The 108925-nt window shown below is 37.9% G+C and overlaps 2 protein-coding genes across 5 annotated transcripts; both read right to left on the bottom strand.

The window, feature by feature from the left end:
* Nucleotides 1-1908: 1908 nt before the first annotated feature.
* On the bottom strand, nt 1909-15741 carry zgc:113142 (uncharacterized protein LOC503524 homolog). 4 transcript variants are annotated; one of them, XM_048190321.1, is made up of 5 exons: nt 15645-15741; nt 6979-7415; nt 6317-6469; nt 5012-5145; nt 1909-2807 (listed from the first exon to the last, which is right to left on the bottom strand). In XM_048190321.1, the coding sequence occupies exons 1-5, from the start codon at nt 15656-15658 to the stop codon at nt 2445-2447; spliced, it is 1101 nt and encodes a 366-aa protein (XP_048046278.1). In that variant the 5' UTR covers nt 15659-15741; the 3' UTR covers nt 1909-2444. The 4 variants fall into 4 exon arrangements, with proteins under 4 accessions (XP_048046278.1, XP_048046277.1, XP_048046280.1 ...); XM_048190320.1 differs by having other exon boundaries at nt 15584-15727; XM_048190323.1 differs by lacking the exon at nt 15645-15741 and adding an exon at nt 8334-8438.
* An 11413-nt stretch (nt 15742-27154) lies between these two features.
* Nucleotides 27155-104578, bottom strand: LOC125268262 (peroxidasin). The gene is given in 24 exon segments (XM_048190324.1): nt 27155-30383; nt 37578-37673; nt 37675-37692; nt 40858-40987; nt 41903-42020; nt 45144-45352; nt 46857-46991; nt 47064-48567; nt 50755-50912; nt 52620-52728; nt 55213-55369; nt 55499-55611; nt 58269-58427; nt 62067-62183; nt 62323-62595; nt 64558-64727; nt 69076-69193; nt 75101-75270; nt 76433-76504; nt 80891-80962; nt 82558-82629; nt 85641-85712; nt 85909-85980; nt 104211-104578. Coding segments are annotated over 24 exon segments (4434 nt in total). The 5' UTR covers nt 104396-104578; the 3' UTR covers nt 27155-30248.
* Between the last annotated feature and the right edge of the window lie 4347 nt (nt 104579-108925).

Raw genomic sequence — 108925 nt, forward strand, 5'->3', positions numbered from 1 at the left:
CTGAGCTACAGAGAAGCAGCACTGGACTGTTGCTCAGTTTTGCATGTCATTCGGAAATCAAGGTGCCAGAGTCTGGAGGAAGACTGGGGAGAAGGAAATGCCAAAATGCCTGAAGTCCAGTGTCAAGTACCCACAGTCAGTGATGGTCTGGGGTGCCATGTCAGCTGCTGGTGTTGGTCCACTGTGTTTTATCAAGGGCAGGGTCAATGCAGCTAGCTATCAGGAGATTTTGGAGCACTTCATGCTTCCATCTGCTGAAAAGCTTTATGGAGATGAAGATTTCGTTTTTTCAGCACGACCTGGCACCTGCTCACAGTGCCAAAACCACTGGTAAATGGTTTACTGACCATGGTATTACTGTGTTCAATTGGCCTGCCAACTCTCCTGACCTGAACCCCATAGAGAATCTGTGGGATATTGTGAAGAGAAAGTTGAGAGACGCAAGACCCAACACTCTGGATGAGCTTAAGGCCGCTATCGAAGCATCCTGGGCCTCCATAACACCTCAGCAGTGCCACAGGCTGATTGCCTCCATGCCACGCCGCATTGAAGCAGTCATTTCTGCAAAAGGATTCCCGACCAAGTATTGAGTGCATAACTGAACATAATTATTTGAAGGTTGACTTTTTTTTGTATTAAAAACACTTTTCTTTTATTGGTCGGATGAAATATGCTAATTTTTTGAGATTTTCATGAGCTGTATGCCAAAATCATCAGTATTAAAACAATAAAAGACCTGAAATATTTCAGTTGGTGTGCAATGAATCTAAAATATATGAAAGTTTAATTTTTATCATTACATTATGGAAAATAATGAACTTTTATCACAATATGCTAATTTTTTGAGAAGGACCTGTGTATATATATATATATATTTCAGACTGTTATTGCTGGAGTTGTTGAGTGGACAATAAAGTTCCACTGTTTAATCATGAAACCGTGACAGGGCTCAGTGAGATCTGTGGACCGCTCTGTCAAACTGATCAAATAATGTTGTGTTTTGCAGCACTGTAGTCTCTGGAGTGTCAGACGGGGACTTTTGGCCCTGTGGTCAGAAAGGAGGCCCTCTATCTAAACATATCTTCACAAAGTTTGGATGGGGGCCAATGACACACTTCTTCTTCCTCTGAATATAAATGTACCTCGGCTTACTGAAAGTAGTGGGATGATTATCTAAATCTAACTAAATGGGCCAGAGAGCAAAACACGTACAAAACTTTATACAGAAAAGCATATAAATGAAACGGCACGACATCATATCCATGAAAGCAGGAAATATTATAGGATGAAAACCCTCCGGGTGAGAGAGGCTCTTCATCCATCACTACAAACACAAGTTCTGTTTTCAGTAGATTTATCTATTTAAATGAAGCTTGGCTCATTTCCTCATACTACACAAGTAAACACACTGAATTTGCATACATGCAGCATCGTAAATCCCCGAATTTACATTACAAGTTCGCCAACACGTTTAAAGAACATCAAGTTTCTAGGTGAAAGTCTCTTTTGCTCACTGAAACTACATTTATTTGATAACAAATACAGTCAAAACAGTAATATTGTAAAATATTATTAGATATATGTGAATATATAGTAAAGTGGAATTTATTCCTGAATTTTCAGCATCATTACTCCAGTCTTCAGTGTCACATGATCCTTCAGAAATCATTCTGATATGATGATTTGCTGATCAAGAAACATTTATGATTATTATCAGTGTTGGAAACAGTTGTGCTGCTTCAGATTTTTGTGAAAACCGTGATACAATATTTTTAGGATTCTTTGATGAATAAAAAGTCGTTTGAAATGTTTTTTTTCTTACAGTGTAGATGTCTTTACTCTCACTTTTGATCAATATAATGCATCCTTGCTGAAAAGTTTTTTTTTTTTGAAAGAAAGAAATGAAAAGACTATTAGACTATTTTAATGTGCCCTTGTTGTGTAATTATACAAATAAGTACTGAGTAATATTTATTAATAGTTAGTTGCTTGCATTTAAGCATAATTTACTGTGACTGCTATAGTAAGTAAATGTGTAACAGGGACACTAAAATAATGTTACCAAATTCTTATAGTGGCCCCAAACTGTAAATGTGTATTTTAAGGTTAACTGATCACCTTTTTCACCCTTGACCTTCACTAGTTTCAATGATCCTGTGGTGTTGCTGTAAAAGTATGAATAATAGTTTCTCTCTAATTAAAGGAGGATGAATTAAAAAATAAGAAGACTTTTTTGACCTTAAAGTCCTTAGCTATGATAAATTCTTCAGCAAGATAAAGACTTCTTATTTTACTCAGACAAAGAAAAGGGAAAGAAGTACAGAACACAAACGTTGCTCGAGTGCATTGCTTGTGAACGGCGGTCCAGGAAACTTTGTAACATGTTGGAGTTCATCAGTCTTAAAGAAAGTCTGAGTCATGTAAAGAAAGCTCTCCTATTCTGATTACGAGTAAAGCATGACTTTACGCTTGTGGTACATGGAGCTCAGGAGAAACACAGAATCAGTGATGCATGTGGGGAGAACAGGGCATATGTAGAAAAACAACATATCCGTCCAGGAAACGAGCAGGTATCGGGTTTGAGGTTTGGGAGCAGTGAGAGCGTGCAGCATGGCATTGATAACTAAAGTGCAATCCTTAAATCCTGAAGAGCACACTGAGTGAAAATATTCACACGCCATCTCAATGTACTTCTGGTTGAACGTTAGTTTACGTGCGTCGTCAAATTCATCCCATATGTCTTGCGGTGCTTTCTTGCACAGAATATTTGTGGCTGCACCAAAATTTCCAGGTTGAATGATGCTGACCTACAAACAAACAAACAAACAAACAAACAAACAATAAATGAAAACAATGTACCATGTTCAATGTCCTATTTATAATGGATACTTCAAGAAATAGATTATAGCATGTTTTAATTATATTATAATTATTACTTTTTTTCCTGGTTCACAGTCATTTTATATTTTGTGTATAAACAAAAACACAAAACAAAACATACAATCAGGTACAAATAATTAACTTTTAATATCTATACTTCTCACACATTACAAAGAATAAATGAATTTATGATTTATAAAGATGTTTTAACCACTGCCCCTCCCCATCTCCTGGGGAAATTTGTGATTACACATTTATAACTATAATATCTTAGTCTAAACCTAAAGTAATCTATATCATTTGAAAACTTTCAGACTCTAGTTTTTACATTTGGTGACTGATTTTCAATTCGCACAGTCTTTGTTGGATGTTGTAAATAAACTGCGCTTGGGTCCTCTACAACTTGCCTCCAGTGGACTAGTGTTAAATTTCGTATGTTTTTATGTGTTTTAGGGATCGAATTCAAATCAAATATTAACATTACTGCTGAAACTACTTCTGAATAGGATGTCTACTTCATAAATATTTTGAAAATTATGGAAATATATGGTTCATATCACTCAAACCATATATGGAAATTGAAGAGTCCTTATATGGTCACCGGTGGAATCTGAATGTCATCTAGTGAGAAAGTTTTGTACTGGGCACAATATTTTTTATTTTTTTATTTTTTTTTGGAGAACCTAAAATTTGGCACAGAACTTTAGATACTTAGCATTGATTTTCTTGAGGTTTTAGAGTTGAACATGTTTTGTTAAATATTTTATACAAAAAATGTAAGTTTCATAAACTTTACTTTTACAACTTTTGCTTGTACAATAATCTGTGATGTGTTCCCTTTAAAAAGATACCAAATATATCTCTGTTCTCTGAAGTATTTAAAATTAACAATTTAAGTTGGAAAAGTCATTTTCAGACAGTTAACAGGTAAAAGGTTTTTTATTTTCACAAATTTTAAAAATGTGTTAAAGTCGCCAAGACACTGGCACTTCAGCACTATGGTTGAGGAGTTCTGACATACAGCACAGAAGGGTTTTGTATTTTGGGTCTGTACAGTTGCTTTTGAATAGCTGATGGGTCAAATTGGCTGACAAAATATTTTTCTATATTGAAAGAAGTGAGAAAAAGCTCTTTTTTTAGCTTCATAGGGTAGTAAAAATACTAAACTAAAAAAAAAAATAACCAAGAAATACAGTTGTACAGTTGCCTTGGAACACTGAAGTATGCAGGTCAAATTGATCCACGAACATAACAGTAATTTTGTGTGTATACATGTGTGCAAAACACACTTTGCATGCATATTCATGACCCTAAATGAGTCTCAATTTCAAGAAAAAAAAAGTTTGTCAAAAATAAAAAAAAAAAAAATCGATACAGGTCAAATTGACCCACAACGGTACATGAGGGTTACAATAGTGATTTATCTTGATTTATGTGATTTTATAGTAGTGGCCAAAAGGGGATATTTGTTTTTAATTAACCCTACAAGTTTGATTAAACCATCAAAATATGAGGAAAATATTGTATTTTTTTTTTTTTAATATGACAGAACAACAAAACATTAAACTTAATTAAGGTATTTATCAGATAAGATTATTTGGCAAAAAACCGACTATGACATAATCAGTTATTATTAAAGGAATAGTTCACCCCAAAAATGAAAATTGTGTCATTTAATCACCCTCATGTTCTTCCAAACCTGTATGATTGTTCCAATAGTATTTTCAATGGCTGCCGTCAACTGTCTGGTTACCAACATTCTTCAAAATATCTTTTTAGTTCAACAGAAGAAAGAAACTCATACAGGTTTGCAACAACATAAAGATGAGTAAATGACAGAATTTTCATTTTTTGGCTCAACTAACCCTTTAACATTTGTGTTGGTTCTCTCGTTTATGCACGTGTTCATAATTTCTTTGTATGACAGACACAACTTGGAATGTGTCATTGTGTTATCACAAATAATACAATAGATATTTTTGTGTGTGTGTCTGCGTTATACCTTCTCAACAGTTAATTGAGCACCTGATTTTCAATTTTAGTCTATTTGTAATTAATAAAATAACAATAATAAATTAAATGATAAAAACAGCCCACTCAGGTCAGTAAATGTGAACGCATCAGTCCTTACCTTGACTCCAAAGCTGGCCATCTCTACTCTCAAGCAGTCTGCGAACGCTTCCAGTCCCCGCTTGGATACACTGTACGCTCCCATGTTCAGACAAGTGAAGAAAGAAAAGATACTTGACACGTATAACATACGACCTAAGAATGAAAGATGAAATTAAAGAGAGAAGTAAGTTATCTATAAATGTAACACTGTCAGAGGGGCGGGACACTTTCAGACTTATTTGACTTTGAATTATTGACTCATTTACCTACTAAAGGGTGCATATTAGTATCTTAAAGGATTAGTTCATAAATTAAAGTTTTTGAGGAAAACATTCCAGGATTATTCTCCGTATAGTGGCCTATATGGAGAAGCGTATATAGTAGAGCTCTTTGAAGCTGCACTGAAACTGGCATTTGGACCTTCAACCCGTTGAACCCCAGTGAAGTCCACTATATGGAGAAAAATCCTGGAATGATTTCCTCAAAAACCTTCATTTCTGTTCCAACTGAAGAAAGAAAGACATGAACATCTTGGATGACATGGAGGAGAGTAAATTATCAGTGAACTAATCCTATAAAAGGTACATATTACCTAAAGTATTATAATTAGAGTACCTAATGTTAAATATTAGTGATTGGCCGATGCCAATAATTTAAAAATGCCAAATATAAGCTTTTTTAAGTCTCGGAAACGGCTTTTAAGTTGACCTGCTAAGAACGGCAGCACCTGAGCAGATACCAGAGAAATCTTTAAAGTCTGCCTGAACCGGAAGCTGCATTAGTTTTCCCTATTATGCCGTATATCCTGAGTGAAACGCTTCTGGAACAAGAACAAATGTAGGGCGGGGCTTGATTTTGTCTGTGGGGAATTGATTGGATGGTCAAATCAATTGAATTGATTTTTTTCTTCCTTTTTATTCATGTTTTTAACAGTTTATTTATTTGTGAAAACACTACACTACTGTATAACTGAATTACAGAATCAATAATTTACAGAAATTTTCAATAAAGTGCCAGTTATTTTTTTCATATTGATTCGTTTTACAATTAATTATTTCTAGTTTGGTAAATATATAAATCTAAATGTCATTGCAGTCATTTTTCATGCATGTTATTTTAATAAAATAGAGTAATATCATATTGGGTTTAAATCAGCCACCCTGCTCTCTAAAATAACAGTCATCAAAAAATACATATTGGCCAACCACTAGTAAACATCACCTACTGAAAGGATGCCACCCCAATGACAGCTTCTGAAGGAATCAATCAATCAATAATGACTTTAGTACATTATCTGCCAGTCAGAATAGAAGTCATCAATGACCTTTGGACGCTCTAACAAGTGACAAGAATGGGATGGTGACTCTGATGGCACCAAACAGGTTAATGTCAGCCATCTTCTGGAAGTCCTCAGCTGTACTCCACTCGGTCTCTCCCCAGTCACTGATGCCAGCATTATTTACAACGGCATAGAGGCCTGAAATGTACAATATAGAGATGTTTCAACCTTGAAATATTAAAGAGGCCATATTATACCATTTCACAAAGTCTTGATGTTGTTTTTGGGCTCTACTAGATTGAATGTTGATTATTTTCCTCATATTCTCCATTGTTCAGCTCCTCTCTTCCCAGTCTGTCAGTAACGCTCTGTTTACTTCCTGTCTCTATGAAGCCCCTCCTTCTGAAAAGCACAATGTGCTCTGATTGGTCGGCTGGAGCAGTGTGTTGTGATTGGTGTTTGGGAAATGTCCCGCCCCTTACCATAACCGCCAGTTTCAACACACTACTGACTAACTCAACCAGGCCCCGCCCCTTTATTCTGCACATGAATTATTTAAATGAGGAACATTGTGAAGAAAACTCAAGATGGAGGGACTTTGTCATGGTCAAACATCAACATTACACACTAAAGACAGATGAACATGGAGAAATAAAATGTCTTCTTTAAATATCATTATGCCTTGTAAATAATAGTGTTTAAGTTACCTTTCTCTGGCAAGTTTGCTTCCACAAAATCTTTGGCCAAGCTCACATCTTCATCTTTGGTCACATCCAGCCGGAGAACCTTCATACGATCGGAGCCTTCTTCAGCCAGACTCTGAGCTCCGGGACCTTCAGGCCATAAACATCCAGCAAACACCGTGAAGCCCATGCTGTCCAGTTTCTTTGCAAGGTGATGTCCAAACCCACTATCACAACCTGTGACCAGCACCGCCCGGCCAACTCCATCCGACAAGCCATTTCCCGCCTGGCGTACGGTGTTAGCCAAGAGCACGAGGCAGATGATGAGACCAAAACACACGCATATATGATCACCCAGACAGCTGTAGGAGATGAGCAGGACAGTCGTGCTGAGTAATACTGGCTTCATTGTGAATTGGGAGCTCACAAACTCAACCATCCATGAGTTCTGAGTGAGAAACCTAGGAATTGACAAAACAAAAAAATGACCGAAATTAGCACTGAAATCCAGGTGGATTAAGGAACGTCACAATTATTAGCAGTTGCATAAGGCGGCAAACGTAATAAACATGCAGAAATGTTACAACAGTTCATTTTAATTTTACCTTCTGTTGACATGTAAACACACACACACACACACACACACACACACACACACACACACACACACACACACACAAAGATTGCATAAGTAGGTCACGCACAAAAAAAGATTGATCCACTGATTAAGAGCTGCCATGGTTTCATTTACTGTAAATTGCAGGAGTGATTGAAGATAAGCAGCAGATATACTGACACACATGTTCCAGTGTGAGGTCTGATAAACATATTCCATGGTTTATTCACAAGAATAATTTAATTTATAATAATTTACAATCATTTGTGTCGATTCTTGGATTTTTTTAAGTAAGCTTGACACAAACTTTCACAAAACACTTGCTATTGACTACTCTTTGAGTCTGATAATATTTTTTAGAAAACAAAATAATACAAGGCCAAACTGGGAGGCTAATTCTCCATGGGTTCCTTCAGGACAATCATGACCTGTAGTATTTTAGAAAGGCAGTTTTTGATTTATGAGTAAAATACAGACTGTGGTTAACATTACTACAAAACATCCCTTGAAACTGTAAATACGGACTACAATATCCTTATTCCAACTTACAGTTTAAAAAATGTAAAAAAATGTTTTACCTTTATTAGCTTTTTATTCCTTTAAGCACAGAGAGTTTTGTCTTAAATATCTTAAAGGTGATTACACTGATGGTTTTACTGTATGATCTTATGCCACAAAGAAATCAATACTGAAAACAGGCTTGTTCTGACACAAAATTAAACTATGAACACATTTTTATATTGTCCATCAGGTCAACACTCACCCCCCCTCCTTACTAGCTTTGCTGTTTTTAAGTCATTTACAGGCTTAAACTAAATATATGATGATCAGATTGCTTTACTGTAGCCTCTGAAAGCAGCCTTCAACAAACAATTAATTTCAGCTGAACATCGTTTGCTCTTCTCTCCTCCCGAGTGCTAATTAAACTCAAACACTAGGAGGCGCTAGAGAGTCAGTGTTCAGAACATTGACAGAAACAACTTCATAAAGAACCGACTCTTTCATTCATGTCGTCAGTAAGGTGTTCCCGTTTGATTTTAACTTTATTTCAATAAGCATGGATTTAAAGGCCCACTGAAGAGTGTTGGATCGCGCAGCATTTTTCACTGTGTTGACATAATTTTAACTGAAACAGGAAAACAGGGTGATATATCGAACAGTATAATCAGACCTGATGGTGCTTTCCAAACGGGATATATCGCCCTCTGAAGGGCACTTCGGTAATCATGGCCGCCATATTGAAGGGTCGTTCCAAACCGAAGTGCTCAAAACTGGCCACTTCAAAGGGCCCTTCGGAATGAAGGATTTCAAAGGGTACAACTGATGGACACTTCAGGCCCCCATGATCCTTTGCACAGGGAAGTTGTTTGACGTCACAGAATGGGTACAGGAGGTTAGGAGTTCGATTTTACCTATAAATGTATGTATAGTATTTTTCTATACTACTGTAATATTTATATGAGTTAGATTTGGTACATTATTATGGTGAAAATGACATTGTACTTCAACAAAAATACTTTACAGCTCCCTTTATCAGTCCATTCAAATGTTTAAAATACATAGACACAATATACAATATGGTGTGATAAACCAAAAATAAATAAATATATAAACTAACATTAAACAAAAGGCGCAGCTTGCACAATCTACTCCTCCTTGATTGTCACATTAAGATGATGCAGAAGTGCGTTCCAAAAAAAGAGTTTTTGTGACCCCTACACCCTTCAGCCCTTCGAAGCTCTCACTCCGGAGGGTAAACTCTTTGAAGGGATTAGGGCGTAGGGATGAGCCCTTCCGAATGGAACGCAGTGTAAGAGGATGCACATGTTGTGAGCATTCTAATCCAAGGACATCTTCTGTTTGGAGTTGTGGATGGGGCATTTTTTGTGAGTTTTCTGGTTTTGTCATTGTTATCATTGAATTTAATGTATTTTACATAGTGAAAATTGATGTTTGATATCGATTAGAACAGCATGTTTTCAAGTTTTCATGTGACATTGCTTAACATTCTTGATAACATTTTTGCTTGTCAATTGTGTTCAACATGTAATTTGATGCCAATTTATTGGTGTATGTATTTGTATTTTCAGTTTCACACCATTCATACAGTAAAACATTCATCAACATCACACGTCGAGTACACGCGTTTTGCTGTCAAAACACACGCTTTTGACTCATCAGTGTGCAATCAGACGTCCGACCAGGCGTATGTGAATACTCCGGCTTGCCATACAACTGAACTCCACAGCATGTCACTCATCAGCGAGCGTGAGAGTTGTTCATGCAACTGAACTTCATGTCTGTTCACATTTTAACACGTATAAGTTGAACTATACTGAGAGTTATATTGAACATTTTTTCAATCATTATCGATTAAGACGTACTGTCGAGACTGTCCTCAAAAACCCCCCCCAAAAAAACAACGCTATAGACCTCTTTGGAGCAGACGTCACAATTACGTCACTTGCAGCTGCGCGCGCATAGTGGTTGCAGAAAAATAGCGGTAGCAATTGGAGGAAAATGTGCAAAATCCACAGAATAAGAGAAAAACGTTTTGTTGTGCCTCTGGATGTTGGAATCGGAATGCAAAAAAATATAGTCTTAATTTTTAAAGAAAACCATCGTTGAAAACGTCCTTTGAAGCTAAACAGAGACGTTTCACAGACTGGACTGACGACACCTGCAAGGATTAGTCTACTATTAAAGCAGGAATTTGAAGTAAACAGTAAGTCTACATAATATTCACATATGCAGTTCAGATGACATACATACATAGCAGTTACAGCATGAAATTATATTTAAACCTATAACATTTTACATAGATAACTTTTAAACATAGTCTATAAAATTTTTATTTCACAATTCTGACTTTTTTTCTTGCATTTGCGTGTTTATGACTCCCAGTTCGGCCATTATAACTCGCAATTGTGAGTTTATTTTACAATTCTGAGGGGAAAAAAGTCAGAATTGCGGGATAAATTGCAATTCAAAAAAGACAGGATATGAGTAGGCTATATATCACAATTCTGTTTTTCTTTGTAAGAAATGTGAGATATAAACTCAGGTTTGCGAGAAATAAAAGTCGGAATTGTGAGACATAAACTCGAAATTAACTTTTTTTTATTCTTTTATTTCGTGGCTTCCATAGACCGCTACTGCTCAACTGTCATTTTCTGCAACCAGGTAGGCTCCGCCCATAAAAAACGTCATCGCTGTTTGCAAACACCAAATTGGTCTATAGGTTTTTCAAGCACCTTATTACGACCTGTATTTACGTTTTAAAGTCATGCGCCCTCTAGCTGGCTTAAAAATAATGACAGTGTCATGTTACGTTTGTCGTCATGAAATGATATATGAGCGTCGTTACCAATCAAAATGCATGTTCATTTAAATGCAATGTGTGGACTTTACACCATTTGTCCTATTTCCATTTAGAAAAACTAATTTTTTTATTATCAACTCACCCCACCCACCCCACCCCACCCCACCCCTAAACCTACCCTTAGTGATTTATAGTGCATATACACTTTGAGCACATGTGTTCTCTGGGATCAAACCCACAATCTCATGATCACATGATTGCATATTGTTATATATTGCAATGCTTTGCCAATTGAGCTACGCGAAACTAAAATATGATGCAGATAAAACGGAACAATGCATTAAAATGAAAGTGTCCTGTTGTCAATAGAGGCACAACTTTAGTAAACGCTCCTATGGGTCATATTTCAGGGAAGTGAAAAACGACCTATATAGGCATATTGGTTGGAGAACATGTTGTTGGTCTGTGAAGTTTCAGCTCAAAATACCCTATGGATTTTTTATTGTACCATGTTTTAACTGGCTGTTTTTGGGTGGGAGAAAAAATGTGTGTACCTTTAAATGCAAATGAGCTCGTGCTCCCCACCTCCAAGCTCTCGATTCCAGTACACTGAGGCATAAATAATACAGGAGAAGCTCACACAGCAAATATATCTCTCAAAAGGGATCATTACAGACTGTTTGTGATGCAGCAAATCAGATCTCGTAGGTATGGCATGTGTTTTGTGAATGTTTGCTAAAGCCCGGAACAAACCAAGCCGATACCGACGAACTAGTGGCGACAAAAAAAGACTGTGGGGTTGGCTCATGTCGGCAGCATCTGTGTCCAAAGTTGGCCTGGCACACCAAACCAACACTTGACAGCCGACGGCCCAGTAGCACATCCATTCTGTGCTTGTGTAAGAAGAAATTCCTTTCCGAACCAGCAGGTGGCAGTAGCTGAACAGCCAATCAGAATGATCAGATGGCACGACAGACCGACAAGCTCCGACGGTGATTCAACATGTCAAATCGGCAGAAAAACGCCGACAAGGACCAACTTCAGCCGACAGTGCGGAACACACTGAGAACTTAGTCTGCCGACAAACAAAAACTGCCCGAGGGCCGACCGTCAGCTCGGTGTGTTTCGGGCTTAACACAGCAACCCATCAAAATAAAAGTTCGGCTTAACCTAAAGAAATTGTGACAGAAATATATTACTGTAATACAGTAGAATTTAGCTACATCTCAATGGAATAATAATTCTAACACTAATATTAATAATAATAATAATAATAAATTATTATTAAACTTTAAATTTGTAAGGAATAATCATGATTTTTTTCCATGTTTTACTTTTAACAGTAAAGCTTTGTTGTGCAGAACTTCATTTGACAAAAAGTTTGTTTAATATCATATGATTAAAAGAAAAATGAAATTAATATTTTATGCCTTAATTTGATTGCAAGAAAAAAACCCTGAGTGTTAAAGTCCTGGGACTAATTTGCATAAGATGCAAACCTCTGCCCTTGTTCCAAGACCTTAACCAAGAGGTCTTGAGTTCTTGGAAGCAGCCTATTTTGGTGCGTATTTCTAATCCCACTGCCGCTGATTTCACTACCATTTCCAAAATGGTGGAGCATTGTTAAGCAGCGATGCCATCATGGAGGAGTCTCTCGCGACCCATCTTGCACCAACTTCAGCTCCGTCCTGCAAGTTGTAGCCTGTTACAACCCTTTGTTTCTTTCTCTCTTTTGTTTTGGAAGTGTTTGTGTCCAGGGACGGTGCTGATTAGCTTCTCCAGGCTAATTACTGGCCCATCTGGAATGGTGCAGTAGTGCACTGTTTGGTATTTTGACCCTATCGTCTGTTTAACGACACTGAATTGGATTGCCCTTTTAAGTCTGTTTGTTTGGGCTAGTAAATAGTTTGTACATCATTGTAAATTTTAAGGGGTTTGGTAAAGTAAGAAGTTGGACGGCATTATTGTTTGTTGTAAAACTTTTTGATCTCTGTTTTTGGCTAGGGAGTTAGGTTAGGTTTATTTTCTTTTGGTTAGGGTTTAGGTAAGAGGTTTTATTTAAAGTTTTATTTGTTGTTTGGCCAGTTCAGCTTCCGAAGTAAATTCTTCCAGTTTGATTGCTGTATTTTTGGTTCAAGTCATTAAACCATCAAAAGATCCTCTGCTTCCACTCTCTCATTTCATGTTGTGTCCTTTACCCCTGGACAGGGTGTAACACAGCCCCTGCTGCCTTCCAATCCATGTAGTGTCACTTCCGCTTTAGTCGGAAAATCCTACATGGCCGCTGGTCATGAGTGGTCATCTTTGACTGACTCTTACTGATATTAAAGAGGGGGATAAAACCTTCCTTTTAGATGCTCCTCTGTCACAAGAAGGCCTGTTTGGGGAAGCTGTCACTACTGTGGTGGTTAAGTTTCGCACTCTGCGGCCTCATTCCACACAGGGCCAGAGTGACCAAGCAGCTGACACAAAGTGCTATTTCACGCTCGAGTTCTCTACAGTGCCATGTTGCACCTCGGACAGTTTTAGTTGGAGATGCTGGCAATGTTCCTAGCTCTCAAACGGTTCTTATCTCTTCTGAGAGGATTCCATGTGCTGGTCAGGATGGACAGCATGTCTGTGGTTTCTTACCTGAATCACCAAGGAGGATTGTGCTCTCGTCCCCTGTGTAGGCTGGCAAGACAGATCCTTCTTTGGGCGCAGATTGAATTTCTGTCAGTCAGAGCAGTTCACATTCTGGTTCCCCTGAACCTGGGGGCGGACCTACTCTCAAGGCAAAGGCTGGAGACCGGGGAGTAGAGGTTACATCCCCAGGTGGTGAGCCTGATATGGCAGAAGTTTGGCAGAGTGGAGGTGGATCTGTTCATCGAGCAAGACCATTTCTTGCTCGGGGGGGGGGGGGGGGGGGGTTCTTTGGGCGACACCCTCTGGTTTCCTGGTTCCTGCAGGAAGCGAGAGGGCTTAGGCCTTTCCGTCCTGTGCGAATCCCTTTGTGGGACTTGTCAATTGTCCTGGAAGGTTTGACAGGCCATTTGAGCCATTGGAGTCGGCATCGGACAGGCTTCTGACTCTTAAGATGGTCTTATTAGTGGCCTTATCTTCCCTTAAGAGGATCAGAGATCTGCAGGCTCTTTCTGTTAGTCCTTCTTGCATGGACTTTGCCCCTAGTTTGGTTAAGGTCTATGTCCACAAGATTGCTTCAACCTCATTTCAGTCTGAGGGTTCTGTGAAGGTTTATGTTGACCGTACACCCCAGTGGTGTAAGTCTGATCAGCTGTTTGTGTGTTTTGGTGGTCGAAACAGAGGAGTGGCTGTCACCAAGCAGTCTCATTGGGTGACTGATGCTATTTCTGCAGCCTGTAAGGCGCGTGGCTTAAGTTCACCTATGTGCTCATTCTGCTGGAGGAATGGCTTCATCTGGGGCTCGGTTTAATGGCACTTCCTTGGAATATATTTGTGTTGCGTCAGGGTGGTCAGACACTTTTATCTGGTTTTATGGTCTGGAGGTGGGGAGGGCACCTGGCACCCATGTCTTGACTGTTTAAGCACAATGCTGTCCTCGGTCTTCCAGATAATCCCACCATGTAGTGGAAGGGGTTATGGTATACTGTCCCCGAGTGACGAAGCGTTGAGTGAACCTATAAAAGGTAATGTCTCGATTACGTATGTAACCTTGATTCCCTGAATAGGGAATGAGATCCTGTATTGCTGGCCGTTCACCTACTTTGCGAGTGCTTCTTCATAATGGAAAATCTGAAGAGAGATGGTGCAAGCACGCTCTTATGAGGCATACATGACGTATTCATTAGAGGCCAGTGAATTGACTTGATGGTATGGGGACTTCAGTCACATTGGGGGTGTTCCCATAGCGTCAGCTACGCAGCGTCTCGCTCCCTATTTCGGGAACCGTGGTTACATACGTAACCAAAACTTTTCCGAAACTTTTTACTTTTCTCTGTGACATTTTCTTTTACTGTGTTGACAGTACCATGATAAGACAAGACAAAAATAAATACAATTCTTGTACAGCCAACATTTTATATTTGTTATCCCCAGTCACTCTCTTTCTTTAGGGAAAATTTAAATGTGAGATTCTGAAAATTAGATCAAAATTTAGTGGGATTGGTCGGATCTGGAAGAAAAGCATTCTAAGCGGATAGCGGTCGAACACAGAGTGATTTTTAAAGGAGAGCGGGTGGGTGCGGGAGCAAGATGCCAAAAACAGTCCCACGCAGAGCTCTACTTCATATAACAAAGATTTTCACGATTGGTAAGCATAAAATAAGTTAAAGCTTTACTTATTTGTGTGGATTCAGTATACGGGAGTCTGTGTTCTAGAAACAACATCAAAATAGCTTGAAATGTTGTTCAGTGTGACAGCATGTCCTGCGGGCAGCATTACATGCTACTGTAACTCCATCTAAAACTACTTTGAAAAGCACTTTTACAGTTGTATTCTAATTATTATACAAATAGTTTTTATCACCACATATTAATTGAGACAAAACAGATTATTTGTTCTTTTAAAAATCAACTTTCTTATAATACAATCATTGTATTGACTTAAACAACTATTGTATTAGAATTTGTATCCAGCAGAGACAACATATATAATATACACTTTCCCCAGAATTTTTTACCTAAAATGTTAGTGGTATTTTTTCCACAATGCATCCCTCCCCAAAACTTACTTTTGGCTCTTGTGGTGAATATCCCTGAATATGAAGAAAAAGTTCATTCAAAAATACCAACCCTTTATCTTTCATGGGCTGAAGAGGTTAGCGTCAGTCTCATAAGAGCTGTATGATGGTGGGGAAACCTTCATCTAACCCAACCTTACTTAATCTAACCAAATATCATGATATCATGACATCATGACACTCGTGATTGCATTGGGAAATGCCATGCAATGAATTTGGTTTTCAGTTTATGAAACTGAAAACCTAATTTCATGTCTTTGAGTCTTTGTGAACAATGAAATGCAAAGTAGCCACTCAATAATAACATAACAATGTTTTTACAGTTAAATTATACAATTATATATAATAATTAATCTATAAATTCAAATCCAATGACTGATCTGAATCAAGCATTATTAGTGGAATCTCGTTTTTTAGTCCTTTCTACTCAATGTTTAATAACAAATACATAAATAATATGTAGAAATAATAATAGCACAACAAAGTAAGAAAGCAAAAGAATGATAGATGGGTGCAGATGAATGCTGTTTCACTGACAGCATGTGTTATGAGCTGACTGTCATGGGAGAGCTGTTTACTAGTCACATGATATATGTTACTTATAAAAAGAAATGTTCTAAGAACTACCAGTAGAAGGAGACAGATCACTCAAACATTTAGGTAAAACCATGGAAGTTTATAATATCTGGAGAAAGCTATCCATAAGCCATCACAATCATTGTAACTTGTTTGGCTGTCATATGACCCCGCTTAAAGGATTAGTTCACTTTCAAATAAAATTTTCCTGATAATTTACTCGCCCCCATGTCATCCAAGATGTTCATGTCTTTCTTTCGTCAGTCGAAAAGAAATGAAGGTTTTTGATGAAAACATTCCTGGATTATTCTCCTTATAGTGGACTTCACTGGTCTCCAGACAGTTGAAGGTCAAAATTACAGTTTCAGTGCAGCTTCGAAGAGCTTTAAATGATACCATACGAGGAATAAGGGTCTTATCTAGAGAAACCATCGCTCATTTTCGAAAAAAAATACAACTCTATATGCTTAATAAACACAAATGATCGCCTTGCATGTACTTCCGTTTTCGCATTCTTCAAAACACTTACGCTGTATGTCCTACGCCTTCCCTATTCTACTTATGGACAAAAAACGAAACGTGCAACGTTCATTGGCTTGTGTGTGTGCATCAACAAAGAATGGTGTAACAATGCTGTGGTAGTGTCAAAACACTGTTCATCACTGGTGGAGTTTATGTTTGTGAAATGTCGATCGTTCTATCTGCCGCAGGAGTTCACGGCCATTGTTATTGTCGCAGTTTACATTCCCCATGTGCAAACGCTAAGGACGCGCTTCGCTAGCTGTACAGCGATGGCGGCTTTTTCATCATAGCTGGTGACTTCAAGCACGCAAACTTAAAGACAGTTGAACATGTGAACTTTGCAACAAGGGTAAAACAACATACTGGACTTTGTTTACACTATTTGTTTACACTACAGAGAAAAATGCGTACAAGGCTGAACCACCTCGGGTACCTCTGATCACATCTCGGTTATGCTAATCCCAGCATACAATCCACAATCCACAAACTGGTTCAAAAAGAGAGAGACTGGTTCAAACATAATTTTGTCTTAAAATTATGTGTAGATTATCAAGTAAACCTAAGTTGCTTCAGTCTAGTAAATGTTCAACTTCAGAATCAGAATGAGCTTTATTACCAAGTATGTTTACACACTGTCACACCGGAGAAAGGGACAAACACGGAAAAGGCTGCTGCTATCGTAAGGAATTGACCATATTCAGTAACGGATGATTTATCTTGTCGAATGTTGTAAAGTTGTTCATTGATTAGGCTTTGTTTACTGTTTGATGAAAGAATCTATAGATTGAGTGACTGGACCTGCTTGATCCCATATGGTTCCTGCCCACTGCAGGGCACCGCCGGGGATCCATTTGGAACCGCTGCGACTGCATCTCAAATATCAGCAAACGCTGCAGTGGGAATCTGCTGCAATCCTCCGTTGAGTCAAAGTAGGGCGCTGGATTGACCATGGGACTAGCGGGACAATTGGATCTGGTGATGAAGAGAATTACCTTGCATCCCAATGTGCATACTATCCACCCTATCTACTCTAAATTACTATTGAAAATTACTAATGTCACATAATATTTAGGATGGACAGTATGCACATGAGACGCAGGTTTAGTATTCCAGTGTGAATAATTAGTAACAGGTGTGGATAATTAGTATCCAGGGATTGTGAACAGAGGGGAGGAGCCGAGGAATGTGGCATGTTCGTGACACACACACAAAAAATTTGTCTTGTTGACAGGAGCTTCCAGTGCAGTAAAGTAAACATAAGCCCCAGCAGCCCAGCAGAGGCTGTACTTCCTCCGCCAGATGACGTTCAACCAGCCACAGGAGCTGCGGACACAAGTTTACTGTCTGGTTTGGTTCAGCCAGCAAATCAGACAGAAGGAAATTATACTAAAAGGCCTTTTACTTGCTAAAAAAGTTTAAACTATCAATAGAAGGCATGTAAGTAGATTGTGTGCAACTGGTTTTTCAGCAAAGTTGTGATCATGTTGATAATTTAGAGGCCTTTCCAATTTCAAATATAGCTATGTTTCCATTACCCTGTTTTTATGTTCATTTTGAAGTATTGCATCAGAAATGAGTGATGGAAATGTCAAATTTCGGGGATTTACGCTCGCTTGAGATGGTTTTTGACTTGTGCAAAAAAATAGTTAATTGCAAATAATAGTGGAAATGCATTTTATGATACAGAAGTCTTTATAGGATTAGAGGAAAGCATGAGAATGTATCTTCTGCAAGTGGGTCAACAGCTGCAAGAACCCAAAGTACAGGCGAGCCAACCAGTGACTCACGGTATGTGTTTCTCTTGTTCTTGTTTGTGGAATCTGTTCTATTCTTTTTCTCACAGTATCTTGAACAATGGAGCTAACAAAAAAGGTAAAGTGTGTGTGAACATGTTTCCCTGTGATATGTATTAATGGAAGCAGTTTCTTGTTGCAGGGATCAGAAAACATGCTTTGTTCAACATGATTGCTAAAGATTGACAGCCATTTACTATTGCTGAATGATGTTGGTGGGATTAGTATCTGGGGTTGCGGCAGTGAAATCCACAGAGAAAAAAGCGTTTTTAATAAACTCATAACATATAAGCACTACACACTTACAAAGCGTTATCACAACACAAAGAACAGAGGCAAACTAAGGCTTAAATACAGAAGGGAGCTCATTAACAGAACAGGGAACAGTTGTAACTCAATTAACAAACATGACTAACTAGCAAAGGAAACACAGTCAAATGGGAACCAAACTAAAACGCAACACTAAAATAGGCGGAACCTGATGAAGCAGAAGGGATGGAGGGATGAAGCGCAGCTGAAGGCCCAGAAGTCTGTGGTGCAGGCAGAGCAACATCTGACCAAGCCAGAGATGGAGGGATGAGGAAGTCCGGTGGAGCCGTAAAGATGATGGCCCCAGGTGGAGCCGAGGGAGGAGCCAAGGTTGAGCCAACTGGTCGACAAGCTGAGGTGGAGTGACGGGCTCAGCGGCTAGAGACAGAGCCAGGGAATCCACTTGCCAAGGCGAAGCTAAAGACCCAAGGTGGATCAGAGTTCGCAGTGCGGAGCCAATGGACTGGAGGGAGCCAGCAGAAGCGGGTCTGAAGGACTGGCTGTCTTTGGTAGAGGAGGTGGGATAGGGAGGCTGGGTGGTACCATTGGAGACGTAGTAGACTTGGAGCTGGGTGAGACCAGCGGCAACGGGAGACTTTGGACTCTTCCAAATCCTCATAATGTATCATTACGGAGAGCATATGTAGCTCATCCTCAGCGGCGGGAGTGTGGGCGGGGCTCCACAAGCACACCCACTGTGATGGATGGTGTAGCCGGCTCGCGCACCTGCTCAGACTTCTCGTCGGGTTCGAGCTCCGGGGTTCTGGCCCAGACTGGGGGAGGCGGCTGGCCAGGCTAGGGGTTTGGAGTGGGGCTGGCGATGTCCTCATCCACGAGGCCGATGGTCAAATGGGAGTTGTTGTTAGCCAGTTTAAATTCAGAAGGGTGTAACTCTAGAGTTGTCAAAAGTTTTGAAATTTTAAAAATGTGACGCTTTGAGTGCTGTTGACCGGATTCGTAAACGCCCCTGATTGGCCATCGTGTTCACGGCTCAAAGCGTCACATTTTTAAAATATCAGTACCGATTGGTACCGAAGTCGGTACTTTTGACAACTCTATGTAACTCAATTAACAACCATGTAACTAGCAGAGGAAACACAGGCAAACAGGAACAAAATAGAACCAAACTAAAACACAATGACACTAAACATAACCTTAAATTTAGAGTATATGAGGGTATATTACATCTAAACTTCATTCTTTCATCAAGGCAATCAGTAAAAAATACAAGACCAGCTAACAAAAATATGTTCTATTAGCTTAATTTACTATTATTTCTGAATGTTATTTTCTCTTCATTCTGATAAAACAACCAAGTAGCAATGTTTAAGAAACGTTAAATTAACGTGAAACTCAAATGTTCTGGAAAAATGTTCCATGAATGATGTTCTTTTGAGAAGAACGTTCTACTGAGAGAACTTTGCCAGAATGTTAGTGAGTTCTTAGAATGTTCCATGTTACCTTAATGCTGTAAGCCTCACTTCTGATATGTGGGCATCAATGCAAATGGATACAAAATATTATAATGACCAGCTGTCCACAGTATTACTTAGGCTGTAGCTATCATTTACTGTATTTTACATGAAGTGAGTTAGTTTGCATTGTGTGTGTGTGTGTGTTTGAACTTTGTTATAGTTTACATGGATAATGCTTGATTTGAAAGGCATGTTAGCTCTGTTACACTTTTTGGTTTGATTATTCTTTTAAATCCAAAATGGCACCTCAGCAATCCAAATACCCTGCCATTCTAGACAGTGCAGTGCTTTGTATTCTCTCTCTCTTCTTTAATATTTTTTATCTTTTATCATTTGTTATGCAATTCTGCCTTCTCAAGCCCTTGTGAGAGAATATTCTCACACACAGAAATAATAGTAGATTAAATGTCCACCAGCATAGTCATGTTCACAGACATTTTCACTATATTTTTTGATCACACATAAACCTACATGAACTAGGCATAGGAATAGGTCTAAACAGTGTGTAAATGTGTTCCTTTAGCTCAAACATGGCACCAACAAAGCCCATGTTATAGGTTTAATCCAAAGGGAATGCATAACTCAATTAAATGTACATGTACCTTGAATGCAATGGTCCCTTTGGATATATGCCTACCAAATGAAAAAATGCCTATTAATAAGGCTTTGTGTTGTTAATTGAAGGTTGATTATAATAGCCTAAAAAGCTAATGCTATTCTTTCATACAGTTGCCCACACAGCATCATATCGGTTAGATACATTTATTGTACAGTGTTTTTAAAGTATAAACTGACTGTTGTATTAGCTCTAACCCCAGAAACTCTGGGTCTGGTGGCATTAATGAGATGCTTTGACCGGCCTTTAACCACCAGATGGCGATAATGTGCAACATTTTGACAAGATTTGAAAGTGCTGTTTTTGCCATTATTGAGCATCAGCCTAACAACTTCCTGCAAGGGCACAAACTCCCCCCCTCCTCTTTTAGATGTCTTTTTATAACCGAGGCTCCTCTCCTCAAATTCAAATAGATCAATGAAATAAACAGTTCATCAGAATCAAAATCAAATCTCCAAAGGGCCTTTCCAATCCAATCAGAATCCTTGCCCATCCTATTCATGCTTCCTAATCGCATGCTTTCCCAGCATAATACAATGAAGAGTGATGATTTAGTTATTCATTGCAAAATAGCTGTGGATGTAAGAGATTATGAAAGATGCTGTTCTTATATGGAAATTTAAAATGGCAAATTGGGAAACAAATAAGATCCTTAGTGAGATTACTGGAATTGGAGTTGGTGAAGGGAATAGAGGAGTCCTTTATAAAACAGCAGAAAATGTTATAGGTTAAAATCTAAGTAAATATGGGTTTTTTCTGGAAATTATTTTTGACTGCGCAGCGAGTTGTGTTGACAGAGTTTAGCAATTTGAAGAAGTGAAAACTTGAAAAATGAAGTTGTGTGAACAACAGCATCCGTGTCGATCCAAGCACATGCACACTTTGGACAGAGCGGTAAAAATGTGATTAAGGTTTACATGCCTGTTTATTGCGATTAAAATTGGCATACGCCACATAGTTTAATGTGAATACGGTTACTACGATTATGAGCTTAATTGCATTAGTTTGATCGAAGTATTGCATTGACACAAGGTAAAGTTTAACAGCAAAATATTGCAAAAATCCCATTATAATCCCATTATGAAGGTGCATGTAAATGCACTCTATATCTATCCTGGTGTTTGCAGTCATTCTTTGTCAGATCGTTGTTGGTGCGTGTCTGTCGTGTTCTTTGCCGTCTAGTGTCTAGTTCCAGTTTGTTTGTCTCTTGTTCATGTTGGATCACTCCTGGAATCTCTCTGGATTTACCGCTGTCTGTGCCACCAGCCCACTGCCATCCACTCAGTCAGTACAACAGTCAGGTTTCAGAAGTAAAAACTCGGTTTTTCTCCATAGGGAAAATTTTTAACTGTAACATTTAAAGACAGACCTGTTGTGAGCTTTGAGGTAGTTAATAAGTGGTATATACTTGTGTTTAAGCCAATTGCTCACATTATTTTAACTTGTTTTTTAATAAATCCTGTTTAACTGTGGAATTTGTGGTGAAAAACTGTACCAATAATACTGTACAGAAAATTCTTGCAATCACAGAGTTGTGGCGAGCACCATCCATGAATGCAATTGAGTCACTCTTAAAATACTTAAAGGTGTGGATGATCAGCTTTTCTGAAGACTTGATTGTGTTCATGCATCGTTTTTTTAAAAAACACATTATTTTTCACATATTTTAACTTTATTCAACATTGCTGTTTCCGTTCTCCTAAAAGGCTCTGTTGAGTTCCTGCTTCTATGAAGCCCCTCCCTCACAAATACACAATGGGCTCAGATTGGTTAGCTGGCCCAGTGTGTTGTGATTCGTTAACCGCCTAGTGCACGTTGTCCAGAAATGTCACGCCCCTTACCATTGCGGGTTGTATGTTATATGTGCACCGTGTATTGTAATCAATGCCGTTAATATTGCCTTATCAATTTGAGTCTGAGAGACCCAGAGAATATGCACGGCTCTTACAGGATGTTTGTTTGTTTGTAGTTGTCTCATACTTTTTAGATACGCTGTTATTTGTAAACACTACTGCTGTTTGTTTATGATTTAATATACATTTTAATATTTATCCTTAATAAAGCTTTAGTACAGCATAATGCATGATTGCGTTGTAGCATTTTTGTAGAGTAATTGTTTAATTTTTAACAGTAAAAAGTGTTTGTCTATTAACAAAAAAAGAGAGAAAATGGTCTTTTATTTGTAAATTTTGACAATTTTTATGTAAAAATCCTACTAAAATTATAACAATGCAAATCATTACCCCTTTAATGTTGCTTTTTTGTGTTTTTCTTTCAGTGTTGTGTGGTGTTTGCATCCCTTGAATCCATTAACTCAAACATTTATTGTCCTGTGGTGAACTTTTCATTCAGACCTCACTGCTCCACTTTCAGAAAGCCCAAAGTATACTTCGGCACGCACTGTCCGTGTGACGTAATTTTCATCATCAGGAGGTTCCGTGGACTTCCGTGTGCACTGTTCGTGTGCAGCCCATGTGTCCGTGTACATCAGCACATGTGCGAGTGACTTCAGTCCACTAGATAGTGCACACGTGCCGAAAGTATCTTTTCGTGCTCATGGCTAAAGGAGTATACTTTGAAAGGCTTGCATACTCAACTATTTACGAGACAGAGCGGAGCACCGAAAATGAAGTATATCCGGGCCTTAATTCCTTATGCACTCGATTCTGGGAGTGAAATCTCTGAGCATGTGCAGTTCTGGACAGTTGTTTTCATCAAACATTTTCTCCTGTATCCACTTCGAGGCATTTCTGTGAGTTGGGAGTCCCCACGGAGAGATAAGCCTCTCTACAGTCAGGGGCCACGTTATGGGGACCTACACACACATACGCAAGCCCAGCAGATGGGGAGCCTTTTGTGGCCTAATTGTGCAACTTGGCTCTACTCCCAGACTGAACCCTGAAAAGAAAACATCTCATGTGAAGAGAATGTGTTCTCCTCCGAGCCAACAAAACATTTGCACAGATTGCTCTGTTTTCTGAGGGGGAAAAGATAATGCTAGTCTTTTTTATAACACCCTCTTTATATCTTTAAACACACTTAACCTAAAACCATGGCGTTAAATTACAGTATGGTGCGGCTTTCTGTCTGTGGAAGCCTTGCTGCATTACAGGAGTCATTTTTCAAGCGTCCTCTATTCTCTGTGATATCAGTGAGAAATCAGAGAGCAGTTGTGAGATTCAGAGAGGAGAGATGGGGAATCACAGTGAAGCTGGCTGTTAAGGATAGCACCAACCTGCACTTAAATCTCTTGTAAATATAATATCTATCCCTCATCACTTTAATAATGCGTTTTAGGGCGTTTTCACACCTGTAGATCATTTGCTTTGTTCCGAAACAGATATTAAAATTGTTACAATGTTGCAATTTCTTCTTGGTTCAGTTCCATTTCACAAGGCAACATTGCTGTTTTCACACCTGGCTCGTTTGTTTCAGAACTTACCAAATATTCTTCCTTAGTTTGATTCGTTTATGCATACGGTCATGAAAAAGAAAGTACAACCTTTTAAATTCTATAGTTTTATGTATAAGGACATAAAAAAAAAGTTGCAAAGTTGCATCTTCTGAACAAACCACAAGACTTCTGGAACAATGTCCTTTGGACAGACGAGACCAAAGTGCAGATGTTTGGCCTTAATGCACAGCGCCATGTTTGGGGAAAAGCAAGGTGAAAGATGAAGATGGGACGCATCATGAGTGATGTTCCTGGGTTCATCGGGTATTTCGGGTCTTTCAGCATCATCACCCAGATGACCCAGCTGGGGGTGATCAAGCCCCTACCCGTGTCCCAGCAGAGCTTGGCCACGGATCACCCCTTTTCATTCACAGCTATCTTGAAGCTTTCTGCAGCCTCTGTTGCAAGTCTGGTGGTTGCTTTCCTCTGAGGCCCACTCAACCCTCAGCGCAGTGAATGCTCTGTAGAGAGAGCGGCCAGCAGAGCCCCTGCATCCACCCTCCACAGGGTGACCGCAAGCTCTCCAATCCCTCTCTCGGCACTGATCAATCACACCTTTGTACCTGGTGCTTTTCCTTTTGAATGCCTCTTCCCTTCGCTCTTCCCATGGCGCAAGCTGTTTTGAGACCTCAGATAGAATGATGTCATGTTGCAAAGATGTTACTGCGATGTGTGGTGGGAATTTCAGCTGCTTCTGTAAGTCAACCAAAAGCTGCCCGTCCCGTGCTGTATGAAGAAGGCCTGCTGGAGCTTTGTGCTGCAGTGTTGGCTGCTCTCCTTCCTTCACAAACCGTATTTCCTTCCTAGCTCGGTGCTCTCAATGGCCCAGGAGACACTCTCCGCTAGTGCCTTTAGAACATGGTCATGCCGCCAGTGGTAGTGGCCATCCCCAAGAGCCTTTGGGAAGGAGCTCAGGATGTGTTCTTGTGACCCATTTCCATTGCAGAGGGAGCAGGAGGGAGTATCAGCTTTGCCCCAGAGCTGGAGGTTCGCTGGGCTTGGTAAGACATCATAGACAGCATGGATTAAAGGGTACATAACACACAGTTTCAGCCAATCTCATGTTAATCTTGAGTACATATAGAGTAGTAGTGCATCCTTCATATCTCCAAAAAGTCTTTAGTTTGATCAGATTTATAAAAGAAAGTTATGCTGTACCGAGACTTTCTGAAAACAGCCGAGCTCCTGGAGGCGTGCCGTGTGAGCGGAGCTAAAGAGTGACGAACGCGCAGCTTTTGTGTAGCGAAGCTATCAATGGTCAGCTATACAAATGTATTTAAACACACACAATACACCATTGCATTATCCCTGGATAACTTTTGATTCATTATACGTTTGTGTTGTTTACATGATATGCACTTACGTGCCGACTGCCAACAAAACAGACATTTGAAGCAGTTTTACTCTCCACCTGCGGTTCTGACTCATGACCGGGATCATTACTTTCAGTTTCAAATGATCTGTAAATCCAGCGCTGAACTGGACCTTGTTTATAAAACCATAAGCAAAGCATCGATACTGAGGGCTTGAGCACGGAAAACATGAGATTCTCCATTCATTTTAACCAATAAAAAAGTGATTGCAACTTTAAGACACGACTTCCTACATCACTGACTACCCTTATTTTGATAGTTAATTTAAGGTGGTTTCTATCGTTATTTTAATGACAAATGCTCTTCCACAAACCAGTCCGCACCACGGCCTTGTGCCTTAGCCTGGACTCTGCTGCCTCCAGCTCCCGTGCGGCTCTCCACTTTCTGCCAGTACCTCAAGCAGCTTTCTGAGACTCTTCACTGGCTTCTCACTAACAGATGGAATTGGGTTGCCCTCCAGAATGAAGCGGGAAAAAATATCAGCACAAACACCTCATATACCAACTGTGTCAGGCACAGTGGTGGAGGTTTGATGATTTGGGATTATTTTGCAGCTAAAGGACCTGGACATCTTGAGTCAACCATGAACTCCTCTGCATACCAAAGTATACTGGGGTCAAATGTGAGGCCATCTGTCCGACAGCTAAAGCTTTGGCTGAAATTGGATCATGCAACAGGACTATGATCCCAAGCACTCCAGCAAATCTACAACACAATGGATGAAAAAGAAAAAAAATCAAGATGTTGCACTAGCCCAGTCAAGGTCCGGACATCAACCTGATTAAAATGCTGTGGTGGGACCTTAAGAGTGCTATGCATGAACAAATAACACTAAAAAACTAAAAAAAGAAAAAAAAAGCAACGCTGTAAAGAACAGTGGGCCAAAATCCCTCCACAACGACATGAAGGACTGATCAAGTCATAGAGAAAATTATTCAAGTTATTGCTGCTAAGCAATTAAATCATAGGTTGTACTTAGTTTGTCACCCATGGCTTCTCCATTTTGGCTTTATTTTGGTTAAATAAATATTGACATGGTGTAATATGTCATGTCGTTCATCAGAGGTTGTATTTACCTAATTTTAAGACCTGCTAATGACCAGATGATTTTTATTATGTCCTGATAGGTAAAACCATAGAAATTTAAAAAGGTATACTTTTTCATGACTGTATATGAACCAAAACTGCTCAAAGCTCAAAATGTAACATAATGAACCTCACTGGTTCTTGCTGAAGCTCAAATGTGCGTAACGCAAGAATGAACCTTTCTCAGGAGTACATAAAAAGCAGACTGAAAGTATACTTTACTTTTACACTAAAAATAAGATACTAATAGCACATTTGAATAAACTTATTTTTCGTAAGTGAAGTGCTATAGACAGTAAATGAATAAATAAATATGTATAAACGTGACAACATATTTTGGAAAAAAAAAGCTCCAATGTTTCATATGTGGCCATTTTATTGTTGAAAGGCATATGTTGCAGTGCAAACAGTCTTTGGCAAAAAACAAAACAAAAAACAAACAATCATTTTGACCACTAGTTAGAGCGTGTTCAGTCTCGCAGGGCAGTGCATTTCCATGGCAGGTGGGCACAGTTTGGTTTGGGGGAGGATCTTCAAGAGGTTGTTAGATCATTAAGGAAGGAAGGAAGGCTGTTTGGGAGTAATAAAACACTGACACAGAGTCACATAACAGAGATAAAAATGTTGAACGCAGGTCAAACATGGTAAAACAAATAACACTCAGCTGCTCTCACCACTATCACAGTCACTTTCCCAATCACTAACCACCAGAACTGTACAAGCAAACAGTGATTCTGATGTCCTGTTACGCTGATGATGTTCAATCAGGATACAGTGGAATGTTTTGAGGAGAGACGCATGGTTCAGACGCCAAAAAAACTTCTTACTAGTCCTCTAAACAAAACTTTGTCACTATAATACAGTATGGGGGAACTTTACATTCAGCAAAAGAAGTGTTGTAGGATTCCTGGAGTCTAGTTTATACATATATATAAAAACTACTACCACTAATAATAATAATATATACAGTATAGACACTACTGGTCAAAAGTTTAGAATAAAGATTTTTTTTTTAGTTTTTATATTTTTGACAGAAGGCTCATATGCTTACCAAGGCTGCATTTAAAAATACAGTAAAACAGCACTATTGTGAAATATTATGACTATTTAATAGAACCGTTTCCTATTTCAGTATAATTTATTCCAGTGATCAAAGCTGAATTTTCAGCATCAGTCTTCAGTGTCACGTGATCCTTCAGAAATCATTCTATAATGTACAACTGATTTCTATTTAAAATAAATGCTGTCTTAACTTTCTATTCATCAAAGAATCCTGAAAAAAAGACAAAAATACTGATAACAAGAATTTGAGCACCAATTATAACGGAGCAGTAAATCAGCATATTAGAATGATTTCTGAAGAATCATGGGGAATAAATTACATTGTTTTTGCTTTAATATATTTGTAATTTTTAAATTGTAATGATATTTCACAATATTACTGTTTTTACTGTATTTTGATTAAATAAATTCAGCCTTGGTGAGCAGAAGAGACTCACTTTTGAATGGTAGTTAACAACTAAACTAGTTTTTCTACAGCATCAAAGCAAACGTCGAGTCTTTAAGCTAAACTGAACGTGACAAATACTGTGCGTGTGAAAATAATACAATAAGAAAACACACAGAAAGCACTGAAGTCCTCGCTGCTTCAAACCAAAGACTCTTATGAACCAGTTTAAATGCTACAGTATTATTTAGTGATTACTCAAGGCACTAAAACGAATCATTAATGGAATCAGAATCATAAATGCAATTCCCATCTCCAAATATTTCTCTTTTGCTGGATCAAAGCGTCAGCTGAACGAGAGAAGTGTGTATGGTACGAGTGATGTATTGTGATGAGGCACAACGGTTTACATCTCTGAACACTGTTTGAAAAGAAAGGAAACGTCTGGACCTTCATTCATGACAAGGTTATAAATACTGTGCTGGTAGAACAGAGTTTTGTAGAAAAGTACAGTAACACTTCAGAAGAGAGGCTGACTTCAGCTCAGTGCTGCGCTTCCCAAACGCTTCACCTCGGTCGCTCCCAAACCAAAAACATCAATAACAGCTTTCTGTCAAGATAAAGCAAAGAACGCCCAAAGTTCAGGTCTCAGAAAACCCGCAGTTGCCAAGGGAAACAAACATTTGGTGATCAGTAGAGTTTTTTTCCCCATTGCAAAGATTGTTTTCAAGGTATTCACATTTTTCTTCACATGAGAGGAAGATACAAAGCGGGAACTAATGTTCTACATGTGTCCAGAATATCATACTATGCACAATAAACAAAGTAAAAGCACAAGTAACGTTTAAAATTTCTTAAGCGTAACTACAAAACGACAAGTTTTCGCTCAAATGTGGATTTAAAAAGCACATAATGAGTGTATATACTGTATGATGCATTGCATATTGCAAAATTAAATGCATAAAACAACACTCGTAAGACTCGGGTAAATCGCTGACATGATAGCACCAGTTATGCAGCATCTCCAGCCTGAGAATGCTTCTTCCATTAAACAACCAGAAATGGGAAACTCGGGTCCTGGAAAGACGTTGCGCTGCAGAGTTCAGCTCCACACACTCAAAAAATATTTAGGCCTAAATTTAGGATTTATGTATTTGAATTGCACATAAAATTTCCATTCATTTGGATTACACAGTTTTAACATAAACTCATGAACTTAATGTGATGCATATTTGTCAGTCATACATTCCGCATCCAAAAAATCACGGCAAAGTTTATTAAGTACTTGCATTTATTTGATTTTATTTAAATAATCATATTTTTGAAATACATTCATTCAGATTGATTAGAAGCACCATAAATCTGCTTAAAATATGGCTAGCTGTGGAACAATCAATATTCAGTTAGTTTAAATGTATGAGATTTATTGATGATAAACCTGGTTATTGGGTATTTAAACACATTCACTTTATTAGTACTATTGCAGAAATCTTACCCGTTTCATGCATGACTGACAAATATGCATTGCATTACGTTTAATACTTTATGTTAAAACTCTGTTATCCAAATGGATGGAATTTTTATATGCAATTCAATGACATAAATCTTAAATCTAGGCCTAAATATTTTTCGAGTGCCCCTGCCTGTAATTTTCAAGTAATCCTGAAGACTTTGGCTTTTTCAGGCATGTTTGATTAGGGATGAAGCTTGAACTGAAATGCAGGACACCGTTCCTCCAGGACCGAAGTCGCCCATCTCTGGTCTTGTAAATGAACACCTTGGGTAGTTGTCTCCCAGTTAACAGGCCTGAGGAGGAAAACAGGGTCCCACATTCATCTGTTCAAATACTTTTTAAGGCAGTGTATTTTTGGTTCTTTGTAGTGGGTGTCTGAGGATATGCGAACAAACAAACCAATACATGACAAACAACAGAAAAACCCTGAAACACAACTATAGACCAAATGGAGGCATGAGCTCAAGGTCACATGGGTTAAGTGTCCTGAGGTTATACGCGATGCTCTGTATCCTGCGGTTGTGACGGCTGGATGAGGCACACGGGGCAGCACGAGCCTGTGGGCGTCACAGGATTCAGACATGCTGCCGGCGGACACTTTTCCACGAAACACGTCACCTGGGCCCCCTGACAAAGACAGACACAGGAACAACTGAGAACTGAAAACACCGTTTGGCTGGTAACTTGAATAGAAAATGCAACATGCATGGATTAAATCGTTTTTTCATTTTTTTCTGCAGGAAATGTGAATACATTTTTGGTCACCCTTTGCAGGAATGTAATGTAAAGTGGTACAGTGGTATCTATGGGTACAATATGCCATAGTTTATAGTTTTTTATCAAGTAAAAGGCCTTTAGTAAAACTGTACAAATGCCCCTCTTCAGCTCGTGGTTCACGCATTTGCTGAGAAATCTTTACTGATTTTTATATAGTAAACGTAAGAATAACTTTTATATTGTTAATAATATTTCAAGATTGATTACCCATACATCATTCTTCAGAAAATATCATGTTCAAATGTGAGTCTCAAATATGATCATCATCTTTTGAGGAAGGTTTATTTGTTCATCTCTCAATCATCATTGTATTGCATTGCATTATATGTTTTAAAACTACAGAGATTTGATCATAAAACTAGGGCTGGGCGATACAGCTAAAAAATGTATCATATAATGTTTCATATTGCTAGGTATCGATAATTATTGAAAAAAGTTTAATAAAAATTTTTTCAAAAAAAGGACAGTAGAAAAAAAGTTTGAATTTAACCAATGCATTTTTAATTAAGGCAAACAACAAATAATTTTAATTAAAAAATAAAATGTAAACAAATCTTTCCTATATTTTATATGAAGATTAAATAAATAAGCGTTAAAGAAACTTAGAGCTGCACAATTCTGGATAAACTAAGAAACTTTTTTGTTTTGTCGAACTAAGATCACGATTCTGAATGACAACTAAACTAAATAACGTAATTTATTACCAGAGGTTCTGACAAAATATGAATTGCTGCAGTCTATTTTAAAATGTATTTTATTTGAATTAATTATTTAAAAAAAAATCTGTTTGGATGTACAACTCAATAACTCACTCATAAATACTCGTTTCATTTAACATATAAAGTAAGCATTCTGGTACACTCCCAAAAGAAAATAAATGGAAATAAACAACATTTGATTCAAGTAAACAAACAAACAAAAAACATTTATTGACACTAGGACTGGCCATTGACACAAATTTTACAATTGGATTCGATTTTGATTCAGAAATTTGCGATTTGATTTCGATTTGATTACCTTCAATTCAATAATGATTAATTTGGGGTCTACATGGCAAATTTCCTCAAAGAAAAAAATCTCTCTCAAATAATGCTGTAAACTACACAGGGAACCACAGCTGGTACATCATTATAATATTAAAGGTTAAAATTAATTGATTTGTAAGCTACTTGCATATAAATTACATATAAATATGTTTTTATAATAACGTTATAATCAATTTTTAATGACATAATTATGTTTCTACTCGTTTTTAATATCGGCCTAAACATTTAAATGGTGGCATAAAACGGTTTTATACATTCATTATTGAAGCACATGTTAAGTACATGAAAATGCAATGTCCTGTAGTCACAGTGGATATATATCAAAATGGGGAGAAATTTGCAATGATGTATCCAGCGACCCTAAGGACTGAGACTAGCGACGGGACATAAACACTTCGCTTGCCCAAAAGAAGCCTTGAAGTATGTCACTGAAATGGGACAGTAATGGGACAGATCCTTAAAGTGAGATCTGATGTTTTATAGTAGTCCTGATTTCATTAATATGTCTTGAGTCATTGTAAACGGTATTTTGTTTTGAGGTCATGCATTTTGACCAGAGATTGAACATTTTGTGGCGATGGTGTTTCACCTGCAAGCAAGTCATGGATCGTCAAGTTGTTGTTGATGAAAGGACATTTCTTAATAATGACGTGACAATTCTGCGCTCTGTTCTCGTTCAAGCGCAGTTCATTTTGTTAAAATTGGAAAATGGGAAAATTTGTGCATGTACGATTATAATCGCAATTTTTTATTTTTATATATATATATATATATATATATATATATATATATATATATATATTAGGGGTGTGACTAATATGTGACGAGATTTCTCGTCGAGGCGAAAAGTAGTCTCGTGATGTTGTTGCCATGACAGAGTGTTAGGATGATTGGGAAAGAATATGCCACCGCTACGTTTACATTACGCCTCCACTGTCGTTTTGCTTTGTATTTAAATAAAAAACATTTAATTCAGTTGGATAACGGTTGCCGCCGCTCCATATTTACAGAGTTACGCGCAATCGCTAAAAGTGAAAGTAAACGCGAGCGCACATTCAAACGCGATTTCAATACCCGCATTTTGAAAGCGGCTCCTTGATGAATGCAAATATCTCTCAATATGAAAGCTATTTTGGGCTGGGCAGTGTAGTTGTAACCATCTCTTAGCTCTGTATCAAAGAAAAAATTGGTCTTATTTGCACTTTTGAATATTGAGAGAGTGCGATTATGGTTGCACTTACTGTAAAGTGTTACCATAAAAACAAATAACAGTTTCTCTTAATCTTATTAAGCACAAACAATAAGGTTTCATTTGTTAACATTAGTTAATGCACTGTGAACTATCATGAACTAACAATGAATGACTATTTTTATTAACTAACATAAACAAAGATTAATAAATACTGTAGCAAATATATTGCTCATTGTTAGTTGATGTTGGTTAATACATTAATGTTAATAAATGAGACCTTATTGTAAAGTGTTAACATTTTTATTTATACTGTTTTTATTTCTGTGATCAGTTTGTGGAGAGGAGTTCAGTTAGGAGGTCAAAAGTTGTAGAAGCTCATAAATCATGTACAGTAAGGTCTGAAGAGACTGAAATCATACAGAAGAGAAGTCAGTCAGTTGAGTTTGTGGCAAAACCTTTTACAGTACTTGAGTATTGTTGTCTTTTACTGCATATGATAATTCATAGTAAGAAAGTAGAACTGAAATGACATTCATTACGAGATGATTAGTTAAAACATTTCAAATACACCTGCAGAATATTTTTTCTAGTCATGTATTTCGCCATTGAGGATTTCTTAAAAATAGTGTGTAAAAATCTTGTCTCGTCTCGTCTCGTGAACTCAATCTCGAGTCTCGTCTCGTCTCGTGAGATACCCGTCTCGTCACACCCCTAATATATATATATATTTTATGAAAGCTGGTACTGAACCTATCTAGAGTATTGCGTCTCCACCACATGGAATGTAAAAGGGTTAGGACATCCAATTAAAAGAAGGAAGGTTATGTCTAAACTAAGGGTGGAGAAATATGATGTTGTGTTTCTTCAAGAAATTCATCTCTTACAGAGGGAAGCAGAGAAGTTACTGGGGGGTTGGATGGGGAAGTTATTTTATAATGTGGGTACAAGTAATAATAGTAAGCAGCTACAATTTAAAAGTATAAAGCAAATTAAAGACAAATAAGGAAGAATTCTTATTATACTGGCAGAAGTGCAAGAGCAGAAAATAATATTAGCCAATGTTTATGCACCAAATACAGATGATTCTACTTTTTCATTAATTTAAGCTGGGCAGTGTGATATTATTTTAGGCGGGGATCTGAATCTGGTGCTTGACTCAGTGCTTGACCGGAACAATTTAATGAAGAGTAAAATGCCCAAAGCTTATGTGAAATTACAAAATATGTGTAAATCTTTTGGGCTAGGAGATATCTGGCTATATTCTAGAATTGATTACTTTTTGGTATCAAAGTCTCTCATTTATGGTTCTACTTGTTCTATTGGCACCATTATAATGTCAGATCATGCTTGGGTTAGTATGGAAATTAGCCCACGTCAGGCTATTCAGCATTGTTACAGATGAAGATTTAATTCTTCACTTTTACAAAGATCAGAGTTTAAGGAGGCATTAAAAACTCAAATCAAAATTTACGAAGAGACAAATCTGGCAGCTGTGCCCTCGGCAGGAATCGCTTGGGAATCTTTGAAGGCAGTGTTAAGGGGTTATATTATACAGTATGCTTCGTATTCTAAAAGATGTAACAGAGAACCTGGCTAATTTGGAAAGAGAGTGAATTGGAGATGATGAAAAAGACTACTTATGAAGGCCTGAGATATTTAACTCAGTTAAAATATAAGTACAATTGATATATTATCCAAGAAGGTGGAGTTTGGGTTATTCAGGGCAATACAGAAATATTTTGAATCTGGTGACAAAGCAGGCAAGTTTCTTGCAAACTATATTAAACAAAATGAAATGTCATCTCTAATTCCCTCTATTAAGTCTGCTGAAGGAATAATTGTTACCAAGTTAGAGGATATTAATGAAGTTTTTAGGAAATACTTGTGAGGCAGGGGATAGAGATATAAGGGATTTTTTGGACTCACTGAATTTACCCAAGCTGACAGAGGAACAGAAAAACGAACTTGACTCTCCTATTACAATTGAAGAAATTATAGAAGTAATCAGGTCCTCACCCTCCTCTAAGTTTCTGGGGCCAGATGGATTTACTGCAGAGTTTTTAAGTGTTATGAACTTGAGGTATCTCCACTGCTGCTGAATTTGTATAATGAGGCAAAGGAGAAAGAAGAGCTACCATCTACATTGATGCAGGCATTAATTACTCTTATCCTTAAAAGGGACAAGGACCCGGCTGATTGTAAGACATATTGTCCAATTTCTTTAATTCCTGTGGATGTTAAAATACTTTCTAAAATTTTGGCAAACAGGTTGGACAGGGATATTACCTCTTTAGTGCATGGGGATCAGGAGGGTTTTATACATGGCAGAAAAGGGGCAGATAATATTAGGAGACTTATTAGTTGTACCAGTCACTGAAGACGATGAGAGGTTCTTCCAAGGTTTTTTTCTCCATTTTAACACCTATTTAACACTTATTAGTATTATGTGGTCAATGGCTGACACCGATGGTCCAGTGGCAGCAATCTCATTGGATGCGGAAAAAGCATTTGACTGTGTTGAGTGGGAGTACTTATTTGAGACATTAAAATTTTTGGGGTTTGGAAACGTTTTTCTAAAATGGATACGGTTACTGTATACGCGACCCCAAGGTGAAGTACAGACTAATGGACAAATTTCTTCTTATTTTGCGCTGGCAAGAGGGAACCGTCAAGGATCTCCATTATCTCCGTTGCTGTTTTCCCTGGCTTTAGAACCTCTGGCAGCAGCTATAAGAGAAGGTACAAGCTTTCCTGGGGTTTCTGTGGAGAGATCAGTCCATAAACTGATGCTATATGCAGATGACATATTGTTGTTTGTCTCAGAGCCTCAAAAGTCAGTGTCATGTTTGTTGGAGATTATTAATTCATTTTCTAAGCTTTCTGGTTACAAAGTTTACTGGTCAAAGTCTGAAGATCTTCCTTGGACATTCCTATGTCATTTTTCCAGCCCGCTCCCTTTCAGTGGCCCAAACAAGTCATGAGATACCCTGATATTCTCTTCCCTCATAAACTAAAGGATTTAGTAAGAGTGAATTTAGAACCATTACTACAAAACATTTCAAATGATGTAGGGAGATGGTCATCACTAGATTTGTCTCTTTGGGGTGAGGTGAATGTTCTATAAAATGAACTGCCAAAAGTCAATTAATTTTCAATTAATTATTTACTTCAGTCAATCCCAGTAGAGATTCCTCTGCAATATTTTAAACAGTTTGATAAGCTAACCAATCATTTCTTTGGAATAATAAGCGCCCATGGTTGCATATGAGTAAGCTGCAACAGCCGGTTGACAAAGAAGGACTGGGGCTTCCTAAACTTTTGTTTTATTATTACGCCTTCAGCCTGAGACATTTGGCTCATTGGTCCGTCCCCCCAGAGAGGGCCCTACCTTGGTTTAATGTTGAACGAGATATCCTACCTCCCCTTCCACCACTGCAACGCTTGTCCATTAAGACACCTCAGAAAGTGCAGTCTCACCCAATAATATCTCATCTCCAATCAAGTTTGGAAGAGAATAAGGAAAAATGTTTAAGTTTAACCCCTTCTTGAACACAGCTTCAAGTATCTGGTTGAATCCTAAATTGTGTATCGGAAAGTCAACTTTTTTTCTGGAAGGAATGGATGGAGAACGGATATCTTGAAGTTAGGGGATGTGTTTGAGAATGACACTTTGAAATCATTTAGCCAATTAACACAAACTTTTGGCCTTAATAAAATACAATTTTGGAGATATTTACAGATTAGACATCTATTATGTGGGACTTTTAGGTACTGGTAGTAAAGCTCCAGGAGAGGATAATATTTTGTCTATAATTCTAACAGCTTATGGTGGAGGAACATGAGGTTTCAGTATATTACAGATGGTTAATGGACAAGGTAGGTTATAGTTTCCATTCTGCACTTAAAATGGTCTGGAGCAAGGACTTAAATTGTACATTTAGTGATGAACATTGGATTCAAATCTGTCAAAATTGTAAAGTAATGTCAAGAAATCTTGGAGTATGACTTGGAGTAAAACTCAAAATATTAAATCGTTTTTATTGGACCCTGAGCAGGCTTTTCAGGCTTGGTCTGAAGGACTCTGCTGAATGCTGGAGATGTGAGAGCGAAGACGGAGACCTGATGCATGCTCTGTGGTCCTGTGCTAAAATACAGGAATTTTGATTAAGGTTCATAACTATATTCAAGATGTGTCAGGATGCTGCTTTTCATTTTGCCCAAGTATTTACATCTTTTATTAAGTGCTGATGTTGAGATGACAGAGTGGATTCAAATAAGTATTATGATAGGGAGATAAATTATTATGAGGGGATGGCGGTCAAGCAGGTTCACCATCTTTTCAAGAATGGGTTGCAGAACTGGGAAAGGCGGCAGAATATGAAAAAATGTCACACAGATTGCTCGAAAAAACAGAGGTTTACGAGAGAAGGTGGGGTAGATATTTGGCATTTCTTGAGGATCTCTAAAGTCCTTGTGGTGAGAGACATTGTAAGAATGTAAATGATTTATTTTGTTATTTTGTGTGCTTTCTTTCTCTTTTTTTTAATTTCAAGTTGATTGTATTTATTTGTGTCTGTTAGATCTACAATAGCAATCTACAAATAATTGTACCTGACACGCTGTTTGGGTGGGCTAGGGGGAGGGGTTTACAAAACATTTAATTATCTGTAAATTGAATATATTGTTTGCCCATTGAAGGAAATAAAAAGTATGAATCATAAAAAAAAAAAAAAAAAGATTAAAGTCTCCCAGACTTCTACACAGTATTTGTGGTGCGCTGGTGTTTCCGTGCACTGATGAACTTACTTTACACTGACATGTGGTGCAGGGGTTCTTCTTCCAGCTCTCTCCATCTACCCGCTCTCTCCCATCCTCATCTGCGCAGTCTGTCCTGCTCAGACGGACCTTCAAGTCTTTTTATCTGTCAGTTTCAACAGAGAGAAAAATTTATCCAAGGTCGAAAACAATACTGTATCAACACCAGCGCAGAAAACAGCGTCTTCTCGACATGTCGACAACACAAACCGAACTCTTCCAGGCCTCAGCTACAACTAGAGTGTTTGAGGGCGAGCCAAAGTAGACGTTGTTTGCAGGCAGCCAGTGAAAACCATAGGCTGGTATTACGCAAATTTGTTACAAACTTACTTGGTTGAGCAGAAGGTAAAACTCGAATTACCGACGGCTCGTTTCAGGCTGTTCAGAACTGCTTCTTTCTTTTAGGAGACCATAACTTCATTTATCTGCACTTTGATCTTTTAGACTCTGCAGACTGTTTACATTCACAAACATCTATATTACACACCACATAAAAGATAATATCTGAGAAAAGCATAATAGGGGTACTTTAAAGGAATAGTTCAGCAGAAAAATGAAAATTATGTCATAATTTCTGTGGAACACAAATGCAGTAAATTTTAAGATTGTGATCTTCATTTTATAAAGGGGCACGGGAGCTTTCACTTTCACTTTGCTTTTCACTATCTCAACTGTTTTACAATAACTTTGATACGTTTGATATACTGATATTCTTCCTCTGTATTGAAAATAATGATTTGTTTACTTTTGTTATGTTTCAAACATTAACTCACACTATATATATATAAAACAAATCCACCTAATTTAAAGGGTTAGTTCACCCAAAAATGAAAATGATGTCATTAATGACTCACCCTCATGTCGTTCCACACCCGTAAGACCTTCGTTCATCTTCAGAACACAGTTTAAGATATTTTAGATTTAGTCCGAGAGCTTTCTGTCCCTCCATTGAAAATGTAGGTACGGTATACTGTCCATGTCCAGAAAGGTAATAAAAACATCATCAAAGTAGTCCATGTGACATTAGTGGGTTAGTTAGAAGTTTTTGAAGCATCAAAAATACATTTTGGTCCAAAAATAACAAAAAATACGACTTTATTCAGCATTGTCTTCTCTTCCGGGTCTGTGTATATCCACAGTGACGCTGCTTCTTCTTCTTCTAAGGCAGTTGGCATCCAGCTTATTGATGCATTACCGCCCCCTTCTGCTCCGGACTGTGACGCTGATGACGTGTTATCCGGTGCGCCTGAGCTTCGTTTACAGTCTGAGGGAGAGGCACGCTGTATTCAAAGCTATTCTACATTGTTTGTATTTTGCGTGCCTCTGCTCATATTTTTTAAAATGGCGCGTAAGTGTGCATGTCGCGGATATCCTAATCGCGTCACAGTCCGGAGCAGAAGGGGGCAGTGCACCAATAAGCTGGATGCCAACCGCCGTAGAAGAAGAAGAAGCAGCATCACTGTGGATATACACAGACCCGGAAGAGAATACAATGCTGAATAAAGTCGTAGTTTTTGTTATTTTTGGACCAAAATGTATTTTCGATGCTTCAACAAACTCTAACTGACCCTCTGATGTCACAAGGACTACTTTGATGATGTTTTTATTACCTTTCTGGACAGTCTACCGTACATACATTTTCAATGGAGGGACAGAAAGCTCTCGGACTAAATCTAAAATATCTTAAGCTGTGTTCTGAAGATGAACGAAGGTCTTACGGGTTTGGAACGACATGAGTCATTAATGACATCATTTTCATTTTTGGGTGAACTAACCCTTTAACTTTAAAACATAAGTTCAGTTACTGCGTTAAACTTTTATGTAAAATTCAGATGGGCTATTAGTCATTTTAACTCATTTTTTAAAACTCTTGTCTAGCTGAAACTTTAAAAAAATGTTTTTTTGATAAATTATTTTGACGGAAAGCATGTTGCAATGACTTATTGATCACATAATTTTATACGGTGCACCCTTAATAAATAACACAAGTAAATATTTTGACTGTCCTTCACACAAACATCATATGGCTTTAGAAGACTTTATGTATGAGGTGTATGTACAATTTTGATGACGTTTTTAAGCTTAAGTGTAATCTTTAAAAGCTGGTCTACTCCATTCATTGTAGTTGTATGGAAAATTACAGTCAGTTACTTCATGTGTTCCACAGAAGAACGCAAAAACCTTCCTATCAAGATTTTACATTTACATTTTTGCAGTTATTTTGCAGTTAAGTTTGAAACTACATGAAGGTGAGTATATAATGTGTATGTTCACTTTTGGGACAAACTATTGCTTTATAAAGCGTGACAGAGGAGAGACACTGAATAAAATAGTGTGAACTATAAGAATTCAAACATAAAATAACACTGCCGAGTCTATACTTGATATCGATATATAGAAATCAAACTATACTTCAGCAGGATGATTCTGTGTGTTAGTCTGATATCTGCTCTTCTGATGTGCGTTCCCTCACAGCTCTGTTAAAGTGGGCTCAAAAATATGTGCTTCATCTGATCTTTGAATGTGGCATTGAGTGCAGGGCCAAATGGTCCCTTCAGAGAGCTTTAATGTGACTTATTTTCTGTGCCAGAATAAACTTAGATAAATGGATAAAGGTTTAGATAAATGTATAAAGTATGTAGTGCAGCTTGGCATTAGGGGCTTTTCCACCGGAGGAACTTTTTCACAGTTCCTAGAACTATTGGCTGAAATACCTGGATTTTGCCGTGTTCGTACCGCAGGAACTAGGAATGATTTTAGTTCTAGGAACTCCTTTTGGGGGAACTAAATTAGCGAGTCTAAACCAGCAACTATTGGAACATTCAGTGTACGTTGATCGGTCAAACGCATGTCAAACACCGGCACTTGGACATTTTTAAAAAGCTGTGTAAACATATTTACTAAAACAGCAATAACAGCATTTACCTGTTGTCTGCAGGGTTGTGTTCTTCTCTCCGCCTCAATGATAATTAATACTGAAAGATGTCATAGGAGATCTCGTCTCTTAGCCCCACTTTTGCTCTTTCAGTCACGTAAAATAAACACATCTCTGATCACGGCATCGGTTTTTAGCATTTGTAAACGCCGCGCTTAAAGACGCCGCTGTCGGGCGCTTCAGAGTTCCTATTCCCGGTGCGAACGCAAGCAGGAACACGGCCCGGGGGAGAAATTCGTTCTCGGGGAACTATCCTAGTGGCTAGTTCCTCTAACTGAGATCCTACAGCTATTCAGTGTGAAAGCCTCTATTGCAATGTGAATCATGTGTCCTAACCTGTTTTCGTAAACTTGTGATAGTTTTCTGCATGTCAGCAACAAAGTCTTGGAAATCCTTAACGGAGGGTTCAGTGCTTGACTTTGGTGATACAGTTAAGTTTACTGCAGTTTGAGCATCTTCCAAAGTGCTGAAAAACAAAACTCTTTAAAAGTAAAATAAATAAATAATCCAAAATGTTGTAACCTAAAACATCCACATTCTTTGACTAATTACAATTATGGATTAATTATTATGGTAACACTTTACAACAGGGTCACATTTCTTACGCCGTGTGTCCACCAAAGTGTTTTATCCGGCGCTCTTGCTGCGTGAGCTTCAGTTTCACAGCGGATTTGCTTGTTTTTTTCAGTAGAGATGCTATATGTGCTATAAGTATTCCTAGTATCTGATTTCCCAGATAGTTTGTTTCTAAATGTCTATACAATGTAAAGTATTTGCTCTAAATGATTTTGTTCAGTTATAATGCTCGTTCGTCGTCTGTTGCTGTTGTACAAGCAGGCGGTGGCGTTTGATCGCGGCGGTATTTGTCCCGCCTCTCCTCCACTGTGATTGGATGGCTGGGTGAAAAGTGACAGTGATGAGCGCTGTGTTTTACCCAAAATTGAACATTCATCAACTCTCGGTGACTGGAAATAAAACACTGAGCGCTCAGAGTGAAACAGACACTCCCTGTCACGCTGCGCTCCCATTGAAAACAACTGGATGAATACACTAGCCTCAGGAAAAAACTCTCTGGTGGACACACACGGCCTTGATATTAGTTAATGCATACGTGTAATACAGTATTTATTCGTCATTGTGAGTTAATAAAAATACAACTGTTTATTGTTAGTTCATGTTAACTCGTTTAAATAATATAAATAACGTCTGATTTGAATAATGTAGTTGAAATTAACATTACCTAAGATTAATAAATGCTTTAGCAGTATTTTATATTATTAGTTACCATATTAGTTATATGTAACCTTACTGTAAAGTGTTTCCACTTCTATTATCATTACCTTCATTAGAATTTACAAAAGACAGGCTGACTGAGTTTTACCTGCTGCTGTCAGTGAGGTTGCCGGCAGGTTTCTTCTCCTCAGCATAGCTGTGCTCCGCTGACCTGCGACCTCTGAAGTGGTACGACAAGGCGTTGAACTGACCTTTAGTGCGGCAGTCTGCAGGGGCAAGATATCCAGTCTTATTTGATGCAGGAAAAACACTACAGAGATTAAAATATCACACTGTACAAGCCTAAAGAACTAGAGGTCCTTTAGTGATACATGTCAAGTGCTGCAAACACAGGTCACATGGTAAAGGCAGAAGAGGACACTACACACTTGACAACAGACCTGTGAAAACAGACACCAACAGACAGTTCTACGTTCATGCTGCTTTATGAATGCTTTATGTCAGTTTGTCGCATTGTGGCATTCAGTGCTAAGCAAGAAATAATTTGACTGGATGGATAATAATAGCGGTTCATTTTTGTTAATTATTTTATCTGCTGGACATTAGACAGAATTCATTTATTTGAATGAATTTGCGAGAGATTGGGCATGTGTGAATGGACTCGTGCACGATCGTGAAAATAAAAAATAAATAAAAAAATGAAATCTTGAGGAAGTGTAACACAACAGGACAAAGCGATATTGATACAATCCTCTTTCACATTGTTTATAATATACTAACAATCTTATGTTTAGTAGAGTTTTATAATATACTACATTATAATACAATATAATTAGTTGTAATCGACATTTATTAGAAAAATGGCAGGAAGAGTTTGTTATGACTAATCTTTGCTATAGGAGGATACTATACCGGAAGACTTTGAGCTCAAATTTAGCTGACAACACTGAATTCATCATTTTACCTTTTGTTTAAATCTTAGATACTTCTGTATTAAAATGAATAACATACAAAGTAAACGAATTTGGCTTGTCAGAATTATATTACAATTACATAGAAGCAATGTAAGACAGACAGCCACAGTGATGCAGTTATCAGCGTGTCAGGGCAGAGGATGAGAGATAGGAATCAGGGGCTTCTCTGAAGTTCCAGTAAACCTTTAATTCACCGCTGAACTCAGTCTGCCATCTGATATTGCATACTAAAGTAAAGAAAAGATGCTTATCAGGACACATATGTCCTACTCGGTGAAATCTCAGTCACCACATTCCAGAGCATTACAGCATTACGAGCCTTTAATGTTTGTACAGTACTCAATCTTCAAGCTCTATTACAGAGAACTCAACATAGTAATACAAAGCAATTGAGTGTCCAAATTCATACAAATGTTCCTGTCATAGTCAAGAAAGTAAGTAAATAAATACACACTAAAGTTTGGAACAACCAAGTCTGCAGTTATTTGATGCAAAATACAGTAAAAGCAATAATATTGTGAAATATTATTACAATTTAAAGCTGCAGTCCGTAACTTTTTTTTGGTTAAAAATGATCCAAAATCAATTTTTGAGCAAGTACATAACCAGCCAGTGTTCAAAACTATCTCATTACCTTAGCCCAATTCACAATGGTAAGTTTGTAATAATGTTTTAAAATAAGAGCGACATGGTGGATTTCTGCGGGAAATTCGAGCATGCAGCAGTTCCTCTGTGCGTCATTACGTCACGTCCGTAAACAGAAAGGAGTCCAGGCTAGTCGGTTTTATCACGTGAGGACGCTGCTGGTAGCGGATCATTTATAGCCTGTTCTCACAGCAGCTGAAATAATTAAACTCATCATTTTGATGGCGGATTGTAATCCAGAAAGATCCAAATGACAATCATCAGTGACAACTGGAGATTCGCTCGTAGTCAAAAGCAAAGACTTTGTACTGTGGAGTGGATACAGAAATTGAAATCTACAGGTAACACTAATACACACTAAATACACAGTCATGCAATGCTGATGTTGTTAAAATTAACAATTTGAGAACAAAATTATAACAGTAATAATAACTTGCATGGTTTAGCATGATCCGAGCGAAGCGATCGTTAGATTTAATCATCATTGGCAGCGCGATTTATTGTAGGCCTGATACTTTTTCCCTCAGTTGGTCAGAACAAAAGTAGCAGAAATGTTACTTACTTGTTCAGATCACATTTTCTGTTAAAAATTCTTATTTTGGTTATACTTTCAAGATGTAGAATCTGTGTTTCCGATGTACAGTATCCACACCGGTGCGTGACTGACAGAACATTAGTCGTGCCGATGCACAACGCCCGTGACGATAATAATTCCACATATAACTGCAATTGCAGGTTCCAAACAGAGATGGCGACAAAGAGGCAAAACTTCCGGACTGCGGCTTTAAAAATAACTCTTTTCTATTTAAATATATTTTAAAATGTAATTTATCCCTGTGATGCAAAGCTGAATTTTCAGCATCGTTACTCCAGTCTCAGTCACATGATCCTTCAGAAATCATTTAATAATATTGCTCTTTTGAACTTTCTATCCAATCAAAGAATCTTGAAAAATATTTGTTTTCACAAAAATTATAAGCAAAAAAAAAAGAGAGTAAATAATGTTAAAAAAAAGAACCATATAATAATTGATAATAATAGTGCATCAAATCAGCATATTGACACTGAAGACTGGAGTAATGGCTGCTTAAAATTTTATAGAAAATTGATTGATTTATTTACTTGCTTTCTTACACACACTGATTGTCACCATTATAGCAGTGGTAAGCAAATGCATACACATAAAGGAGAATACTAGGATGAATAGAAACGCTAACCACACTCCAACATTGATCTGAACAGAAGCAGGAGTATAAAAACACACGAGTTAACAAAGGAACTAAACAGGTGACAATAATCAGAAACTAAGGAAACTAACTAGGAAACGATGAAGGCTAAGCTGAAAGGATAGATGTGTCTCATTTCAAAGGCTGCGTCCTCCAGAGGTCTCATTTGAAGGCTGCATATGTCATTGAGGCGGTCTCATTTAAGAAAAGTAAGCGGTAGATTGCAAAGTAAGAAAGAAATTGCAGTATTTTACACCTCACGAGGAACAGCAGTCAATTTTATTACGGTTACTTTTCTGAATTAAGACATCCTTGATGACATATGCAACCTTCGAATGCGACCTGCGGAGGACACAGCCTTCGAAATGAGACACAGCGCATATACATGAAACAGACACACGAACAAAAACACAATGGGACTAATCCTAACCCTGACACTGGTGTGAGACCAATACATCAACTAGATGTTAAATCTCAAATCATGTCATGTCAAACTGATTAGGGGGGAAAAAGCAGTTAAAAAAGTACAATCCAAGTCTCGTACCTTCACAGCAGTCCTGCCACATACGTAGGTCAATCTTAGGTAAATCGTCACAGCTTCCATAACCGTGAGGGAAGTCGGCCACAGTAAAGACATCGGACTGGATGCGGGTGATGTTGTCGCTATTATCACACAACACCCGGGCGAGAGACGTCTGCTTCAACTGGGTCAGCTGAGCCGGACTGAAGGAGCCAGGGTTCTCATACCAAAACCTACAATGATATGAATGAATCGTTTGAGAATGTGTCTTGTATTTGACTTTCTTTCTTCTGTGGATCACAAATGGAGGTTTTTAGAAGTGAGTCCATATGATGCAACTCATAGGTTAGTGAGCTCACAAAACTCGTGACACAGATTGCTGGAAATTATGATTTAGTATTTTCCTCACACGCATCCTATCATTTCACTTCTGAAGACATTGATTCATCATCTGGGGTCATGTCGATTACTGTCATATTAGTTTTGGATGTTTTTTGAAGTGTCAGATTTGAGGGACCCAACCACTTGTATTATAAGGACTCATAGAGATGTTCTCTGTTTGTGTTCATCTGAAGAAAGAAAGTCATATCAAACATGACAACACTAGTTGGCAGTAGCAAGTATGGATTTTCTACTGCCAATAGATACACAGACACACTGGGGTGAGCATGTAAGATATGCTGATGCTGCATGAATATGCATACATAAATCCCATTGCAGATTTTGACAGGTGGAGCTGGGGAGGTGGAGGGGTTCAGAGGAACTCTGATAATGTGCTGTAGGACCAGCTTACAGCGAACCACCGAACCTTTTTAAATGTTGTGCAAGTAATCTCATTGACCGCGATATATCATGCAGCCCTAATATATATATATATATATATATATATATATATATATATATATATATATATATATTTTTTTTTTTATTAGGGCTGCATGATATATCGCACGATACGAAAAATAACATTGAACTTGAACACAATTATCGCTTAAACGTGATTCTTAGTGCAATTATGAAATTGCAAAGGCTGGGACTGTTTTTTCTGCGCAGCTTGTCAATGAACTATGGCTCCAAATGCTAATCCATCTGAAAGCACTGCGAGTTTGAGTCGCTTATAATTGACATTTGAAAAAGCAACACGTGTCAAACTTCTTTTCAGACACTAGAAGCATTTATTAACATCTTGTTTAACAAAAGACAACATTTAATAACATGTTTTTACTCCAAACTCACTTCATAACGACAGTTGAGCGTCCTTCTGTGAGATGATGTGTCTTCTTACACAGAATAAGACAGTCGTGTGTTTATCAGTCATGTTTAATTAATCAAAGCATTTTTAATCTTCTGTTTATTCAGCTACAGCAATATGATGCATGTTATCTTCTTCTGCTGCAGGGCAGATTTTGAGTTTCTGCGCAAAAGCGCCCTCTGGCTTTCAGATGGAGAAGCATTTACTATTGATCACAGAGCCGTACAGCTCTGACAAGCTGCGCATTAAATAATCACAGCCTTTGCCATATTGCGTGCGATTTTATTGCAATAAATCGTGCAGCCCTAATATATACAGATACAGATATATTATATATATATTATATATCTGGGATGTCACAAGGGGTAAATTAAGTAAATGATAACAGCATTTTAATTTTTGGGTGGAGTATCTCTTTAAGGATTGTTACATTATTTACTTCTGATGAACGAGAAAAAGTGTGGACTGAATTAAAAAAGTCTTACCGGTCACCATCTCTCAGACGCTTGAACTGGGTTGCCAGTAAACACATGAGGGTTGGTCCCAGTCTGCTGCCGGGCACCAGCTCTTCAGCCATCAGTGCAGGAAACAGGTCGATATTTAGAGGTGTACCGTAGAGCCTGGGAGCAGAACAGACCGTTACACCCAGAAAATGCTAAATGTGGCTTTTAATAACAATAGATGTGGCTAACCTTTGAAGCTTCTCTCGCACAGTGGGGTTCTGAATCTCATTCTTCAGATCGTCAAAATTCTGCGCGGATGTGAGGTTGCAGAACACCCGGTAGTCATTATACGGGGGTATACCGTGGTCACGGCCCCTTTGGATATTCATGGCTGCGAGGTCCAGTGCCACTGCATGTGCCATAGAGAAAAGGCGTTCGGTAAGTTCTGTGTTAAGCAGTTGAGTGGACACTCGCATTTTCCCTGCCACTCCAAACAAACCACGGAGCAGAGGATCAATGCCACCTTCGTTCACAATACGGAAGGGTGAGAAAAAAGCTTTATGAAGTAAGATGTGTCCTTGCTGGATGGGCTGGAAGGTTTCATCGAGCCGGTATAGAATGGGGTTAATGAGCGTATGACCGAAGCGGAAGGCAGCGGTGGCAAAAGCGTTGAGGATGCCGGCATTGATATTGGGATTATAGCCATTATAGTCACCCATTAGCCTCATGCCAGCCTCACCCAGTATTTTAGGCAGCCAGTGGCTGTAGGTTATATGCTGCATCTGGGCTCCGACTATCTTCCGTGCCTCATGGTAAATGGTGTCACCATCCCAATGGGGGTTGAGACGAAGCAACTCACTGGCTATTCGGTTATGTTCACGGAACCAAACCGTGTGCATAGCCGTCAACCCAAGCTGCTCATTGGCACGATGGTCACCAGCTAGAAAGCAAGGAATGGGACTCTCGTTTTCATCCCGCATGCACTCTGTTGGCGGCCCAGTTGCAAAGGGGAGCAGCGGCTTACCGGTGCGTTGCACGATACCCTGGCGCAACATGCCCCTATGGCTGGCCAAGTCACGAATCTCCTCGGCCTCGTGATGCGAGCTGCCGTAAACATTGGATGCATCGATGTAGGATGTGAGCTGGTTCATTTGCTCACGAGGATACACAGAGTTCATAAGCAGAGAGGTCATTCCGCTGCCGCAAACGGGACTGGAGCGCACAAAGAACATGCACCGCGCTCCATTGCGCCGCTGCCGTGGGTCGTTGGGTGGAAACATGATGGGAAAGCAAGGTGGGTCGTTGGTGCACACTGAGGTGCACAACTGTCCATCGGAGAAACGCGACTGACTGAGGGATACGACGGTTGAATCCAGGTCGTGGTCCAGGAACTGGCCCCATTGCATAAGCATGTGCGTGTAGCGATCGTCTGGGGTGATGGTCTCCGAGCCGATCATGGTGGTGGAGACAAGACGCGGAAGTGGCAGAGGGAAGCCGTTGTGCCATCTCTCAGTGGTGCCACGTGGGAGATTGAAGCCATTGTCATAGACGGACTTGAGCAAGCGCTCGAAGGCAGTGAGCGAGGCGCCCCACATGGGGTGCTGCAGGTTGTTACAAGTGCCATCGTGAGTGCGATACTTCTGGTGGAAGCAGATGTCCGAGCAATTGTTGATGCGTCGATGGGCAGTGCAGCCAGACAGGTTAGCTATCATATCCAGGAAACGCGGGGACACCAAGTCATTGTAGCGGTAGGCTGTAAAATAGATAGGAAAGAGTGGGTGTTTTTGTAAAGTGTAGACCACATTTAAAAAATTATCTAACCAAAAAACAAGACATCATTAATTAGTGTTGCATTGTGCAATTGAGAAATCACAAAGTCTGCCATTCAGTTAAATAAGTATATGTGCTGCGGGTTTCAGGGTGAAGTGCGATGCTTTATTTACTTTCGTGCAGGTTACGTGTTCACAGTAAATGCTGCTCCACTCTGCATGTGCCGATTGTTTGGGTTTCCAATATCGTGCATTTGGGAATGCATATAAAGTCTAACGCGCTTTGTGTTTCATAGCTAAGTGTTGCACTGCTATCATTTATCATGTGTGGAGCGTCAGTTGTCAAACTCCATCGCTGCATATGCTGTGAGTTTGGGTCGATTATAAATATGCAAATTGTTGTTCATCGCTATTTCAAAACAACAATCACCAGGCCATTGGCGCCCTCTGCAGGAATATGTTATAATACGTAATGTACATAAGTTGATATGTAAGTATGTTTATATTATGTATATTACTTTACCCATTTTAAAGGCTACTAGTAATTTAGGTCTATTTTTATTGCCACCCATAATAATAATAATAATAGTGTGGTTAGTTGCATCCTCAAGCCAGAGCTGGTCGAAACTGGTTCCAGTCTGACTGTTGCAAGGTTTGCCAAAGTATTTACGGTTATTGGAATCAAATCTTTGAAAGATAATGTCTTTTTTTTTTTTTTGATGGCACTTAATAATTGAGAGATCCTTGAGCATAACTGTATATTATGTTTTGTTATGTCTGTGAAATAACTTGCACTTGGGTCGTTGACATGGCATGTAATCCAGTATAAAGAAAATACATTTTAAATATTTTAAAAATGTAGTTTAAAACAGGGGGTTTTCAATCTTTTAGAGGCCCAGGACCCCCAAATATGATCATCCTATTTAAAAGGCATCTGTCTTTTATAAATACCTCATTTATACACTGAAAATTTAATTTTATAAATTAGTTTACATTATTATATATATTTTTTCTATTCACTATTGTAATGAACTGTTAAATGTATTATTTATTTATTTATTTGATTTCAATAAAAAATGTATATTAATCAAAATTTTATTTAATCTTTATTATTTTTATTATTATTACATTTTTACATTACAGTTTTTCTCCCCCCTGTCACTCCCTCACTGCCAGTTTGAAAACCCATGGTCTAAAACACATATATAAATATATATATGCCATACATGGTGTAAACATTAAGTGATAACACATCTTCCTTAAATAATGAACACATATTAGTGTACTCATCTTAATCCTTATGTTTTAAGATGTTTAAAACATGACAAATGTCTGAACACATTTCTGCAAATTTACTTTGTGTTTTATATATATATATATATATATATATATATATATATATATATATTTGTGAAAAAAGTGCACTTAATCGTATTGAATGTGCACTTGTAGTGTACTTCAAATCATAATTAAAGTAATAATTAAAGTATTTTTTCTTTTTAAAAACTGTACTTGCAGATAATTTAATATTAATGAAATAAGACAAGTGTAAAGAGAGTACACTTTCATGACTTTCTTAAAACACGTGACTTTGTTGTAGTCAAATTAAAAGTTTTACTTTGAAGTACATTTTAAAACATTATATTTTAACTTCAACTAATTGCATTTAACGTAAATTTAAACCATAAAACATTTTTATTAAATTGTAAATGCAATTAAGTGTCTGAAAACATTACATTCAGTTCACAATTAAGTATATTCTTTTAAAGTATATTATTACCATCATAAGTACTCTTTTTAGAAGAATGCTATAGTGCACTTCTTTTACACAAGGGTAGTCAGTAATAGGCGCAGGTAATTGTGCCTGGATAGAGTCGTGTTGACCCCTTCTTGGTATTTGCGTCAGTGAATATGTCCAGAGGGGAAATGCTCAGATTGGGGCAGGGCTTGTCCAAACATGTGGGGCCATTTTGCCATAGTGTGGCAATGAAAGCTGTGCTGTTGTCATAACCAGAAAAAACAGTGAGTCGTGTCTTCTGCAGCACAAAGCGCCACTGTGTCTGCTGACCATTTAGTCAGCAGGCATTTCTTTTTCCATATATTAGTTGTACATTTTAATCACAGCACCCAAAAATATATCATTTGAAGAGCGTCATGGCGGTGTGAGATACCTGTTCCATTGGTGTCCACCATCAGGCCCTGGTTGACATGCCTCTGGATGAGAAGAAGGGTCTGCTCAAAAATCTCCCCAGCTCTGGCCTGCTCCACTGTGTAGGGGTCCCGAGGGTAACGGAACAGAGCCAGGAGCTCGGCAGGGGTACGAGGAGATCTGATGATGGTGGAGAACACGTTAACATAATGTTACATTGATACATTATCTAATTAATCATGTACTAATTTTCTAACATTTCCAGAACAGAAATCTGAATTTCTGAACCAAATTCTTCCCTTTTGTTGCCATAGTAGAGCAGTATGTTTTAATAGAGGGGATTTTGGAGATCTCTTTTTACCACTTCATAAATCACAAATTGTCAAGATGTCAAAAATTACCTTGTTTTTAGGAATAAAATGTTCAATAAAATCAGGCAAATGATATATGAACAAACCCCTTCAGAATATATACTCATTTTGAAAAAAGAGCCTTTAAAGATATTTATTTTAATTGAAATCTACAGAGGCAAATACATATAACGCAATGAAATGCACACTTAAAAGATGTTTTATTTCCACTAGTCTGAAAAGCCCAAACTTTCAAATTTGACCATGAAAGAACACTGTTTTTGCATAGAGTGTCTCACTTTAAATCACCAAATTATAAATAAAGATAAGAAAAACAAAAGCAAAAACATAGTTAGAGCTCGAATGTTGTGCAGGATGTTGTTAAAATGGGGACAGATTATTAAAATAAAATTGTAAGCCAAGTCCTGGTGAAAAGCACATCTGAACGCCATTGACCAGCATAATCAATCTGTCGAAGCACATGACACGGCCACATACGCTCATGACCTTCTGTCAAACGTTTAATAGAAAGTGCTCCCATACTTGGGACAACTTGGATCATCCACTTTTTCCCACTGAAGTTCACTCTAAAAAGTGCTTTCAAATGCACTGACTCTGGACCTGAAGTTCTGCCTAGTTTAAGTAGTTTTTCCAGCCCTAATTGTCAAACATGTTTATGCTCCCACTAAACTTTCATAACACATTAAACTATCCAGAGTTATCCACAGCAATCAGTGGCAGCTTAAAATATTACACATCTGACTACAAATAACAGCCTAACTACCTTGTTAATATACGTCAGAATAACTAATAAACTGTCAACTCTAATTCAGTGTTTACTGGGATGATTTGAGAGAACCAGATCAAACAGAATAAGCGCTTTTCCAAAGTCATCAGTAAGCATTTGCTCCAAAGCTGTTGGTTTGGATTCAAACAAAAGCCAAAGAACATCAAAGTCTGCAGCGTTTAATATCATTTTTATCATTCAGAGAGCTGGCTTCACTTCACATATCATCTCTAGTGAACTAAGAAGGCGCCAGGTTACAACAATATATCTCAGGTCATTTGTGCCAAAAACGTGGACAGATTTTTTTCAAGATTTTTTCAATAACCTTTAATGTCTTGGCAAGCTGTGTCAAAGTGTCAACTAATATTATTATTTAAAATTTAAAAGAGTAATTCGATGTTTGTGAGGAAAAATTCCCTATCTAATCTTTGGCAATCTCTCTTTACTATGATAACATTATCTCTCAGACTTCATACAAAAAGCATTAGTCTTTAAAGCAGTCCTCTCCAGCTATAAAGCATAAACACTCTCAATGAGCTAATGTGAGCTGGCAATGTTCTCGACAGACAAAACAACAAGCTCGGAGCGCAGGGTCCCTTCCAGTGAGAAATTAGGAATCATACCGCAGTGACCAGCCTTTGTCCAAGGCATAAACGGTCCCAGTAAATTCCTGACGGGTTACGGCATTGTGACTCACAGCGGTAGGAACTGTTTTCTTGGCATGTTTTGCCTGCGGCACCGAGCGCTCACCCGTCAAAGAGTTGCCTCCTGGTGGAGTCTATTGCGCTGTTTATGCTCCGAATGGCCTCTTCAAGGGACGTTGAGACAAATGGATCACCCTCCCTGCTCACCTGTGGGACTAGAGCGAATTACAGACATCAGTATAAATAAAAGCTTGGGCTTCAGTAGGAAATTATAATCTGGGATAAGAAAACTGGCATGTGGCATAGAGCTTCTAAAGATATTTTATGAAGCTTTATTGGCTGTCAATAGAATGAAAACTTCAATTAATCAATTAACCCTCTGGGGTCTGAGGATTTTCAGGGCCCTGGATAAGTTTTGACATGCCCTGACATTTGTGCTTTTTTCAGTTGTTCATAAACATATTAATGGGAAAAGTGTCATTACACTGTATTCAGCACAAACTAGGCTACCATAATATGCGAGAAACATGTATGTACATGTTTGTGTTTTTGAAGGAATAATGTTTATGCGTGGTTATTGAAAAAACAAAAAAAAACTTAAGTCACTGAAATAAAGCCAAAAAATAATATTAAATCTGTGTTCACAAGACTTCTGGGTATTGAAGTTTGTAGATTAGAATTTTTGCTTCAAAATGATGTAAAAATGATCATGCCTACTAGTTCATATAAAACACTTTTTGTCAAGAAACACAGTATGCATGGAGGCATGAATCATCATGAATAATGCTGTGATTCACACCTGATAAGACAAAAGAATCACATAATGAGCTGTAATGATCTGCATAAATAATGAGGCCTTTCAGACAGGTATGCTGTGTGAAAAAAATGTCTCAAGCTCATCATGGTATATATCAAACATACAGAAAAACAGCAATACTGTGAAATATTATTACAATTTAAAATAATGGTATTCTATTATATACTCAATGAACTCAAATGAATCACATATCAAATATTTGCAGAGAAGACAAAACTTTAAAGCTGTTGAACAAAACTTTAAACATAATTAGGCCAAAATAAAGTTTGTTCGGAGTTCGAAACAGCTTTCTGGAAAATGTTGCTGGCTTTTAAACCTTCAAACTACCAGTTTGGTAGATTCAAACAACCAAACGGACCATGTTTGTTCGTCTGGCCAGAGGAGGACTGGCCTGGTTTCTTCCGAGGTGTTTTTTTTTCCCTCCATTCTGTCACCTGATGGAGTTTCTTGCCACCGTCGCCTTTTGGATTGCTTAGTTGGGGACATTTAATATTCTGCGATATTACTGACTTGACTGCAGTGACACTGTTGGATGAGAACCGAACTGAGCTGAGCTGGATGACGACGTCACCATTTCCTCCAGACACAGCTGCTTCACGAATGGTCAGATGTGTGTTTTCGTGTTTATACTGACACCTTCTGCTCTGCTAATTGCTTCATGAAAATATCTGAAACATCTGTATATCTGACAAATATTGCATCTAATCCACTTCATCTGTGATAACATACACAAATTACTCCTTTTGAAGAGTTGAACATGTAAAGGATCTATCAGCTTGCGGCAGTCTACAACAAACTTTTTTGTTTTCGTGCAGCCATTAGGCCGTGTGTCCACCAAAGCCAGCTGAAAACACTGTGAGCTCTTGAGAGCGCTTCGGCAGTGCAGGTTTTTTTTAGTTGATACGCTTTGCTTGCTATGATAATGAATGTCCGCAGGAGTGTATCTCATTTCACAGATAGTTTGATATTGTACTGTTTCTATATAAAAATGTTTATACAATGTAAAGTATTTGCTCTGGCTCTTGTTTTAAATCATTTTGTTCTGTTATTATGCTTCTTGTTGTCATCTGTTGACGTTGTTCAAGCACAATGTGGCACTGTGGTATATGTCCCGCCCCTCCTCAACTTTTCTCCTCCACTGTGATTGGACGGCTGGGTAAAACGCGAGCGATCAGCGCTTCAGCGTGAAATAGACGCTCAGTGGCTTTTCAGACAGGATGAGGAATACGCTGCGCTGGGTTTGGCATAACCCTTCAGATACAAAGCGGTTTGCCCTACGCTGGCCAGAGCAAAGTAGTCAGAGTTTTCAAAACTTTTAGTGGGATATCGCATGAACAAACTGTCCTCGTGTGGCGCAAACCATTGAAATAATGGGTTTGTGCATTTGTGTTACATACTGTAATGCAATAACATGGCCTCGTCCCCTTTGTTGCGTGTTCTCGGGGACGGGGTTTATGTAAATTTTAGGGTTTTGTTGCAGTTGTTAAACAGAGAATTCTTTAAAATAAAATATCTCCGTTTGCACTGAACTTTGAGTGCTGTAATTTGCAGATGCTGTTTATGCTCAAGCAGCAACATTACACACTAACTAAAGTTAACAAAGTGAAATCACAATGAACCACCCCTTTAAATAAAGGTTCAAGAGAATTAACAAATCACAGATTTATTGTTTTACAAAATGTCCCAACTTTTCTTGATTTGGGGTTGTAGATTATCATGAACTGGTCATTACAAATACAAAAAAAGATCCCTGAACTCATTTTGTTATGTTCCTTCCAGCAATGTTGAATGCAAAAAACATTTTACCTATAGGCAGAAATGTGTTCTTCAGTGGTCAATCACTAATCACCCTTAACATGTGGTTATGGCCTTCAATTCTTACCTTGCACTGTTAGCACCATGTTAGATGAGGAATATCCAATGGAGTTGCGGGCTACACACTCGTATCGGCCCCCATCGGCGAGCCCCACGTCATGCACTTCCAGATAGCCATCTGGATTTATATGAAACTTCCCACTCTCTGTAATCTGGACTCCATCCTGTAGATCAGGACCAGAGATTGTTTAAATGAGTCTGGTCACAAAATCAGGATAGTCCCATTGGGACCAAAGTGGCAGAAATGGATGGATGGCCAGTTGTTGGGGAATGTGGCAGCCAGCGGATCTAACCTTGCTCCATGTGATGATAGGTGTGGGCTCACCCTGAGCGCTGCACGGAATCTGGACATCTGATCCAGACTCCACAGTCATATCCCTCGGAGCGCTTGTGAAAACAGGCGTTACTGATGACGTAAAAACATATGTTAATGATTACAGCCTGCAGCCAGAAACACAGCTGCATCTTTGAGACGTGCACATGATGTACAACATGAAAAGATCATGCACGGGTCATACGTGGTCCTGAGTTCTTGGCGACTGTCAAGGTTCTGTAATTATAAAGTCAATGAAAGGGCAAGCGGTTTCAGTCTGACAGAGGCATGTGTGAGTCTTCAAGGTCAGTGTGGATTGGTTTGTGTAAAGAGCTTTATCAAAACATTTTAACCTCCAAAGCTATGAGATCCTCCGAGGAGACCTTTAACAAGGTCACGACGTGCTAAACTAATACATAATCACCCCCTGTACAGCTGTTTTACAGTAATCTAAAAGTATTTCCCACTAACTGCTAAGAACTGTTAAGTCAGTGCTGTCATTGTGTCATCATTTACACAGCCACACAACTAAAAGTGGACAGTGATTTTTAGTACTAAGATCAAAAAAGGACAAAAACATCCATATAGTCCAAAAAAAGACAAAAATATCCATATATGATCAACTCTGATCAGCTTCAACAGCTGTGTGGACACTAGTGCTGGGCTGACAATACTGATTTCTTGCTTTTAATCAATCTACATTTTGATGCACTGAGATCTTTTGTCTATGCTGTTTTCAGTTGAATAAAACTTCACTAACAATTATTTTTAGTGCACATGCCATCCAATAATCTCAATAAGCTTTGTGTTTTGTTACGTTTGATATGAAACAAAGTCTCAGCATTCAAATTCTGTCAATTTTATCATGACATTCACACAATAAATACCGTTTCACTGCTCTTAAATGTGGCGTGACAGTGCCTCAGTTAGGTTAAAAGAAACGTACTCATGCAATCGCTCAATTGGTGTTTCAACCGTGGAAAGATGTCAATAAAACAAGCTTGTATGAAGCTTGTAATATATTACATAACTTACCTCAGGAAAGCCATTCAATGTCCATAGCTCAACAGTTAGCAAGAAAACACTTGGGAGGAGCATTTTGCTAAATATATTACATATACATTATATTATATAAATATTACATTGTATTACTTAACCTGTCTTCAGTATTTAATGTATGTTTGAATAAATCTGTCATGAAACGCATTTTTACTATAGCCACCATTTAAATGTTTAATGATATTTATATATCATTAAAAAGTTGACATAAAAATGTCCCGATGTGCAAATGAAATTTTTATATATACTGTACATAACTATTTTGATTATGATTATTAAGTGATTATTCAGCTGTGATGTGTATAAAATGTGTGAGGCACATATTCACTTTACTGTATATACCCTCCAAAAGATCTCTTAAATCTTGTTTTAATTTTGACATGCTGTGCCAAATCTGACGCCTTTGGTTCTCATCATGTGACTGATTAAGACACGCCGATGATATTGAGGAGGCTCTCACAGCGTATGAGTCGAATGGACTACTTTTATGGCACAGATGTTTTTTTGTTGTTGTTTTTGGAGCTTGACAGTATGAATCAGCATGCATGTTCATTGTATGCAAGAACACAGCTTGGACGTCCCGCCTAATATTCAGGTTTGCGACGGCATAAGTAACTTATATAATTATTTTTGGGTGAACTGTTCCTTTCATGAATTGCTAAACTTTAATTTATTCTGTACTCAGTCTTTCTGCAGCTGTCTAACTGGATGTATTTCTCACAACTCTCCCCATTTCTTCAGATACTTCCCGTAAGCCTGCTCTAAATAAAAGCGCCCATGAGCCAAGCCTGTGCCTTGGTTTTAAAGTAAATACAGGCGGTTGTTATGCAGTGTGTTAACAACCATTACTACATGGAAAACATCTTGCCATGTGGGAATTTCAAAGCTGCATGCTTTCCTGGCTATTCCACAAGTCTGTAATAAAGCTTAAGAGGTGGTTTTAAGGCACTTACATGCAGGGACCTGGTCTGACGTCTGTCATTGAGACTTTACGGGGGTATTGTTGTTCTAATTGAAGGCTTTGCTTGTGGGTAAATGACAAATTAGTTTATGAAGCCAACCCTCCTTCCCTCCTGTTAATACCATGTCTAGTCTTGTTCCAAAGGACGGATAAATGAGGAATCGACAGTGTTAGTTTGTGCTGTACTGAAGTAGACACATTTCACAATCATGAATTGGCACCTCTGAGTCCAGACCGGAAAGAAAAAATATAAATAAATGTTGTGATGTTATTTCCTTCAAGAGGTGCATCAGTTTTTGGTCAAGATCTTGTATAGTTATGCGCTCTGTGAAGTCTCCTCCAGCACATCCTTTCAATGAATTTAAGGTCTGGTGCCAATTTATGTGTGAAAATGATTCTTCATGCTCCCTCCCAACCATTCTTTCACAGTTTGAGCCTGATGAATCTTGGCTTTGTCATCCTGGAATATGGCCATGATGTGTCTGTAAATGGTTGCTTAAGAAATGAAAAGCTCCATATTTCATCAGTTAGGGTTAGAAGAACTGTTGCCAAACATATAACATGCTAGAAACACGATGATCACTGCAATAATGACTCTAATGCATCTGCCTGTTTAAATCCAAACAGCGTCTTTCTTTTGGCCGGGCAGTGGTCGTGCCACACACCTCTAGTTCAACATGATGAAATGATCAATGTCAGAAGGACGTTCATGTTGAGAACAGGATCTCACCGGTTTGCAGGATGTTGAGATGGACAGCAGCTCTGGCAGTGCCAACAGGACTGACCGCCTGGCATTCGTACTGGCCCTGGTCATGAAGGGCCACGCGGCTGATGCGCAAGCTGCCCGTTGAGAGAACAACGTGTCGTCTGTCATTAGGCAGGGGGCTGCCTATGGTAGGAGAACACAGTTTCAGTGAATCTGTCCTGGATGAAAACAAACTTTGTTGATAGTTTATACACAATTAACAGACAATTCAATAATCTTAAAATGTGTCCTTGAAGGAATGTTCTGGACAAATTAAGCTCTGTTGAGTGTATCTGAGACATGCTGTTGATTCTTACTTGTCTATCAGTATGTGAAAACAAACAAAAATCATGTTTTCAGCACATGCAACAGTGTATGCTGAGCGTTAGAAACAGTGACGGATGCAGGAGGAGGATGATGGGCGGGCCGGAATAATCCACATCACCCCATTTGTTCAACTGGATTAATTTGGAAGAAAGTAGGTGAAGTATGTAAAATAGATTATAGATACAGTACAGTCCAAAAGTTTGGAACCACTAAGATTTTTAATGTTTTTAAAAGAAGTTTCACCTGCTCACCAAGGCTACATTTATTTAATTAAAAATACAGTAAAAAACAGTAATATTGTGAAATATTATTACAATTTAAAATAACTGTGTACTATTTGAATATATTTGACAAAGTAATTTATTCCTGTGATGCAAAGCTGAATTTTCAGCATCGTTACTCCAGTCTTCAGTGTCACATGATCCTTCAGAAATCATTCTAATATGCTGATTCTGCTGCTCAATAAACATTTATGATTATTTTCAATGTTGAAAACAGTTGTGTACTTTTTTTTTCAGGATTCCTTGATGAATAGAAAGTTCAAAAGAACAGCATTTATCTGAAATACAAAGCTTCTGTAGCATTATACACTACCGTTCAAAAGTTTGGGGTCAGTAAGAATTTTTATTTTTATTTTTTTGAAAACGAAATTAAAAGAAATGAATACTTTTATTCAGCAAGGATGCATTAAATCAATCAAAAGTGGCAGTAAAGACATTTATAATGTTACAAAAGATTAGATTTCAGATAAACACTGTTCTTTTGAACTTTCTATTCATCAAATAATCCTGAAAAAAATATTATACACAAATATTTTGTACAATTGTACACATTAAATGTTTCTTGAGCAGCAAATCAGCATATTAGAATGATTTCTGAAGGATCATGTGACACTGAAGACTGGAGTAACGATGCTGAAAATTCAGCTTTGATCACAGGAATAAATTACTTTGTCAAATATATTTAAATAGAAAACAGTTATTTTAAATTGTAATAATATTTCACAATATTACTGTTTTTTACTGTATTTTTAATTAAATAAATGTAGCCTTGGTGATCAGACGAAACTTCTTTTAAAAACATTAAAAATCTTAGTGGTTCCAAACTTTTGGACTGTACTGTATATTAACCCTCAAGCCATCCTAGGTGAAAATGACTTTCTTCTTTCTGATGAACACAATCAGGGTTATATTAATAAATATCCTGACGCATCCAAGCTTTATAATGGCAGTGAGCAACATTAAGGAGCATGAAGCTGAAGAAAGTGCATCCATCCATCATAAATGTTCTCCACAGAGGGTTAATAAAGGCCTTCTGAAGTGAAGCAATGCATTTGTTTAAGAAAAATATCTGTATTTAACAAGTTCTCTCACAGTTCAAAAAGCTTAGGCTACATCCTATCCCTTCCGTATTAGTTTTTCGTGAGTTGAATATGGAAAGCGCTCTGGCAGAAGCTAGATATTTTATCTTGTTAAATATGGTTACAAACACAAAAGTCCTTTATTAACCCCCGGAGCCATGTGGAATATGTTTATGATGGATGGATGTGGATGGAGACACTTTCTTCATCTCATAATCGTTGGTATCACTCACTGCCATTATAAAGCTCGGACGTGTCAGGATATTTATTTATATTTATTGTGTTCATCAGAAAGAAGAAAGTCATATACACCTAGGATGGCTTGGGGTAATGTTCATTTTAAAGTGAACTAATCCTTTAGACAGAGTGTTTCCTACTTAATTGCTTACTCATGACACATAGCAACACAGCTAAATATATTTCTTCATATGTTGGACCTTTTATTGTCTATTGTCACCTGTTGAGACACGCCTTCACAAGCCCCGTACGAGCTGTGTTTGTGATGTTTGCGTTGGGGCAGGAGTGATGTGCGGAGGGGCCGTTTACAATGTTGCTTTATTTGTGAAATTCGGACAGGTGCCACTAGAGTCTCAGAAACGACATGCTTCACCTTTAAGCACTAAAGCGCTATTGCACAGTGTGATCCAGTGTGAGTGGCCGCCACGTGAAAAAATGAAAACAAAAACAAAGCTAGAGAGATCGAGATCCAACCCGAGTCCTGATAACAACTATATCATGAAGAGAAATCACAATGTCTGAGTCGTGAATCGACAACCTGCCTTTGCTAATACAGTACATGTGGCTTATGTACAGCTCAGAAAAGCCTTTTCTCACAAGTATTAAATGCAATGCCACGGCGGGCCAGACTAAAAACAAACATACCCATAGTTTACCTTGTATGGCTGGGAGAGTTGGCTGGTTTTTTTTTTTAAAGACAATAGTGTCACGTTGTTACGGCGTCCTGTCATCTTTATCTAGACGTGTTTCTTAAATGTGTCATAGATAGCGTTTAGCCATTTTTGTGACAACATAAAAATGGTGCTGCTAGTTGGAATCTGTATATAGGCACGAAGAACATAACATTACTACTGAAGAGACAAATTAGCATATTTTCTATTAATATTAGGATAGAGTTCTAATGCATGACAAAACAAAATCTCGTTTAAAATAATTAATGAAGAATTGTTAAATGTTTAGACAATTGCATTATTAAAAAAAAAAAAAAATGTATTTCCCTGGATCTAAAAGGGTGGGCAAGCTGTCAATCAGGCCCACCCGTAGATCCGCCCCTGGTTAGGACACTGTTATCCAATCAGAATTTCATTATCAGACCACTGTGAAAGAGAATGAGCTTAATTGTATTGAATGTGCACCTGTAGTGAACTTCAAATCTAAAAAGCATCCTTAAAAAAAAAGCTGCACTTGCATATAAAATAATATTAATGAAATAAAAGGCCACTTAAGTGTACTTAAAGAGACATATGTACACTTAAGTACGCTTTTAAAAAGAGCACTCTGTAATAATGTTAAATTAAAAGTTTTACTTTAAAGTATATTTGTTATAATAACCATTTTTGTGCTTTAAAGAAGTGCATTATATTGATGTGTTGACTAACATACTAAAGTAGATGTAAAGTAACATGCAGTTAAATGTATGAGTTATATTATTTCCATAATATGCATTAAAAAAAATTGCTAAAGCGTACTTCTTTTTCACAAGAAGAATTATTCACTTTAAGGATTAGTCAGCTATTCTGTCACATTTTTTGTTTCTTTTTTAAACGAAGGGACAGATTTCTGTGGTAATTGACAGCAGGCCACTAAGCTTAAACTTTATTAAACCTGGAACATTCCTTTAGCCTTAAACAAGACCAGTGCCGAAACACTGAGCGACTGTCCTAAATCCTTCAAATGCTGTGTTATATGTAAAATTCAGGAAGAATTAAATAAAAACTTATTTTAAAAATAAATAAATACTACTACTACTACTAATTATTGTTATAATTATGGACAGAAAATGTCAGTTGGTCAGTTGTTTGCAAAATAAAAATGCTGACCAGGCTGAATAAAGTGAACTCGGCATTATATGATCTCACCGCCGCGTGTCCAGGCTATGACAGGCTGAGGGTAGCCGCTGGCCTCGCAGGGGAAGTCGACGGTATGACCCTCCAGCACAGACTGGTCCTGAGGGGTCACGGTGAACTGAGGACGAGCTGAGGAGTGACAGAAATCAGAATGACCATTACGTGTCTGCTTAACTTTTTATTATTACTAAATAAAAATATAAGCATTACTAAATAAAAACAAAAGAAGAAATATTGCTTTTGATATATTTCACTGTAAAATTCTTACCCTGTACTATAATGTATGCGGTGGCGTGGATGGTGTCGACGTTGTTGCTTGCGAAGCAGGTGTACTGGCCCCCGTCAGCCTGATTGACATTCTGGATGTAGAGACCTCCTGAAGGAGTGATGTTGATGCGGGGGTCCGAGGGGAGGGCCGTGTGGTCTCCTTTGGTCCAGGTCACGCGGGGCTGTGGCTGACCCGTCGCACTGCACTCCAGGGTCACGCTCTCCCCGACCAGAACCTCCGTGTTCTGTGGCTGGATCACGAAACTGGGTCGAGCTGGAGAGAGGAAGGCAAGGACCAGAAATGGCAAACATTGCTGTGTGCAAAAAGTCTGCCATTAAATAGTCTTTACCAGACTGGCATGCTACCCTAGTATTATCCATGAAAAGGTACAAAACAGAGTTTTAAAGTACATTTTACAAGAAAATACTATTTCAGTCTTTCTACAAAAAAAAAAATGTTATATTTAATTCAGTGTGATACTTCGTAATTATTTGTGAAATTCACTAGCAATTGTTTCAAAGTAATTAAAAAAAAAAAAATGTGTCAGTGTATTTAAGATCTTAATTTTAAAATTAAATTTATGTTTAATTTTACATAATCTGATACAGGAGTTTAGATTGTGCCTACATTAAATACAGGGAGTGCAGAATTATTAGGCAAGTTGATTTTCTGATCATATTTTTTTTCCCAAGCACATTTTACCAATTCCAATCCACATCAATCTTAATAACTACTATTAATATTGTTTTTAATCATTTATAAGTGATATATAATTGTTCATGAAGGCTGGAAATGAAAAATGCCTTATATTCAGGTGTGCAGAATTATTAGGCAAGTTTTCTTTTACAGGCAAAATGAGCCAAAAAAGAGATTTAACTCAGACTGAAAAGTCAAAAATTATTAAATACTCATGAGAAGGACGCAATACTAATGCAATACTAGAAATTGCAAAGTTAAAGCATGACCAAGGGACAGCAAAAGGCTCATTGGGTCAGACAAAAACAGGTGGAAAAGAAAAGACACATGTTAACTGCAAAATAATTAAGAATTAAGGTGAAGAATTAAGTGTGAAACCATCAGGAACCCTTTAGTCTCCAGCGCCACCATTTCCCAGAACTGCAACCTACCTGGAGTCTCCAGAAGTCAGTGTCAAGATCTCAGAGACTTAGGTTAGCTAAAGAATCCTAAAAAATGACCCGCACTTGATAAGAATCACAAGCTGAAGTGTTATAAAATACATGAAGCTGGGTTTTTAAGGGCTTTAGACAGACAGCTTGAGAGTGACTCCTGAAGGACCAGCACCACATCCTCTTGTACCACTGTTTGAAGAATTTATCCAGAATCTGGCAGTAAGGTGTTTGAGTTCACTTTTAGTCCATCTCTTATCCTGAATGTCTGTCTTGCAGAGATGGACTAAAAATGATCTTCCAAAACTTACTGCCAGATTCTGGAAGATAAATTCTTCAAACAGTGGTACAAGAGGATGTGGTGCTGGTCCTTCAGGAGTCACTCTCAAGCTGTCTGTCTATAAGCCCTATAAAAACCCAGTCTTCATGTATTTTATAACACTTCAGCTTGTGATTCTTATCAAGTGCGGGTCATTTTTTAGGATTCTTTAGCTAACCTAAGTCTCTGAGATCCTGAGACCCTGCACTTCTGGAGACTCCAGGTAGGTTGCAGTTCTGGAAAATGGTGGCGCTGGAGACTAAAGGGTTCCTGATGGTTTCACACTTAATTCTTCACCTTAATTCTTAATTATTTTGCAGTTAACATGTGTCTTTTCTTTTCCACCTGTTTTTGTCTGACCCCGCTGACCCAATGAGCATTTTGCTGTCCTTGGTCATGCTTTAACTTTGCAATTTCTAGTATTGCATTAGTATTGCGTCCTTCTCATGAGTATTTAATAATTTTTGACTTTTCAGTCTGAGTTAAATCTCTTTTTTGGCTCATTTTGCCTGTAAAAGAAAACTTGCCTAATAATTCTGCACACCTGAATATAAGGCATTTTTCATTTCCAGCCTTCATGAACAATTATATATCACTTATAAATGATTAAAAACAATATTAATAGTAGTTATTAAGATTGATGTGGATTGAAATTGGTAAAATGTGCTTGGGAAAAAAATATGATCAGAAAATCAACTTGCCTAATCATTCTGCACTCCCTGTAGAGTCAAACTAGTTTGGGAGGTTCTAGCTGAATCATCATCACCTACAGGACCCCATCACACTCACAAGGTGATCTGAAGTATCGTAAGGTGACCTCTGAGGTCTTCACCTCTCCAGCCACATTTTTGGCCATGCACTGATACACGCCCTGGTCCGTCTCCCGCGTGTCCTGGATCATCAAGGTTCCATCTTCCAGTAGATTGAGACGCGTGTCGTCCCTCATGTTCAGAGCATTGCTGATAAAAAAGACTTTCCTGTTTACGAACACACCCTTCACATATTGAGAGTAAAACAACCAAAATGTCTTGTTTCTGTCATCATTTCACGCAGACTCACGTCAGTCCAAACCCGTATCACTTTCAGTCTTCCGTGGAACACAAAAGAAGGTAAATTGTAAAGTGTCCAGACCGTCAAACTACAAAATTACAAAAAAGCACCATACAAGTAGTCCATGCATCTCATGCAGCTATATTCAAAGTCTTCTGAAATAGTGCGACAGGCTCCGTTTACACCTGGTATGAAGATGCGTTTATGTCAATTTGGTCACAAGTGGGCGACGCTAAATACTAGGGCTGGGACAATAAATCGTTGCAATAAATCGAGAAATGATTCTGGATCGATTCTGAGATTTTTTGAATACATTGCGATTCTCTCTCAAATTCGATTCTAAGCTTAGTGTTTAAAAGCAGATTTAAAAGCAAAAAGCATTTTGAGGTGCGAGTACTTTATCAGACTTCAGCCGAATGCACGGGCGCTCTTCTTCATGAGCGTTTAAGCGTGCGATTAAAAACTAGCCTAGAGTGCCATCTGCTGTTAAAAACTAAGCTCAGAATCGATTTGAGAGAAAATCACGATGCATTCAGAAAATCTCAGAATCGATCCACGGATTGAGATGAATCGATTTATTGTCCTAGCCCTACTAAATACAGGTGTAAATAAGGGCCGAAAACATTTTCAGTTTGTCCACTTTCGACCACTTCGTCAGGCAGTTGAAAACACATTTAACCATAGTGTAGACACTCATGTGTTCGACTGCATTCAAACAGCCACAAAAGAAAAACTCCTACTGACCTAATGTGTGATGGGACGTGTTTTGAGAAAGCACACCAAAACAATCCATTCAAACCTCGCTATTAACCCTTAAATGCATACCTATGCATCATTCACTACCCTCCTCCTCGTTCATTTTTCAAACTTAGACATCAACCTTCTTGGTATTCCTCAATCAATTTATTATAAAGAATATAACAAGAAAAAAAATTATAAAATTATAAAAGAATGGCTATTTTTGTATTAATTTTTTGTAAAAAATTGTATAGGGTCGCTAACGACCCGAGGTGTGTATGAGTGTACGTATATTTTTTTCTGCACAACAATAATTGAATCTTAGATGACGGAATGAGTGCAATTCACCTTTATTCCACAAGGTGGCAATGCCTGATACACAGTGATGAAGTGACGACTCATTCAGACAGAAAACGAAATAATAAGAAAAACATGAAATGGCTCAGCGATTTACTGCAGAGCAAGTACTGAACGCAATCAAATATGACTGTAACTGTCACTGGATGGATCTGGTGAAGCTGTTAGCGATCGAAATATTGATTTTGAAGATGTTGAAAATTATATAGTTTTGAGAATATGTTTGAGATTCGTGAATGGGCTCATATTCGTGACCTCAAACATAAAACTAGCCCATTATTTGCTGAATTTACTGGGAAATGAGCTCTGACGAGGACAGTGATGATGGCAATAAACATCTGCTCAAACTGAGCCCTTTCAAGCTCCAAAAGGTAACAAAATATGATTTATTTTATTCTTCTGTAATTGTTACTCTAATATCAGAGGAGTTTTATATTATCACGACAGGTAGAGATCCATCCGTGTTAGATATAGATCCGGGTCGATAAAGACCCGAATATGTAATAATGATTGGCGAAACAGTCATGCATTTAAGGGTTAAAGTAAACAGTGTGTTTACACTGCAGTGGAGTCGAGCAAACATTTTCAGTTCATTCCTATGTGAGCCAAACAACACGATTGAGCGGTTGCTTGTGGAATTGACAGAAGAACGGAGAAAGCATTAGCAGATTTTCCAACGTCAGGACAAACCGTTCTGGTTGCTTAACCGTTCCAGCGAGGCTGGTGTGTTGTGCAGGTGACGCTCATTAGCACTTATGCGACACACCGGTCTCGAGTCTCATGGAGGAGCTCCGGAAGCATAAAAGGAGGAGTGACGACAGTGAGGAACGAGAGAGGACCAGGCCTGGACAATTTATGTTGTGCTTTATTATGTTTATATGCGGCAGTCGTCCTTTGCGGGTAACTCGCACCATCAGCCTCACTCCGTTCCCGCGGCTCTTCTCCCCGCCCTGCTTGCCATGTTTCATTTTACACTGTGGGGCTGGAAACAGAGCTCTTTGGAACGTAATACCAATGCATCAGTCATGCCTTGGCAATGCAAGAGTTTACAGACGATATAAGATTTAAACAGCAACCACGTTATAGAGGATGATCAGATATTTCTATTATTAACTTATTAACTCAAATAGCGCACTTAGCCAGCTACAGAGAAACTGGTAGCCAGGCAACAGACAAGGGACCAATCCTGAGTGGCGACATCACTACACGCATTCTGACAGAATTCCAGGTCGAGAACAGTCTGTGCTGTGCCGAACCAAGATCAAGTGGAAAATAACTGTAACCGTTCCTTACCATTCTCAGAACCGTTTGGCCCGACGGTGGAAAAGTGGCTAAAAATATGGGTGACACTTTAGTTTGGGGTCCAATTCACACTATTAATTAGTTGCTTATTAGCATACATATTACTAGGATATTGGCTATTGTAGTACTTATAAAGCACATATTAATGCTTTATTCTGCATGACCTTATTCTACATCCCTAATCCTACCAATACCTGAACTTAACCTTACTAACTATTAAGAAGCAGTAATTAGGAGTTTATTGAGGCAAAAGTCATATTGAATAATTAGTTAATAGTGAGAATTGGACCCTAATCTTAAATGTGACCAAAATATGCAGATTGTGCTGGAGTTTCTGCTGGATTTAGTGTGTAAATCATATTGTTTACATATTTACGTTTCTATGTTAATTAATACAGATGCTCAAGTTTATTAAATTGTCTTAAAGTCCCGCTGTGGTGAAAATCAGGTTTTTAATGTTGTTTAAATGTCTATGTGGTGTTTTTAATATCCTTTAAGACAAACCATGAGCAAATTCATAAGTCAACACCATTGCTGAGTATTTTCTCCTTAAACCTGCAGTGAACTAAAGACAGTCCCTGCATCCGAAATCCAATACTTCCCTACTATATAGTACACGAAAAACAGTACGCCAACAGAGTAGTATGTCCGAATACATAATATTCGAAAAGTCCCGGGATGACCTACTACTTCCACCGAGACTCTGAAGTGTGCATTCAATGGACACTTTACTATCCCATGAGGCCACGGGAGATGATTTATGAATAGCAGTGAAGCGACACAACTGACACTGGTCGGTCATGTGACTGAATTTCATTTATGCTATCCATATTCATACTATATAAATCATACTTTTTTAATGGATGCAAATTCCAAACGTATGCAATTTCAGATGCAGCTAATCTCTTTTTACTGGAAAAAAAACAAACAAAACAAAAAAACTTTAAATATGTAATTTTGATGATCAAAAATTAGTTTTAAGGGCTATAAGTATTGATTGCAGGGGGACTTTAAGTTTATTATTATTCGCTCCAGCGCTCAAAATGCATTTAAATCAAACATGCTGCATGAAGACGCGGGAACCGCCACACCTGGCATGATTTGTATTTATGTGCCATATTTAAATTTAACACAAGCATGAGTGAGATTTTATTACTATGCCACAGAGAAGGGAAGGTTTATCAGTGAATAATAACTTAATAAATTTGATAGCTTCAAAAGATATATACATCTAGTTCAGTCATGAAACTCTAGATGGAGCAGGATCTGACAGATCTTTTACATGCAGTCTGCGTGCAATCACATTTTTTACACGGCACAAGCTGATTGGCCTCTGCTGATTCTCTGCAGCCCATTAGATTGCTTGCTCAACATTTAAATAGTCTGGTTCAGTGTTCGCTGTAACCTGTCCTACAGCACGCTATCAGAGTTCATCTGAACCCCTCCACCTCCCCAGCTCCACCTGCCTAGATCCGCTACAGGGTTTATGTGTGCATATTCATGCAGCAGCGACAAACCTTACACGTTCACAGCAGCGTGTCTGTGTATCTGTTGGCAGTATCAAATCCATACTTTCTAACTCGCCAAGACCAAGTACATTAACATTGTCATATCCATCCACTATTCAGAGAGTTGTCATGATTGAAATAGTAAGTTATATGGGCTGCTCTTATGGTGCTTTTTGTCATTTTCAGACAGCCTCATTATAGATACTATAGTAATACTTCTTCTGCGTTCCATTAAAAAAAAGATAGAAGGTCATTTCTGCTTTGAGCAACTTGAAGAGAAATAAACAAAGACAGAATTAAATTTTTGGGTGAACTATTCCTTTAAGCACGTACATAAAGTGTGGGAGCTTACTTGTTTCTGAGCCAGATGATCTGAGGTTTGGGGTTGCCCTCTGCCCTGCATGTGAAGTACACAGTGTTCCCAGAGGTTACGTCCACATCCTGTGGCTCAGATGTGATCCGGGGAACTTCTGCTCGACAGGAGAGACACGATCAGATGAAACTAAACATAAGTGTGCCAGAAAAGACGAGGTGTGTGACGAGAAGTAAAATGAGTTTAATTTGGTCTGTAAAAGCTATTGGAATTACAGCACCGAAGGTTTATTTGTAGTGGCAATGTGTTTGACATTTCCCTCTTGCCTCACTTCCTCTCATCTGGCTTGGCTGCCCGTGTTGGTTGACGGCCAGGCACGAGGTGATTGTGTCTATGGTCACAACGGCCACATGCCAAACCCCAAACTTTACCCACCAACACCAATGTGCACATGGCAAAATATATTCCTGAACAGTCTGACAGAACTATAAACTGTTTCTACTGGCGAAGCTAAATGTCTGGTTGTACACTGTGTCAAAGCACTCGCACATTATTCTGACAGGCAGAGGATGGCCAAAGATGGCACAGATTGCTATAGGGTGCTGCGAGGATGATGTGTTCTTGTAGGCCAAAAATGAAACGAGTTCCAGTTCCAATGGGTTTTTGGTTAAATGCCTAAAAATATGGTCTGTGGTGAACACAAGTTCAAGATATTTTTTTACTTTAATTCTATGAGATAAAATACACATGCTCTTTCACTTTTGTTATATGGAAAAGAGCAGCTTGGACACTCTACAAAACATCTGGTTTAATGTACAATGGAAAAAAAGAAAATCATGCGGTTTTGCAATGACAAGGGGATGATTTTGAGGGTAAAGTATCTCTCAATTTCATGGTATGACTAACCACTTCACTGCTCCATCTTAAAGCATTTGTGATAGACATTGGATTCGTGATGCTTTGCTTTTTCCTCTTGCATTGCTCAGTGTGGCAGTACGACACGTCCAGTGCCATCCTCAGAGAAACTGCAGCTGTCTGTCTGACTGTGATTTTCTGCCCTGCTGTGTTTTGACAGGTGCCTCAGGCATCTGTGTGCTGTGTTTCATGTATAGAGGAGGGTGGAAAAGCCATACTGTGTTAGTCCCATTCTTCTACAGAGCCAAGAGGGGTGTTTGTGGGGGGTTGATTACTGTAACAAGCCTGAGCAAGTCTATCGAGCACAACAGCCGCTATGGTTTCTGGCTACACGGTGGGGAAACCTCGGAGGTCCAGAAGAGACCATGCAATTTCAGACTAAAAGATGTAGACGTGACAATGAAAAAGACATAATTGTGCTGATTAATTATATTATTAATATATTTATTTGAGTTATTATTATGTAAGATATAATACTATACTAGTAATTATTTGTATTTCATTGAACATAAGACTAATAACTAAAAATTATTAGTTAGCAAGAATACATTTTATCATCTGATAGTTCAATGCGTAAAATGGTAATACCCTTGAAATAGTGTTAATGTAGTCAGCTCATTTTTGTTAGTAGCTTGTAGTGTAGTTAACTACTTTTTCAAAAAAGTCATTTGACAGTAGTTTGACTACTTAAAATTATAAGAGGCTTTAGTTTCTAAGTACTGTAAAACACACTTTGTTTACAGTAAACAAAATGTAAAAATGCTACAGTAAACACCCGTTAATTGGCTAACTAATTCACCTTAAAGGTCCCGTTTTTTGTGGTTTTTTGAAGCTTTGATTGTGTTTATAGTGTGCAATATAACATGAGTTCATGTTTCGCGTGTAAAAAAACACAGTATTTTTCACATAATTTACTTATCTGTATACCGCTGTTTCCACTGTCATAAAAACGGGCTGATGACTTCCTTGTTCTATGAAGTCCCTCCTTCAGAAATACGTAACGAGTTCTGATTGTGCCAGCGGTTCCTGTGTTGTGATTCGACAGCAGCTTAGCGCTCCTTGCCCGGAAAGGTCACGCCTCTTACCATAACGTGGAGATGCACGCGCTCAGTGTTATTGTAAACATGTCTTTAATTTTACCCTATCAATTTGAGCCGGAATCAGACCCGGTGATTGGACTGCGGGATGAAAATAACAGCGTTTCGATGACATGGCGACAAACACACTCTACAAACGCAACTCTTGTGTATTCCTGTGGGCGGAGGTTAGTCAAAAAACTGTTTTAGTGACGTCATTAAAGAAGGAAGTAGAGGGATGTAGTCCAAACTGGCCGTTCGATGTAGGCGACTTCTGTTAAATAAAATATCTCGCTTGGCATTGAACTTTGAGCTTTAAAATTTTACAGATTTTATTTATACTCTAACAACAACATTACACACTAACTAAAGTTTGAAACATGGGATCACGAAGAACAGGACCTTTAAAATATAGAAGAGATAACTAAAAGCAATTGGTTTAACATCACATTATATGACATTTTACTGAAGAATAATATAAAATGTATGGTTTTAGGAAGTAAAAACTATGAATTACCATTTAATTTACAGTGAAAAATGCATATTTATGCATATAACTACTGGTCCCAGAATGAGTGAAACAAGGTGACAACACATGACTATGGGATATCGCGATTTCATGCAATTCACTGAAGACACCTTCATTCACACCTGAAAGGCCAGTGACCAATATCATTTCCTTCATTCAGTCCAGCTGTTCACCGAGTCTCAGAAGTGTTCCATTTCCTTCCTTCTGGGAACTATAACTCATAACTCAACGTTGCCATTCAATCCGTTCACTCGGCACAACACATGACAGTGGGACATACGGTATATTCACGTGCCGCAAAGTCCACTGAACTAAACGTAAGGGACCAGCACCGCCACATACCCCTTTGTGTTTTTCAAGGGAGCGACGGCCCCTGGTTTAAAACCCCTGCGGTAAACGACAACTGAGCCACCGTCGCTGCCGTGACATCCAGACGGTAAAATCGAACAAACGTTGCAGTGATGCCCAACTGGCAGCCGCACAAATATCCTCCCCTTTAAACAATGCCCAAGATGTTGCCATGCCCAGAAATAGCCTCCACAATCCAATGCGAAAGATGATTGATGTTTATATAGTGGCTTTCCACGGACCGGGTTAGCAGACAAAAAGCTGGTCAGAAGAGCACACAGCCTGTGCCTGCTCAGTTTATCTGAGTAAAACTCACACAGGACACAAATCGTGGAGTCCTGGAGTCAATAGAGAGGTTTCAAAGGGCAGGCAGCTAGAGTGATGATATGATATGATACTTTATTGTCAGAACATGTCTGAAATTTTTCTTGCATCACAGTATATTTTGCATGTTTGCAACTCTTACATAACATCACTTAATCCACAAAAATAAAAACCCTACCCTTACTACATCCCACTGCACCTTTACAATACTCTTGATTTACGACTTATTTAGCTCAAGGATCGCCTGATGCACAAACCAGTGTTTCAGTTTCAGTTTTTTGAATCTTAGAATTCTGTACCTCCGATTTGATGGTAATAATTCAAACTCATTATGCAGGACATGATTAGGATCAGAAATTATATTATTAGCCAGTCTTAACAAATTATTATTATAATAAGTTGAGTCATATAGCTTCTCTAGAGGCTGGCCAACAATTCTTGAGCAGATTTTTAATTGATTAAAACAACTGTGTTTTTAGCTTAACAGACAGACTTTTATACCAAATACAGTTGCAATATTGCAGGACACTCATTATTACAGACATAAAGAACAGGTTTGCCCCACTTGAAGGGTGTCCCCAGAGACAGTCATCAAGCGAGCCAGAGTCATCTTCATGACACTCAAAGTCCTGATCAAACTCAGCCAGAGGAACTTTGTCTTGACCTCACAAACTCTCCTCCAGCTCTCTGTGGCCTCTCCAAAAACGGCCAGAGTGGCATCTGGATAAGCACCTGAAGACGGAAGCGGACTGTGTCTGGCCACTGCCCCTCAAACGCAACACGCCGCTCGAGCGTGGAGCGACGGAGCTGCCGGCAGGGCACACATGGCTGGAGAGAGTCCTTAGTGTGGACAACTCCCAAACACACTGGACAGTGCTTGTGAGTGTCCTTTTCTGACAGTAAATACCCACATGCCATAAGACAGGGGCAAAAAACTTTCTTATATTTTGACGCTTTCCACAAAAAAATTTATTAGCTGAGCGAAACTTGAGCTTAAAAACCCCTTCTGGGACCTTCCCTGCATTATTTAGTGCCGTCTGTTATTCTGATGGTGTTTTGTCTTTGTGCGCCATTGCGCGGCCAACTTTACTTCAGTATTAAGACGTATTTCAGAGTGAAACTGAATATTGAATGAGGAAAATAGAGGGCATGGCTTGTTTTTTTTTTCCGCTGGGAATTGATTGGATTTAGAAAAGTAGGTGTTCCATTCAGAAATGGAGCAGATCTGAACGCATGTTTACAGTCAGACCAAGCGTCAAACTGACATCATCAGAGCAGGAACGCCATTCCAGATGGGAAGTCAAATTTCTCAAACTTTCAAATAAAGATTACAAAGACAATTTTTTGTGTGTGTGTGGATTGACGTGCATGAATAAATAGTTTACCACAAGACTAGTAATATGCACTAAGAAAGTAAAGAGGGTCAGTTTTGATTTCATGAGGATTTTAACTAAAACTAACCATGAAAAATACATTCATTAATTGAAAAATTTAGTTTAACTTGATGTACTAAAATAACTAATATGAAAATGAAAATTAATAAAAACTATATAGACATTTAAAAAAAAATAAAACTAAAAAAAAAAAAACCTAAAAAACTAAAACAGGGCTCGAGAATAAGGAGTGCCTGATGACCCGGGCAGTGTGAAGGACGCTCGGCACAGTTGACGGAACTGACACTTTCCTGACTGGGCCAGTGCTGCATTGTGTGCTTGTGTTTTTAGGCCTTGCCAATCTAAATATTCAAGCACAAGACGACATGAAAGAACAGTACTCATGCGCTGTTTGAGAAGTTTTGTAAGCAACTAACATCCAAAGCGCTCACAGACAGCATGTGAATACTGAACTGAGTTCTCTTTCTCGTCTTCTTGGGCTTGAACGAACATATTCACACAGAATTATGTCAAAATGCATGTATTGGCGAGTATCCTGGTAAACATAGTCTGTTATGTCTTAAGTGAATGTAAACAGTTGAGAAATAAGACGCATGTGTAACTCTATACTGGATCCATGCATTCGCTCTTAAAGTGACAGCAGCCTAATTTACCTGCTGCTGTCTGTGTTTTAATGTTAATCAAACAACAAAAGACAAACAAAACAAAACAAATCACTCACGGCTCTTGACTGAATCGCTTTTATAACTTTAATAAGGATTAGTCTATATTTATTTTATACAGTGAAAACTATGCAGTGCTATTTTTCATTTTATTATTTTATTCAATTTCTGTACCTGAAAACTGTTTTCCTACCTGAAAAACCTGAAAACAATAACTATGCTGATTTTATTTATTACTTTACTAAAATTAACTTTATTAACTTCAAATAAAATGAAAATAAAAACAGAAAATATAAAAATAAAAAAATGCCTGAAAATATTGTTCACATATTTTTACTTTCTGGCACTTCTTTTTTTTTTACCATAAATTTAACAGAATTTTTTGTTGTTGTTGCTTTTTCTTCTATTTTTTTATGAACACTGAACTGGTAATTAGTCCAATATTTGAAGCTAAATCTGAGCTGCCTTTTTCCCAGCTGACAATTCTGACATCACAAATGCCCAGTAGAGATGACCTGTATTTTCACAGATGGTTGAAATGAAAACCTTCACTCCCTCAAACATTCGACATGAAGGTGGCATAGCATGCAAACAATGATACATCTGGGAAATCACTCCATAATCCAGCTCATAATCCAGAGCAGCATCTGTTATTTATTATGATGACTAACATGCTGGAGTAGAATAATGTGTATGTGGCGAATGGGGGCAGACGCTGTAAATATTGCAACAATTTACTGCCAGTTGATCATTTTGATGTGAAAAGAACATGTATATTGGCGTGTGAAGTGTGTTTATGTGCGTGAATGGCCTCACCACAGTTGAGCTCCTCCGCAGTGAGAGTGGCGACCGAGCGTCCCTGCAAACGGCTTGGATAGTCGCAGGTAGCTGCGGCCTGAGCGTTACCGGACTCTGCGTACTGCTTCAACAGATCGGCCAACCACAGCAGTTCACAGTCACAGTGCAGTGTGTTTGAGTCCAGCCGCCTGAAAACACCCACAAACACAAAATTAAAATAAAAGTGAGGCAATTCTTTGGTTAAAATAAAACCGTTTACATTTTTTTGACAAAGCCTAAATTCACATTTGTAGCAAAATGGAAAACAACGCTGATAAATTTGTAGCTAAGTTGGTGTGTTTGAGTTGAGATGTTAACCCTCATTCTGTGAAAAGCCTTGCAAGATTCACATGCAACACTCAACGCTTTTGTAAATCCTGCAGTAAGTACACCTCTAATTCTAAAGGCTAAATAAGTTTTACTGTCTAGATCAGTTGATAAGAAGAACACCAATTCAAAATCAGCTGAATTTTCTGATTTTTAACAGATTTAAAGTTATTTTGTTCATCAAAACCTTTAAACCCCTAAAATTATAAACAACTTGCGCACACTTAGAATAAACAGAACAATATCATGCACTGGTGTGGACAATAACAGTTATCTTTATAGTTATCATTCTTGCTGTGAATGGACCTTAAGGGTCATTTTAGTTAAGCAAAACTAAAACCATAAAAACATTTTTGCTACTTGTGATAAAATAAATGTTAACAGAAACAAAATTAACAACAAAGACTTAAATTATTATATTTCAGATAGTTGCCAAGGCAACATTTCTCATTTTTATTTTAACTTGATGTACTAAAAAACTAAAATAAAACTGAAATAAAAATTAATAAAAAACTGTATTTATACAAAAAAAACACAAACAACACAAAAATACTGAAACTTTAAATTTAAAGTGAAAACAAAATATATACTGTATATATATATTTTGATAACACTAAATGTTGATTACAGATCATTTAAAATACTCTCACCGTTAGTAATCGGATTGACGGCTCAATCGGACTGAAAAGCCTTCATGTAAACACCTTAATCGATCCGACTGAGCTTGACATGAATGAAATTTCGATCATATTGGAAGGAGTGGTTACTTCTCTAATTCGATCGAGATGGCATGTAAACACTTGATCGGATTGAAAACCGAAACTGGAAATGTAAACATAGGCTAAGTCTCATTTATATATTTTTGGTGGCTAAAGTGGAACACAGCCAAAGTTATGGTTTTCAAGATCTATATGATAACCAAATAAATAGACATTCTCTGAGCTTTACCCATCCGTAAATAAAGTCAGTTTGAGTAATACTCACAGTCTCTTCATGGACTGCAGGTGGGAGAAGGTTCCTAAAGCAAGATGAGTAATCCTGTTGTTGTGCAGAAACCTGCAGTAGATATCAATGAGAAGTGCACAGATTCAAATCAGGCATATATAATCTCCGACCAGGACAGGAAAAACTATACTAATGCTCACAATGGGATCAGTGATTTGTTTAAACGTTCCTATATTTGTATATTTTTCTACATCTATATATATATATCTTTTTTTTTGAGATATGCTATTTGTTTTGTAGGTGATCTGAGTAATGTTTTTATTTATCATGAAAATCACAAATATGAAAATAGAACTGTGGCAGTCCTAATTCAAATAATAAAAAAAAAATGTTTACTTTTTTTGTGAATTGGCGAGTGGAATGTCTGTGCATCCGCTCTGTGACGCCCCTGTTGGCCGTTCCTTGTGTGTGTGTGTGTGTGTGTGTGTGTGTGTGTGTGTGTATTGTTTGCAGGTGACGGGCAGATTGCGTGATTGGGAGCACCGGCTTCATGGTGTTCATTGCTCCCTATAAAAGCGGATCATTCCTGTTGGTGTGGATCGGCTCTGGATTTGGTGGCTGTTTCTAAGCTCTTTGTTCCATACATGGCAAAAACCTGGTTCATTTTAAGCACGAATGTAAAATAAAGCTCATACTTCGCAAGATGAATGTACTCGTCTTCTCCTTATTTGTTGTGATCGCAACACACTCATTCAGGTTTGTGCTGAGGAGCCGAGACAGTATCCCGGCTATTTCCGTGGGTAGTTCAGCATTGTGGCAGGAGGGAAATGATGTCTCATTCCTTCCATCTTACTGGCCGGGAAATCCCACACATTGAAAGAAGCTTCTGCGGTAGGTCCATCGTGATTGAGTTCGCATGTGATGTGAGTGACCCACAGTGACTTCAGTCTCTGCTGACTCTGAGGGAGGAGATGGTGGGCGAGTTGTGACATGGGTGTAAACGGACTTGACAGTTTATACAGTATGTGCTACTGTCGCCGTGTTGTTTATCCGGATCAACACATGCTTGCCCTGGATCAATGGCCAAAATGGCCAGCAATACCTGGTGTCTTTGCCTGCCACCAAGGTAAAAAGGACGGCGCTGAACATGGGCGGGCGCCTGGTGAACCGAATCACATAACCGAGGCCGACTGTCCTGATGAGCCAGTGTGACTTTGAGAAGTACCATCTCCTGGGAAAGAGCAGCTCCTGCCATCCCTGGGTCCTGTGTCAGGAATGCTTAGAAGCTTTCTTCAGCGGGCGGCGTTGCTTTCCCACCACTGGCTCGATGCTGCAACCAGGCTGTGGGATCAGACTGCAGAAGAGCCCGTGTGGCTAGACGGGGTGCGGGACCTCGGGGCCTGTAGGTGGAACTGCTGGACAAAGTCCTCGACAGAGTCGCCGAAGAGGCCACATTGCGAGATGGGGCATCAAGAAGCGAACCTTGTCGCCGTCCCTCATCTCAGCAAGGTTGAGGCAGAGATGGAGTTCCTGGACGAGCATGGTGGACATTCCTGAGAGCCTGAGCCGTTACCTTAGTCACCCATAGGGCAACGTCAGTCGCCGAATGCAGGTCCTGCATCAATCCCAGCTCAGAACTACCCTCGTGCAGCTCTTTTAGTTCCTTGGCCTGATGGACCCACAGGATGGCCATAGCATGCAGCTGCCCCCTGGATGCCCCGCCATAGTGAGGGTTGAAGAGCTTGCAAAGCAGGACCTGGCAGTAAAAGGTGCCTTCCATGACTTCGTCAGCTCTTCATACACTTCTGGTAAGAAAGGCACTTTCTGAGCCCAGATACCAGTAATCCAGCCGTGTTTGCTCGGAACAGGGTTGAGGATTCCACGCCATTCCGATTCTTGTAGCAGCTCGGGCCAAGCATGGCTACCAACTCTGCGTTGGACTCGGACTGAGCTAATGCACCCGAAGTTGGGAGTCCAGCTGAGTCCTCAGTACCGGAAGGGATAAGCTCGCCCTCTGATGCTACAATTGATAATCCATCCTCATCTGGAGCCCCGAGCCCCGAATGAGAAATTAGGTTCGCAACAAGACAAACTGCCAACTCATCTAGGAACTCCACTGCGTGCAAAGAGTGTGACGAGGAATGGAAGACCCATGGGGATTGATCCAGCTGAAAAACTCCCATTGTTGTCCCCATGTCGCCCCCAGCGCTTGCTGCCACGGCCTTGTGCACAGCAGAATGACCAGGACAGGGAGCAACTGAAGTGACTCTATGACCAGAAAACAGAGTCGCGACCGCGAGCCATCCATGAACGCTCTCTCAGCGTGGGACTGACCTAAACACTTGAGACAGAGATGGTGGCTGTCCGAGGATGAGAGATATCGACTGCACCCGGAAACACTCTTTTAGGGAAATCTGGTTTTTCAGGTGCCCAGGGAAGCCCTCTGCACTTATCTGTGCATTGGGGAGAGAGAGAGATCGCTGTAATGCGCTGTAAACACCAGCTTTCAGGTTTCATTGATTGAGCGATCGCATCTACAACCTCTCGGCTCTGAAGAACAAATCTGAATGAGTGGATGCACGCCATCTCCTTTTACATCCGTATGTCCGGGGGAGGGACATATGCAAATTCCACTCGCCAATTCTCATTGGCCTTTTCTCAAAGTGTCAGAAGTGTTTGGGTCTCCCAAGTGCGACCCCTAGTGTCAGTACATCGACATAATGTCGAAGTGACCGAGAGATAGGGAACAATGAATCCTGATCAAATCACTGATAAATTTGTAGTTAAGTTTGTGTGGTAAAGATGGTAACCCTCAAACAACTGCCTGTTAACAAACATTTAAAAATGTCTTTTTAACATCTTCATTTAAATGGTATGACACTAAATATTTTGATTTGCAAACAAATTAAAATACTCTAACCAAATATGTCTCATTTATAGATTGGTGGTTAAAGTGGAACACAATCAACTTAGACATGAGTTTTTCAAGATCTAATTTATTACCAATTAAAGTGACAATATCTAAGCAAACTAATTTATGAGGGATTTAGATATGAGGGACTGGATATCTAAAGGCCAGAATATCATAGAGGCTCTTTTGAATATTTTGATAGTAAATGACTACAGTACCAAGCAACCACTCAGAATACCCTAGTATTCTGTATACTGTATCATTGTATAACAGTTTTGCATGAGTGAGCACTAGTATATTAAAAGTATATATTTTTTATTTCGATTTTCTTTTTTAGGATTCTTTAATGAATAGAAAGTTCAAAAGAACAGCATTTATTTGAAATAGAAATCTTTTGTAACATTATAAATGTCTTTACTGTCACTTTTGATCAATTAAATGCATCCTTCCTGAAGTAACTTTCCACAAAAATATGTTTTCAACATTGATAATAATCATAAATGATTCTTGAGCAGAAAATCATCATATTAGACTGATTTCTGAAGGATCATGTGACAGTCTGAAAGTTCAGCTTTGCATCACAGGAATAAATTACATTTTAAAATATATCCAAATATAAAACAGTTATTTTAAATAGGAAAAATATTTCACAAAAAAAGCTTTTTTTTAAAAAAAAATAAAATAAAAAAAAGCCTTGGTGAGCATAAGAGCCTCCTTTCAAAAATACTTAAAAAATCTTAATTATTCCAAACTGTTGACCAGGTCTGTGGAATAGAGATGCAAAGATGAAGGTCCACAGGGATGTTCTTGCTTTTACCAGGACAGACAGGCTCATATTCCCATTACTGTTCACAACTACTCATATAAATAACAGGAGGGTTAGTTTCATTAATCACCATCCAGATGCAGATTATTTTTGTCATGTTCACTTACAAATTCCAGTCCTGAATTGGTCTCTCACTCACATTTTAGTCCATGTTTACATACAAGTGACTTTCCCGTCTTTAAAAGACATCAGAATGTGTGTGGGTGATTTTCCAAACATTTGGAATAAGGGCCAACAGGAAGAAAAGAGGCAGGCAACACTGTAAAAAATGATTTTTGCTGTTTGTATAATGAACTTAAATAAAACGAGCTAAAGCAACTCAATTTCTGGACATTTTGTAACTACTTGATTACTATTATTGTGTTAAATCCACGTAAATGTGTAAAATGGAAGTTTACTTAACACTGCAGTAAAGCTTATGATATCATATTTCATACACACATTTCTAAGTGCTCTAAATGATCAACATGATCAAAACTTTGTTGAAAAATGTCTACGGTATTTAACACCAGTTTCAAATTTGATTATTTCATATGTCAGGCTTTACAAGGTTAAAGTGTCCCAATGATTGTAAAAAAAAAAAAAAAAAAAGCAAAAAAAAAGAGGCCTCTGTCAGAACAAGAACAGACATTGACACATTTGCCTACAAGCTTATCTTTTTTGATCTCGTTTTAAAAAGGGATGTGTTTCCATGAATAAACATGTGACACTGTGGGGATCTGAGTGATGATTTGAGGTTTGAGATGCATGCAAAACTCACAGCCGCTCCAGCTTGGGTAGATGAGAGAAAGACTCGGGCTCCAGTGACTCAATGTTGTTGAAGTGCAGGTATCTGCGAGAGACAGAGTCGTGTTTTACTGGCCATAAACATGGTACCTAGATCAAACACTCTATCAATGCCTTTCCACAGATTGTTTCCTTCATTTTAAACGCTATTTACACAGCATTTTTGTGCCTAATGTCTGTTAATACAAAACTTTGTCCAGAACCTTCCATAATCTTATGTATTTTCAACAAGAAAAAGAAAAAAAACGACAGGACTTGGTTTTATCATTGAATATTTATTGGATGGTGAAAAATGTGCACCATTCCAGAATGGAGACCATCATTTAATTTTCTTTAAAGGGGTCATATGATGCTATTTTATAAGGTTGTTGTTTTGTTTATTGGGTGTACAAGAATAGGTTAACATGTTTTAATGTTCAGAAAACACATTATTTTTTACATACTTTACAGATTACATACATTATTGCAGTACCTCTATTCCCAGTCTGTCTGAAATGCTCTGATTTCTACAAAGCCCCTCCTTTCGAAAAGTCCAGAGTGCTCTGATTGGCCAGCTGACCAGGTGTGTTGTGATTGGCCAAACACCTCAAGCACATGTCGGAAATGAAACGCCTCTTACCATAATCATGAGCTTCAGCTTCAAGGCTTCTAAAGCAATTGTAAACACAAAGAGTTAATAATGTCGTCGGGTTTACTGATTATTTTGAGCCCGAGTAACTTCTTAACCCCTGATTCCTAATTTCTTCGTTAGGCTAAACAAAGAGGTTTTGCTTTCGCATCCAAACACACAGCGTCTCCGCGTCACGCGACAACACTACAATTGCTTCTTTCTTTGCATAAGACTTTGGGTGGGAATTTATGCCAATATGCCACATTGAGACTAGACATTCCCAGAAGTAATATCTGGACTTTGATCGATGGAGCTGTTCTCTAGATAGGATAAATCCCTTTGTGGGACACTATGAGCTTTGTAGCTTTGCAGATCTTGCACAAACAGATCAATTACACTCTGGACGAAAAGGAAAACATTAAAGAGCATCATATGACTCCTTTAAAATGATGTGCACCGCTGAATCGTGTACCAGGGACGTGTATTAGGAAAGCAAATACATTGACTTGAACAGCATGAACAAGGTGATAACAAATTTCCAACATAATAAATAGCTCTTACAACAAGGCTAATATGCTGTGGGAAGTTAAAATATGAACTATAGCTTCAAAGTAGGATTTACTCTCCTCAGTTTGGCATTGTGCTTGATCAAATTTCTTTCATTTGTAAAACATGGACCAAAAATTCCACCATACCTTTAAAATAATAGTTCAGCCAAATATAACTTCTGCAACCATTTACTCACCGTAAGACTTTCTTTCCTTCGTGGAATGCAAAAAGAGAAATTGTGACTGTGTTGGTTGTTATTTTCAGGGCAATTACTATAAATGGGGACTATAAAAATATCATTACAGTGTCCATACAACATTTTGTTCCAAGTCTTCTGAAGTGATACAATTTGAGTGCGAGAGACAACATTTTCCATTTTGGGTGAACTATTCCTTTAACCCTTTACTTTCAGATCCTTACCAAACCTTTCGGTTAGTATCAAGAATTAACATGGAAACTAGACAGGACAGAAGGTCACTTACAGTTGTTCTAGAGAGACGAGCCCCTTAAAAGCTTCTCGGTCTATTGCTTGAATTTCATTCTTGTACAGATAGCTGAAAGAAATATTCAGGGAAATCACTAGGGTTAGGGTTGAATGTCAAAAATAAACACACATGCACACTGAAATAAAGAAGAAAGGTCAAAATAAATGCAGGAATAATAGAAGAGAAAACTAACAGAAGACTGTTGCATATTGACTGCATATTGATAACACAGGAGGGGTGGCCTGTGGGAAACAGGAATTCATGTTTGTGGTTTTCCTGTCTAGGGACAGTGGTCTGTTGAGAACGAGGGCTCAGTCACATAAACCACATGACCCTTTGACCTTCAGGACGATGACACCACCCCACAGGAAGTATACGTTACAGATATGTGCTGCCTTCCCATACAGGATGCAAGATTTGCATATATAAGCAACACTAAAGAGCCTTTTTTAAGTACTAAACAGTGCAAAACTTGGTCAAACGTAAGTTATGAGAGCTGTTTAAGTTGTTTTTAAGAATCTGCAGATATGCAAGTTGAATATTATTGCCATAATGGGATCAGTAGTAGTATTTTTTTGGCCAGTACGATACCGATTTTAACAAACAACTATTGGCCGATTAAGGCACTGATATTTTGTCACTTGTTCACTTATTTGAACTTGAAATATATTTTAATGACAGTAGATAGTTTAAAAACGCATGCATTAAGGTACACTAGCTAGTTTATTGCTACATCATCAAATCATTTCCATGCATTGATCCATTTAACATTCAACAGGCCAACATTATAGAAGAGAGCAACAAAGTAAGATAAAAACAAAATACAAATAAGACAACGTGGAAAATTTACGTTATTTTTGCTATCAAATATTTCTTATTAACATTAATGCATATTTGACTTACTATTATAGAACATTACATATTTCTTTAATAAATAGAAAGACATTTTCATGCTATAGTTGATATGCCAATGCTTTTAAATTGATCAAAAAAGGTTGGAAAAACAGATAAATGCTTCTGCTTTTCTACAAATGTTCTTTACAAATTATATTATCATTATATTGTATACAAATTTATTATATAATTTGAGTAAAAAAAAAGTTAAACTGAAAAATGTACATTAATATGTGAATATTCCTCCCTTTTTTTAATATCAAAACTCTTTGTTTTAAATGTTTCAAAATCCGAACACTTTCTGTTAACGGCTAGGTTTCAATGATTGTATATGTAATTAAGAAAAAAATACATTTGGGTTTAATTAGCAGCATATTAACAAATCCAGATGATCACAGGGAGAAGGTTTGGGTAATTAAATCTAGTATCATTGAGATACTATTATAGTTTTTAATTAATATTTTAAGTAAGTTTTTTATTTTTTTATATTTTAATTTTAGTTAAAGATTTAGTAATTTAGTTGTTTGTCTGCAGTTTATATTAGTTTTTTTTAATATATCTTTATATTTTATATTTAATATGTCTATATATTTTTGACTTTAATTTTAACCCTGAATTAAACAGGGATATTTTGAAGAGTTCTTATATAAAACCCTGTTCAATATATACAGTACCAGCATTACAGTGTTAAAATGTTACATTCACTTTGGCTGGAGGACCGGCCTGACCACTGGACGGAGCTTGAGTAACCAGAAGCGACTCCACAGCTGGACATCATGGCTGTGTGAACTGTGTGCTGATTGCACCGGCCAGGAGGAGTTAATGAATGGATTAATACTCAGTATGTTTATCTGGAGTGACACGAGCTGTGGCTTTCAAACCACAGCACCAGAATAATACACTGTGCTCCAATTTTTCTTCTTTTCTTTTATTTGGATTTCACACAGTCCAGTGGCACATTGCTATTGAGTTACACAAATATTTTTGTATCATAATTGTTAAAAAGGGATTTTAGTTATGTAAACACTGAGAGATTGCTACTTCTTTGCTTGTTTTGGCAGAATTTTTATAGCTATAATAAAAAAAATATGCAAGTTTCTCAAATGTACATGAGTGAATCCCACAACATATCCAGGTTATATTTCACCCCAAATCAAAAGAAAAACAAAAATTTGTAATTTGCATTTAGTAAATTAAGCCAATTTTAGCTCCATTAGGTCTTTTTGCATTTTAAAGCATTTTTTCCATTGTAATTTTCACTGTTCTTAATGGTGATTCTCATTACTTTAATTGTTGTGTGAAATCAGCAGAATTTAAAGCCAGTACAACAAATACTACCTTGATGTATACATTATTTATACACATTACAGCAATAAGATTTAGGGGTGGAGATGGATGAGACAACTGGAAAATGATGTCAATGCTGATTCAAACTGATTCATCTTGGTGGTTTTGAAAACAAAGTTCATTTTCAAAAGCAAAATATAATTTATTTCTGAGGGTGAAATATGAGCCTGCCATTTTCCTGAGAGGTCTGGTGAGATTCACCTACACATACTTTACTCCTGCTGTATTATTTAGATGTTATCTCGGCAAAATCAGGTGGGAAACATTTCAAACAAGTGACTATTTAAATATAAACACAGGCTGCTCTCACCACAACTAAAGTTTGAGATTCTCGAATTGCCCTGTGGCAAACAAAGACAGGAACTGTGCAACGCCCAAACAGAGAGCAATTATTCCATCTCCGTCTGATCTCTTCACTTTTGGGTCAGGGCCGTCAGACAGATCATTTCACAGCGCAGGCAATTACGTTCCCCATAAGTGTGAGAGCTTCATTCCATGAGCTCAGCTCTTTACTATATCACACAATGGCAGTGATAATGACTGCATCATGCATAAATGTGGTGAGCACGGCTCAGAAATGGAAAAAGAGAAGATTTACCATATAACACCAACAATAATGTACATTTAAACGTTATGGTGTGCCTTCAGTCAGTGGTTATATAGTAGCTATGCTCTCAAATAAACTGTACTTAAAGTCAATATAACTTTACTGCTTCAACTCTGACACACTATTATGCAGAAAGCATCACTCGTCCCACACTTTCTATCAATACTTTTTACAGAATCTATAACTAAAACGGTTCCATAAGCAGTCAAATCAGAATTAAAGAAAAGCTCACAGATATTTTAGGTTTTCCAAATCTTCAAAGGCTCCTCTTGGGATTCTTCTGATGTGGTTGTTATTTAAAAGGCTTAAAGAAAAAGGAAAGAAATGTATTAGACATTAAAACAGATGGTAATGCATATTACCTGTGTCAAACAAATGTGCACCAACCAAACGGTTTAGTTTGTGCTTCATGAAACCAAAAAAAAAGCAAGTTAATGCCAATAACAAAAACAGTGATCACAGAGACTGAGTTTAAGTCTTTAGAAAACATTGATACTTACAGTGTATTGAGATTCTTCAATCGCCTGAAGGAGCCTGGCTGTAAATCCTTGATTTTGTTGAATCTCAAATCTCTGGAAGCAAAAAAATAAACATTCTTAGATCAAAAAAGAAGTGTATGTTATTGCAGTTTCCACGGTATTTTATGCACACCGCTTAAATAAAACTCAGAAAGAAATATGGAGTGCCACAAGGCTCGGTCCCAGGACCTTTAATGTGTTGCTTCTACACGCGTCTTTCAGCTGATATTACAAGGGACAATGGCACTAGCTTACACTGTTATGATTGAAGCTCTATATGTCCTCGACACCGGATGTAATTTCACAGTTTTCAAGTTATATGAGCACATTAAGGGCATTTAAAGCCTTGATACTTTTAATGTCCTTTTTGCAAATACTTAGTGTTAATTATTACACTAAACATTTCAAGATGTATCTACTGTAGATTGTTCACTTGTGTCATGCTCTACGGTTACTGAACAGGGTGTTTGACAGAAATTTGTCAGTTTAAAGCCACTTTATCAGTGTTTAATTTATTTGAATTATAAAATGCAGACCCCCAATAACACCCCAATAAGGTTGCAAAGACTTCTGATAGTACAGAGAATAAAATCCGACAGATTAATTGTCATTTTAATATACATTATATATTTTTATATAGATTCAGAACACACTCTCTCATCTTAAGACTCCTCCGTCTAGCCAGCCATACTGCTACCTTTTCATAGACATGCGCTCAGCTGTACTGTTAGCTCTGCTGGAATCCCGGCTATTATTCTCAAGATATAACAGAGTTTATGAACCATAATTAGGGACGAAGACTAACAATATCACTATTTTCTTTGACTTTACCTCATAAGCTCCTGTCCTGGTCAGATCCAGCCGATCCACCACAACATTCTCCATTATCCCCCACTTATAACATCTTTTCTGCAGCTCTGTATCTAATATCAGTCATATCATAATAAGCCAGCGAGTGAAAGATATTTCCCTGAGCACAGCTTGGATCGCTCCAGTAATCTCAGGCTGGGCTCCAAACTTACAATCTCTACCTATCAGGCCTATACTTTATTTAATAACTAATCAACAAGTGACCATTACAGTTTTCTATATATATATATATATATATATATATATATATATATATATATATATATATATATATATATATATATATATATATATATATTTTTTTTTTTTTTTTTTGTACTTTTGTACTTTTGTACAAAAGTCACCCTGTTTAAGCCATCCTGAATGTCATTTCTCCCAAGATTTCATCCTCATCCTGCTTAATCTTTTTTTTCTGGCCACAGTTGGCTTTGGGTTGCTCACACAGAGTATTAAGGCAGTTTTCTCACTGAAAAGTGAATGTTTTTAAGTTTTATTTCATAATGTAACATCATATATTGTCATTTACTTATCCTCGGTCATTCCAAACCTCTTTATCTTTACGTGGATAAGTAAATGACAGCAGAAATTAAAGGTCCTGTTCTTCGTGATCCCATGTTTCAAACTTTAGTTAGTGTGTAATGTTGTTGTTAGAGTATAAATAAAATCTGTAAAATTTTAAAGCTCAAAGTTCAATGCCAAGCGAGATATTTTATTTAACAGAAGTCGCCTACATCGAACGGCCAGTTTGGACTACATCCCTCTACTTCCTTCTTTAATGACGTCACTAAAACAGTTTTTTGACTAACCTCCGCCCACAGGAATACACAAGAGTTGCGTTTGTAGAGTGTGTTTGTCGCCATGTCGTCGAAACGCTGTTATTTTCATCCCGCAGTCCAATCACCGGGTCTGATTCCGGCTCAAATTGATAGGGTAAAATTAAAGACATGTTTACAGTAACACTGAGCGCGTGCATCTCCACGTTATGGTAAGAGGCGTGACCTTTCCGGGTAAGGAGCGCTCAGAGCTGTCGAATCACAACACAGGAACCGCTGGCACAATCAGAACTCGTTACGTATTTCTGAAGGAGGGACTTCATAGAACAAGGAAGTCATCAGCCCGTTTTTATGACAGTGGAAACAGCGGTATACAGATAAGTAAATTATGTGAAAAATACTGTGTTTTTTTACACGCGAAACATGAACACATGTTATATTGCACACTATAAACACAATCAAAGCTTCAAAAAACCACGAAAAATGGGACCTTTAATATGTAAGTTACCTGGAAATAAAATACAAGCAGACAAACAGTCTGAAGAAAAGCTTTCCACAACAAGATAATTCACATAAAATCTTCACAGTTTTCCATGTCCACCTTCTGTTGTGTGACGTAAACACTGAATTAACCTTCAGTCTTGAGTTTCTTATTAAGTTAACTCCAAAGCTTTTCTGAGTGAGTCAAACCAACATATGAATTTAGCTCAGATTTAAAAACTTGTGGGGAAAAAATGCTTTATATCCTTGTGCAACTATACCAACACTGGTGAGAAACACAATCCAGAGAAAGAGTGAAGGAGGACACCTACATCGTGCTGGAACAGCTACTTCTACCCGAAATACTTCACTCCTTTCACATCTGCAGGTGTGTTATTCCAACTATTAGAGGTCTTGTAAGGTCACAGTCTGCATAAATCTAAATGCTGTGAATTCCTCACCAACCAGATAACTGACGAAGCCTCTTGGATAAACATCAAACATCTTATTTACAAGCCGAGATCTACTGACTTTCACTTGATTTCCCCAGACATTATACATAGAGGTGAAAACCCTCATAGAAATTCTACAAGTAAAAACATCTGGTTTGCATGTTAGAGATCTAAAACCCAACGGTTAATACATACAGTAATATAACTTCCGGTAAACTCATTCTTACCTTACAGGTTTAGTGCAGGAGAAAGCATATTAAGCATTCATCAGTTTAAATTAGTTGATGATTTGGAATCAAATAAACTAGTAAAATGTGATTGTACACTTTAAAAAATGCTGGCTTAAAACATGACCCAACATGCTGTCCTGTCCACTACTGTTTAAAAATCACTACACTGACCCAAAATCCCACGCATGACTACAGTAACATCACAGGCAATGCTAATAATCAAAAGATGAACAATTATTTATAAGCTGGAACTTAGGCTAAAATTTAGGCAAAAGTAAACCAAATGTATAAACGTATTATACAGCTTATTTAATAGCAAATTTGCTATTAAAAGTTTTATATTAAATAACATTTTGTATTTTTTTTATTGAATATATATATTCAAATGACCATAAAATTTTCCCCCGCCAATGAACACTATTATAAATCTTTCTGGTTAAAAATACATTAACCAGATGGGCTAAATGCCTCTTTCTCTAAAGAATTGTATTTGTTTTTTTGCCAATTTATTGTTCTTACTCTGCATATTAGCTTAAAAGGTCATGAAAACCTAAACTAAATTTTCTGAGATCTTAACAGAGAACGTGAACTAAAACAGACGCTGTTGTTGTCGGTCTCTCCTCTTCCCTCTCCACAGCTCGCCGCACCCACTTTTGTACGTATATTTTTCAAAACTGTGCTAAGAACTGACTGCTGCTGAAACAGGGTTTAATGACCCTTTAATATGCAGAGACAAATATAATCAAACTCTGCATAATATAATCAATCCATAGGTTGATTCTGGTCACATATTTGGCCCAGATTAAGCAAGACACTTTCCCTCCAATGTACACATCGTAAATTGGCCCTCTATCACACATGAACAGGAAACATCCCTGATTAACTGTCAAAGGAAAGTATAAACCACTAAATTACAGATAAAAATCTTTGTTGCTTTCTCACTTTTGCCAAATGAAGTGAGTGAAAGAGAATGTTCTTCTGCCATCAGGACACTAAGCCAAGGATTTTTTGCTTGCATTTTCCTGGGAGTCCTGCAACTCCGAACTGTTCCCTCACTCTGAATCGTCTGTTCTTCTGAAATGCCAGAAGACAAATGCCCTTGCCTGACAGCCCTTAAGTTGAGGGATGCCCCCTCACAGGGACGTGCTCAGACACGGCGGCTCAGATTCCAGCAGACCTCCATCCTGCCTCAGGAAACACAGACTGAGCTCATCTAGTGCACTGCACTACATACTCAACAATTTAACACCATTGCTTACAAAGACACGGGTCAGTGTGGTTTACTAGTCATCCAACAACCAACTAGTTCCCTTTTCGAACAGGAACTCTACACTGCATCTTGTTTGGATGCTATGCGGCCGCCATCAGCATATCCGGTGTCTGAAGCACGTGTGAAAACACTCCAATCTGACTGGTTGGCGGGAGTGTGTGACGTCATTAGCCTGAAAGTATAAGAGGGCACCCGTAGTACACGTCATCAGTCACGGAGAGGCATTTAGCCAGCTGGGGAGGTAGGGAGGTTCAACTGAGGCTGGGATCTTCTAATTTTTGTGGAAGATAACGGCTTAGGAAACGCTACGACTAGATGGTCTGTGTACGTGCGTGCCCTGGATGGACACTCTGACTCCGGCTAAGTAATTTGTTGAGTCAATGTATGCTATGCCCAGTGTGTGCATATTTTCAACTAGCGAGGCAGGCATCCCTGCAGCATGGCGAAATGGGTATTTTTTCCCATAGCATCCATCCAAGATGCAATGTAGAGTTCCAATTCGAAAGGGAAAGTCTCAGGTTACAACTGTAACCATGGTTCCCTGAGAAGGGGAATAAGACACTGCATCTCATTGCCATGCCATTGGGTCTGCCTGCACGTCTCCTTCAGACAAAGAAGTTAATGACGTGTACTACAGGTGCCCTCTTATACTTCCGAGTGTTTTCACATGTACTTTAGATGTTGGATACACTGATGGCGTCCCCATAGCGTCCAACCAGTGTCTCGTTCCCCTTCTCAGGGAACCATAGTAACAGTTGTAACCTGAGATGTTTCTTAGTGAGCTTGAGATTTTGTTCTTAATTTTGTAGCTTTAAATGAGACAAATTCTCTCTCTGAGATGTGCCTTTAAAGCACCTTCATCAACATGTTTCAAATTATAACATAAAAAATAGCATATAGCATAAAAAGCATTAAAAGTACACATTAGTGTATGGCAGAAATGGCCCTAAACCAGCCTAATTACATTGAGATCACTTTACACTGACTAGTTGTCAGACTAGATTTTGACTTTTTCAACTTTATTAGTGACACAGTTACACCCATGCAATACACAGTGTGGAAATGTTTTCTGTGAATAGCCATATAATAAAGTTGGTATTAAATCAATTATTATAAGATCATTTTGGAATTCTCCTCAAGGCTTCTGATTGGTCAATACAGTGTTCCAATTATTCAAATATACACAATATAGTAACAGCTATTTTATGAAACACTTGTTCACCACCATATTACTGCAGTTTATGTAAACATAATCCAAAATATGAAACAAGACCAGACAAAGCACTACACAATAGGCTATACATGGGATAATGAGCAACTGTGTACACATAATTGGAAACTAAGGAAACAAACTCGAACACAAGATGAAACACAGGAAATGGGAACTTAGATACAATATAATAATACACAAAACAAGTGTGGCAGGAAAACTTCAAACCAAATGTGCATCCTAATTCACATACTTATGCACTGTTCTGTGCCAATTTGTAGTACAAATAATGTGAGTAGTGTGTTCACACTGAAACTTCCATTCATGCACTTAATTAACAGAAAAAACAAAACAAAGTGTGGATTGTTGAACACTTCATGCACTCAAACTGTCACAGCTAGAGGGGCTGTTAGACTAAAATAAATAACCTTATGAAATTCATACACTAGGTGGTGCATAGTAAAAGTGCATAGTGTATGGTTTGTAATTTAGGACACAACTTAAGAGTCCACTAGAATAGTTGTTCCCAAACAGGAGTATGTGAGGTGACAAGAGGGAGTACGCGAACAAAATGAGTTTTGTCATTCATATCATTCTATGCTTCCTTAAATTAACATTAAAACCGAGCATGTATTTCAAGCAGGCAAAATGCCATTAATACATAACACCCAATCAAACATACCTCATCTTTTGCGGTCAAAACTGACTGCATCCACACAAGCAGTATGCAGGTTTTGTTAAGAAAAAATCTGTTAAAAACCATGTTAACATAATGGTTTATGTGTAGAGTTGCATTAGGTGGGAAAAAGCATGCTTATATTATTTGTTCTTATCTGTTTACATTATATCCAAAAATATCGTCCACATGCAACAGCAATTATTGTCAGCACATCTGAAGGCACTGTAACAGTCTTTTTCATAGACAAAACACACGATGTTATCAAAGCTGCCTACTGGCTTATCAGAGAGTGAACTGGGGAACACAGAGTTATTCAACAGACAAAGCAAAGCAGGTCAGACTTCCTCTCAGCCGGGAACATCTAAGTTTAGTTCACAAGGCCGTTTAATAAAACAATGTAAAAACACAACCAAAACTCAGGAGGAAAGCGCTCGGCATTCTCTTAAATCCAACAATGCTGTTGATGGTACAACTGTACTAAAGTCAAACCTTGCTAATTATTACATAATGAGTAATGTTCATTGTCAGCTGGAGAACAAAAAGACCAAACAGATTGTTCATAGATTGTAACTGTATCAAAACGCTTGTGACTCATTGTCTCATGGGCCTGAGTTCAGCTATCTTGGCCACATGTTTGAGTGCTTAACTCATCTAACACAGCTTGGACTGATTAACAGTGCTGTTTGGCAGCAGTGACTTTCACAATCAAAAGTACACAACACATGCGATATGTGTTCAGAAAGAGGCCAAGATGGATGATATGGTTCATAATGCAACAGACCCATAACAAAGCCTACAGCCTGCTCAGATCTGCAGTCCTCCGACGAGCACAAGCATTAAACACAGACGCAAACTCATCCGGAGATGATTTTTGAATATTAAATATCAAATTATAATACCCTATTATCTTAAAATTGTAATACTACTGTTCTACAAAAATTATATTTAATACTAATAATATTTAACTAAATAAAATATTCTTTTATTTTATTTTATTTGACAGAATAACAGTAAAATTACAATACTAACAGTTATGGTATAGGTATTGTATGGTATACTAATATATCAAGATTAATTATTATTATAATTATTATTATCAATTATAAACTCTACGGTTTAACAGTTGAAAGCAAAAATATATATATATATATTTGCTTTCAACTGTTAAACCATAGAGTTTTTGTTTTGGTGTAAACCCAGAGGAAGACCTTAAAGCTTCTTTTGTTGACAACAGATTTATAAACAACTCAATTTTTCATTGTTTTTATTTTCCCCCCATTTGATTGTTTTCTTCTTTCTTTGTTTAAGCTTTGCAAAAATTTCGATTTGCACATATTTATTTTACAACAACACTATACTGTAGTTTTAGTAGTACTTGTCCATGCAAACACTTTGCATGCGGCAATATGAAAAAGCAGTGTGAATATATGATTATCATTATGGAGAAAAAGAGGAATAAACAATTCTACAAGTTTTCTTTGAGTATTTTGCTTACAAAAGAAAAAAATCTGATATTGTGGTATCGGCGAGTAGTTGCTGTGTCTCTGAGCTGACACTGTCTGGAAGAATAGTGAGCTGATAGCAGGAGAATGCATGTCAACAGAAAACAGGATGTGGTCTTGGTCCTTGTAGGCTCACGTCCAACCTAATGAGATCGCAGAGGAAACTCCACACTATGTACGATAAAGAGCAAGAGCGACGCGACAACACAATCTGACACACAGACAGCAAGAGCAGAAGCTCATCATCAACACTGATCCTGCCTGACATATTGAATAACAGTCAGAAATTAAACATTTTATTGAACCTTTGGATAAAATCTTTTAAAAAAAAGTTTGCATATGTGTTTTCATATTCGATACATTTATGGCTCGTATAGTCTGACATGGTGAGAATATGGAGCTCAAACTCGAGCTCAATTTTATTCAGAGTCACAAACTGAGCAAAAATATGCAATTTAGTGCAGATATATTGATAGTGATTTATTGATATTCATAGGGCTGCCCTCGTGAGTGCACGCAAGTAAAAGTAGACTCTTCACAGATTCAAAAGTTGTATTACTATAATCTGTATGACCAAAACTGACAGAGTATTTTAAGTGCAAGTGATCGCGCCGGCGCCTCCATGTTAGCTGTCATGCAGTAAGCGCTTTTTCACACTCCGCACAAACACTTGAAGAGCTCACATTTCTCTAACATTAGAGCGAGCGGCCATGTAAAGCTGCTACTACTTACATGTTTCATATGATAAGCCATATTTGAGGTCGATGAATGATAGGCATTAATAAAATTACCACATCGATCAGCTGTTAGCGATCTGTCCGTCACAGACTGCGTGACTTCACCACTTCCTGTGGCGCCCCCTTGCGACTAAGCAACTAATAAAATTAGTCGACTATTAGGGGGCAGCCATAGAAATTTATATGGCCAAAAATGAAGATGATATTATCACTTATAATGTAAATCAATTAGATCTTTATAACAGTATAGCAGATAATTACATAAAATACATTATCAGTCATCACTCTATATCTGCCAATAATATGTCTAATAAGATGATATTTAAATGCTTATAGTTTTCTGATTAAACCTCTGTAGTTTAAAACATATGATGCAATGCAATGATGATTGAGAGATGAGCAAATAAACCTTCCTCAAAAGATGATCATACATCTTGTTCTTCTTGAAATATTACTATAAAAATAAAAGTTGTTCTTATGTTTACTTTATGAATATCTGTAAATATTTCACAGCAGAAAGACACGTGAAGCACGAGCTGAAGGAGGACGTTTGTACAATTACACTAAGAAGGACTGGAGGAGATTGTGTAAGAAAGATTTGATCATGTCTATAAAATGTGAGTATCAAACATGATACAGGCTGTATAGGGTTAAAAGAAGCTGATATACGGACTTAACAAACGCCACTCAAACAGATGGCCAGACACAGTGTACATGTGTTTGTCATGTACAAAACATCGAGTGCAGTAAATCGAATAAGAGCTTTCAAACAAAAGCTTCAGATGGACTGCCAAGAATCATCTAGGGAATCACTGGATCACCGAATGGATCTCTTAAGCCAAACGAGAGAGATCCTGAGATCTTAATTTACGTCCTCTCGCCCTGCATTATAACGTGCTCGCTCTCACTCGGTCTCCACATTAGGCCTCAGTCTCAGCCTTTCAATGCTGGAGCAGTGTGGCAAACTCTCCCGCAGCACTGGCACAGGAAGAGAGCGCCAGGAGGGTTCTCTTATTAACTATCTGGGTCCATATCTCCTCTGTGCAAATTAGCAAAGCTTTAGGGATTTTACAGGCTTTGCATTCCACAATGCCACTGAGACTGAATGCCTGACTGCAGCAAATTCCACACAACGCCGCTTCCCTCTTCCTTACTAACTCTCTGGGACTCGACAGATCCTCTCTGAGAAAACCAACTGACGGCCAACGTCTCTGCAAGAGGAAGGACAAGGGCTGGTCATTTTGCTGATAAATTATGTGTCTGCTACTATTATTTTATTATGACATTCTTCAAATTGTTAATCTTCTTTTAAATATGCAGCCAAGCAGATATAATGTAGAATAAACTTGGTAAAAATAAGGATATTGCATCAAAACTTTAGCAAGCTATCTGAAGATGTTGAGTTTACGTGAACTCAACTTTTACCTGTTCACAAGCCATGCAAAATATCAGATATATTTTTAGGAGATTATATTGAGTACATTTTGGATTCCGGTGACACTTTTGTTAACTAAAGCAAGATTTGTGATTGTAATAATACATACATGCTGTCTTAAAAGACCTCAACAGTTGTCTATTTTGCTTTCGATGCTTCCACAGGTATATGTGAATATACATGCCTCAAAATAGCATTTTTCTTCCATTTCATACCCTGTCCAACAGAACAGCTTATCTTTGGTTAATGGTTACCTGATTCAAGGCGTATATTATTATGAAAATATACAACAGCACAATCTTTGAATCCAGGTGAGCCATTTCATGAGCACATTCTTGTTGCATTCTTGAAATGTTTAACACAGGCTATCTTTAAGAGCTTTTTAAGACATGCACAATGGTATGTTCATGCAGAACCTATTTAAAAAAATACTTTTACTTGATTATCCAGGCTGAGGCACGTATTAAACTGGGTAGCTTCAGGTTTAAAATATTCAAGAATGAGAACATACATGTGTATTGAAATTGCTCCTAATATATCATTACATGCAAATTAGAGGTCGATCGATACTGGATTTTGCTGAAATAATAATGTGTTTAAAGAGATAAGTGCCAAAACTAGTCAAATCTATAAAGTGAAAATGTTAAATAATGTGTCGAGCCAGTTCAGAGAGAAACTAAGAGTTTTTTGAAAAATTTATACATAATACCATATTTTGAATCACAAACAAGCCTAAAATACACTGAGACTCTTATTTTGAAATGTTTACACTTTACTTCTTCCAACTGCTCATTAAAAAAGACGAAGGAGATAAAATATGCACTTTTGCAACCATCTACAACAATAACAAAATAAACACCATAAAGCAAACATTGTCATAAATCAACATAATTTCACTGTATTTCTTGATTGTGAACTGCTATGAAACAGTGAGTCTGTAATACATTTTTATTTATTTATTTATTTATTTTTTACTTTGAAGCCATGTTTAAAACCACGTTTTGACTTTGAATGTGCAGCACTCACATTTGTTTAATTCAGTCATAGCCTTCTGAAGTTTAAAGGGGTCATGAATTGAGAAATCAACTTTTCCTTGAGCTTTTGATATATAAGAGTTCATCGTACTATAAGAATATCCTGTAAGTTTCAGAACTGAAATCTTCCTTATTAGTCCAATAAAAGCTTTTATTGACTCCAGACCCAGAGAACGACTGATCCTGGAATGTGTCTATAGATGGTGAAACTCCGCCTCCACAGAAGAAATCAACACCTACTTCATCATCACATCATTAGCTCCGCCCACTGGTGTGTTAGTGAGGAGAGAAGAGCGATACAGGACTAAAATAACATTACCTTTCAAAGGATCCTAATGCAGGTGAAAGATTATGAGTATTTTCATTATCTTTAGTTAGATGCATTTACATTGTGACTGTGCCTCAGATGCAATCAGCTCTGTGTTTGTAAAGGTGTGAACCGAATGGCCCATACAGACGAAAGCTCTCTCGGCTCTTAAAGGGGTCATGAATTGAGAAATCAACGCCCACTTCATCATTGCAGCGTTAGCCCCGCCCACTGGTGTGTTAGTGAGATGAGGAGGAGAGAAGAGCGATACAGGACTAAAATAACATTACCTTTCAAAGGATCCTAATGCAGGAATATGGTTATTTATTTTCAACAGTGTGAATGTCTCAGCTGAGCTTTATTTATTTGTATTCGGTTCATTTCACTGTGGATTCGTTGGTAAATCAATCGCATTTCGGCGCAAACAGACTTTTACGATATGGACTCGACAGTAATGCAACAACATGTCAGTAACTGTGTTCATTCTAATGCCTGATCTGATATTAATGATTCATGTGCAGTCAGATGATCTTTGTCTGTGTGTCAGTAAATCAAACCAGTGACTAAACGCTCAACTTCACCTTGTTTCTCTCAGTAGGATGAAAATAATCTGTTATTTAAATGGTGATTAAATTATATATAGAAAGAGATCAAAGAACGCTCCCTTTACAATCACTGGAGCTGTCAATCAAACAGCGTGAGTTTATCAGTGACTGAGTTCTGGACTCGAGCCAAAACTCATGTTTTATTCAACAAATCTCTTATTTACATCACATTTGCACTATTAGTTATGATGAAAGCATTCGTTAGTGTGCAGAAATTGAGTTTCAATGACGAGATCACTGCTTTCATGAGCTCAACAACATGTCTGTGATCGACTACAATGTTCATCACTGCAACCTTTCATGCCACGATCTAAATATAATGCCATAGATCTAAATATAATGCCTTTATAGATTTAAGTGTAATGCTATCAACACATTTTTTTTTAGAATAGTTAACCTTGAGAACTAGTTTAGAATAGTAAAAACATGCTAAATTTTTTCAAGAGAGCAATACTTAGCTATTTCATATTGTAAAGATGTTAGCCAATCCCAGCAGTGGGCGTTTACACTGAGTTCTAAAATCAGGGCAGGAAAAATGTCTTTTATTTCTAAATTATGATGATATTTGATCTTAAAAGCATACTAACAGTATGAGTGCACCACAGGAAACATTATAAAACAACAAAACAATGCAGTTCATGACCCCTTTAATAATTTCTTATCATGATTTCTGTTTTTCCTTCACCAAATATAAGACCTCTTAAAATAATCGTTAAGATTTTTATTATATCATTTAAGATATGTAAGACTTTTTCCAAGAGGACCCTGTAACAGTTAAAGTAAGACAGTTACGGACTGCTCGAGACTTGGGTTGAAGATCCAAATGCAGCTTTATTGGGACAATCCAAAATCATAATCCATATAACAGGAGAAACACTATGGAGAAACCAATAAATTGAGAGATATGGAAAGTTCCTGCAGGGTAACTGCATTCTGCTCCTCAATTTATGAATCTCAAATACTGTGACAAAATAAAGCTGCTTATCTATAGCAATCTCTTGTTCAGCAGATCTTCTTCCTAAACTTCAGCAGTAAAAGTTAACTAGGAAGTTCATTATTCATCATCTGATCATCTAAAAATACTAGAGCAGTACTGTCACATATGGTAAAGAGGTAAAGCTTGACAGGATCCTTCTTTTGCAGGTGGAAAGTAAGTGATCCAGCAGTAGTCAGTGATGTTCTTTAGATTCAGTGTTGAGCTGTGCCAGACTGGAGCAGGATGTTGTTAAGCTCATTTAGACACTGGAAAAACACATACTGAACATTCTGTCATAGTGAACTCATGTGAAACAAAAGCGTGCCTTCTAAGTCATTATAAAATAATGTTTCATCTTACAAGAAACATCCATTACTGGCAGCACAACAGGCTGTACAACATCGTACAATAAACGCTACTATTGCTGCCGGTTTACTGCCCATGTGATCGTATTCATTCTGATCCTAATGCCAATACTTCCGCCCCATTTGTCTGTATTACATAATATATGGTAAGGGGGAGAGGCTCTTTACTGGAAAGCCAAAGACTGACAGCAATTGTAATGCAGACGCACGCGCCAACAACCATTTCAACTATCAAGCTGTGACAATGAAATTACTGAATTACTTTATTGCTGTTTTGTAAATCAACATCAGGAAACTGAGACTAAACAGTCACATTGCTCCTCATTCTCAGAAGCTGAACTGTGTATCATTGAATCAGATTTCAAAATTTACATAAACCCCGCCCCCGAGAACACACAACAAAGGGGGCGGGGCCATGTTGGGCTGCTTTAGAGAAGAGGAAGAGTTGTTGTAGTAGAGTGTTGTTGTCATGCCGTCATTTTACGCCGGACTGCTTCACAAACGAGGGTCAATTCAACACAAAAGATGAACATGACGGCACATGCTAGTGGATGAGTTGAATCAACTCCACAGCAACTACATCAATTTATCCACTAACCATTCAGAAACGTCTAAAAGTTGTAACTTCTTCCTGAGTCTCTCCATCAGTGTCGACTCCGGTTTGAACAATGTAAGGCTGAACACCGTTACTGACAATCCTCATTTTGGCTGCGTGAGATTCTCCAGCTTTGTTGTTGTTGAGCTGCTAAAGCTCCGCCCTCTTCTGGAAAGGGGGCGGGAGCAGCAGCTCATTTGCATTTAAAGGGACACACACAAAAACGGCGTGTTTTTGCTCAAAATAGGGGCAAATTTGACAAGCTATAATAAATGATCTGTGGGGGATTTTGAGCTGAAACTTCACAGACACATTCTGGAGACACCAGAGACTGATATTACATCTTGTGAAAGGGGCATTATAGGTCCTCTTTAATTGATATTCATGTGGATAAAGTGAGATCTTTTATAGTCTATGTGGTTTTCAGTTGATGCATGAACAAAACTTTACGAAATATTATGTGTAGTGCATCTGGCATCCAATAATCGCAAGCTTTGTGCCTTGTTACTTTTGACAGTTTCAAATTCTGATAATTATATAATTCAAACAGAGCGTTCTGACACTCTTTAATGTGGCGCAACATGAATGAACATCAGAAGGAATGTTAAAAGATAAAGTATAACTTACTGAAATGAATCAAGCCTCATGTAATCGTTTCAACTGTGGAAAGACGTCAATAAAATAGCTATAGAACAATATGTCAAGTAACATAACATTTACCATTCAGTGACCATAAACTCATTAGTCACCTAGAGAAAATAAATCTAGAGAGGAACATTTAGCTAAATATATACACTTTATTCAATAATTACTTAACCTGTTCTCCAATATTTAATGTTTGAATAAAACCATAATGAAAACAAGTTATTAAAGCTACCATTTAAATGTTTTATTTCAACAGTGAATAGGAGTGGAAACATCATTATATCATTAAAAAGTATTATGATTTTCTCCATCTTCATCTTTGTTTAGTGTGTAATGTTGCTGTTTGAGCATGAAGAGTTCTTCTCTACATCAGTGTCAGTGTTTCTGAACTCCATCTTGAGTTTCTTCACAATGTTCCTCATTTAAATAATTCATGCACAGAATAAAGGGGCGGGGCCTGGTTGAGTTAGTTAGTAGTGTGTTGAAACTGGTGGTTATGGTAAGGGGCGGGACATTTCCCAAACACCAATCACGACACACTGCTCCAGCCGACCAATCAGAGCACATTGTGCTTTTCAGAAGGAGGGGCTTCATAGAGACAGGAAGTAAACAGAGCGTTACTGACAGACTGGGAAGAGAGGAGCTGCAACAATGGAGAATATGAGGAAAATAATCAACATTCAATCTAGTAGAGCACAAAAACAACATCAAGACTCTGTGAAAAGGCTTAATTGGTCCTCTTTACATCCAAAAAGTGCCTAAAGCTTTTCCAATGAGCCATACATGCTCTTTACGTCACACTTCCTTATTGCTCAGACACAATGGCAGACCTCAGCAGCATTATAACGCACCGTGGGTTCGGGTTTTCAGCGACGGCTGGCGCAGTGTTGAAGTCAAGAGGCTTATTATGTTCAGTCTAGTTTCTCCATGGGCGTCTTGCAGACAGATGTGGCGTTACGCTAATGGAGAGCACTCCGCACCCCTGTCGAGTTTATGTCACTCGTTTGCAATCAGCCACAAATCTGAATGCAGTCCTCTGTCTGTTTGCAGTTGCACAGATGCATTGTGGGTCTGGAAACAAATGCATACAACTGTCACATGGGACTATTAAAACCAGCAGAGGAATGCATTGCAAATTCGGTCTGACTATCTATAAGACACCAGCTCTGAGTTTTGAAAAGACAGTTTGGTTCAAGCACAGAGTGACAGTGTGAAGATCTCCAGCAGCGTGAGTCATGAGTTAATCAACACCGCTCCTGTTGAGATCGAGACACAGACGTTACACTTTTAACACAGTGACCCACATAAAAGACGTCAGTAATGAAGCTGCTGAAGAAGCCATTCATTCATGCATCCATCAGTCGGTCAGGAAACACAAAGCTGTTACTCATGCATTACTTCAAAGCCTCACAGAAACACTTCAAACCATGAGAGGTGATATACGGAGAAGAGCAGTTAGGCCCCCATGAAAGTCACTTTATTTTTATATATTTAACAAATTCAGTTTTTTTAGTTATTAAAATGTACGTATAATTAATTGAAATCGTAAACTTTGTTTATTAACAGTTTAACAAATCTGACATTTTAGGGCCCTATTAAAATTGGTTTATTTCTTTATAATACAATTCTGTGTTATTTTTTCAGAAATTCTGTGCTTTCAATTTTAATTTTTCTGGAATACATTTTAATGCTTTAATTACATTGTAATAATCAAAAAGCATTTCTAATCAACTGAATTCAAAAACTTTAACAATTTAATCTTTTTTTTTTTAATAATAATAATAATAGGGAAATAAAACTTTTTCTCAAAAATTCTTTGCTGTCATTTCTTCTGGATTTATAATTTAATACAAATCTGCTGCATTATTTTCATACCCCTATTTGCAGTTTAATACCCTACAAAACAGCTGAATCCAACACTGATTTCCACTAAATATTCAGATTAATAATACACCAATGTGTGTTTACATCTATAAAACATGAATAACTCTCATTAAAGGTCAAATTTACCTTACATATAAGAGGTCCTTTTAAAACATCCTACAAGTTTCAGAGCTTAAAACATCCTCCTCATTATAAACAAAGCTTTTATTTAATCAAGCTCCAAAAATGACTCGTTTGGATATTGAGGGATTTGTGATGTCACACCGGGCACATACATTTGCCAATACATAGGCAGTCGTGGCCTAATGGTTAGAGAGTAAGACTGGAAACCCGAAGGGTGCGGGTTCAAATCTCAATACCGGCAGAAAATGACAAAAGTGCGCTTGAGCAAGACACCGAACCCCCAATCGCTCCCCGGCGCAACAACAAAATGGCTGCCCACTGCTCCGGGTGTGTGTGTGTGTGTGTGTGTTCACTCCTCACTACTCCTAATGTGTGTGCACTAATTTGGATGGGTTACATGCAGGGGACAAACTCTGAGTATGGGTTACCATTCTTGGCCTTCATGATTTTATATGAATAATGTTTTCAAAACACTCAGCGAGTGGGCATTGATACTGTTTCCTATGCAATGACCTTAGCCAATCATAACAGTGGCTGCCCCTGTGGTAGCATGACGTATGACGTGATCATGTTGGAAAGATCACGCGTGACGTATGGTGAAAAACTCCATCTCATTTTCTCCTCCAGCCTCAAAATCCTCCAACATCGTTGTTTTACCTTTTTATGTAAAGGGGGTTTGATTCAGTCTTTGACGTTCACTTTGTAAACACTGGATCGGTACTTCCGCCTACGTCATGCGTGACCTTTCCAACATGATTACGTCATGCGTGGAGCATCACAGAGCAGTGCAAGACGAGCATTTGTGGTTAAAAAGTGTATAATGTTTATTTTTTTTAGAAAATGGCCGATGGTTTCTCTAGATAAGACTCTTATTCCTCGTCTGGGATCATGTAGAGCTCTTTGAAGCTGCACTGAAACTGACATTTGGACCTTCAACCGTTGAACCCCAGTGAAGTCCACTATATGGAGAAAAATCCTGGAATGATTTCCTCAAAAACCTTCATTTCTTTTCCACTGAAGAAAGAAAGACATGAATGTCTTGGATGACATGGAGGAGAGTAAATTATCAGGAAATTTGAATTCTGAAGTGAACTTTATTATATGTCATTTCAGACATATGAGGGTTGAAAATAATCTTTTTCTACATATATATATTTGTTTCTTTATTAACTAAAATAATAATTATAACTAAAAAAAAATCCATGTCATGACCGCTTTAATATAACAAGTCAAAGTAAATGAACTCGTTGTTTTTGATGAATTAAAATCAAAACTACACACACAAACACACACAGTGATCATGACTCACTTTAACCGATCTTCAGCAGTTCACACATAATGACAAACACACATGCAAAGGATTCGACCCTTCTCTGCAAACACTGTCAACACTAAGTTTTGTTAACCGTGTCGGTGCCGAAGTGTGTGAGCAGAACACAGTGTTACACACACATCTGTGCAGACTGGCTGCGTTTCAAAACCTGGTGTGCTGCCTATCTAGACAGCGTTTTAGGATCTGTATGAGCCTGTCCCAATAAACACAACTGGGGTTATTTGCATTTGTCCACTGGTGTTTAAGTGTACAGAACTTCTTATTACCCCAGAGGACACACTTGCAGTGTTGTAAAAATGGCAGTGCAAGTCATTTCTTTACCGAGCTTTGTTTACACACTTTGATTTTCAGGCATGCCTACTTTAAAAGAAACTTATAAATGTCTGATGTTTCTAATTAAGTGATAAAAGCAACTGCAAATGTTTTACAGAGGCTAAAACCCCAAGTGTGTGTACTGAAACAGGCCCAATGTCACATACTGTACGAGCAGCACTTGAGTGTCTCTCCAGATGACGCCCCAATGCTGCCCGGGTAGGGACAGGGTTAAAGTTGTGAGACAGCACCGCTGTGTCCGCCAGACAAAGACTGGAACATACATCAGAACTCTGCCACTCAAACTCATCTGTACTCAGTATGCAACATCACAGGGCTCAATGCAAAACACAAACAATGATATTTTACTGACAACTGCGGTCATTTGTAACTTTTAAGATGTAAGCACATATAACTGTAGTTTCTGTTTCCCTCGGAGAAAAGAGAAGAAGAGTCCGTGTACTTACAGGATTGTGGTCTGAGGAAGAACAGCGGGCACTGATTCCAGGTTTAAATGCATACATCTGACAGTGGTACGGAAACATAAACAGCGGCTCGGACACGAGAACACCCGGTTTGGGCCACTGCTGAGGAGAAACACGCCGAGCACACTTAAGAAGCAGGGTAAGTTTCGGACAGTCCGCAGCGCCATGACCAGCCAGTGCGCCGGAGAGCAGTGTGCAGGAATCCAGCGGCGGTCCAGTGGGAAGTAGGGCAGTGTTACAGACCCTGTGCTCAGACGGCATGAAAGACCAATCACAGCCGCCTCAATCCTTCACCACAAAAGCCCATCCTACTAAACTTTTGCCTACTGCACACTCCAGAGGACGTGCGTTACCGGCACATAGTACGTACGTAGTACACAGTCTGAGTATGCGAGCTGGGATCCACTATAACACTTTCAACTATTAATCTAGGATGTGCTGAGTCCATGAAAAATGTTACTGTAAAAAAACAACAACAAAAAAACTTTCAAAAATAAAATAAAATAAAACTAAATAAGTTTTGATTGAAATAAATAAATAAAAACATTTGATTAAATAAATAAAAAAGTTAAAGTATATATATATTTTTTTTTATTGGAATAACACATATTACAGTACAGTACTACAGAGAGTACGGGGAAAGAAAAGTGACATGATTGATACATTTATAATGTTAATTTTTTCACACTATTAATTAGGTCTTTACAATTAAAAATATATAACTGCCTTTTAAATTTTAGGATGGGGGTCCCTTACATGAAAACGATCATATCTGGGGGTCCGTGGCATCTAGAAGATTCAAAACCCCTGATGTATAGTACTCAAAATAAATAACTACATTCAAAATCAATTAGGCTAATAAAAGTACCCATTTTTTGGTGAATATAAAAATCTATAATTCAATATATAATAATTTTGGTATTTTACTTCTGTAATATTCTACAAAAGAACAATAATTGTATTAATAATTGTATTATTTTTAAGTAATAAAAAAAGCATTTTTTGCTTTTTTAAAGTCATAATAGTATTTCCGTTTTTCATAATAAGAGTCTGTTCACAATAGAACAGTACAATACTTCTTGTGCATGGGATATCAATATTGTGTTTGCATGGAGCACAGTGTGTGGAATACTATTGCTATCCCATAATGCAATGCTCTTGACTTGACCCACTATCAGTTATGGTTTAGCATGTCCTGCATAGTTGCTGCTGTAAAACATAAAACATGGTGAGATTTTTACATCAAAACTCTCATAATTTAGGAATAAAAGGCATTTTTCCTACCCTGATTTTAGCCTCTGATTTGAACGCTCTGTTTTAAGGGGCGTGTCTCTGTGAGACTTCAGTGTAAACGCCCACTGCTGTGATTGGCTGACATCATTGAATTTGAAATAACTAATTATTACTCTCTAAAAAACTTTTAGCATGTTTTTACTATTACAGATCTCAAGGTTAACTAATCGTGAAAAGTGTTGATTATAACATCACATGTAGATCTATGGCATTATATTTAGATCGTGGCATGAAAGGTTGCAGTGATGAACATTGTAGTCGATCACAGACATGTTGTTGAGCTCATGAAAGCAGTGATCTCGTCATTGAAACTCAATTTCTGCACACTAACGAATGCTTTCATCATAACTAACAGTGCAAACACGATGTAAATAAGAGATTCGTTGAATAAAACGGGAGTTTTGGTACGAGTCCAGAACTCAGTCACTGATAAACTCACGCTGTTTGATTGACAGCTCCAGTGATTGTAAAGGGAGCGTTCTTTGATCGCTTTCTATATATAATTTAATCACTGTTTAAATAACAGATTATTTTCATCCTACTGAGAGAAACAAGGTGAAGTTGAGCGTTTAGTCACTGGTTTGATTTACTGACACACAGACAAAGATCATCTGACTGTACATGAATCATTAATATCAGATCAGGCATTAGAATGAACACAGTTACTGACATGTTGTTGCATTACTGTCGAGTCCATATCGTAAAAGTCTGTTTGCGATTGATTTACCAAAGAATCCACAGTGAAATGAACCGAATACAAATAAATAAAGCTCAACTGAGACATTCACATTGTTGGAAATAAATAACCATATTCCTGCATTAGGATCCTTTGAAAGGTAATGTTATTTTAGTCCTGTATCGCTCTTCTCTCCTCCTCATCTCACTAACACACCAGTGGGCGGGGCTAACGATGCAATGATGAAGTGGGCGTTGATTTCTTCTGTGGAGGCGGAGTTTCACCATCTATAGACACATTCCAGGATCAGTCGTTCTCTGGGTCTGGAGTCAATAAAAGCTTTTATTGCACTAACAAGGAAGATTTCAGTTCTGAAACTTACAGGATATTCTTACAGTACGATGAACTCTTATATATCGAAAGATTTCTCAATTCATGACCCCTTTAAAAAAGATTTAGTTTGCCTTACTGGTACTCTTTTATTGGTACATGGCTGTTTAAAATAACTCATAAAAAAGATCTTTATTAGAGGAAATCGCATGCTTTTGCATGAAACATCATCAGCCTGTGTCACATCTTAAGCGTTTCTTCTTCTCCAACAAATCATAGTCTACTCAAGTCTGTGGCAACACCATTTTCTTTATTCAGAGTACGATGTGTCAACATCCAGCATGACAAATATTGTACAAATTTCCACCATTTAAAAATGAAAAAAATCACCGCAACTTGTGATCTCACACATTTATAGTAAAATTAAAATGTCAACAAATTCATGCTGTATCGTACAAAAATAAATCAAACTCCAGTTCCACAGAGAGCACGATAGTTTATACAAAATCCCGTCTTCATCGATGATCAAACAAACCAACCTTGAAATGAAGAATTCTGGATAAATAAACTCATGAATTCACAATAATTCATATGAAAAATCGCATTCTAAAACGTGACTTCTTTTGTTGTACCTTGGGTAATGAGTCACATATATCCTTTTAAAAAAACAATGCAATATTATGCACCAACAGTAAATGAGCAGCATGTTTGTGCTTAAATTCCCATTTCCATTGTACCGATGACGATAATTGATTCAAAACCCATACTAGCTATTTCTCTATTGAAAGCATTACTATATTGGCAAAAAGCTGCAGATGTGATGCTGTGCATGAATGATGGAGCCCTAAAAACGGACCGATTTGTACAATGGATGAGATCCAGTGAAGTACAAGCACCTTTAGCTCTCAATAAGGTATTAACAAGGTTGCTACAGCTAATAGTACAATGGAAATGAGGGGCGACACCCTCAAACTCTACTGATGACTCTGGGAGATCTTCTTCTCGATTGACTATACTCTTTTATGACTTTGTACAGTGATTAGACATAAAGTGCTGCTGGGGATTATTTCGCATTATATAGAACATACTCAACGAACTAGCATCGTTACTTAAAAATGCACAATATTCCTTGTAAAGATATTGTCCTCATTAATATTTCGATCCCTGTAATCTCTCCTCAAACCGCTGAACGTCTGTCATCGTGCCGAACAGACACCTGGAGATTGCACATCGTCCGAAGATGGGATAAGTGCAAATAGTCTTCTGGCACAAAAGTGGGGGCGAAAACCCTGTAGGTCCCGTTTTCATTGTCTATACTCTGTATAATTCCTTCTGCGTTAGACTCCGTACTGTACAAACGTCATCCAGGCGTGGAAGCGGAGGTGTCCCTGCGCAGCACCGTACAGCAACACAATGAAACTCACAGAGCATCGTCCGTCTCCAAACACAATGTCCACTTGCCTTTAAAACATTTGTATTAAAAGATTTGTATAAAAAATCAATCATTTACATATAGTAAAAAGATTCTGTAGCTTCCACTGTTTACAAACATGAAATTGCATATACCCACCACATAGATTGCATCTCTTTTTTTTTACACACATGGTTTAGTCAAATATTGCTGAGACGGTTTCACTCCGGCTACTGTTATTTCAAGAGTTGACCAAATGAAGACGCGATGTTAGAGCCGCTATTGCCGTTACACTGATGACGAAGCCACAGATAATCAAAGGTTTCCTTTTGCATGTTAAAGCAGTAACAGGAAGTCCCTGCACCATAAAACATTCACACTCCAAATCCACTTCTGTGATCTTTGTTTTTAACACCAGTGTTTTTCCCCCACATCTTTTTAATTGATAGTTGATATGGCAATGCTTTATTATAGTATAGACATTCTACTGACTATAAGACACTTTGCAACTACATGTCAACTTATTCTACTAACTCTAACCTAACAGTCTACTGATGCTCTAATGCAGGGTTCGGGAGTAACGGAACACATGTAACGGCGTTACGTGATCAGGATACAAAAATAATAGTTAACTGTAATTCGTTACAATTACGCCAAAAATAAAGTAATCAGAATACATTTTGTAAAAAAAATGGGAATACTATCAATGGCATTTACAGCTAAAATAAAAAATAGTATTTTGACATAATAATGCTTTATTAAGCGCTGCTTGATTATAGTTCCTGCTTCTGTTGCCAGTCATGAGTCACGTGAGCCACCTGCTGGTGCATGCGCAAATAACACCTGTCTGCTATCATTCTCCTCACAGAAACAGCTATTAATTACGATGCTTCCCGCGGGAAAACATTTTCATGTTTGGAAATTTCACAGTTATTTTGTTTTCAAAGAGGAAATTATGCCTTCCATGTATGAAGACGCTTTCTTTAA

The sequence above is a fragment of the Megalobrama amblycephala genome, linkage group LG5 (assembly GCF_018812025.1).
Source record: "Megalobrama amblycephala isolate DHTTF-2021 linkage group LG5, ASM1881202v1, whole genome shotgun sequence".
Taxonomy (NCBI): domain Eukaryota; kingdom Metazoa; phylum Chordata; class Actinopteri; order Cypriniformes; family Xenocyprididae; genus Megalobrama; species Megalobrama amblycephala.

Bases quoted from the DNA above. Each gene is read 5' to 3' on its own strand.
- zgc:113142 (XM_048190320.1), bottom strand. From the start codon at position 15,630: ATGAACTTTTTCTTCATATTCAGGGATATTCACCACAAGAGCCAAAA. The intron at 7,416-15,583 runs GTAAGTTTTGGG...GTCAATTCCTAG, and splicing joins ATTCACCACAAGAGCCAAAA to GTTTCTCACTCAGAACTCAT. The intron at 6,470-6,978 runs GTAACTTAAACA...TGTACATTTCAG, and splicing joins AGCAAACTTGCCAGAGAAAG to GCCTCTATGCCGTTGTAAAT.